The 144,179-nt window shown below is 34.3% G+C and overlaps 1 protein-coding gene across 5 annotated transcripts; it reads left to right on the plus strand.

Moving 5' to 3' along the window:
- Positions 1-5,697: 5,697 nt before the first annotated feature.
- On the plus strand, positions 5,698-119,658 carry LOC128237427 (uncharacterized). 5 transcript variants are annotated; one of them, XM_052952957.1, is made up of 49 exons: positions 5,698-5,927; positions 36,732-36,897; positions 47,843-47,968; positions 48,117-48,242; positions 48,392-48,517; positions 48,666-48,791; positions 48,941-49,066; positions 49,215-49,340; positions 49,489-49,614; positions 63,552-63,677; positions 63,826-63,951; positions 75,434-75,559; positions 76,227-76,349; positions 76,835-76,966; positions 79,106-79,252; positions 79,774-79,926; positions 80,903-81,055; positions 82,696-82,833; positions 85,703-85,999; positions 86,707-86,997; positions 96,020-96,145; positions 96,818-96,940; positions 97,426-97,557; positions 99,706-99,852; positions 100,374-100,526; positions 101,501-101,653; positions 103,294-103,431; positions 106,122-106,418; positions 107,126-107,416; positions 109,735-109,929; positions 110,853-110,942; positions 111,403-111,587; positions 111,865-112,063; positions 112,849-113,007; positions 113,352-113,486; positions 114,083-114,249; positions 114,428-114,529; positions 114,722-114,797; positions 115,546-115,675; positions 115,872-115,901; positions 116,037-116,079; positions 116,676-116,745; positions 117,312-117,367; positions 117,481-117,612; positions 117,747-117,869; positions 118,423-118,553; positions 118,653-118,797; positions 119,111-119,180; positions 119,337-119,658. In XM_052952957.1, the coding sequence occupies exons 1-49, from the start codon at positions 5,901-5,903 to the stop codon at positions 119,378-119,380; spliced, it is 6,729 nt and encodes a 2,242-aa protein (XP_052808917.1). In that variant the 5' UTR covers positions 5,698-5,900; the 3' UTR covers positions 119,381-119,658. The 5 variants fall into 5 exon arrangements, with proteins under 5 accessions (XP_052808917.1, XP_052808916.1, XP_052808918.1 ...); XM_052952956.1 differs by lacking the exon at positions 5,698-5,927 and adding an exon at positions 14,425-14,700; XM_052952958.1 differs by lacking the exon at positions 5,698-5,927 and adding an exon at positions 14,425-14,700 and having other exon boundaries at positions 115,552-115,675.
- The last annotated feature ends 24,521 nt before the right edge of the window (positions 119,659-144,179 follow it).

The following is a 144,179-nucleotide window of genomic DNA, read 5'->3' on the forward strand; positions in this document are numbered from 1 at the left end:
CACAATCTAAACTCGCATATGCCCAGGTAAAGAAAAGTGAATTTAAGCTAGTTTGCAATTTTATGTAATGCGATTGGTTCACAGGTAGATAAATAACATCATTTAATACATTTTAATACTTTTTAAATAAAAGCTACATATGCCTTGTGTAAAATCATCATTGTTGAAATTAATTACACCAAAAAGTATCCGGAAGGAGTTAGTTATAACTGTTAACCGACAAATATTAAACATTTTAAATATGTTATAGCAGAAACAAAACAGTGAAATACCGTTATCGTTCAAAAAGGATGCATGCAATACCTAAATTGTATTGATTGGTATGATATCAGAATTTAAAATGTGCCAGGAATGTCATTTAAGTCTTTGCTAGAAGACTTTTTTATAAATAAACATTAAAAAGTGTTTATGTTTAATTTCCGCTCCTGCAGAGGAGCCAAGCGTCTTTGCTGATTTAAAGACCAACGAGTGTTTTGCATGCAAAATTTAAAGATGCACTCTTACTCCCTAATAAGATTTACCACAATTAATAATGTTGTTTTAATATTCCAAAAGTATAAATAAATGTAGAAAACAATGGCACTGAGGATGGATACCGAGTATAATTTGAAAGAAATGATCACAAAACACGGTATTTCTAACTTATGAGATTATAGTAGAACACATTAAATCCGTTAGAATTCACCAATCATTTAATAGTTTTGCGCTTTCTGCTGTTAAATACGCGGATACAATCTTGTTATCAGCAATTAATATTTTCCATAAATGCATTATCTAGTGAGTATTTAAAGGTTTATCAGTCAAAATTTATGTTTGTTATACATGTGTATGTATTGCAGTGTATTAAAGTGTTGCTTTAAGATTTTGGCGTACTTAAAATAAGCATTTTACTAAATTTAAAGTAAGTTTAAGGAATCGTTAACAATGAGCTTATTTTATATCTTAACTAAATTAAACGTGATGTTTTACTAAATTTATTTCTATTCGGAATTGAAAAAAAAAAGTTTTTATAATCGATTTAAAAACCACGAGTTCAATGTAGTATGTGCATACACCAACATGATACAAAAATCATCATGTCCATTTAATACTTCTAACAAAATCTTTTAGAAAACGAAAATACACACGTTTTGTTTTTAGGAATGTTTGTAGGGGAAGCAACATAATTATACATATTTCAAAATATTCATGCTTTTGGATTTCCTATCACTATTAAAATATGTTCAATAGATGCAGTAGCCAATTTAACTTACAATCATACTGACACAATTATATTCTTTTTTGGTCTAGTTTATAGCAATATATATACAACAATACCTTTTATGTTGTTTAAAATTGTTTATACCACATTGATTTAGCAAAACATTTATGGTTGACCAAATAATGGTTAATCTAGAGCATTTGATAATACAGTGTTACAAGTTCTTTACTTTAATTCAGCAGAACCATAATCGACCCTCGTTCAGATTGCAAGTAAAAATATTCAAATTAGTTGCTACAAGGTTATGTAACACTTTTATTTTAAACTGTTTATTTTTTTGGTCGACAATTTAGTTTGTAGTACCATGACTTCCGTTTAATATAGTAGCGAACACGTCGATGCTAGTAACTGTTGATAAAAGGTTTTTAGAAGGTTTGCTTGATAAAAAGCTGATTAATTTACTTCCTTGTCACATCTACTAGAGCTTTGTTTTGGAACTGTAGTCGTAGTGTTGTGATGACTTTCGTATTAATGGATACGCATGATTTCACAGTATTATTCCAGGTGATTGGAATAGCTTCTTTTACCTTACTTGGTTCTGCAATCCATTTGGTTTTGTTTTTAGATTTAACTAAAACTAAATTTGTGTCGATGCTACCAATATCTGAAATAATATGATATCTTAAGTCAATGTCAATCATTTTTTTCAATAAAGGCTCTCTTTATTGAATTTTATGAATGTATTACCAAAAATAACTTCCTTCCTAATATTACAATAATCGTTAGACACCTTGGTTTGATAAACAGCCATTTGCATGAAATTAATCCATATTGAACGTAACTTTTTTTATATAGAATTTGGTCAATCTATGTATATTTGGAGTCATAGATTTAATAGAAAGTATGTTCATGTCATGTACCTATGTTTTTATGCTGAAGAAAATATTTCTGAACTAGTCACACAGTACAGCTATTATTATACTCCAGGTTACGTTGGCTGTATTTATCAGATGCGTTACCAATTTTATTTTCATTGTTTTCGAGAAGAACCCAAAATCAGGCATTTCTCAGCCACCTTGTTTCCAAAAATTATCTTGTGCTTCATTTTGTGTCTTTTTTCCGTTCCAGAAACATTCAAAAACTCATTATATGTGTTTAATCAATTTTAAAATAGGATGTTACAATAATGTGTGCTAGGATTTTTGCTACCGCGGACTTAATCCTTTTTTTATCTAATTTTCACTATACGCGGCGATTTAAGCATAATACCCACTGCGTCCCTCCATCGACTTCCACTGCGTTAAGCCATCGCGATATGCGGCGATGCGAAGTGTTAATTAACGGTAGATTTGTATCTATGGTAGCTGTCAAATTTTTGAAGGCGTTTTCTTAAACTTAAAATTAAAAAGATCATTTTTAAATGAAAGCAAAATTCAATTTTGATTTAGTAATTTTGACACTAAACAATGCACAAAAATCACTGTTCTTTCAACAAAGACGCGTGAAAGACGGACGGAGCTACTAGTACATACTCTTCATAAAGGCGCGATAGCCCTTTCGTATTAATTCACTAATAAAAACTACTTTAACAACAACTCAATATTCCAGCGACATATTTATCAAGTTTGGTGGATGAGATTGTTTAGTGTCGCATTCAAGTGGATTCCATTCTGCGAACATGGTTCAATTTACAAGCATCTATCTGTACTACTTTTACCTGTTGAAATACCTGCATATCGCGGTAAATCGCATCGCGGCGGTACACCTCGTGCATATTTTCGGAAGTCGTACGCAGTAGCAGAGATGAACGCGGGGTTGACGCGCAACACTGCATTGGCTACCGCGGAATATATCGGCGCGATTTCCTGCGATGATGCAATCTCTCCCGCGGTGGCCAAGCGTTTTCTTTGCAAAAAAACGCGTAGTTGGTAGTGTACACAAGTTTTGGAAAAAGTAGGGGATTGATCAAAATTATCTTATCAAAAATGTATGCTTTCGTGTATTCAAGGCGTTTATAAGCTGTTTGCACTTTTAATATTTGTCTGTTGAGCTTGGATTCACTCATTCATCTTTATTGTTGCTAAGATAGACAATTTTGTTGCTGTAAACTTTTTGAAAGTATCGTAAAATGGGAGTTTACCTAAGTTTAATGTCGTAAATATTAAATGTAAGCAAATTTTAATGTGATACAAGATTTGATGTGATATAAGCATATTTTAAGTTTACTCAGGACCTTACCTGAGATACAAATGTTAACAAAACTTAAGTTAGATTTCAAATTTAAGGACCAATTAAACGTTACTCTATATGCCATTAAACTTAAGTATTATTAAATTTACCTCCATTTTTAAGTTATAATTGAACGCATGTTTTCGAGCAGTTGGAGCGTGTCGAATTTTGATGAATCTTCCCGAAGATGTTTTTTTTGTTTGAGTCCTATTAGAAAATATCATAGCCCTCTTGTTTTTTGTGTTTAAAACTGTTGATAAGGTGAACATTAGCTAAAATGAGCTTCTCATTTGTTGTTTAGTAGAAAATCAAAGGCCTAATAGAAAGCTCAGCAAAGTAAAATGGGCATGACTCCATATACAATTAAAGGATATTATGTACATAACATTGGAATTGTGCTAAGCATTCGTTATGTTTTGTTTTATAATTTAAGTATAAAACATATATTCCCACCTTAAAAGATTTTACTGCAGCAATCGAAATTGTTAAAATCAATTTTAACCTAGTATGTTGTTATATTTACCTATGTTGTTTGTTTGTTTGAGAGACGTACTATAACTTCAGGGTGTACACAGAAAATGAAAAATACAATTCTTCTTTTTACTGACAATCCTGTAAAATGAGGCAAGACGAAAAGCTTTTGAGTTTGTTTATGGTTGTTTAAAAAAGTTTTAATTCAAATTTTGTTATATAGTGATGCGTCGAAATTCCATGATTAAAGAAATTGTATTTGAAGTATTCAAGTGAATAATTTAAATGCATTGTTAATACTAAGACATTTCAGTGTTTGATGCACCACATAATTTAACAATAACGGAATTGACCAGCCGGGCCAAGTTTTATGGAGGAGACTCAATAATACATACAGTGAATAAATCTTTGGTTTGTTCTGCAGATAACGGAAGGAGAGTTATGCGTGAAAGAAAAAAAATAAAGTGTTCAGATTGCAAGGGAAACTTTCATGTGAGCAGTTTTTGGTATAAACAGAGTGCAGTATGACATAATTCAAAGGCATGATGCTATAAATATGTAGGTATTTAACATTGTTTTTAATAGTTTTTAATAATACAGAGCAATTTGTCTTCTATGAAATATTCAGGTAGGTCAGTCGGTCGGATGGTCTGTCTGTGGAAATCACTTAATAATGGTTCGCCATACACAAATGAAACTTCAGTCGTGGGTTACACTTGGCCAGAAGTTGAGCTTTATTGTTTACAGTTCATCAATATAAAGGGCAATGACACAGTCAACAGTATTGTGAAACTTTGTCCGCACAATAACTCAAGAACGGTTTGACCTAGAAATATGAAACTTCAGTTGTCAATTGTCTTTGACCAGTACATTACCCTAAACCTTCGAGGTCAGTAGGTCAATATCATGGTCAATAATTTTACAAACACTTTGTTTCTTAAGGACGTGAGAATGGTTCGACAATTTATTATAACCATGAATCATTAGGTAGGTTTTCCTTGACCAGTTGATGACACAAGAAGAGGGCGGGGCTAAAGCAGAAAGGTCATGGTCAACAGGGTTTTAAAAATGTGTCCTCAGTTTAAAGGGGAAAGTTTTTGTGTTCACTTTCCTAAACTCCCTGTTCAACCATCGATTGTAATGCATTTTTTCTTAAATCACCTTTCTAGAGTGCCCCAAATCAGCGGTCAGGGGGCACTATAATGTTTGACAATCATCTCTTGTTTACTGACGATTTGACACTAAATAAGTCTATAGATTAATCGTTAAGCGTTACATTTAAATAAGGTCCTCTAGAAGCAGCAACAAATGCGATTCGGTGAAATTAATGAACGTTGCCGATAAGATAAATGAAATGAATAATGTATAATATTATACTTTGTAATGATGTAACAGTAATGTTACAAGATGATACCTAAATTTTAAAAGGTTGCTACCAAACTAGAATTCAGACGTTGTACTTCATTGACTTCTTAGTGTATACGGATTGTTTAAATTTTATTGCTTATATTGCATGCACATGCATATGTATACTGAAAACAATGTATATTTTCATGCGTCTACAGATCTACTTTTTGGTGTTTCAATTAGATTTTTATAATCGAATATCAAACACTTGTCAGAAGAGTTAATTATAAGTTTCGAAGTGTTAAATGATACTAGTCCAAATCCAAAGAGTGTCGAGTAATAGTGTTGAGTAGCCGTTAATTTATGAACGACAACTCCAGAATATCGTGACACGATTATCGACCAGGAAGCTTGCACAAAGTAGCAAACATGTCAATCTAGTTAAGCAAATGAAGACATGATATTTAAAACTTCCTAGTTTCGACTAGTATCTTGAATATTGAAATGACAATATTTTGTGTAAATTATTCGGTTTTTTAGTGGAAATAAAAATGTTGAAATACTAACTTTGTACAGTTTTGGTGCAGTCAAAAATACCAAAATAAACATTGCTGATCTGACAGCTCTCAGAACGTTTTGGCTGTTCAAAACTATGAGGACTACTTATTGTTTAACATTGGTAGGTATATTTAGTCTTCTTTTTGAGGGTAATGGTGTAACAGTTTACATTATTTTGAATAAATAGTAATTATTAAATATTGCAACATAGCTTAAAAATGAGTTGCGTCCTCAAGCTGTTGCCCCTCTTATTATTTTTAACTTTAAAGCTTCTCGAACAGAACGTCTACTTTATAGCTGAATAAATAGCTGAATTTAATATTATAGAGTTTATAAGAGTAAACTATTAACGCATGAATGAACAAGAATCGAATTTAGCCCGAGTCATGCATTATTTTTAGTCATTTTTAGACAGAAGCGACAAATTAAAATAGTATCTTAATCCTGTAAAATCATGTATTATCGGCTTCATACGTACTATCTTGTATTGACAGTTCTAGGCTTGTTTTAACGAAAGACTGTATTTGCCGTAATTTGGAAAATCTGGTGTCTAGTCCATTTAATGGTTAACTTTACCATATTGCTGCATGTATTAATAGTTGTGAAATGTAAAGACTCTGAGTACTTTAATAAAGTATTGTAATGCGGAAGAAATGTATGCGTGACAGATTAGCAACTTTTTATTACATCAAAGTATTTACCTTTTCTTGTTTATACTTCACTTATGTTTTACATTACATAAACAGGAATAATAAGTGTTTTTGTCATTCTCGTATAAGTATGGGGTATATATGTTATGTCTTTACAGAACAGAATATGGAACATTGGCAATTCTAAGTCACGTTTATTTTCATACTGTGCAAGGGGTCATTTTCAAAACCTATCTAGTTTTTGTTTCTTATTTCAAGCTGTATTTGAAGATATCAATTAGACGTCATTTTGGAACGACCATCGTACTTCCGTTAAAAATGTAAGTGGTCCGTGACAGGTTCCCCCTGGAATATTGAGATTGAATGCGTGTTTGAATATATCATGTCATATCGATGCCTAATAAACTTCAAATTTAATTTCCATTGACAAGTATAATGTTGAACTGTTGCCAGATTTAGGACTTTCATTGTAGAAAAGACATTTTCAGTTAATTACTTTATGCGTATTTTCTATGCCTCGGCATCCGGAATACCGCCAAAATGGTGGAAATCCGGCGTGCCAAGGCATCGAATGCAATGGGGATATAAACATGCCAATTATCTCAAAATAAAATAAAAAACCTAGGTCTATAATACAACATAAAATTACGTGATTCGATATTTTTGTTGTATTAAAAATGATAATAGCATCGTATAGTTACCCCCTCCCCTTAGATCCCTTAATCGTTTGACGCTAGAAATATGCGAAGGAATAGACACATTTATAAGTATGTGTACATAAATAATACATGTACGAGTACGTTTATTTACCTACAGGGTATAGTACTGGATACAATAGGCCAGACAACTATATTTATTTTGCATGCACATGCACAGGTATACTGAACAAAATGTATAAATGCATTTGTCTATAGATCTATTTACTTCTCGTTAAATGGTTGTTAAGAATTTATTATTATAATCGAATATTAAACACTTGTCATAAGTCTTTAGAGTTAATTATAAAATAAAATGTTAATTGATACTACTAGTCACAATTGACAGATTGTCAAGTAAAAGTGTTGAAAAGCCGTTAACTTGTGAACGACAACTACTAAATATCGTGATAAGATTATCGAAGCGTGATAAAACTAATCTTTGTGACCAGGTAGCTTGCGAAAGTTACCAACATTTCAATCCATGTACGCACTTGAATTCAGTTCAATTCAATAGTTTGTTAGCACAAACATTCAAGTTTATCGCCTTTACTTCTGGCGGTAATTTATTTACATACATGAGAAGAGCATGCTATTATAATACACAGATTAATAACACTATTAGGATATTGATAATTCATGTAAAAAAGTAATTATTAACGTGAAATTGCTTAAACAGTGGCGTACCTTAATCCTTTACAGAACAATATCTATAAATTGACCACCCTCGCTAATGCGGTCAGGCATGTTTTGACAGTAGCGGGTATGTTATTGATGAAAAGTGATCGTTGTAAGGCCACTGTTCAGAGCATAATTATTATTTGTTTTAGTTGACTGATCAGACTTAAGAAGAAAAGAGAAGAAAAACAACAACAACAAAAAACACAATTGTTTCAAAATCAAGTAATAATAGCAATACAAGGAAGAAAATAAATAAAATAAAATAAACATTTATTGGTTTATGATACTTTCTCGTCTTAAAGTTGAAAGATATACATATTTAGCAAGTTTAATTTGTGTACTATTCTGCTCAGCTGACATTAACAATTTAAATTTTTGCATTGTGGGCCAATGACAAAAATATCTAGGTAAGCATTCAATTCGTATGTCTCTGTAAAAAGGACATACAAGCACAAAGTGAAACTCATCTTCAACAACATTCATTTGGCAAAATATAAATTTACGTTCAGATTGTTCTATATTTCTAAAACAGCCTTCTTCGATTGCAAGTTTGTATGCTGAGCATCTTAATCTGGTTAGCGAAATACTATGCTTGTCGTTTTTGATACAATTAAGATAATTCGCGTAACCAAACCAACGCTTTATATTACAATTTTTTTTTAATTTGGATGACGTGTCTAATAGAGAAAACCAGTTTTGGCAATACTGTTAATACCTGTTTAAGAATTTTTAAATATATTCTTTCCATGTCCGGGGCTTTATGAGAACCCCATATTTCTGCTCCATAAATAAATATAGGCATGATCATGCTGTCAAAAAGTTTTTCATTTATCCCCAGTGACACAACGTCAAAAAGTGAATTCAGTGAATAAATAGCCTTTAATGCCTGGTCGGCTAAAGCCTTTTGCGACTGATAAAATTTGGCATTTGAAGATAGCGTGACTCATGGATATGTAAATTTTGATACACAAGTAAGCCTATTATTATCGTAAAATATATCAATATCTTCAACTCGAGTTTCCAATTTGCAAACCATTGCTACAGTTTTCTTGGTGTTAACAGTGATATTCCATTTTTTGCAATAATCATGAAGCTTGTTTAAGAGTATTTGTAGGCCAGAAGCTGAATATGTAAACAAAACAGTGTCATCTGCAAATTAGGAATATCTGTAATTCGTTAAGTGACACAGTATCAGCCGCATCATCATATATATGGGTAGACATATAATTTTTAAACATAATGAACAGAAGTGGCCACAAGGTTTCCCCCTGTTTAACACTCATATAACTTTCAAAATAGTCCGAACAATTTTAACTTGAACGAACACATATTTTGACAGACTTATACATAGATTGTAACATTTTAACAAATTTTGAGGACACATTATTGTTGAGGAACTTAAACCATATGACGTTTCTGTAAACTAGATCAAACGCCATTTTAAAGTCTACGAATGCGCAATAAAGCTTTCGTCGTTCATGTTGTATATCTTTGTTAATAATTGATTGTAAAACAAAAATGCAATCAACTGTACTTTTATTTTGCCTAAACCCAAATTTATATCGTGTTAGTGTATCGTTATCTTCCGCCCATTTTCTTAGCCGAGTATCTAACTTAAGGTGGAACGCGACTATGAATTTTTTTTCGAGTTACTGTCTGAAAATTGGTATACGAATAGAAGAGCATATGCCCAATTAGGAACTGTTTTTACATTTTCAATATTCGGAACAGTTTTGAAACTATGACTCCTCAAAATATACCACTGACGTCAATTTTGAGATGTCTCTCATATTTTTGCGTTCCAGCTACTATAACCGATAGTTTCACCAATTCTTCGTTTACTGCTAAGAAATTTAAACCTCAAGTGCGTCTTGTGAAAACGTTCACGCACATATATTTTTCGTTCTCTTGTTTTACGTTATTTATTTAAAATTCGTCTTTAACGTCATTTTTCGCAGGAAAAACGGCGTCGTGTTTCGCTGAAAAAAGTGCGCCTTTCTTTAATTCTTGAAAAAAACTGCTCGTTTAATTTTTGATTTTTTTAAATACATGTATTCAATGTTTTATTACAAATCGCCTGACATCAAGAAAAGGGTACCTCACCGACTTCGTTTTTGCGCAATATCAAATAATCTAACCCCTATACCTGTTCTTTTTCATTACGTATTGTTATAAAACGTTTAGCATGACGTTAATCGAACTATTATTTACGCTAATAAGAGCTTAGTTTAGAATAAACCACTGATCAATAACATATAACAGTTGTTGTTAATTTTAGTTAAATTAATAATTCAACATTGATTTCTTCTGTTGAATTCTGACTAGTTAACATTATTAAATCATTAAAGCACTGATTATAAATTAACTATAGTTAAAGTGACATGCTTATCCAAAATCCATGCATAAACATGTATAACAAGATCAATTTTGTCTAATAAAAAAGCGTCAGATCACATACGACCTTACTATCATGGAAGTCAAACAGACTTATTTAATTTGCATGTAGAATATAAGCTTTTTATTTATACTTATACATGTATACAGCTATATCCTACCTATATAAATATTTTGACACCAATATGCTATAATTTTAAACTGTACTATTATTGTATATAATATTATTTATGTACTATGTCTATCAATATTTGGATATATTATGAATATGTCCAGCCATGGGGAAAATTAAGATATTGAGGTGAGTTGAGATGGGAGAGTATGTGTGCATCTTTAAATAATTACTATAAGCTCATTTTGTTAAGGGTTGTTATAGCTTACATACAAACACACGCACAAAACGTACAATAAAGTCACGTACGCAAACACACGTAAAAACGCACCCCTCACAACATCTCACACTCAAGCACGCGTACGTATGCATATATGCGCACGCGCTCGCGCTCTTGCACACACACACACACACACACGCGCGCGCACACACACACACACACACAAACACACACGGACGTACACACACGCGCGCGCGCGCGCGCGCGCGCTGCGTGCACACACACACACACAAACACACACACAAACACATACACAAACGATCATACGCACGCCCATACACATGCACTCGCACACGCACACACTCACACACATGTACGCTCTCACACGCAGGCATGTATGCACACACGCTCGCGCGCGCGCGCGCACACACACGCGCGCACGCACGCGTGCACAGCCATTGTACGCACGGCAGGGACATTGAGTGCGGGATAAGGTAGCTATGTTGGCTTCTGTATTATGGGCATTGAATGCATCGCCGAAAGTTGTCTCATGAAGTTGCTTGTACGCACGAGAAGCTTTGATTGCGTGGTAAAGTCAGGAAAACAAAATAACTCGTGGATTAAAACAAACAATGCATTTATTAACAAAATTAAACATTTTACTGCACTAAAAACATTAACTTTAAGATCATCATTTGAGCCATTTGGAACATATAGTTTATCATAGTGTGTGTGGGTGTGCGTGTGTGTGCGTGTTTGTGTGTATGGGCGCGCGTGCATGTACGAGTATGTGGGCGTATACGTGCGTTCATGTGAGTGCATTTGTGTGAACTATAATAACCCTTAATAAGATGAGATAATAGAAACAATTCAATGTGATCATTTACAATCAGTGCAAACACAAGTATTAAACACAGATACGATTTACCACAACTAATACTATTGTTCTAATATGCCTTTAAGAATAAATACATATCGAAAACAATGGTTCTTATGACGAATACCGATTTTAATTTGAAAGAAATATGAGACCATAGTAAATCCTTTAGCATTCACCAAAAAAAATGAATAATTTTTGCGCTTTCTACTATTAAATAAACAGTTACAATCTTGTAATCAGTGAATAATATTTTGTACGAGTTTATTATTTAGTAAGAAGTAAGGGTTTATCAGTCAAAATAAATGTTTGTTATGCATGTGGAATGAGTTTCGCTTTAAAAGTTTAGTGTGTTTTAATTTAACGCCGATGTAACATTCAATGACCCCGTTATATATTGACCACATGAGTCATTTTCTTTTTGTTCAATGAATGACCGATCACTTTTTAAACTTCAAGAACTGACCATCCCCCACCCCTCCCCAAACGGTTGCGTAACAAATGACCCTCGTTGAAAATGTTCCAGAGTTATATCCACTACCAAACTTAGTCAATAATATGGTTACCCCTATTAGTGGAATTTATTAATTGTATATGTTTTTATTCAACGATAACTGATTGACTACATCAAACTTAGATTCAAAACACTGAGCTTTATAGTCGCGTATTTTATAGATCTGTATACTATTACAATGCAGATTTCTGTCGATTATCATTTTTTGGTTTGTTAGTCATATTTTGTGTATGAAATGAGTGTCACACACTGGATTTACTATGCTTTAGCTTAGTTTAGAGCCTTATTACTGCAGATCGCTACTGATACTTATCAAAGAAATTGGTAACTAATAAAGTAGTAGAACCGTTTATTGTTGTGTTATAGATGTAGATGTATATATAAAAAACAAAGCACTAATCAGCATAGTCACAGCTCATGGCAAAGTGACTGGAACGAGTATTGATGTGTATTATCAAAATATTATGATTCGGCAAATGAGATTGCTTAATAATTAAGAAAGCCTCTCATTAAAATAGCCGCCAGATTAAGACACTGATTTATAAAGCTGGTTACTTAGCGCCTGTATTGTGTGGAATTAGATATTTTTTACAACAACAATAACAAATATCCCTAACATAAAACTGATCAGACACTCTAAGATTCCTAATCTTTCCATTTAATAAACAAAAAGAATTCGATTAACGTCATGCTAACGTTTGAATACACTACGTATTGTAAAGGAAACAGGTATAGGGGTTAGATTATTTGATACTGCGCAAAAACGAAGTCGGTGAGGTACCCTTTTCTTGATATCAGGCGATTTGTAATAAAACATTGAATACATGTATTTAAAAAAATCAAAAATTAAACGAGCAGTTTTTTCAAGAATTAAAGAAACGCACACTTTTTTCAGCGAAACACGACGCCGTTTTTCCTGCGAAAAATGACGTTATAGACGAATTTAGAAACAATAACGTTCAACAAGAGAAAGAAAAATATATGAGCGTGAACGTTTTCACAAGACGCACTTGAGGTTGAAATTTCTTAGCGGTAAACGAAGAATTGATGAAAATATCGGTGATTGTAGTTGGAACGCAAAAATATGACAGACGTCTCAAAATTGACGTCAGTGGTATATTTTGAAGACTCGTAGATTCAAAACTGTTCCGAATATTGAAACGATAAAAACAGTCCCTAACTGGGCATATGCTCTTCTATTCGTATACCAATTTTCAGACAGTAACTCGAAAAAAAATTCATAGTGGCGTTCCACCTTAAGTGAAAATATTTTAGAGAACATACTAGTAAGCATTATTCCTCTGTAATTATCAACTATATTTTTATCACCTTTTTTAGGAACAGGTATCAAAATGCCTTTTGTCCATGATTCAGGATAAGAACCCGTATTGTATATATGATTTAAAAGTTAACACATTATCGGTGCTAAAATATGATTTGACTCAATGAATATATCAGGGGTTAACAGATCACAACCGGGACTTTTTCCTCTCTTTATACTATTTATAGCCTTAATAACATCATCGACATTAAAATCACAGTCAAGCTGATCTATTATTTGATCACCAAACGTGTCATTATTTATAACGTTTTCGACAACATTATCAGTGAAAGATTCAGAATCAGAAAATAAAGTTTTGAAATGCAATATAAATGTACATGCATGATACATTGCATAATAAAAAGTAAAGTATATCTGTGCAAGATAGTCTCATATGTTTCTGTCTCCTTAAAAGCATCTGAACATCTTCATTTCATCAGAAATTCGTCAAAATCGTTAAAATGAAAGGCAAATAAAATCGGGGAATGCCTTTCTCTTCCATTCTTGTTCACCAGCGTGATGATGCCATGCGTACCACAGATTAAATTTATTATTATCACCTCTGATGAATGAGAATGTCCTCTTTCTACTACTATCGTTTCCTGAAGCGCATCTACCATTGCCATCATACTCCTCTTTCTTACCGGCATTATCCCCTCCCCAATCCCTCTTCTTATCTTTTTGCTTCTTCATCTTTTTCTTATGTAACTTTACACTAATTGGGAACATATTAAGTAATACGATACGCCCGCATCTAGAGTTTAATTATACTGTTAACATATAACTACATGTATTATCGTTTCCATGCTAGCCTTGCTGGTATATGCTATATGTGATCTGATCTGCATTCTCTCTATATATATGCTTCATTATATAAATAATAGCTATAATAAACTTATAAACTCAGTATAAAAACATCATAGTTGTTCTTCCTCATAGACGTCCCCGAAAACACTAAGTTGTTGCGAAAAATTGTTAAAAAAACTACGGAGATTACAAAGATTTAATAATAATGTTCATATAACGCAAGGGTGTCAGCTAATAGTTTTGTGTAACCGTAAACTAAAGAAAGACAACTCCAAAATATCGTGACAACATTATTGAAGCGCGTCAAAACTATTCTCTGTGACCAGGAAGCTTGTAAAAGTTCACAAACTTTTCAATCCAGTTATGCACTTGATGAAATGTTATTTAAAACTTCCTTGTTTCGGCGACCATCTTGAATATTGAAAATGAGACTAGTTCGTGTAAACTATTCGTATTACAGGAAATAAATACATTGTAATACAAATTGTGTACAATAATTGTTTTACCTGGATTTTGACACCGAAGGTGTGGTCAAAAATACAAAAATAAACATTGCAATTCTAACAGCTCACATTACTTGGTGACTATTTAGACGTATGGGGACTGTACATTACTTCACCATGGTAGGTGCATTTATCATTCCTTTGAATGTTTTAATGAAACATCGAATTTAAATTTAATATATCAATGTATTATAAATGAATGTATAAAATGAAGTAGACTTGTAAAGATGATGTAGAAAACTTCAAAAGCTTGTTCGATCGGCATGCACAGAAGAAATGATATGGTTTTGTAGACTGATATATGTGCAGTAGGATCTGTCATTGGTCCCAGTTAATAAACCGTGTCAAATGACCAAACCAGAAGAAGGCAGAAACAATCTATTTGTATATTTTCCTAGCCTATTATACTTTAAACACAGTTAATATATCAGGGTTTCCACCAGGGTTATGGGTTGTCTCGCCCAACGTTCCTTCTCACGGCGAGGCTTATTACCGAGGTGACACATACAAATTGCACCAACATGCCCAAATCCCCGCAGCTTCGAGCCTTAACAAAACAGTCATCAATAAAGACAATACACAGCTAAGGCTTTTGTAAAAGTTGACCAATAGCAAGCAAGGGCGTTGGCAGTATAATTGCGTGCTTAGCTGCTATCGTAATGGTTGGCTGATCGCCAGAAGGCCTGTCGGGAATATTTTGCTTGACGCATCAACCAAGTTGCGTTCGTGGCTCTCCCAAACTTCTCCCATTATAAATTCGGATAATGTGTGAAAAATAATGACCATCTCCATTCCAACCAATAATACTATTGGCCTTCGATTTCAATTAAGACAATGATGTGTTTTTATGATTGGATACTTCATTCGTAATTTAACACGAAAATTTCATTCCGCACACAGCGTTGCATTGTTCTACAAAATTATTTCAAGTTTAAATTTTGGCAAGGACTGCATCTTTAAAATACAAGCAAATCTAAAATATTTTACACGTGTTGATGCAGAATGTAGCATAGTCATTTTTAGACTGAAAAGTATTTTCATATCTTTTCTGTCTCATATTTCTTTAAGCAAATACATGCGCGTGCATTCAGGTGACATCAGCCAGCATGAATGTGAAGCTCTTGATTTTGCTTCTGTTATATGTTTGAATATAGAGGTATTTTTTCCTACTTGATAGTCTCCTATCTGAATGATAGAGTGTTCGATATATTACCTATAAATTTATTGCATTTAATTATTATATGTGTATGATGATGATCGATCATTCATGTGATACCGCTTTTTATGTACATGGACTGCAGACTCGCGGGAGGCCACGTTTTACTCACACTTACTGGGTACGTCACAGTGTCAATATAAACAGTACTACTTGTCCTCACCACCATGTGAAATTGTTCAGTAAAAAAACATTGAGGCATACAAAAAAAATGAAAAACAACAATTTTATAGTTGGACTAATTGATTTATAGCAGATTAGTTTTGCAAAGAATGTCGACAAGTGCACAATTAGCACTACAAATATGAAAAAAATCTCAGTTGAACACTGTTAATCGTAGGGACCCAACAAATTACTTCAGAATAGCAATGTTTCAGATTAACAATTTTCCGCAAATGACAGCGTTCACGAATTATAGATGACGTGAAAAGAGTTGTGAAGATTGCAATGTTGGTTACACACTACCAATACGATACACTCGGTTTGACTTATCTTTCGAATACAGAAATATTTGTGTTTTTTTTTCATTGACAAATAATTCGTTATTATACTTCTTTATTAAAACAACATAAAACATTTAAAACAAAATGATAGCACATGTATGCATTCGGAACATCTTCTTTTATTGCGTCATACTTCTCCTGGTAGCTTTTCGAATTGTGGCGCTGTTTAGCACCCTTCCATTTTATTACCGATGCAGATATCCTCCCGGGTTGGTTACCGGGCCATTCTCCAGATTGTTCAGTAGCGGATCGAGAGAGCATCGAAAGTGACGAGATAGACATTTTCGAATGATATACAGATTGTTTTAACCAGCAATTAGATACAAACTATATCACCCAAATGAATCGCTCATTTTCTGACATCGATGTTTGTAACATATGCCATGCTCAAGTCATTCTTTAACAAGCGCTTATTGTGCTCCATTATTTTTTCACAACAGAGATTTCATCTCATTTGGGATTGTTTTCTTGAAATGGGGAAATATATATACATACATTATTTGGTATTTGGAATGGGTGTGACATTTTCACCAGTTAAATGGGCAGTAAAAGGTTTTATTATGAATGGTTTTCATAAAAATACATTTAAACACTGTTTATCTGAAATTGTAGGGACCCAGATAAAATTTTCTAAATAACAATATTTCGGATTAACAATTTTTAGCTCACCAGAGCACAAAGTGCTGAAGGTGAGCTATTGTGATCGGTCTTTGTCCATAATGTATTGTCCGTCCGTCCTTCCGTCCGTCAATAATTGCTCAAAAACATCTCCTCTGAAACTACCTTGCCAAATTTAATGAAACTTCACAGGAAACTTCCTTGGGTGACCCTCTACAAAAATACAACAAGGGGTCATGATTGATCAACAACAACAACAAAATGGCCGACTTCCTGTTTTGCTTTAAAAAAACATCTCCTTTGAAACTTCAAGTCCAAATTCAATGAAACTTTACAGGAAGCTTCCTTGGGTAACCCTCTACAAAAAAACAACAAGAAGTCACGATTGATCAACAACAACAACAACAAAATGGGCAACTTACTGTTTTGCTTTAAAAAAAATCTCTAAAACTACCAGGCCAAATTCAATGTAATTATACAGGTAGCTTCATTACATGACCCTTTACAAATATAAAACGAGGCATCGTCATCAGTAAAGATATGTTTGAATTGTTTAAATGGCCCTCTTGTTCGAAAATGACAGCGTTCGTAAAATTTAGATGACGTAAAATATAAAGACGTGAGGATTGCAATGTCGATTACACGTAACCAACTTCTTAGATTTGGTTTGCGTGATCGTTCAGTATACATATTTGTTTATCAAATTATTAAATAAATGACTTCTCCTGATTTCTTTTCGAATTGTGGCACCGCTTTACAACCTTTTCTTTTATTACTGATCCAGATATGGTTGGAGTAACCTGGCCCTACTCCGGATTGTTTGTTAGCAAGTCGAGTCACAGAGTAATGTGGTGAACAGAATTTGATGAGCCATATTCAAATTATATACAGATTCTGTAAATTAGCAACTATCACTCGAATAATTCGCTCATTATTTGACATCGATGTTTGTTTCATATGCGTGCTCAATGTCATTCTTTAACAAGCCCTAATTGTGCTTCATTATCACCTATTGCAGGATGGTGTGAAAAACTATGCAGTGATCGATTTTAAAATAAGGATTGATAAATAGGTGTGAAATACCAAATCAGGACCATAATTTTTACTTTTCAATAGCTATTTCAGATTATTGATTGGTTAAACAAAGAAGGAATAAAATCAGGACCGAAAAAATAATTTCAAAAGAGCGATAATTTCGGATAAACGGTGTTCAGAAAAGTGGCTTTTAAATGTAATATTTCATGTTCAAAGTTTAAGCTTTAAATATGAAAATAATATTTTCTATGAAAATTAGTAATTTATTAGCAATATTGAAACTGCACCATATTTCTTCCAGCTGGGGACTTATTTCATGTTTAAAGTTTAAGCTTTAAATATGAAAATAATATTTTTCTCTGAAAATTAGTAACTTATTAGCAATATTGAAATTGCACCATATTTCTTCCAGCTGGGTACTTATACCACTCAACAAAATGGAAATTTTTTCACCCTAAAATATTCATTTAAACATACCAACATGTTCAATTTTGTCCAAAATGGAAAGAAATATCATATTGAGTTCTCAATTAGGAACAGTTGTTTTCATATTTCTTTAAACTTAACTTTTTTCTAAGGTGGGCAGTTTTTAAAAAAAACTTGTCCAAGTGTTCGGCATATAAAGACGATGTGTCCCGTACAAGACCTGTGTTCCTTCTTTTAAGGTCAAAGTCAACCTTAGTGGTTGATTACTAATAGTGGAATGCTGCATATAAGGACATAGAGTATAGATGGTCGTGTCTGGGCTGTAGCTTTCTCTTGGATTGACAGGTTTTAAAATAACTTGTGACATGTGTTCCATATTCATGAGCAAGAATTTTCTGTCCAGCACATTTTTGTTACATCACAAATGGCTTGGTGTCCAATATATATGAGTTATTCAAGATGTCATTTTTGCATATCTTATGTTCTATTTAAGGAATGAATTGCAGGGTTGATGTCATTATCGGGGTATGAACACAATTGGGCTCGTCAAAGTGTATGGAGTCAGAAGGACTCCACGCGTACTTTGACCAGCCTAATTGCGTTCATATCCCCGATAATGACATCAATCTTGCAATTCGTTACTTATATTTACACTAGTAGTTCATTATTTCATTCAAAAATTGTTAAAAATAGTTTATTTCATTTAGGAAAACCTTTCAAAGGTAATGTGTACGTAGTATGTATGTCTGTAAACATTTCCTTGTTAACAAAATACAGCCTTCAGTTTTGATTGTATCTCGATGAAACTTGTACAGTATCTACATATTCATTAGAGCTTGGTTCCTTTCGAAAACCAGCCAGATCCGCCCATGCATGCCTAGATTATGGGCCTTGATAGTATAAAAAATCAGTGCGCCTGTAAACAATTCCTTGTTAACATGATACAGCCTTCAGTTTTGATTGTATCTTGATGAAACTTGTACAGTATCGACATATCTATTAGAGCTTGGTTCCTTTCGAAAACCAGCCAGATCCGCCCATGTATGCCTAGATTATGGGCCTTGATAGTATAAAAAAATGCTTTTGTGTAAATAATTGCTTGTTAACACAATACTGTCTTCAGTTTTGAATGTATCTCAATGAAACTTGTACAGTATTCAGATATCCATAAGAGGTTGGTTCCTTTCGAAAACCAGCCAGGTCCGCCTGTGCTTGAGTGGTTAATGGGCCTTGATAGTATAAAAATCAGTCATCTGTAAACAATTCCTTGTTAACACAATACAGCCTTCAGTTTTGATTGTATCTTGATGAAACTTGTACAGTATCTACATATCTATTAGAGCTTGGTTCCTTTCGAAAACCAGCCAGATCCACCCATGCATGCCTAGATTATGGGCCTTGATAGTATAAAAAAAATCGATGCGCCTGTAAGGCCTAAAAAAATATGTCTGTATCCTGTAACCCGACCAACCGTATTTTGTTTACCGCCGACCGCAATTTTTTTATGCCCCACAATTCGAAAAGTCAGATTTTTAGCGATCTCTGGCCTGAAATGACAACGATAATTTAAATAATTTAGTACTGTCCGAATTCATCACATAGTTACAAACATTTCCAGTTTGAGAAGTTGAAACAATGGCAAAAAGCTTCATGGCTGTGACATTAAACTGCATGGCTTTCAATTGACCCTAGCTCCCAGAAATCGTAAATGACCCGAAATTGACGCATCATACAGTTTGCCTCAGTTTTGACCCCGGATATTTCGGTGTGAGTGTCGGTATCATCTGAAAGCTAGGAGCCCCAATGCATGATCTGATTGTTTGTTTAACCCGCAAGAGCAATTAAAACCCGATGTGACAAGTGATTATCGATCTGGAATCTGATTGGTAACCATGTCAATTAGCACTCAAAATCAATAACGTAATATTAACTCCGCCCATTATGCAAATTAACAGATACCTTCCGCTTTTTCGCTATGTGCGATGGTTTTGAAAAACAACAATGCTATTTTAAAGATATATTTTGTTCATTTATTTTAAGTTGTTTTATTATATCTCTGGTTAAGTAAAAAAATCTTGACCACACAAACCCAGCCAGTAGAGCATAGGCCCTTTTGGGCCTCTTGTTTTCAAATGACGTCACAATAACGCGGGAAAGGATCAACCACTTGAAATAACTTTTAAACACTTATGGCAACAATACATTTAACATATCATAAATTAACCCTTTTTAAAATGTTGATTAATATTTTACGGAACCTGCCAACACAATACAAACAATAACAAGATCAATAGTTTTCATGTATATTGTTATGCGATGAATTGTGATCCGAAGATGTTGCGTTCATCGATTGATAAATGCAATTGCCGAAAGGCAGTTCATTTAAGGAATGGAAGTTGAGGTGTAAATATTAATGAAATATGGCACATAAGCTCCAAGATAATGAAAGGACTGACCCTGTACGAAATTTTCCAACCGTAAAACATACGTAAAACTTTCATTTTTACGTACGGAATCATGGAAATTACGCCCAGAATTAAGGAAAATAAAGAACGATTTACGTGTGCTAAACAGACGGAAACTGACCGTAAAAGTGGACGTAATATTTAAATTAACCAGAAATTCTGAACAGGAATTTTTATAAAATTCTCTGCGTAAAAAAATCCGTACGTAAAATTAAGATAGAATTTACGTGTGCTAAACGGACAAAATCTGACAGTAAAAGTGGACGTAATATTTAAATTAACCGGAATTTTGGAACAGGAATTTTTCAAAAATATGACCGTAAAATGGCACGCAATATTGAATGTAACTGGAATTTATAACATTTCTAGAACTCAATTCATTGCTTTTCACTACATGCCTGCTTAATCTTTTCCAACTCTTGTTTAAATAAAATAATATAATTTTCTTTCATATTATTTATTATATTATATACTTTATTTAAATTGCATGAGTTTATTGTTTTGTGATTTTAAAATCAATAAACTGATTATAACGATATCTGCAATATAAATTTATCATGAAATGAAGAGACACTAAGTCTACAAAGACTTATTTGAAAATAAAAGTTATAGTGTTATTCGAATCGTCTGTGAGTTTTATGTCCATGGTTATTTTCACTTTTTTAACACAGACTGAACTTGCTGGATTGATGATGCCTTTTTTCCAGTCAGATCCAAATGTATTCTGTCCAGCAACTATGACGTCACACAATCTGCAGTAAAAATTAATATCATGTAAAATTATTTTATCACTAGCATCAAAATGTATCATTTTTAATCCATTTATACATTCTCAAGCACACTTTATCATCCTCACAGTTTAAAGTGACTCACACATGATTTTGGACCAAAAATAAGTTTTCCCGGTTATGCATTTGAAAACACTTATTTATTATTATCTTACTTACTTATTTATCATTATTTTACTCTATCACATCAAAATTGCAGAAAAAATACAGTTAAAGCATAAAAAATTATTTTGGTTATAGTGGGGTTCAAACCAAAGCCAGTTAAGTCAAGAAACTATTAGAAAACAGCAGGCTTGTCCACACCGCCACCAGGACTTATACAGATTGGTGGATAAGTTGACAAGGACATGCCCAGCAGTCAAACCCTGTTTTATGGCTCTGGGCAATGGCTTGAAACATGCAACAAAACACACAAATGCAAACATTCAATCAACATAGCCTGTTGTTTTTACATGAGTAATAATACTGCTTTAAAACTATAAGACTATAAAAACAGCATGATTTCCATATAGATATATTTCTTTCTGAATTAAAATACAATCCTTCACAAACCTCATATGAGGGTAAGGTCTGCTTTATATGCTCCAACTGTTACTTTCAGATCTTGTTTTCTCCCTCGCCATTGAATATTAAAGCCATCTACAAGCATTTTAACAAAGAATAACATACATATACAGAAAAACATAATTAAAACTCACAATTTTACTGCCAGACTTGTCACTTACAGTTTTTTATGTTGATAGTTTTCTAAGTTATCTATATACTTTACTTTTCATTATGCAATGTATCATGCATGTACATTTATATGGCTTTATGACACACTCAATTTAAACATTTCCCAGGTTTTCCACATACAAATGTTAAGTTCTGACCATGTTTCTATACAAATACAATCTGAAATACCATGTGTTATGAACTCACAGTGAGGGGAATAGCATTAATTTACTTATATATTAAGCATAACTTTTTAAAAGACTCACAATTTTGTAACAAATAGGATAAAATGAATGACATATAATTTAAGATACATTTTGAAACAAGTGTTTACCTTCAAACCATTAGAGATCCTGAGTATATCCAGCAAAACAATAGGAATCTTCAGAAGGTTAAATCACCATGGCTTACATCAAGAAAACCAGAAAACCACCTGAACATTTGAAATCCACTGATCTTATTGGCTACTGAGCCCTGATTCTCTGCATGCTCACTGAAATTTTCCGCCTGACCTTAGATAATCTGATAAGCCCAAGCAATGTGTACTGTGAGAAATAGCTTGGTCAATAAACTAACAGAGTTCACTTAAAAAAGTGTATAGTGTGTAAGGAGGAACAATTAACATTAATAAGGTTATAATCCAATAACATTAGAATGTATGTTTATCTTTTTGTGCTTTCTTAAACTTATAAAATGAAAATTTAATAATAATAAAAATTACAATAATAATAATAAAAAATAAATAATAATAATAATAATAATAATAATAATAACAATAACAATAATAATAATAATAATAATAATAATAATAATAATAATAATAATACATAATACATAATAATAAATAATGATAATAAATAAATAATATTAATAATAATATTGATAATAATAATAAGAATAAAAATAAAGACAAATTCTGATGTCATTAAGAAAAAAATGGAAGTCCCTACTTACGGCCAGAAAAATGAACTTTACGTGTGTCATGTAAAACTTACACTGTTTTAGCAGTGACAAGTATTTCAGAAATTTTCTAAGTTTGAAATTACGGCCAGAATCAGTTTCCAACCATGATAATAATAATAAAAAAAATAATAATAATAACAATAATAATAATAATAATAAATAATGATAATAAATAAATAATATTAATAATAATATTGATAATAATAATAAGAATAAAAATAAAGACAAATTCTGATGTCATTAAGAAAAAAATGGAAGTCCCTACTTACGGCCAGAAAAATGAACTTTACGTGCGTCATGTAAAACTTACACTGTTTTAGCAGTGACAAGTATTTCAGAAATTTTCTAAGTTTGAAATTACGGCCAGAATCAGTTTCCAACCATAATTTTGTAATATTTTGTATATTATCCGTACGTAAATGAATGAAGTTCTAGTCCAGATACATAACTTTCCTGCCAACAAATAAATTACTGCCAGATTACAAGCGTAAATATGATATTCCTGCCACTTTCCTGCCAAATTCTGGCCAGATTCCTGCTGAAAATTTCGTACAGGAAGTAACAATCTTAGTGTCAATGTTATGTCACAAATGAAACTGTAAACTATTTGTTCAGATAGATTTAGAAATTATTTTAAATGCTTATAAATGAAATGCTTTAAAAATATATTGCTCATGAATGGGTATGAATTAAAAATGCATACACACAGATGTTTTCTTGTTTATTATACCAGATGTAATAAAGACAACTAAATCTGCATCTTTATTTTCCGTCAATGTTAAGTCTTTTCCGTCAACGTTACGTCTGTTAGCAATCTCAGATATTTTATAAACTTTTCTGTTGTTTTAATATCAAGTGATAATATTTTACAAATGTTTATTTAATCAATTGTGTTTAGCAACAAAAATAGCATAAACCATCTCAAAAAACAAAGAATCGTTTCTCGGCTTTCGATACGTAAATAAGAAACAAAATGGGCTGTCCAACTTTCTTCAACAACAACATGAACTCAAATGATTTCATGAGCATGTCAACGAGTGAGAAATGTCCTAAAATGCCCTCTTTTCCGCTAGAACACCAATTCTATCGGAATGGTGTAATAATTTGTCTCATATAACAACCTTTTTAACACTTAATCGATGCGTTCGAGACGTAACACGATGAAAATACTCACACATGTTTGTTTTTACAGTCCTCAATTTTTTTCCAAATATAGCCGAAGTCATGAAGCCCCTCGATTTATGACGCTGATGTCATATGTAAATAGAATAACAAAACTGGGAATCCCCCATTTGCGCGCACCTGCGAAATCAAAGCCTTTTCAGTGAAAGTTCAGTTATGTAACATTTTGACAGAAAACGCGCCTGCCGATTTCGGAATAAAAATAAGGATACACTTTTGTTGAAAAAACACAACAAATGCGTTTCCTGTTTATAACAATACCTATATTTTGATATTATTATTTTATCTAGACACATTTGTAATGTAGAATGGACCGCCTCTGATTAGTTTCTTGCTCATGTTTGATGTTTTTTGAATACATGCGTTTTTTGTTGCTGGAAGAAAAAGGCCTACATGAAAAGGTGCCGTGCTCTTGTCCACAAAAATCGGACTTGTTCATCATTTTAAATATTAATCAAATTCAAGGAAATAAATGAAAAACTCGAGACTATCTCCCACATAAATGATCTTTTTAACCATTCATGTAAATAACATTTGATAAAACAAAAGGTAGGAGTAAATTCGGTTTGTTTTGGATGTTACAGAAATGTGCTGGACAGTGAATTGACTTGCTCATATAGATAAGGAGAAGTGCAGTACACGTTAACCATAACTCTTTTAGTTTTTGCGCTTTGATAATGTTCATTGGTATCATTCGTTGAAAGGGGAAGTTGATACATTAATTGGTAAAGAATTATGGCAGTCTGTGACTGCTTCTTTCTTGATTGTTTTTGAAAGGCACATAAAACATCATTATTGCATTCATTTCTAAGATAAAGCAGCGTTTAAGTCCAGCGTGCTGTCCTAAGACAGCTCTTATTTATTTCAATAATTCCTTTTTGGAAGGTTTTGTCGTATACACAGGACTCACACAGATGAGGAACGCAGCTCGGCGGTCAGGGCATTCATATTTCAGAGTAAATTCTCATATCCTGTTTTACAACAATATATCGGAGGAATCGTAAATGGGTGGATGTGGGTCGGTGTGTGAGTCCTCGGTAAATTTTGTGTCGGATGAAATTATGATCAACCTTCGCCTTCCCTTCTCTGAAAGGTAAGTCTAGCTTAATCATTCAATTTCATCCAACACATAAATTACCCTTGAGGACCCCACAGATTGTTTAGAGCTGATTGCGACTAAATAGTGTGCATATAGTTCACAAACATAGAACAGCCATTTGAAATTATTCATTTACATAGTTAATAACTATGTGAATGAATAATTTCAAATGGCTGTTCTATGTTTGTAACTATTAGTTATACATGTGTATATAGCATAGCTGCTTCATATCTATTCAACAATACTCGTTTGTAATAGGTTAACCCTTTTATTTACTGAAACAGGTTTCTTGTAAAATTTTGCAAACGTTTGTGCATTACTCCAACCCGCAGCTTTAATAATGTTCGTTAATGGAACGCCTTTGTGAAAAGCGTGTGAAACCGCTGCGGCACGGGTACTATGTGGTTTAAAACAGTCATCTATACCCGCTTTGTTCATAACTAATTTCATCCAACGTCCAACTGTTTGCTGAGACACATGTTTGTGAGGTTTTATGGTAGAGATCAGCAGCTGCTGACTTGTTCGTAAATGTTGTGTCCAAATCATGTATTCTTTCAAGATACTTACGATGCATAATTTTGAGTCTTCATATTGAAATAAAACAATAGGCTCCAAGTGGGCACCTGGTCTAGTCTGTTTCAATACACTTGTGATATGAATAATTATTTCATTATCCGAGATTTGAAGGTTAGTCAATTTAATCACATGTAATGTTTGGCACCTCTGTGCTGTAACCAATAAAAACAGCATGGCTAATTTATAAGATAGTGATAACAAGGTACTTGTGTCCATGTCCTTCAGATATCTCAGCACGGTCTGCACATCCCAGGTGGTTGTGTATCTAGGAAGAGCTGGTTTCACTTGGAAAATTCCTTTCATAAATCTAGAAATGAGTTCATTATGTTGTATATCAATATTTCCCGTAAGACTCACAAAACAACTAATAGCTGAACGAGCAGTCCCAATTGTTGTGTAACTCAGTCCACTGTTAGAAATCCTTGGCAAGAATACTGTTTATATTAGGGGTAAAAGGATTTTCTTTACCCTTGTAATGTATCCATTTTTGGACTAGGGCACTTGTGGCCTAGTTCATGGCCATAATCGCGTTTGTATTTTCAAGCCGCATCTGGGGGTTCACTGACATAATGTATTCATACGCTGTATTTTGATTGGATTGCGGTTAGCGAATTTGAATAATCAAAGTAGTACCAGAACTAATTACAATGAAAACCTCCAATAAGAATAGTTCTCCTAACAATTCAAGCTAACTGTATGTTCTTTTAATGATGCACAAGAAATTCATACGTAACGAGTGAGTTAATCGGGTTAACTACATAAATGTTCTTGCATACGGTCAGATTATATGCAATAAGAATATGAACATATTGGAAAAGTACGCATCGAAATTTTTCCGTTCAATGCTCTGTATTGATAGACTGGTACCCTCTTTCTCTTTTATCCGAAAAGAAACCAGTATCAGCTAACCGCGGTGCCCGTCGCGCATTCGAAATGTCTTGTAAATTCATACGTCAAGCGAATAAAGCGTGCGGTCTATGTAGAAAACAACCGGGAAAGTTGGTTTTAAAAAGTAGTGTTATCCTTTGTATACAATGTTGGTATTCCGAAGTCGGTCCCTGTTCTTTCTTTTTTGCGACATAAATTGCATGTTTCCGTGATATTTTCTTTTCGATACAAAGTTTTTTTAACTAATCATCGCATGGCACTTAGCACTTTTTTAAGTACAACATGATTTTTGGTATTTTATTGTTCAAATACTATTAATGTTTACTAAAAACCATATGCCGCGTACCTGTATAACTTGATATTTTTAAGGAAAAGTAAATCAGGGTACCAGTCTACTTATTGACCTCAAAATTTACTCAGATCAGAGCGGCCGAATGATTCAGACATGTATGTTATCACTACTTCCGGATGATGATGATGTGAATTTCATAGTGTTTTATTGAGGAAATTTATCAATAAATCCGCCATTGAATGATAACCACTATCAAACGGATTTATTTTCATCTTACCGTGGGTAGCATTTTTAATTTGACACGTAAATTTTCAAGCAATACAAGTTCGTTTGAAAAAATCATGTGATTTCAATTTTGCAAAATGGAGATAAAAAATATCAAATATGCGCATACTTATTTATGAAGTTTCATTCTAAATGAAGCCAAATGTATTAATATATGCACAGCATCTGTGAATAAGATGATTGTTTACCTGTGTGCATAGAAATGTCTTGGAGCCACTCTCAGTGTAAGTACATGACATTGTGATAAACAATCGCCATTGATAAAACAATCTTGCATGCTCAATTTTGATTTCCCCTCTTATAATGCACCAGTCAATTCTTACCACGCCTCCCTCGGGGATATACCAGTGAAAAGGGCTGTGTGTTTACCTTTCAGGTGTCCTCGTAGCTAAAGAACTTCAGCGAACACATTATATATTACCTTTTTGGACGTGTTGTAAACATCAAAAAAATGAATATCAACATTAAAGTGATGGAAGCCAAAACTAGTGTCCTCGCAATGCCGAGTGATTGCGGTGGTTTTGTCTTCCCTCAAAATATATCAGGGAATTGCTCTTACCTTAGATCCGTGGGGTGGGGGGTAATCCACGGGATTTTACTACCAGTTCGTTCTCGCAGGGCAGGGATTTTACCTGGGATTGGCTGGACGGAAAGTCGGGGGGGGGGGGGGGCGTTGTTACAATTGACTGGTGCATACTTTACAAGTTCTTTTTCTGAAGACGCTTTGTGCTCACTTTTTTGTTTTCTAGCCAAGAATGAAATCAAAATAAGTGAGAGATACAGTATGGTGATGCATTGTTGTTGATGGTTCAATATAAATTTGTGAAATATTTGATGGAAAGGTATTTGGTTAAATAATTTACATGTGTAACTTTTGAGTTTTATTTAACAATTCAGTGCCGAATATTGTGGAGTTCGAATTGAATTTGTATTAATTAATCAGTTGACTTGTAGCGTTTAGGGAACAAAATCAAAATATTCAATAACGATCCCTTATGTTGTGGAATAGTAAAGTAATGAAGATTTAATCTCACAACAGTCTTTCTCAAATGCTGTCAAGGCTTTTTTATGCTTAGGAATATCTAACCTGGCGATGTCAGACTAGAAATCATCTTGGCATGAGCTTGGATCACTATGTATCATTATCCACCAGTCAATTGTAACCACGGCTCTCACAACCGGGGGTATACCGGGGATAGCCGGCGAAATGGGCCATGTTTTCACCTTTCAGGTGGCCCCGCAGTGCCAGGTCTTCCCGGAAAATACAGTGTGGTTGGGGCTTAACCTAATGTCCCTTGGGTGCAGGGCATTTGGTGGGGACTTTACCATCAGATTATCTCCGCAAGTCGGGGATTTCACCTGGGTTTGGCTGGACCGAAAGTAAAAGTCCCCGCTATACCGGGACCGGGGGGCGGGGGGCATGGTTACAATTGACTGATGCATTAGCTTGTGTATTCAGATAAAATTAAGAATAAATATTTATTTAGATAACTTATACTTAGTAATCTAATTCAAAGATTTGAAAAAAGGTATCCTTTATCAATAAATGCAAATATACATAAATGACTGTGCAAATCTTTTTGTATCATCCAAATATGAGTACCTTGCAGGGTGAATGTCATTTGTAAAAATTATACTAAGTGAGCTTTCAAGATTACCTTTCCAATCGCATACACAATGCAGTTTGAAACCTGAATGATTAAAACAAATCTTGGTTGTAGACCATTACTATTAAATATTTGATAAGTCACAGACATTATAAGGTACAGTTTAATTGGGCTCAGTACTAAGTTAATGATGAAAAAGCAAAACAATTAAATAAAATTGTAGAAAATTGACATAAACTTGGTATCGATGTCTGACAGGGGCGTAGCTTCCTATAGGCCGTGTAGGCCGCGGCCTACACAATTTTCAGAAAAATCGAAAAAAATAAAAATGCCAAATCTGCAATAAAAACTGAAGGCAAAGGGGGTTAGGTGCTAAAATATGAAATTCCGACAAATTAATATATCGGAAACCGGGTATTTCAAATCTATCGTTTCCCTTTAATAATTGCATATTCACACGACATTAATGTTCAGTATATAATTTATCGAAATTGGCATACCAGTTGTCTGCGCTTTGACGCCGTACATTACATAAAACATTTCCAATCGGCTTGGTAAAAGTTTGCGGGCGCTTTCTTATTTAAAATTGTAAACAGTCTGCTGCTAATATGGCCGAACATAGTTCTATTTATCCTGATTTCGGATGTCTAACTTTGACTTCAATATATACCAAACAACAACTGCTAAAACAATCTTTGCAGTCATGCCTCCATACTCAATTTTCATCCCGGTTAGATATGTTTATATTCAAAATCAATACATTCATATGTATTACAAACATCAATTTTGACTGATAAACCTTTAACTACATACTAAATAATGCATTTATGGAAAATATTTCTTACTGATAACAAGTTTGTAACCCTGTATTTAATAACAGTAAGAGTAAAAGTGCATCTTTAAAACTATGTAACATTTAATGTTCCTGGCGATCATTGAGTGCACTTCTATGAAAGGGGTTGCACTATGCGCAAATATAATAGATTTTTGTAGGAAGTCAAGCTTTATATATTGAAGATCCGAGCTCAGTGTTACGACAGTGCCGCCAACATGTCTGGAAAATATCGTTGGCTCAAGGCTCTCGTGTGTGAACGTTCGCCGAGCGAAAATTATGTCCATTGCAAGTCGCACTGCTTGAGTCTAGCGTTGGTCCATAGTTCGAACAATCCCTGTATCCGAACTATGATGGCAACAGTTCAGGACATTGGATTCGTGTTCAATCATTCAGCAAAACGTCTAGCAGCGTTTCATGACCAGCTTTCTAGTGACGTCGCAACGAAAGAGGAAATGAACCGGCGCACTAAGCTTCGTTCGGTATGTGGGACACGGTGAACCAGTCGTGCGGACGCACTAGAAACGTTCCAAAATGCGTTCCCCGTAGTGATCCGCGCACTTGAAACTCTTAATGAAGACAGACACGAGAAGGCCGGCCAGTATTTGGCCGCTGTACTGTGTTTTGAATTCATAATCTCACTTGTAGTGGCGCAACACATATTGGGTGAAGCTGACAAATCTACTTCAGAAGGAAGACAATGATCTATTACATGCTTTTGAAGAAACACACGTAATTGTCAAATTGTGCAATGACGGGAGTGCCGATCCTGATGTGTGGAATGGACTGTACATGACGCAACGGATATAAGCTCAGGCTTCGACATTCAACCATCAATGCCACGAAGAGTTGGTCGACAACAAAACAGAGCAAATCCTAAGGTGCAAACAAGATCTGACTACTTCAGAATAACCTTGTACAATGTCTTCATTGATCATTTAGTACAAGACAGCCGTTTCCTGAGAAATGAAGACAGATACAGTGCACAACATTTGATGCCTTCAAAACTGGACATTTTGCAGAACGACATGCTGCCATCAACTTATGCTGCTTTTGCCCCTGATTTTCACGAAACATTTGACACATTTAAAACAGAAATTCCACGAAGGAAGGTCAGATCGAGCATCGCAGCCGTAAGTCCATCCAGACTACAAGAAACCCTCAAGCAGATCAACAAGGACCTGTATCCTAGCATATTTTCAATATTCGAGGTTCTTCTTACCATGCCAACTACATCAGCCTCTTGTGAAAAGTTGTTTAGTGGAATGAAACAAATAAAAAAACTTCCTGCGAACGTCAATGAAAAGCGACAGGTTATCATCCTTGGCCCAAATTCACAGCCACAAGAGCATGATCATAGATGTTGACCGCGTCATCAATGTGTTTGCGTCGCAAAATTGCCGGAATCGAGATTTTATAATGATCCCTGAAAATCAAGTGTGCTGTAGAAAGCGACATAATATACATGGCATTGTCTGTGCAAGTACACATATGTTTAGCTTTGGTTTTGACATCAACATGCAATAATATTGAGTGGAATGTAATTAATCAATTTTTCAATGTTTTATTTCTATGAACTGTCTTTTTCAGCTAAAATACATACAAATTTAATTTAAAGTAAAACATTTTGATATTGTAGCTGTCATTAATGGTGTTTTTTAAAATGAACTATACGTCAAAACGCACCCACGACCACCTAGCTAAAACGAAATCCCGGGGCTGCATGCCCTCTTACCCCCCTAGAAAGTGGCCTACACATATATTTTCGTCAAGCTACGCCCCTGGATGTGTACAATTACTGCATTGAAACTTACTACTGATGAACCCCATAGTTTACAAATGATTTATTAATAGCAGTTATTTCGTGTTTTTTCATTAAAAAAGATTACTAGGTATTGTCGTTCCAAGACAAAAATTAAAAAAAGTTGTCAAAATGAGAGTTCAGCTTTAAACTCATAATAAAATGTCAATGCACTTCATTTGACATAATTTTAAACAGATGAAACAATGTTATTTTTAAAAAGCACAATATATCTTTTATGTGACCTTACATTATAATGAATTTATTCAGATCAGTGACTTTTCTTGCACTTAAATGTGAACAAGAAAGCTTGAGATTGAACACTAAATGAAACAGGAATGAAATTAAATGAATCACAAAATATCATCAAATTTATACACACAAATATTCTTTGATATACCAAAAAATGAAACTTTTTGGACATACAAAAATTTAACATTTACTAAATACGGTTATAAAAAAGGATGAATACATTTGTAGGATTTGATATCCTACTAGATGTAACTCGGCTTCGTTCATTTTTCTAAACTTTCTCTCAGTGATGAGGAATAAATTTTATTCACTGCAGTTGTTTTTTCTAAGTTTATGAAAATAAGAACAATTGAAACAATTCATTTACTACTGTTGATCAGTGCAGATTGTGGGAGGTCATGGTTGATTTCAATGAACCACCAATAAGCCCTGCCAAAATTGGATACTGATTGGTCAGTCAGGTGCGTTTGGTAGGCATGATTAGCATGAATGTTAATTTTAACCATCATTTATGAATGTTTACACAATCATTGAATATCGATATAACAAGCGAAATGTTAGTTTGAATGATGCAAGCCATGAAATATGTGAAGTATTCAAAAAACGACCATTTATTCAGCTTGTGTAAAAAATGAGAAAATTGTTAAGTAAAATTATTTATTGTTTATCAGGAAAATGTTGAAATCTCATGTTTAGGCATATAGTGATCATACTTGATTGCTATGTTATTGGCACTTATTGAAATATGTTTTATTCATTGCAATATTTATGTAAAACATCAATTATTATGTTGACTTAAGTTTGTAGATAAGAACTAATGGTATAGGTGATATTGAGAATGATCTCATAAAACCCCTTTTGGTATTGTGAGTTTTCTGCTCAAGTCTTGTTCAGTTTAGCTTTTGAAGATTTTCAAAGTAACTGCAAAACAAGTCCAGCTGTCTAGAAAGACTATGTCAAACCCTGACCAGATATAATTTCTTGTCTTTTCAAATTACCAACTTGGCAATGGTTTTATCATAACATAGGATATTGGTTTGAACATGTTAGTGTTTTATGTGGAATGAAATATCATAAGTGGCACTAAATTGAACATAATTTATAGCTCTCATTGATATTACACATAGCCCCAAGTACATGTTGATCTAAGATTTAAGGCTTGAATGGGGTCAGGGCAAGAAAAATGCATGTTAATACACTTTCCAACACAAGAACTGTTTGTTTATTCAAGTAAATAAAGCAATCCCAACACCAAGGAACTGCAGTATTGCATAACCAGCTTAATTGACATTATGAGTTGGAGTTCAAATTGCTGCAATTAAAGGCACATCTAGTTTTCAGAATTATTCAAACTCTGATTTAGCAACCTTAATTTAGTTATATGAACTTCTTTTGCGAAATGAAAGCTTTTTTAGATTTACAAGGACGGGTGAACAAGTATTTGCCAAATGTACTGCAACACCTGATACCTGTTGCCTAGGAATCCAACAAATTCTTGGCACTCCAAATGTTACAGTGCTATTCAATTTGGAGTGCCTGAAAAGAAAGCTTCTTGATTCTACATTCGACATCTTCTTTCTGTATGACATATTGGACAAGGGAATCATGAACCTACAACCTTTTGCATCTATTGAGATAGGGAGCTATCAGGACAGTGACAGAGGACAATATAAGAATGGCCAACTGCTGCATTTATTGAGTTATCTAATGCATACAAATTAAGACGGAGAAAATAATTCTAAATTTTTCCGAACTACTTCCTTAAGCATCTTGAACATGTATGTAGTTGTCTTTTACAATGATTGTTCAAAGTTACAATGGCCCTGTGGGTTAAAGATGCTCTGTCCACGGGGTAACAGGTTTTGTACATAATAGGGTTATAAGTACTGCGTTTTGATCCAGGAGGTTGTATTCGACTCAAGTAGATTTTTGCAGATTCGGACACCACAAGGCACAAGCCGAGTAAAATCAAAATCTACAAAAAACTACCAGAATCAAATATGATATTCCTCCATATCCGGATCAAAACGCAGTTACCACATTTTAGCCTAAAATGTTATAATTATGGGAACTACTTTTATGTCCAGTCACCCATAATCGCTTAGGTGTTAATCCGATCTGGTCACTGTTCAATTTAATTTCGTCCCGTCCAGACGTCCAGTATTTGACTTAAAAAGGCGGCATCAGAAAATGGCGCTCGACCGAAGACAAGGGCTTCGCTAAAAGTTCAAGAGGCCATTGAGTCTCTAGTGGAGGAAAACAAGGAAATACAAGAGAAGCTTGTGAATTTGACTCCGAAGAAGGAGACCTCTTACGACTCTCTGGATGCTTTACGTCGTGAAAGCTCGTTTCTACAACAGCAGATAGAAGAGCGGCATATCGACTTCACAAGAGTGGTATATGGCCGTATTGCACTGGAGTGGAATATGGGTTAAAGTATTTTGTGATATGTATTGCATGTGGATTGATGATGGGTATAAAATAAAGAATAAAATTATGTTTGGTATTCCATTCTCACTAGCAGTGTGATGAACTGCTGATACCATGTTATGAAATTTGATGGTCAAAGTATTTAAAAGACATTTCAATATTTCATACTTTGAAAACGATATTCATCTCATCTTAATCTACTCAACTTGCTTTGCTATGTACAAAAGTCTGCAGCAGTTATATGAATAGCATTAGACAGAAGGCAGTGCCTAAAATTTATCAACAGCACTAAGTTATCATGGTACCATATTATATGAATTGAATACCAAGCACAAATTAAGAGGGAGAAAATAATTACTCACTTTTTAAATAAAAACTACCTCCTAATAGCATTGTATATGCAGTATGACATAGGTGTACAATGTAGATGTCTTTTACAAAGATTGTTTAAAGTATGGCCCTGTGGTTTAAAGTTCCCCTGAAAAAGAGGCGACAGGTTTTCTATATAGTATATGATTACATCATTGAAAATCTTCTCTGAAACTGCAAATAACAGTCCTTTGATATAAAAGGAATTGATCAAATTAAAGAGGTATGTGTGCCAACCACGTAAATTAATTTGTACAAGTCTGATTTTACGACTTGGAGAAATTCAAAAGAACTATGACTTTATCTGATTTAACGCTTTAGCCCCCCCCCCACTCACTCTACACACACTTAACTAGAATTTTCAGTCTAAAGTTTAAGCTAGCCCATTAAACAGTGACCCCTTGTGATGTGAGCCGATTTTTTCAATGCTTAGAACATGGTAAAAATAATTGTCAACATTCCCCTGAATGAGGCCCTAGTCCATCAGTGCTTTCAGCACTTTGATTTTATGTATGTATCATATTGTTTTCATGTGCTTTGTCGCCAGGACAAAATGATAAGAGTTCTTGTTTCTTTCTTAATTCCTTGCTTTTGCAGTGCCTTCCGGATATACTAAAAACTGCTAGTCTCATTTTCCTCAGTGAGTGTTTTTGGTTTGGTTTGTGCATTAATTATAGACAATTCTGGGGATTTGGAAGCAGATAACATTGTCCATGTATCAGATTGGTTAAAATTGGCCACCAATTCTGTGTCGGCCATAGTGGTGCAACTATTATTGCGTCCGTTTTGTCCTCTTCTACCTTTTTCAGAATTCGACCCAACAGACTGAAATGAGCAAAAATGTAATACAGGCGTTGGTTCCAACATAATAGAAATGCATCAACTGCAAATGCCTCGGGATCGGGATACATTGAGACGTATTTTGATAGTTTTGCATTAAGTGTTGATGGCAGATGCAAATAAATCAATATGCATTTCGGGAAAGTGTGTCAGTAACTTCTGGAAAGTTTTTGAATTTAACGACCATTCAAAATCATAATTTCCTGATCAACTTAATTAATCTGCTTGTTCGTTTAATACCGATGTTATTGTTTCCCACATATGAATATTGTCAGCAGTCTTCCCAGCTCTAAAATTGTCTGATGTATTTTAAATTATACTTTAATGGATGTTACACCTACATTGTTTATTTTTTCCCAATCGGCTTCGTATGCTTCTTGTTCATATTCCTGTGATGAAATGGTCGGTTCATGCGGGAGGAGTGGCCGGTCGTTCCTTGATAATTGTTGCTGCTGTAGTAGTTGCTGTTGTTCGCTTGTCTGTGGTACGGCCCCCCTCCCCTCTTTGATAAAAAAGGCTTTCTGCAACAATGTTGTAAGCATGGGAATGCGTTTGGAGTCCCTAGGGTCAAGGTCAAGGTCACTTTTACTTAAACTAGATAAAACAGTTGAAACTGAATAACTTTAGTCAGGGTCCACATATCTTGGCCAAACTTGGTACAGAGGATGAGTTTATGGAAACCTGTCAAGGGATTGCGTTTGGGGTCCCTACGATCAAAGTAACTGTGACTAAAAATAGAAGAATGGTTGAAATTGAATAACTTAAGTCAGGGTTTACATATCTTGACCAAACTTGGTCTATAGGAAGAGTTTAAGAATACCTTTCATGTGATTGCGTTTGGGGTCCCAGACACAAGCTGAAGTTAATCGGTCAAGCATTGAAAACCTGGTTTCGTCGCATTGCAGTGATTCTTGTTTTTTATTGTGAGAACAATATAAATTATATTAAAATCTAATCATTTTGTTTTCAGTTCATGATTTTGGTGTCACTAACAAGGAGCTGTTATGGACTTAACGAAGACTGCAGTAGTGGCAACTTCGGCATTTGCAGTGGTACTGGAGTGATTTGTAATGGGAGCAACTGTGTTTGTGACTCAAGTGCCTACTACACAGAAACGTCAGAAACATGTTCAGAAAGTATGAATTCATGATTTTTTGTGACAGTGTTAATAAGTTTATAGTGTCTTGCACTATGTGTGTATACACATTGTCAATTATGTCCCTTTTTATTTCTAATGGGTAAAACTTATTACAACCCCCCCCCCTTCAAAGAAGAGGGGTACATTGCTTTGCACATGTTGGTCAGTTGGTAGGTCGGTTGGTTGGCCCGTCGGTAGACCAAAGCTTTTTAGGATGATAACAGTTCCTGGACGTATGGTCACCAAACTTGACATGAATGTTGGGCATAACCAGTAGATGACAGGGTTTTAGGGCAGGTTAGGATATTTATTAATAACTTCTATACCCTTTATTCAATTGACTTAATAATTCACACAGTTGTTCAGGACCATCACACAATGAGGTTACATAACTCCATATTACCCTTAATACAAGTTATGGCCCCTGATTGACTTAGGTTAAAGTTTTAGGGCAGGTTAAAGTTTTAGGGCAAGTTGGGATTTCACTAAAAACTCCAATACCCTTCATTCAATTGACTTAATACTTCACACAGTTGTTCAGAGCCATCACAAAATGAGGTTAGATAACTCCATATTATCTTTAATACAAATTATGGCCCTTGATTGACTATGGAACTTAGGTTAAAGTTTTAGGGCAGGTTGGGATATTTATTAATTACTTTACCCTTCATTCAATTGACTTAATACTTCACACAATTGTTCAGGACCATCACCCAATGAGGTTACATAACTCCATATCCTTAATACAAGTTATGGCCCCTGATTGACTAAGGTTAAAGTTTTAGGCAAGTAAAAGTTAAGGGCAAGTTGGGATTTTAATAACGCACTTAATAAAATTCAATAAAATTCAAAATTATTATTTACGACCATCTTACAAGAAACATAATTCCATTTTAACCCTAAATACAAATTATGTCCCTTGATTTTTTGATTTTTTTCAATTTCGTTTGAAAGATATATTTGTATATTCTTAACCACATTTTCATAATGGAAAATTAAGTTATTTGAATGACTTGCGTCATTGTTGGGGTGGGCTGGTAGGAGGGCAGGATCAAAGTCACCTTATGTATCGAATAATTTTAGTTAGGTTTGACATAAAGAGACCAAACTTGGTAATATTACATCATTATTGTATTCACTTCTAAGTCAAAGCAACGTAGTCGAGTGGCTGTCTAACGACGGCTCTTGTTTTTCTTTTGGTCTAAGATTTTGATTTTCTGTATGATGGAATTAGCATTGATTTTGCATGAACCGGTTCACCTTTCTAATCTCTGTAGGCAGATGTTTACAAGAAAGCAACACTCTGAGTGGATGCTGGTGAATCACTTGGCATATAAACCAAACTTTTATATACTTTATTAACCAGGTTTTCACAAAGTGAAACTTGGTTATTAGAATTTCTTATGTTGTTGTTCGGGCGGCAGGCAAACAGCGGGCTGGCAGACAGGCAGCATCAAACTTACCTATGAAGCTGAATAACTTAAGTGAGGGTTGACATAATTATCTTGACCCAGTATCATAAGTACCATTAAAGAAGGTTGAATACAAATGTAGAAAAAGCAACTTTATTGCAAAATAACAAATAGACTGCAATAGATAAAAGCTAATACATAGCATAAAGAAAAAACACCAAAAATTAGTCCTCACAGCTATATGTACATTTTAAAGTTCAATTTTTAAAGTAATCAGTCATTTTCGTTTGCTTAACTTCTGTCTCTATTTTAAAATGCATTTACATTGAGCCGACATTATCATGTCAAGCAAGTCACTCTGTGAGTCAAAAACCATGAATACACAAGTTCATTGAGTCCTAGCTTTCTGTAATTTTCAACTGTCTTTTTGTATTTTGATTTCAATTGTTAGCATAAGCAAGAAATTGATTTGAGTCCGTCCACAGTTCTTCTTGCACTACGGCCGTTTCCTAATGATTGAATACACTTGACACATTGTTTTAGAGTCAAACACTTCTGATTTGTTTTCTTATCAGCCATAACCGAAATTAAAAAGAATATCACGAACAATGCAATGTAAATATCCGTTCGTAGAGGTTTAAAGCCCTGCACTTTGAAAATTAATACAGAAATGAATACACATCGTAACTCGTTTCACACCATCAAGTGACAGTGCAAAATGTAAATTCATAATTTTTATAACCGGCGTTCTTTGTCGCTGTTTGACGATTAACCTTGTAATTATCAAAATATCTTCATTGAGTGTGTCAATTCTGATCGAATGTTTATTTGAGTTTATCCAGGTCTGCCCACGCCCATTGGCTGCATTATGGCTTGACCCCGCTGTGACGCCATCACGACTTAAATTGTGTTTAAATGCCATAAGTGACATGAGATAGAAGTGACAGCAATTCGCAGTCAAATCCAGACATTGGAAGACTTGAAGAAACAGAGTGAGATACAAGAGATCCGGGTGCGATACCCTAGCTCTTTGCGAAGAGACCTCTTGGTTCTTTAACGTGCTCGATGTAAAGCACCGATACACCGGATACAGCTTTCCTGGGTTGAACCAGTACTGAGTACACCACTTTACCAAGCACTACCCTTTAAATGCCGAGCGCCAGGCAAGGGAGCTACTTGTACCAGCTTTTAACGTCTTTCGGTATGACGCGGCCCGGGATCGAACCCAAGACCTCCCGCTCCGTAGTCTGACGCATTAACCACAAGGCCACGGAGACGGTAATTCTGATCGAAACATTTGCCAACGTGTTATAAACATGAGTTCTCGATAAGTAAACATGCATTGTAACCGTGTGATGTTATAGTCATTTTCATTGGACGACGGAAATGTCAGAGGCTGTAGTTCTTTCAACTTCAGTAGCAACTAAAGCTGTGTATTGGCAAAATGTACTTGTGGAAGTGTCATTGACAAGGGATTAGTGGCCGCTAATTAGTGTTTTTATGGCTTCACAGAGACAAATATTAGTGGCTGGGTAAGACAGTTGGTCGCTTAATGCACGTACTTAATTAAGTAAAAATATACAGGGATAATTTGGATTGGCCCCTTTAAAGCAGGTGACCGTTCAACCAGGTTTGACTGTATTGTCCAAACGTCATGTCATGTAAAGGAAGAGTTTATGGAGTTTATGATTATCTTCTATGGGATTGCGTTCGGGGCCCCTAGGATCAAGGTCACTGTTACTGAGAAAGAAAAAATGTTAATTCTTGATAACTTTAGTTAGGGCTGGCATTTCTTGACTAAACCTTGTATGAAAGAAGAGTTTATGGATACCTTTCATCAGGTTGCGTTTTGGGCACCTGGGATCAAGGTCACTGTTGCTAAAAATAGAACAATGGTTGAATCCGAATAACTTTAGTTACCGTTGAAATATCTGAATAAATGTGGGAAGCGAGAATTTGATACTTTTTAGGACGTTTAAGCTCCAAAAACACATATTTTTGCAATGGTTTCTGCTTTAACATTATTTAAATGTGGTATTTTAATTTCCTGACAATTCCTTTGCTGTACAAGAGCCTTCATGGTCATTTGTTTTTTGGTTTAACCACCTAAATGTGTGCTGATAATAGTTTGTAAAACAATAGACTGGCCGAAGGTTTTCCTTCAATATTTTTTTTATTCCGTAACCTTAAGGAGCATGAATTAAAAGCCGAGTGAGGCATGGTATTTGTAGAGCCGAATGCTCGTCATGATATTTTGGAAATATATACTTTATACCACTTACCAGGCGAAAACAGGTTCCAAAAATCCTATTTTGTCGTGGTTTTGCCGCCATCTTGCATATCAAGCTCCAAAACCTCACTTAAACCCTTGCAGATTCGGAATATGTGTACCCCCTGCTTCTGAGCTCTTACAGCATAAACGCAAGTAAAACTGTTATCTCTTCTTAATTATATCATTATATTTTTCAAACATGTACTTTTAACCAATGTGCATGAAAACAATGGATAAAAAAAAATCAAACTTACACAGTTTATAAAGTTATTGTATTTAAGAAACAATAAGTATGCAACTGTACATTAATGGTTCATAAAGGTCATTCTGGAGTTTTAATGCATAGTTATTAATGACTTGATTTTTTGCATCAGCGGGCTAGACTCACAGTTTTGTATTTACTGATAAAAGTAGTTATACAGTTGTTATTTTTGATTCTAGAACGACAGCTTATTAATTGATTCGCATTTGTCATTTTCCATGTATGGAGCTTCTTTAGTCCAGCAAATTACTTATCCATGTCAGTGACATCAAGCGTGTGCTTTTTGAGAATAACATGAACTATTCATGAATGACAATTTGGACAAATCATGTTCATGAACTCCCACTTAGTTAATGAACTTGACAGTTCATGAACATTATTTTTTCAAAATGTCATTCATAACGAGGTTCATGAATAAGTAAATGTATTTGCAACAGGGTGATAATTTCATCATAACTACACGTCCATTTATAACAGTTTCAATTTTTTATGACACTGAACACAATTAAAAAGCAGCCAATGAATTGCTCATTTCAGTCCTTGACATTTACATCTAGTCTCTGTAGACAGGTCCGTTTTCCTTATACACTTGATGAGGAAACGCATCTGCGAAAAGCTTTTTTGGAGTCATTCTTCTCGTGCTTGTTTTTCTTGAAGTGATCTTTTCTTAACTCTGGAAGCTTTTGTCTGAGACTTTGACATCCATCTTCCAACCTGAAAAATATTTCTTTTTTTATTTGTACTGCCAATATTTTCCAATAACTAACGGCGAGTTGGTTATCAAATCAGTGCAAATTAAGATATTAATGTCACAGGTATATAAATTAATGGTAGCTTATTTTATTCATTTGAACCAATGTGCTCAAATTTATTGAGTCTGATTTTTTTTAAAGATTCTCATTAGTGTTTGTCCGTTACATATAAAATCCACTCCACACACCCACCATATTGTTTTCAAAATCAGAATGAAAATCTTACCATGTGCATTGAAAAATTAAGTCTACTCACTGATGGATTTGGCAATTTACAGCTTTGAATGTTTTTCTCCTTCACTGGTTGATTCTTTTGTGGACTGATGATTTCTTTGTTAGCAGCCAGCTAGAATAGACGAAACATCATTTCAGACACTAAACTATAATTTGCTTGCATAGTGGTTATTTAAAAGGTCAAGGGTCAGCAGCGATGCAAAAGCCCATTGAAGGACCAAAATTTAAAATGTTAAAAAAATCAATTTCTACTTAGTTTTGAGGTTCAATATTTCACAAGCATGATTCAAACCCATTTATCCATTGCAACATGAAAACTTACCATGTGCTTTAAAAATAGTCTACTCACTGATGGAATTTGGCAGTTAACAGCTTTGAATGTTTAATTTTCTCCTTCCCTGGTTGCTTCTTTTGTGGACTGATGATTTCTTTGTTACAGTCAAACCTGGTTGAACAGTCACCTGCTTTAAATGGCCACCTGCCTTAACAGGCCACTCCAAATTCCCCCCGTATGTTTTTACTATATAATGAACGTGCATTAAGCGGCCCAACTGTCTAACGCTGCCACGGCCACTAATTGTTTTCCCCACGAAGCCATATAATCACTAATTAGCGGCCACTAATCCCTTGTCACTGACACTTCCGCTTATAATTTTTCCAATACACAGCTTTAATTGCGTATAGAAGTTTACGGAGAATAACGACGGCCTCGGGTATCTCCGTCATCCAATGAAAATGAATATTGCATCAATCGATTTTCATGCGTGTTTACTCATCGAGAAATCATGTTTATTACACACAGGTGAATGTTTTGATCAGAATGGACACAATTAATGACACAATTAATACGATAATTAAATAATTAAGAAGTTAATTATTAAATACCGACAAAAACACCGGTTATTATGAATTCACAGTTTGCATTGTCATTCGATGGCGTGAAACGAGTTATGATTTTTATTCACTTCAATATTATTTTTCATAGTGCACAGATTTATATTTCAACATTTATTTAATGTACGGACTACTTTAAAAAGTGAACTAAAAATGTGTATGTACATGTAGTTGTGTAAATGTGTAGACTGATATGTGGTGTGATCTGTTTATGCCTTGTCTCAACATTTATCTAATGTATTTTATTTATAAATTTAAAATAAAGTTATTTTATCTATACAAATGTATTTGTATTCAAACTTCTTCAATAATATTGATACAGATGTCATTGATTGTGGTGGTTAAGATACATACTCCATCTCTGAATAAAGCTTAAGTGGCGGAAATGTCAAACCTGGATTAAGTGGCCACCTGTCTTAAGCAGCCACTTTGATCATTTCCCAAGGGTGGCCACTTAATACAGGTTTGACTGTAGCTCCTTTAGGCCGGCTAAAATAGACGAAAGAACATTTCAGACACTTAACTATAATTTGCTTGCATAGTGGTTATTTAAAAGGTCAAGGGTCAGCAGCGATGCAAAAGACCAAAATTAATGTTAAAAAAATCAATTTCTACTTTGTTTTGAGGTTCAATATTTCACAAGCATGATTCATACCCATTTATCCATTGCAACATAAGAAGCTGTAATTAGGAGTTTAGCAACAATAATGCACGTTTTTAACATTTGGATATTCATTTTATTCTCTAGACGCCACAAGTTGACTGATCCATACCAATGTAAAATATATTCTTCAATTGTCAGTCCACATACTTAACTCTTCACTGTTAAATAATAACACAAAAGTTACACTAAATTAATTATTTTAACCAATACCTTTTACTTATTACACTTAAGTTTTTTATGAAACACAAATAATAAGCTTAAATTAGATTGACTTCTGTCAATAAAGCATCGCCATTTTTAAACCATCTAGCAGGTGCCCGTTATCTTTCTGCTCAATATACTTAGCGCTGGGATCTGTCATTCTTTGCTAAGAAAACAACAAGTGGGATATGGACGCGTCAAGTCGCCAAATAAAAAATCATCTAAGGCTCTGAAGCGGCTGTTTATATTGACTATTAGGAGTTGAGCATATTTTACGAAGTAAGATTTTATCATGCTATAATGTTTTTTTTTAAACAAAGGGTATATTTGTGAGTCAAATTTATTGAAACTGGGGCTTTGTTTTGATTGCAGCTATATTTAAAAAGATATTTGTAACCAAGAAATGATTTCTCATCCGCTACTTTTCATTATTTTCCTGAAGAACTTTTTTTATTTGACAAGACATAATAAAGAACTCACAACATTGTTGAATAGGATGTCTGGGGCATTTTGAGTAAAAACAAAGTGATAAGCAATGTCAACAGACTTTTCTGAACCAAAATATCAATTTATCTTCTATTGTAAAATTTGTTAACTCCTTACTACCCCAAAACATGTTGCCAATAATATATGTTTCACACCCCAAAATGATCGTTCCTCAAAACTATATAAAACATGGACTTTTTAAACATTTTAGTTTTTGACCTTCCCTACCCACTTTTGCATCGCTGCCGGCCCTTTATGGCAATTGATTCTTTTTCTAGACAAAAATAGCTTTCATACATTAAGAAACAAATATGATAGCTGTTAAAATATATAACCATAAAGTATTAGCTGTAAGCTATAGTGACAAACATTCATTTAACTGTGTTTTTACATAGACGTATTTCGTACGTTTGTCGCGAAAATGTATTACAGCAAAACATATTTGCTCATTACTTCAAAATGTTGCTATGTTATTTTAAACAATAATGTTAGCGTAAAAGACCGTTATAAAAGTTATTGAATTATACCCCTTACTTCGCTTGAACTTACCTTAAATAAACACATACAACACTTCAGTTTATTTGGCGCATTATTTCGAAAACATGGGGGGAGTTCGAAATTATCTTCGCCAGTGAAGAGCGTTACGTCTTAAATGCGTAACCGTTAGAATATTATAGCTACGTTAGAATATGACTATTTTGTAAATATTTGAGAGACAATCGATTACAAGCAAATCAATTGCATTTTTCCCCATTCTCAGAGATCATGGTCCATCTAATTTTATTTCTAATTAATAAAGACGTAAGCGAAACCGGAAGTTGGAAGAAAAACTCTGGACATTGCCTTGCGTCATTTTCAATAATTGTTTTAATTTAGTGAACCTTTAAAGAAGGTACGTTTAACTTGTTTGACAACTAATTAACCAGTGTTGACCACAGGTGCTCGTCATATATTGCCTGGATACATATTTTTTTATATTTTTTTTTGGGTCAAGATAGTGAATATAATTATGTCATTTTAAAACATATGCCACATTTTTTCATGAAAAAAGTTAGTAATATTTTTTTTATATGACATATTCACTATCTTGACAAAAATAATAAATAATAAAACTAAAAATAAAAAAATATTAAAAATTATAAAAATATATTACTGTATCCAGGCAATGTGACAACCACCAGTGAGTGGAACAATCCATGGCACCTTACACGAAACATATGATATATGTGGTGCTTTAATTAAAATAAATTTAATTTTAATGTTCATGTTATTTTGATATGGAATTTTCTTTAAGCATGTTATTTTTTTAATTGATAATCTTTGGGTTATGACTGGACCAATTGTAAGTGTTACTCTAAATGCACCAGTCAGTTGTAACCACAGCTACCTCAACTATCTGCCTGTTGCTAATGCACCTTATTATATTCTGCTGGTTGTCTCATCTTTTGAATGGTTAAGCAGTTCATAAAATTCATTAAACTTCAATGATTCAAGTTCAAGAAGTTAGGCTCATGGACTGATGTTTTGATGAATTCTGTGCAACAGGTGATAACAAAATACTCATCACAAATATTATTTAATACCATTGGTAAACATTAGACATTATATTGAAAAAAATCTGAAAAAGGAAACTGTTGAATTCTTAAGTTGTCCTATGTGCTCAATGTCATGATACTAAATTCCTGACTAATCCAAATGTTGGGATTTTCATTTTACAGAAAAATGATTGCATTTTTAAGTATTGATAACTTTTTCCAATTCAGAAAAGCTAGGATGAGTTTGGATTATTCCAATCTTTTCCTTTCTTTTCCAATATAAATATCCAAAGAAGTCTAAAGAATTCTTTGGATTTGTTAGGATTGTCTATTCCAAAGAATTCCAATGTTTTGCAAATGAGAAAACATTTTAATTGCTAAGAGATCATAGGAATTGTTAGGATTTGAAAATACATTGAAATAATTTCTGCAAGGTATACTCTGATCTGTAGCAAAATAGAAACAAACATGCATAAATCATTAAATGTATAATTTTGAAGGCAACAAAAAATACAAAAAATACATCATATTTGCTTACAACAAAGAAGTTAAAATACACACCTGAAGTTTTTACCTGGACAGGTGTAGTAGGTATAGAGGACCGATTGGAAATTGTCTTTTCAAGGTAACGGTCATCCGAATTCCCGTCAAACATGTCCGAACCAAATTCAAACTTTGGATAATCACTGTCATTCAAGATGAAATTCAGCACTTCTTGCCCAGTATATATATGTTTACTTTAAGCGGAAGCCAAATTAAAACAAACACATTTGTCCAAAATTTATTAAAATTTAAATGGTGGTAGAATTGTCATTGTTAACGTAATTTTCAAGAATCAGGAAATGATATAAATGTTTTCATGTTGCCAATTTAGTCTTGATCATCTAAACACTTGTATCCGGGTCTATATCGTTCATTGAATCTAATTAGAGCGGCTGTATGAATGAGACTAGCCGGTGCTTTGATAATTGTTACGATCGAAAAACACTGTTATAAGGGAAAAGGCTACATTCTACTAAACAAATTAGCACTCAAAAAAAACAAACTATTTTTTTAGATGGCGCGGGCGCAAGTGATAAAATTTTTTTTTTGCTTTTCTGAAGAAATAGGTGCGGGAAATCCGATGAACAAGTTATTAATTTGGTGTGGCCTAATCATAATATATATTTGTTAAAGTGTTTGTCTGATTGAAATAAAGGTTATATGTTTACGGTCACCTAACTCCAAATTAACCTGCATACAAATTATGACCCAAGTTGATCGACTTAGGGCAAGTTGGGATTTACACTTATAACTTATATACCCTTCTTCAATAGACTTCATGCTTCACACAAATATTGACGGCCATTAAACAATTAGGTTACATATCTTCATGATATCCTAAATACAAATTATGACCCTTAATTTTTTTAAACTGCACATACACACCGATTACAGTCAAACGTAATCTGAGAACTAGTAATTCATTTCCATTACAATGACCTGTATTGCATTGGTGCTCTTCGACCACTTCCATAAAGAAGATCATGTGCTCATTTGCAGAATTGCCACAATATTTTTGTCAACACTTTCCAACATATCACAAATTGGTGAAAACTGTCAACAATGCCTTTAAAGACTTGAAAATTGAACTGTTAATCAATAGCTCATACCTGTAAACCTTCTAAAACAAAACAATTAGTATTCCATTATGTTGATGCAACATTCATTGACAGATATGTGAGCAATGTCTCTATATTAAATTCATGTTCCCCTGATTCTTGTAATTGCTGTTATGTTTTGTGGAATTCTTTTCAAACTGCAGTAGCATGAAATATCCATGAGGATTTTTTTTTAAATTGTTAAAACGAATGTCAGGAGAGACCTTTAAATGTGTTATAGAAAGCTTACTTTCCAGAGCTTTCGGAGACCTCTGGCCCCCTGGCCTGAGCAAATTTAATGGTATCAACCTTTAATATAAGAAATTAGCTCAAATTGGTCGTGTCCAGTCAACATTTTTTGAAGCCTGCCTGTTTTGAATCCTCACAAAATTTAGTAAGAATGTGATTGGGCATAACATCTGGGACAAGTTCGAAAACCAGCCATTTCACTATAGTCATTCAAGAATGGTGACCTTTTAATTAAAGAAATGACCTTTAATTGGTCAGAATCAGTTATTACACTGACCTTGCATGCCAATAATATAATATTGAGGAGAAATGTTGACAAAAGTGTTCTGTTTCATTTTTCAGAGCGCACTCTTGGTCAGAGCTGTGACAGTGTGAATCAATGCACCACCACCAGCAATGTAGTATGTAATGGATCTTGTACATGTCAGAGTGGCTACTACAGTGACCAAGGAGCAAACACCTGTACCAGTATGTACTCTCATATTACTATATAATAATAAATAGTATGTTGTTTACAGATAAAAGACTATTATAATACAATGGCTAAATGAAAATTTGCCACTAGGTCAGGTATAAAGGAATGATGTAATGTTAACGTTTGCTTTTATATTTTCAGAGCGTTCTTTAGGTCAGAGCTGTGGCGATGTGAATGAATGCACCACCACCAGCAATGTAGTATGTAATGGAGCTTGTACATGTCAGAGTGGCTACTACAGTGACCAAACAGCAAACACCTGTACCAGTATGTAATCTCATATTACTATATAATAATAAATAGTATGTTGTTTACAGATAAAAGACTATTATAATACAATGGCTAAATGAAAATTTGCCACTAGGTCAGGTATAAAGGAATGATGTAATGTTAACGTTTGCTTTTATATTTTTCAGAGCGTTCTTTAGGGCAGAGCTGTGGCGATGTGAATCAATGCACCACCACCAGCAATGTAGTATGTAATGGAGCTTGTACATGTCAGAGTGGCTACTACAGTGACCAAAGAGCAAACACCTGTACCAGTATGTACTCTCATATTACTATATAATAATAAATAGTATGTTGTTTACAGATAAAAGACTATTATAATACAATGGCTAAATGAAAATTTGCCACTAGGTCAGGTATAAAGGAATGATGTAATGTTAACGTTTGCTTTTATATTTTCAGAGCGTTCTTTAGGTCAGAGCTGTGACAATGTGAATCAATGCACCACCACCAGCAATGTAGTATGTAATGGAGCTTGTACATGTCAGAGTGGCTACTACAGTGACCAAACAGCAAACACCTGTACCAGTATGTACTTTCATCTTACTATATAATAATAAATAGTATGTTGTTTACAGATAAAAGACTATTATAATACAATGGCTAAATGAAAATTTGCCACTAGGTCAGGTATAAAGGAATGATGTAATGTTAACGTTTGCTTTTATATTTTTCAGAGCGTTCTTTAGGGCAGAGCTGTGGCGATGTGAATCAATGCACCACCACCAGCAATGTAGTATGTAATGGAGCTTGTACATGTCAGAGTGGCTACTACAGTGACCAAACAGCAAACACCTGTACCAGTATGTACTCTCATATTACTATATAATAATAAATAGTATGTTGTTTACAGATAAAAGACTATTATAATACAATGGCTAAATGAAAATTTGCCACTAGGTCAGGTATAAAGGAATGATGTAATGTTAACGTTTGCTTTTATATTTTCAGAGCGTTCTTTAGGTCAGAGCTGTGACAATGTGAATCAATGCACCACCACCAGCAATGTAGTATGTAATGGAGCTTGTACATGTCAGAGTGGCTACTACAGTGACCAAACAGCAAACACCTGTACCAGTATGTACTCTCATCTTACTATATAATAATAAATGGTATGTTGTTTACAGATAAAAGACTATTATAATACAATGGCTAAATAAAAATATGTCACTATGTCAGGTATTAAGGAATGATGTAATGTTAACGTTTGCTTTTATATTTTCAGAGCGTTCTTTAGGGCAGAGCTGTGGCGATGTGAATGAATGCACCACCACCAGCAATGTAGTATGTAATGGAGCTTGTACATGTCAGAGTGGCTACTACAGTGACCAAACAGCAAACACCTGTACCAGTATGTACTCTCATCTTACTATATAATAATAAATGGAATGTTGTTTGCAGTTAAATACTATTATTATATAATGGGCTAAATAAAATTTGTCACTAGGTCAGGTATTAAAGAATGATGAAACAACTCTTGGTGCTTCTTTTTTATGTCTAGTGTTCTGATTTACACTAGTCAATAAAGGGACTCGCTCATGATTTGTAAAATGTAGTGTTTTTTAATTAGAAATAAAGTTAGGCAAATCAGTGTGAAAATTAAGATACTGACAGCTTGAACCCTTCTGTAAAAGATGATGTTGTTGTGCCCCTGTGGGCTTTCAAATCATACAGTAGAATAGACAGTTGTATACGTTTATTGCTAGAACTCTTTCTCAATGCCAAAAATAGTGACTACAACAACAAATCGGTGTCCATATATATATGACTATTTCTTATCACAACAGCTAGTTAAATCTTAGTAGAAATTTCGCGTAGAGCATGAGTGATGATGTATTTCTCAGCCTATATGATTATCGTCACTACTGATTTATAATCTTAATAAATCAACTTAGCAATAATTTCATTCGTTTCTTGCCTTTAACTCTTAAAATGTGCTTCTTTAATGTTTAGAATATGTTATTAATACCAAAATCTAAATTTCACAAGCCTTGCGTTTCTTATCGATATTTAAAAATTTGATTCCAAAACCAAGATTGCAATGCAGACATCACGAAAGTTAAGAAAAAGTCTCGGCCATTTTTAGCTTGACTATTGGAAGAATAATGAGAGCTATACTACTCACCCTGGCGTCGGCGTTGGCGTCACACCTTGGTTAAGGTTTTGCATGTAAGCACCTTTAAGTCATTATCTCAGTAAATACATCAGTTATTGCATTGAAACTTTGGATATTTATTCCCAACTATCTTACATACTAAATTAATGAAGTTAGATAACAATTATTTGAATATAATGCAAATAATAGGCCTTTATTATTCGACTTAGAAATTCTGGTTTAGGTTTTGCCTGTAAACACACATAGGTTAATATCTTAGCAACTACTTGAGGTATTGCATTGATACTTGATAGAATGGTGCTCAACCATCCAACCTACTAAATTAACCAAGTTAGATAACTCTAGTTTGCATTTAATGCAAATAATTGCCCTTTATTATTTGACTTAGAAATTGTGGTTAAGGTTTTGCATGTAAGCACACATAGGTTAATATCTCAGCAACTACTTGAGGTATTGCATTGAGACTTTATACAATGGGAGTCAACCATCAAACCTACTTAATTAACCAAGTTAGATAACTTTAGTTTGCATTTAATGCAAAATAATTGCCCTTTATTATTCGACTTAGAAATTCTGGTTAAGGTTTTGCATGTAACCACATTTAAGTCAATATCTCAGCAAATATATCATGTATTGCATTGAAACATTAGATATGTATTCCCAGATAACACTTTTTTGAATATAATGCAAATTATGGGCCTTCATTATTTGACTTAGACATTCTGGTTAAGGTCTTGCATGCAATCACACATAGGTTAATATCTCAGCAATTACTTGATGGATTGCATTGAGACTTTATACAACGGTACTCAACCATCCAATCTACTTAAATAACCAAGTAAGATTACTCCAGTTTGCATTAAATTCAAATAATGACCCCTTTTTTATATTCTGGTTACGATTTTGCATGTAACCACTTTTAAGTAAATACCTTAGCGAAAACATCATGTATTGCATTGAAACTTTACACACAGGCTCCCATCTATTTAACCTTCTTATTTAATCAAGTAAGATAACTCTTTCTCCCACCTCAGATAAGTAGATCCAATAATTTAACCATGCTAGATATTCTTATCTTGCCCACGGGCGAAGATAAAATGCCCGTATGGAACTCCTTTTTGTAATGGTCACAACATTGTAATTACCTCCCTTGTTGAAGACTGTCGTCAGTAGCATCAAGGAAATCTTGTCTTATAGTAATATTTAGAACGCTAATTAATTATACTCGCTTCAAATGTCACCATAAAACAGTTTTCAAGTACCATTCAAGAAATAATGCTTCATTCTCCTTAGAACTATTTAAAAAGACCGATTTGACTATTAACATTAACTGGATCATTGCGCGCATATCCTTGACATACACGTGCTATCGCATATCCATACGCAATTATTTTCACTAAGCACAAAAGAGTTCCAGCAAAAAATACATTTTTACTTAATTTTGTTTAACTGAGGTGGGAGAAAAAGCATCTACCATAGACGCTCGTGTAAGATAGGTTCATCCCGACCCTCGCGCAGGGTGTTTTGCGGAAACTCGGTAAACCTCGTTTCCACAAAACACCCTACGCTCGGGTCGAAATGAATCTATCTTACACTCTCGGCCATGGAAGATACTTATAATCTTTTATAATATATAATTTTTGCCCTTTTATTATGCAACTTAGAAATTCTGGTTAAGGTCTTGCATGTTAGCACACATAGGATAATATCTCAGCAACTATTTGATGTATTGCACTGAGACTTCATACAATGGTATTCAACACCCAACTTAATTGAATAACCAAGTTGGATTATTGTATTTTGCAAATAATGGCCCCTTATTATTAGACTTAGAAATTCTTGTTAAAATTTTGCATGGAACCACATTTATGTTAATATCTCAGCACACCATATATTGCATTGAAATCTAATCTAACAGTGATCCATGCATGTTTCGCCAAAACGTTTCAATCCTTACATTGAAATGCGGCGGAATAGTCGAGCGCGCTGTCTCTGTGACAGCTCTTGTTAGTTTGGTGCAAACTCATGCCAGTACAGTCAAGAAAAAACTGAGAACATGACACCTAGACCATTAGACCAGTAGAACTTTTAAAACAATAATGGATATTTTGAACAATTACATTGATTAGGTCACATGATAATGTCAATCAGCCAATCACATAACAATGAATTGCTTCAATCTGTAAGTAATGCTATTGAAAATTGTGGTCTTCAAAGACGATATTTGGGCAAATAATGTGGGGCCCCGCCCAAACAGGACACTTATTTCAAGACATTACTGCATTATATTATTGTCACTTCGGCTCCACACCATGTACATTGCTATCGGAATGTATACAATTTCATGAAATTATGACTTACAATCCGATAGCTATTATTTCCTTTATGGTGATCTTGTCAAATAATAGATATATCACATATATTTAATCCTGAACAAATATTCCAACCGCTGGTACACGTTAAATTCCTTTGTGCAAGCAACTGCGTTTATCTGGAATATGCTATACAATTTTGAGAAACTAAATAGTCTTACACGGTAGCTTCCCTTAATTGTAGTTTAGCCAGTGTATTTGTTTATGGGATACATAAAATACATTTAACTGTTTAGATTCAGTCTTGAAGAAGCAATATTCAAACGTAGGTCTAATTATTATTGTATACGGTGAAATCATTAATGTTTGAGGGACATTAATTTTTATGGTTTTCGTGGGTTGGCAGATCCAGGAATTCAAGTTCCCACGAAATATTTACCCTTTATTATCCCCCGCCTTGAAAAGGCGAGGGGATATAGAAATGGTAGGCGCGATTCTGTGCGTGCGTGTAAGTGTGTTTGCGTGTGTGCGTCCGTCCATCCCACATTTATTTCTTTGCATCTCCTCTTACATTTCTCATGCGATTTCTACAAAACTTTCACAGATTGATGATCATAAAGTGAAGCAGCGCATATAGTCGGGCTTTTGCGATTCAACCATTTTTGAAAGAGTTATAGCCCTTAGTTTATTTTTCATTTAAAATTGGTTTCTTCGCAACTCCTCTTACGTTTTTCATGCGATTTCTACCAAACTTTCACAGATTGATGATCATAAAGTGAAGCAGCATACATTGTCAGGCTTTCCCGATTTGACCTTTTTTGAAAGAGTTATTGCCCTTTGCTTATTTTACATTTAAAATTGGTTTCTTCACAACTGCTCTTACGTTTTTCATGCGATTTCTACCAAACTTTCACAGATAGATGATCATAAAGTGAAGCAGTGCATATTGTCGGGCTTTCCTGATTTGACCATTCTTGAAACAGTTATTGCCCGTTGCTTATTTTACATTTAAAATTGGTTTCTTCGTAACTTCTCTTACGTTTTTCGTGCGATTTCTACCAAACTTTCACAGATTGATGATCATAAAGTGAAGCAGTGCATATTGTCGGGCTTTTCTGATTTGACCATTTTTGAAAGAGTTATTGCCCTTTGCTTATTTTACATTTAAATTGGTTTTTTCGCAACCCCTCTTAAGTTTTTCATGTGATTTCTACCAAACTTTCAGAGATTGATTATCATAAAGTGAAGCAGCTCATATTGTCGGGCTTTCCCGATTCGACCATTTTGGAAAGAGTTATTGGCCTTTGCTTATTTTACATTTAAAATTGGTTTCCTGCAACTCCTCTTACGTTTTTCATGTGATTTCTACCAAACTTTCACAGATTAATGACTATAAAGTGAAGCAGCGCATATTGTCGGGCTTTCCCGATTCGACCATTTTTGAAAGAGTAATTGCCCTTTGGTTATTTTACTTTTAAAATTGGTTTCTTCGCAACACCTCTTACATTTTTCATGCGTTTTCTACCAAACTTTCACAGATTGATGATCATAAAGTGAAGCAGCACACATTGTCAGGCTTTCCCGATTTGACCTTTTTTGAAAGAGTTATTGCCCTTTGCTTATTTTACATTTAAAATTGGTTTCTTCACAACTGCTCTTACGTTTTTCATGCGATTTCTACCAAACTTTCACAGATAGATGATCATAAAGTGAAGCAGTGCATATTGTCGGGCTTTCCTGATTTGACCATTTTTGAAACAGTTATTGCCCTTGGCTTATTTTACATTTAAAATTGGTTTCTTCGTAACTCGTCTTACGTTTTTCGTGCGATTTCTACCAAACTTTCACAGATTGATGATCATAAAGTGAAGCAGCGCATATTGTCGGGCTTTCCCGATTTGACCATTTTTGAAAGAGTTATTGCCCTTTGCTTATTTTACATTTAAAACTGGTTTCTTAATGATTTTAAAATAATTTGCCACATGTGTTCGACATACCAAGACAACGTGTCGCGTGCAAGAACCTTGTCCCTACCTCAAAGGTCAAGGTCACACTTAGGTGATTATTATCCCCCGCCTTGAAAAGGCGAGGGGATATAGTAATGGCAGGTGCGATTCTGTGTGTGTGTGTGTGTGTGCGTGCGTGTGTGTGTGTGTGTGTGTGTGTGTGTGTGTGTGTGTGTGTGTGTGCGTCCGTCCGACATTCATTTCTTTGTATCTCCTCTTACATTTCTCATGCGATTTCTACCAAACTTTCACTGATTGATGATCATAAAGTGAAGCAGCGCATATTGTCGGGCTTTCCCGATTCGACCATTTTTGAAAGAGTTGTTGCCCTTTGGTTATTTTACATTTAAAACTTGTTTCTTCGCAACTCCTCTTACTTTTTACATGCGTTTTCTACCAAACTTTTACAGATTGATGACTATATAGTGACGCAGCGCATATTGTCGGCTTTTGCGATTCAACCATTTTTGAAAGAGTTATAGCCCTTTGTTTATTTAACATCTAAAATTGGTTTCTTCGCAACTCCTCTTACGTTTTTCATGTGATTTCTACCAAACTTTAACAGATTGATGATCATAAAGTGAAGCATCGCATATTGTCGGGCTTTCCTGATTTGACCATTTTTGAAAGAGTTATTGCCCTTTGCTTATTTAACATTTAAATTGGTTTCTTCGCAACTCCTCTTACGTTTTTCATGTGATTTCTACCAAACTTTCACAGATTGATGATCATAAAGTGAAGCAGCGCATATTGTCGGGCGTTCCCGATTCGACCATTTTTGAAAGAGTTATTGCCCTTTGGTTATTTTACTTTTAAAATTGGTTTCTTCGCACCTCTTACGTTTTTCATGCGTTTTCTACCAAACTTTCACAGATTGATGATCATAAAGTGAAGCAGCGCATATTGTCTGGCTTTTGCGATTCAACCATTTTTGAAAGAGTTATTGCCCTTTGCTTATTTTACATTTAAAATTGGTTTCTTCGCAACTCCTCTTACGTTTTTTCATGCGATTTCTACCAAACTTTCACAGATTGATGATCATAAAGTGAAGCAGCGCATATTGTCGGGCTTTCCTGATTTGACCATTTTTGAAAGAGTTATGCCCTTTGCTTATTTTACATTTAAATTGGTTTCTTCGCAACTCCTCTTAAGTTTTTCATATGATTTCTACCAAACTTTCACAGATTGATTATCATAAAGTGAAGCAGCGCATATTGTCGGACTTTCCCGATTGGACCATTTTGGAAAGAGTTATTGCCCTTTGCTTATTTTACATTTAAAATTGGTTTCTTCGCAACTCCTCTTACGTTTTTTCATGCGATTTCTACCAAACTTTCACAGATTGATGATCATAAAGTGAAGCAGCGCATATTGTCTGGCTTTCCGGATTCGACCATTTTTGAAAGAGTTGTTGCCCTTTGGTTATTTTACATTTAAAATTGGTTTCTTTACAACTCCTCTTACGTTTTTCATGCGTTTTCTACCAAACTTTTACAGATTGATGACTATATAGTGACGCAGCGCATATTGTCGGGCTTTTGCGATTCAACCATTTTTGAAAGAGTTATAGCCCTTGGTTTATTTTACATTTAAAATTGGTTTCTTCGCAACTTCTCTTACGTTTTTCATGTGATTTCTACCAAATTTTAACAGATTGATGATCATAAAGTGAAGCATCGCATATTGTCAGGCTTTCCTGATTTGACCATTTTTGAAAGAGTTATTGCCCTTTGCTTATTTTACATTTAAATTGGTTTCTTCGCAACTCCTCTTACGTTTTTCATGTGATTTCTACCAAACTTTCACAGATTGATGATCATAAAGTGAAGCAGCGCATATTGTCGGGCTTTTGCGATTCGACCATTTTTGAAAGAGTTATTGCCCTTTGGTTATTTTACACGTAAAATTGGTTTCTTCGCAACCCCTCTTACGTTTTTCATGTGATTTCTACCAAACTTTCACAGATTGATGATCATAAAGTGAAGCAGCGCATATTGTCGGGCTTTTGCGATTCAACCATTTTTGAAAGAGTTATAGCCCTTTGTTTATTTTACTTTTAAAATTGGTTTCTTCGCTACTCATCTTACGTTTTTCATGCGATTTCTATCAAACTTTCACAGAGTGATGACTATATAGTAGTGATGAAACGATTATCGAATAATATCGATAAATCGTCCCTAACAATGCTATGTCGGCGACAATCGATAGTGGTGGCCTAAAATCGATGTCGCTAATGTTACTTCCGGTAACTACATATTTCCCTGCTTTGTGGCAAAATTCGAGTAAATGTAAATTTTTCTTTCCGCTAAATTCTCTTTGAGTTCACTTAACAAGGGAGGTCACTCTCTTACACAAATGCGGTCATTTGGAAGTTCTCGGCCATTTTTATCGGCAACCTCTGATCAATATGGACGGTTTATATACTCCATAAATCACTTTGTAATTTATTTGAGCAGTTAAACATAATAACTTTACTCTTGGGAATCTTAATTATGTTTGCAATTATACACTTTATTGGCAATCAATTTAAACTTAGATCAATCAATACAAGCTAATACACTACAATTATTTAATGATTTAATTAAAAAATTTACGGACTACTTCTACTGATGAACCAACATACATTAGATGTTGTTTGCCGAGGAGCTCTGAATGAAATGCGGTAGATGTAAACACTTTTGCTTAAAAACAAACCCTCCCAAAGTTACAAAAAAAATGTTTTAAATTGTTTATATATTTCATTAAACCTTCTTTAATAACCTGTCTCTAAGGTGTAGTGGGGCTGGTCTCACCTGCAAATACCTGGGATCCTGGCTCGATGCTTTCTGTTTTTGAAACCTTTTTTGGTATTGCTTGTAATTAACTAATTTACTTTATTGTGAACGTTTTATGAAATTAAGATATTCTTAAGAAATGTTCAATATAACAGGTTATTGAATGTTTAGCTGGTTCACAAATGTAAAATATGCTTTTACATGGATAAAAAGCTAAAATAATTTATTTGACGCGGTGTGCATCATTTTGAAATTGATGTGCAATGTGTTGTAATGTCTTTTCGTTAAGTTATTTTAGACTAGCGCAAAAAGCATGACTATAGCATCACCCGTGCTGATTCCAGGTTAAACCATTTAAATGATAATGATGATACTATGTATAAACAATGTATTCCTTACTAATATTATGCATTTTCGATTATTGTCCGATAGTAAATCGAAATGCTTGATCCGATTCGATTCGATTATCGATAGCAAATGGGGTCCGATTTTCAAACACTACTGGTCATAGTACGCGTGGAGTCCCTTTAATGTAGATTCCTTGAATTTGTGTGCATCTTCTATATTTTATGGTTCATGACTTAACTTCCTTGTATTTTTGTTTGTCCCTTTGATTTATAAGCATGAACTTGTCACTTTATTTTGAAATTATGTATTTATTAACAATTGTCTAGGCGGCGTAGGCGATTTATTTCTTTAGGCCATTTATTTCTTCATTATTTATAAACAATGTATACAATTTGAATATTGTGGTTTAGTGTATAACATTGTTGTTTCTCTTTAAAAAAAATATTTAGAATTATTGGCAAACAAATAAGTGTTCTTATTTCTTTGGCCATTGTCTGATTTTGGCAAGCTATAAATTTGCAAAAAAACTTAGTAAGTAATTATAATCCTTATCTTTAATGAGAAAAGATGGAAGAAAGTGGATACAATTTTGTAATTTTTATTTTGACATTTATCTAGGATGATCATTCACTTCACAGGTTGCAATAAAATATTGAATCTTGAAGAAAAACCTTGAACCTTACAATACACATTATTTCTCATTTTTCATTTGAATATTTAGTTACCATGCAAGTATAATGAAAAGCATAAAAGTTGTTTGCCATAATTTAGTAAAATGCTATTTATAGTATTACAATGATACTAGAGAATATTCGATGTCCATTGTTGTAATATTTATGGGCGGGGACTTGTCCCTTAGTCCACACCAGGGAAACTCCCATAGTTCTTCTTCATGTAAGGATGTTTTTTCAGACGAGTAAACATGAAGGATTTCAGAAAAGTCACTTAAAAAAACAAAAACCTGTACTTGTCCTGCTCAATGATATTTTTATGTGTGCAACAGACAGGACAATCCATATGCAGTTTAAGCAGTTGAATTTTCAAGACTAGAATTTTGAAGATGAGCAAAAATGAGCTAACTATGCATAACTTCTTACAAAAAGGAATCAATTGATTTGTAACTGATACTCACAAAAATGTTTATGGTGTATAGAAGAAAATCTGTGGCAATAAAAGTCATTGAATATAAAAGACCCTACTGTGCTGCAACTTATTATGGTAAACAGGCTTAACAAGGATATTTCAAATAGCCAAAAATACATACTTTTGGCTTATTGTGAAATCTATAAGATTATTTCACAAGGTATACAAACAAATTAAGTGAGCTTAGCTTAATCCTTTAATAAGGGACTTAAGTAGCTTGAGAAATTACGGCCAATATAAGCATTAAAGACCTAGTGTTATCTTTCAACATAATGGTCAAATAAGTCTAGATGTCAGAATAACCCAAAAATGGATAAAAAAATTCAAAACATTGTTTTGTGAATGGAGCAAGGTCAAAATAGCCATATCAAAATAATGCTTAGTAGGTTAAAATTTATCTTAAGTAAACTTCAGACAGAAAAACAAAAATAATCCACCTTTAAAAGGCCTAGTTTAATGAATGTTTGGCATGATAATCACCTGCTGTGCATCTCCTGCTAATTGCAATGGTGTCACAGCGTAGGGGCCAATTTCCTGTGTATTTGTTTATTGGCTCAGGGCCATTTAGGGTCCATTTGTATAATAAAACATCAATACTGCACCACAGGATACTCAGATTGGAGATCTAATAAGCCAATTAGGCAATAAGATTAAGATCAATTAACAACAGTGGTTGTGTACAAATATACGGTTTGGGGGGGGGGGGACACTATTAGAAGGCTTAAACTTGGCCGTTAAGAGACATGATTGGTACCATTTTAAAAGAATATGATTACATATAAAACATCTGTACAGCTTGGCTTGTTATCAAGTTATTCAAGTTGTAATATTTGATTCCAATCCTAAATAAAAATAGTTAATTAAGTTTAAAGTCAAAAATATGTCATATTAAATTCTTAGTTAACACCACCAAAAAATCCTTATGCAATAACACTAACAAGTAGTGATGAAACGATTATCGAGTACAATCGATAAATCGTCGCTGACAATGCCATTTTTGGTTTGTAATTAACTAAATTACTTTTTTGTTGAATGTTTTATGAAATTAGGATGTTCTTATGAAATGATAAATTTAACAGGTTCACAAAAATTTAATATGCATTTACATGGATAAAATATTAAGATAACTTACATATTCCAGTGTGCATCATTTTGCAGTATAATGTGCAATTATTAAGTATGTGTTCGTGTTGTAATGTTCTTTTTCGTTTAGTTAAAAGACAAAAAGGGGTTATGGAAAAAAATAATCTGTTGCAAAACATATGTCTTTAGCATCACACTAACTGAATCCCGGTTTAACCATTTAAATGCTCGTAATACTATATATAAATAATGTATTCCTTACTGATATTATGAATTTTCGATTATTGTCCGATAGTAAATCGAAATGCTTGGTCCCATTCGATTCGATCATCGATAGCAAACGGTGTCCGATATTCAAACACTACTATATAGTGACGCAGCGCATATTGTCAGGCTTTTGCAATTTGACCTTTTTTGAAAGAGTTATTGCTAGTGATGTTCTAATGATCGATTATAATCGAAAATCGATTGGTTGGGCCTGAAATCGGCGACAATCGATTGTATTTGGTTATAATCGATCATCGAAAAAAAAAATGAAAAAATATAAGTTTAAGTGTTCAGACGTTATCTTTAACAAAATGGCAGATAAAAGCCACAATGAGCAAGTAAAAATGAACTATTTTTATATAACGCTTAATTACTTCAATCATAGACATAACGTATATGCATATATAATGATTAAGAGTTTAATAATGTGCATGAATAAAACTTCACTAGGTTTTATCTAGTATTTAAAAAAAACGATTGAACTATCAATAATCGGTTACTTGAGTGGAACTGATTATCGATTGTAAAATTGGAACCGATTCCCAACACTAGTTATTGCCCTTTCTTAATTTTACGCATTTCTTATGTTCCTGAGACACTACCCTTACCATTGATTGGCTTTCGTTACAAAAAATGCCCCCATGAGGCGGGGGATATAGCTGTCTGTGACCGCTCTTGTTCACAATGGAATGCTGCTTATAAGGACATAGAGTATAGGTTGTCGTGTCCGGGCTGTAACTTTCCCTTGTATGGACAGATTTTAAAATAACTTGCCACATGTGTTCGGCATACCAAGACGACGTGTCGCGTGCAAGACCCGTGTCCCTACCTCTAAGGTCAAGGTCACACTTAGGTGTTTATTCACAATGGAATGCTGCATATAATGACATAGAGAATAGATTATCGTGTCCGGGCTGTAACTTTCCCTTGTATGGACAGATTTTAAAATAACTTGCCACATGTGTTCGGCATACCAAGACGACGTGTCGCGTGCAAGACCTGTGTCCCTATTTCTTAGGTCAAGGTCACACTTAGTGTTTATTCACAATGGAATGCTGCATATAAGGACATAGAGTATAGGTTGTTGTGTCTGGGCTGTAACTTTCCCTTGTATAGACAGATAATAAAATAACTTGCAACATGTGTTTGACATACCAAGACCACGTGTCAGGTGCAAGACCCGTGTCCCTACCTCTTAGGTCAAGGTCACACTTAGTGTTTATTCACAATGGAATGCTGCATATAAGGACATAGAGTATATGTTGTCGTGTCCGGGCTGTAATTTTCCCTTGTATGGACAGAATTTAAAATAACTTACCACATGTGTTCGACATACCAAGACGACGTGTCGCGTGCAAGAACCGTGTCCCTACCTCTAAGGTCAAGGTCACACTTAGGTGTTTATTCACAATGAAGTGCTGCATATAAGGATACAGAGTATTGGTTGTTATGTCCAGGCTGTTACTTTTTCTTGTGTGGACAGATTTGAAAATAACTTGCCACATGTGTTCAACATACCAAGACGACGTGTCACGTGCAAGACCCATGTCCCTACCTCTAAGGTGAAAGATACACTTAGTGTTTATTCACAATGGAATGCTGAATATAAGGACATAAGAATGTAGGTTGTCAAGTATGGGTGGTATTTTTTATGTTCAGAGGCAATTTAAAATAACTTGCCATATGTATTTGTTTGATCTTTAACTTTTCATGTACTGACCTTGTTCATAGGTCAATGTCACATTTTGGGGCATTCGTCACATACTGTGACAGCTCTTGTTTAGACTTATATGCCTTTGATTACTTTTTTGCCTCCCTTCTAAGAAGAGGGGCATATTTTCCTTTGCATATGTCGGTCTGTCGGTAGTTTGGTCGGTTGGTACTTCGGTCGGTATGTTAATAGGTCGGTAGACCAAAGCTTGTCTGAGTGATAACATGTCAAAGCCTGAAGGGACTGTCCTCAAACTTGACATAGAGGTCTGGTTGTGACCAGTAGATGACCCATATTGATTTTGAGGTTAATCTGCTGGCATTTTGGTCTTAACATTTTTTCTTCAACTGTCCCAATTATAATTCCTGACATCATAGGGCTAATGGGGCATAGTGTTTGACATACATCTCTTGTTTATACTTATTTTTTACTGGGACAAGTCTACTCTTTTTTATAATCCATATATTATTATACCCCCTTTCAAAGCAGAGGGAGTATATTGCTTTGCACATGTCGGTCAGTCTGTTGGTAGACCAAAGCTTATCTGAGTGATATCTCGACAATTCCTGGACCTATAGTCATCAAACTTGACATGAAGGTTGGACCTGACCAATTGATGACACCAATTAATTCAAGGGCTCATCGAGCCAAAGTCACAGTGACTGGGAAAAGGGTGTCAAAGCTTGTCGGAATGAAAACTCACCAATGCCTGGACCTTTGGTCATCAAACATGACATTGAGGCTTTGCCTGACCAGTAGATGACTGCTATCGATTTTAGGGATCATCAGGGCAAAGGTCAATGTCACAGTTACCTTGAATGCTGAAAGGTTGTCCGAGTGATCACACAACAATGCCTGCACCCATGGCCCTCAAACATTACATGGAGGCTGTGCCTGACCTGTAGATGACCCCTATTGATTTTAGAGATCAGTGGGTCAAAGGTCAAGGTCACAATGACATTGGACTCAAAAAGCTTGTCTGATAACTTGACAATGCCTGCATAGCACCCATGTGTATAGCCCTCAAACTTGACATTTAGTTTGGGGATGAGAAGTAGATGACCCATATTGATTAAGAGGCCATAGAGTCAAAGGTTAAGGTCACAACTCATATCGGTCATTAAAATTACGTCATATTTAATTATTCCCTTCTGCTAAGAGGATACACGTTGATCTGCAAGTATCAGTCATCGAATTCTGAGCATGATTTAAAACTGTACCTCCTATCCTCACACTTTGAATGGTTATAATCTTACAGAAAGTTAAAGTTAAGTTGAAGTTAAACCTCATACACATATCCACTGTGGTAAACAGAAATTATGTGCATAAGAAACATTATTTTGTGTATTTGTTATTCTAAAATAGGGTTATTATCCAAGTCAATTATATTGATACTTACTTTTTAACTTCTATCCATTACTTTATATGTGTTTGCTGTAAACGTTGACTTAAAAAAATGTTGTGACATTTTTGTATAAGGGGAAATACTAAAAGTAATGTTGACTTAGGTTTGCTTTTATATTTTCAGAGCGCACTCTTGGTCAGAGCTGTGACAATGTGAATCAATGCACCACCACCAGCAATGTAGTATGTAATGGAGCTTGTACATGTCTGAGTGGCTACTACAGTGACCAAGGAGCAAACACCTGTACCAGTATGTACTCTCATCTTACTATATAATAATAAATGGTATGTTGTTTACAGATAAAAGACTATTATTATACAATGGCTAAATAAAAATATGTCACTATGTCAGGTATTAAGGAATGATGTAATGTTAACGTTTGCTTTTATATTTTCAGAGCGTTCTTTAGGTCAGAGCTGTGGCGATGTGAATCAATGCACCACCACCAGCAATGTAGTATGTAATGGAGCTTGTACATGTCAGAGTGGCTACTACACTGACCAAGGAGCAAACACTTGTACCAGTATGTACTCTCATCTTACTATATAATAACAAGAAAGACCATTGATGCAAAGCATCAAAGGGCGCCGTTTAATAGTTTATGCACTTGTTATATGTTGAAAAACAAGGAATGTCAAGGCCAACAAGCATATTATGGTGTATTGAACCGCATCTATGAAATTCTCAAAATGTTTGTAGTTTTCTGCATGACAACATAGGAAAAAGCATTGAAATTGAAGATTTTCAAGTTGAACATTTCATTAGGGGTGGGGTACATTAATGAACACGACAGAATTAGGGTGCTTGTGCACTGTACTTTTTGTCATTGTCACATACCCATATACCAAGTTTTATTTCAATACCATAAGTAGTTTTAAAGTAATGCTCTGGTCAAGAAAAAGCGGCAAAGGGCAATAATTATGTAATTAGCTTAAAAACAGCTATAGTCATTGTGCACTGCACTTCCTCTCGTTGTGCTAAATACCATTGAATGATGTTTAATGAAATTCCAAAAAAAGTAGTTTTCTAGATATGCTCCGGACAGGAAAAGATACAAAGGGAATAACTCATGCAATACGCTGAAATAGAGTTATTGTTCATGTACACTGCAGTTCTAATCATATAGGAGGAGGGGGCAACGTCACCATGCTGGAATGACAACTTGTAGGGAAGAATAAGTTACCTCATTCATCATGAAGAAGAGATATGAAATAACAATTCAACAATTTGTGTAGTACTTTAATAAACTTTATCGTTTCGTCCAAAAGTTGCAAACATAAATAGAACATAATTATTGAACTGTAAAGTTGCAAACATAAATAGAACATAATTATTGAACTGTAAAGTTGCAAACATAAATAGAACATAATTATTGAACTGTTATATAAAAAGTGAACATTGTTTACTAGATGAAATGCATTTATAACATAACATGCCTTGTTTTTAGCTGTTTAATAATACTAATGTTAACTTCTTCATTTACATAGTAAAGAAGAGTAGAAAATTGATGTTTTAGTTGATATTAACACAAAAACAGCATGTGTCTTATTGGACAATGGCATTTTTTTTCAAATATGATAAAAATAACGCATTCAAACTGAATATGTATCAGACTATGTATGAAGGAAATAATACTGTTTCTATTTTTCACAAAGGTTTTGAAATACAACAATGCACATATAAGCATAAATAGGCCAAATATGCAAAAAATAATGGTAAACAATGTGTGAAAGTGATACTGAACACTTAAAATAATTTCTTTGTGCATTAAATGAATATATACCAGAAAAGCAATACTAAATCAAGTCCAAAATGTATAATAACATGAAGAACACCCCTTTATGAATTTCTTCATAACAAATCAGAGTACATGTAAACAATAATCATTTATATCATTAGTATCAAATGTGTCCAGTTTAAAGTGTGTTTTCATTTGCATTAAATTACATTGTAATATATACCAGAAAAGCAATTATAAAAATCCTTAAATGTATAAGAAACTGAAGACAATAAAGAATAACACCCATTTATGAATATCTCCAAAACAAATCAGAGGTCACCTATATATAAAACAATAATCATTCGTATAATTAGTATCAAATGTGTCTAGTTTTGTGTGTCTGTTCATTATCTTTAAATGAGCATCTTTAAAGTGAAACTCTTATTTGAAATCAATACATATAATTGTATATATAACACACATCAAATTGAGTGAAAAAAACAATAACTACTTACTAAATAATGCATTTACTGAAATATCGTTTACTGATAACAAGCTTGTCACCCTGTTTATAATAGCAGAATGCATGACAAATATTAAATGATCAATTGGTGATTGCTAAAAGATTTACTGTGGTCTACTATAGTATCACAAAGCAGAAATACCATGTTTTAAGTTCATTCTTATTAGCAAATTGAACTCCTTCATCAGAAACATTGTTGTTGACATCTATCAACCCATTTTGAAAAATGAAAACAATAATATTAATTATCATAAGTCTTATTGGGGAGTAAGAGTGCATCTTTAAAAATAGTGTGTGTGTTTTTTTTCTTAAATATGTAACAATTCAATTTGACAAATGAGACAAAAGTTAGGAAATAGAAATAGTAATTGTACATAAAACAGAACATCAACACAAATTGACAAAGCTCAATATAACAGGAAATCTATATTATGAAAACAAATCCTTAAAGGCCATAATTATTTGAACTGAATTAAGGTATAAGTAATACACACTTTTATAAAGCTTTTACGGACAACATAGTTATTATCATGGTACACTATGGGACTTTAATCCAATTTTTGAAGATTTTTTACTGTTAATCAAAAATATTTTGTCTTTATTTGATTTTTTTTTTCACATTATCAGAGATTATGAAATAAACACAACAGTTTCTGGTAAAATAAACTTCAGTTAACAAAAAATTACGTTCAACCGAACATATTATTGATACACATAGAACAAATTTTTTTGATTGATCTTGTGAGTCTTCGGAACAGAGCAGTATTTCGATGTTTGAAAATATATAGCAGTTTTATAAATTCATAAAAAATAGTTAATAATAAGACAACCTGCTGAAATCATTTAAATATTTTCTATGATGTCTAATGAACAATTCAAAAGACAATTTTTGATAGTTTACCGTTCAGCTTTGAAGAAAATATACATAATGTCATGTAACTATACATTTTTATAACTAATAAAATGCTTAAAAATCAACCTTTTCCTTGTAAAAAGCTCAATTGGACTTATTCATAAAATGTAATTATTCAAATAAATGAATTTTACTTATGATACTAACTCAGAATTCAGATTTAAAAACAATGAATGTACTTTTAAATTAAAATATGTAAAGAAACAAGAACACTAAGTAGGTGGTAATGCCCCTCCAAAAATGTCAGAGTGAAAGTTCTCAACTAATGTCTTTTTAATATTATAACATGTAAACAGTCTCTGCTGGTAATCGATGTCTATTTGTTTTATTTAGTCAATGGTATTCTAACATTTAGAACTTTTCACAATAATTCTTCACTCTTCAACATATGAAGTTTGGTTTGTTCCCATGCGTTTGTACTTGTAGTGTCTGCACAGATGAAAATTACTCAATGCTGAGTCAATGCTGATTTAACAGGTCTTTACCCATCTAGAATGTTTAGTGCTGTAAAAGAAAAAAAGTACTTTCTAACTGATTTGTATAGATAATAATACTGCCATACATATACAAAATAAAATATAAACAGTTTAATATTTCTCAACATTATTTAAAAACAACAACAATAAGCTGATACATACATGTATATAATATAAAGAAAATTACTAAATTTATCAATAAAATTCATCATCACCACCACCATCACCACCACCACAACCACTGGATTATTGAAAACAGTGAGTTTATAAAACAACAAACACCAACTGAAATATGTTTTATGTGAAATACTCACATCATCTCTATCAGATGTGGATAGACATGGATGTCAAATCTGTCTCAATGATCCAACAAAGTATTTAATGCAGGCTGGAATTCTTCATATAATAGTAATATTCAGTCCTTTTCCTGCCTGAAAGAAATTAGACTTCTGATTATCAACCAACAGAAACTACAACCGTAAAATACAATGCACATGTATTAATTATACATTCTGCACTAATATCCGTTTTAGCCAAAAGTAAGGGTTGGTAGGCACAAATGTGTAGATGTTGTGCATATAATTGATAATGATTCACAACAGTATGGCGTTCAACGAGACCTACACCAAGCAAATGAATGTCGCTTGTGTCCAAGCTGTTGTGGCTTCCAGTCCGAAACCATGTACATCTTTTAATACAGGTTTATTTTGAAAATATGCAGTTTGTAAACAAATAATGGGTATTTTTAAGTCTAATATTTTTCTAAGATAAAACAATCAAATAAAAGATTACATACTCATATCATATACATAAATGATGTACATAAGTACATTTAAAAATATGTAACATGTACATAATGCACCAATCAATTGTAACCACGGCCCTCCAGGTCTGGGGATATGCCGGGGATATGCCAGGAAAATGGGCTGTGTTTTTAACTTTTAGGTGGCCTCGCAGAGCCGGGTGAATACGGTGGTTTTGTCTTTGAGCCAGATATAGCAGGGAATATGCCTTACCTAGGCTCCCTGGGGTACGGGGCATATGGCGAGGATTTGACCATCAGTTCGTCCCCGCAGGACGAGGATTTTACCCTGGGTTGGCTGGACATAGAAAGTCAAAGTCCTAGCTATTCCTCGGACCAGGTGGGGCTTTGGTTACAATTGACTGGTGCATTATAAGTAGATGTAAAGTATGTAACATGTATATTTATAGTACATGTAGAAATATTAAAACGCTGTCTAAACGTTTAGCAAATAAAAATGATTTAAAAATTCCAAAGAAATTAAAAAACAAACATTTTTGAACACATTAACTTACACAACTACTCAAGGATACTTACATGAATAGCCCTTTGATACGAATATCCCAATTCCATACTGATTGTTGACATTAGTTTTGTCGACAGAAAATCTTCTCTTACTCGTATAATTCACTTATAATCCATGTTTTACTGTAATGACTCAAATTGTTAGATGTATCGTAATCAACTGTCAGTGTGCACTTTTAGTGTTTACTTATTTTAAACGTATATTCATGACAAAACCAAGTTTCCAACTATTAATCAACGATGTAGAAATTCCATTATTGACATATGAATAGCGGGGAAATACCATCTGGTTCTAAAAATAGCAACGTCCGGATATGTGAAGTGTTCTAAAAATAAAACAACTCGGGGGCAATCGTAATACAATTTTACTAATGTCACCTTCAACACATTAAAAAATAAAGTTAGGTGAACATTTAATCCAATATCGATTAAATTAAAGAAAACAGCTTACCTCATTGTTTATTAATGCAGTAAACATAACAAAACAACATAAAACATAATTATTCCCATTCACATAATTACCGGTCCACACATTTTACATTTCATTCGGAACTCCTCCGAATATTTACATTTCCGGCACATGATATTACAGTTAACCAATCGGAAAACGTAAACGAAACGGGAACAGTTATTAAACTTATTTGTCGTTCTTCAAATATAATGTTTTGAAGATAAATTGAAGACAATCTATTCAACCACAAATAGCATTTTTAACACCCATGCAATCGCCATCCATTTGCATTTTTTAATCATAATAAAATAACAGTAAAACCCAACTGTCAATCAACTTAAAAACCACTCCTACCACTAACTAAAATAAATTCCCATTCCATAATAGGCGCGCTCTTCAGAGCGGCGCCAATAAATGGTTAAAACTTTGTTGTTGGAAGGAAACAAGACTTTGATCATAACTTTATTCTGTCATCATCCAGTTGTGTCTTAGAGCTTTGAAAAGAGCATATTCACTCAATCATTACAAGTTTTAGATCACAATTGTTTCCTCGTTCATTAAAGTTCAGATAATGAGTCACCACACTTTCTACCCAATTGTTATGAAAATTAGTCAATCAGTCCATTAAAAAGTAAGGTCTATATAAGAAAAAAAATGTCTCTAGGTCTGGTATTCAAGAATGTTGTAACAACTCTTGAACCTACTTTTTCTGCGTAATCTTCTGATTGGTACAAGTCAAATAAAGTGACTTCAAATGGTTTGTAAAATGCACTTTTTTTATTACGAAAAAGAAGATATTGACAGCTGAAATATCATTTTTGAAGACCATGATTTTCAATAGCATCTAACTTAAAGACTTTCATTGTTATGTGATTGGTTGATCGACATTATCATGTGATTTTAACAATGTATTGTTGAAAGGTCAAAATATAGATTTTTATTGTTGTACAAGTCCTACAGGTCTAGTGGTTAAGGTGTCAGTATTCAAATTTGCTCTTGAATGTTCCAGCTCACAAATCACTTAAATCAAAATTATTTATTTTTACACTTTAATTGTTTTTTATCTGCAATTTTGATATCATAGAGTAAAATAATGATAAAAAAGTGTACTCAGAAGCATTACTGAGAAAACCTTTTTTTTTGGTCTCAAAAGATATTTGAGTCCCTTTAAAGTTCATGGCAATTCATGAGATTAAATGTAAACAGTATGCTGCTAGATCAAATGATTGAGAAATCCTTATTTACACTCTAGTCACATCATGTCCCATCCATTCATAATCTATATTTGTTAAAAAAATCTTTATGAAATATAGGTTATAGGTAAGGTTACATAACTCTGTAGTATCCTAAATACAAATTTTGACCCTTAATAAGCTTGCAAGTTTGGTTAAAATTTAGGGCAAGTTGCTGGTCACTGATAAATTCTATACCCTTCCTTCAATAGACTTCATGCTTCACACAAGTGTTGATGGCGATCACACAATTAGATTACATATCTTCATGTTATCCTTAATACAAATTATGACCCATGATCGACTTGAAAGTTTGGTTAAAATTTATGGCAAGTTAGGATTTTCACTGATAAATACTATACCCTTCCTTCAATAGACTTCATGCTTCACACAATAGTCCAGTGACCCTGTGGCTGAAAATGCAAATAAAGGGGAAAAAAATGCACAGAAATGATTTTTGCATATTTGTGTTGTTTGATATCTGCTGTGTGTGGAAAAAAAGTATAGAAAAACTTTATAACGGTGCAAAATGTGATTTTTGGGATAAAATGTTAAAATTGTAAACAAAAGTATGAATTTCTGGAATTTGTCTGTATCAAATATGGATTTAGCATTAAAATCCCCCAAATAACTCTATTTTATAGATACTATAGAGCATCATAGCATACCTAATATTAAGGCACATCAAATATTGTTAAATGTGATTTTTGGGGTTAAACGTTAAAAAATGTTAACAAAAGTATGAATTTCTGGGATTTGTCTATATCAAAATTGAACATCTAGCAATAGAAATATCAAAATAACTATATGTGTAAGATAACAAACAGCACTATAACACATCTAATGTGTAGACTCGTCATATATTGTTAATTGTGATTTTTGGGGTAAAATGTTAAAGAAAGTTAAAATAAAAGTATGAATTTCTGGGATTTGTCTCTATCAAAATTAGATCTAACAAAAGAAAATTCAGAAAAACTTTATTTATTACATAGTATACAACACCATAACATATCTAATGTATAGACACATCATCAGTTGTGAAATAGGAATTTTGGGGTAAAATGTTCAAAAATGTTAACAAAAGTATTAATTTCTGGAATTTGTCTACATTAAATTAAATGTAGCAATAACAATTACCGGAATAACCGTATTTAATAGATAGTTTACAGCACCATAACATACCTTATGTGTCGACTCATTATTTATAGTGAAATATGATATTTGGGGTAAAATGTTAAAAATGTAAACAAAAGTATGAATTAATTTTCTGGAATTTGTCCGTATCAAACTTTTATTTAACAATAAACGTACCAGAATAACATTGTTGAATAATTATTATACAGCACCATAACATACCTTATACATTGACACATCATCTATAATTGTGAAATATGAGTTTTTGGGTAAAAATGTTTAAAAAAACAAATTTAGATGGGAATTTCTGGAGTTTGCCAAGAACTGGAAGAAATTAAGCTGAAACTTATACAGTCAAACCTGTATTAAGTGGCCACCCTTGGGAAATGATCAAAGTGGCTGCTTAAGACAGGTGGCCACTTAATCCAGGTTTGACATTTCGGCCTTTAGCTTTATTCAGAGATGGAGTATATATCTTAACCACCACCTCACACCACAATCAGTAACATCTGTATCAATATTATTGAAGAAGGCTGAATTCAAATACATTTGTATAGATAGAATAAATTTATTTCAAATTTATAAATAAAATACAATAGATAAATGTTGATACAAGGCATAAACAAAGCATACCACATATCAGTCTAAACATTTCACGCTTACGCTTAAGTAAGAAATTGTTTCGAGTCCTTCCACAGTTAAATTCCTTGGCAACACTTCTTGCACTACGGCCGTTTTCTAATAACTTTATAAACTCGACACGTTCTTTTAGAATCAAACACTTTCGATTAGTCTTAGTTTCAGCCATAATCAAAGGTAAAAACATATCAAGAACAATTCATTGTAAATATCCGTTCGTAGAAATATAAATCCGTGCACTTTGAAAAATAATATTAAAGTGCATAAAAATCGTAACTCGTTTAACGCCTTCGAATGACAATGCAAACTGTGAACTCATAAAAACCGGTGTTTTTGTCGGTATTTAAAAATTATCTTCGTAATTATTTAATTATCTTATTAATTGTGTCATTAATTGTGTCAATTCTGATCAAAACATTCGCCGACGTGTAATAAACATGATTTCTCGATGAGTAAACATGCATGGCAATCGTGTGATGCAATATTCATTTTCATTGGATGACGGAGATACCCGAGGTCGTCGTTCTTTTCCGTAAACTTCTATACGCAATTAAAGCTGTGTATTGGAAAAATTTATAAGTGGAAGTGTCAGTGACTAGGGATTAGTGGCCGCTAATTAGTGTTTATATGGCTTCATGGGGACAAAAATTAGTGGCCGTGGCCGCGTTAGACAGTTGGCCGCTTAATGCACGTACATTATATAGTAAAAACGTACGGGGGGAATTTGGAGTGGCCCGTTAAGGCAGGTGGCCATTTAAAGGAGGTGACCGTTCAACCAGGTTTGACTGTATTAAACTGCTCTACAACAAACTTAAGTTGCTGATTACCATAAAATGAGAAAGGTGATATTTTGGTTAAAGTGTTATAACTATGAATGAACGTAAGAATTTCTGGAATTTGCAAAAAGTCATAATGGAATTTAGCATTGCCATATCAGAATAACTGTATCGTATAATCTTACACATTGATATCAGTTGTATATTAATATTGCTAACTGTGAAATTGTACATTAAGGGAAACAGGTTAAAAATATAAATAGAACCTGATATTTCTGGAATTTACTAATAGTCAAATATGATATAAAAATGACCTAAACACATTATTATTATTATAATTATTATTATTATTATTATTTTATTATTATTATTATTATTATTATTATTATTATTATAGAAAGGAAGTGAATTCAACGTCATACAATGATTAATAAAACGGCGCATCGTCTCGCAGCAAAACCAATGACGTTGATATAAACAGAAATATGATATACAGACAAAAACATGGACTAATAAACTTTTATATGATATTTAATCATGAGGACTTACTTATTGAGCATATGCTAATGTGGAGTGAGCAGATGTAATGTGAAGTCTGAAAGTGTTGGAGGTTTGACAAGGGGTCGGGGTATGAATAAGATTTAAAATGCTGTTTGGATTCTGTCGCGACCTACTAACATGCTCTGACATAAATGAAGATGGAAGCTTGTTGCACTGCACTTGCAAGAAAGATAATGTGAAGCAGATACAAGGAGTGTAACCAGTGGTATTGCATCATATGAGAGTAATATTATTAATATGAAAGATTTCACGTTTAGAGAGAAAAACACCGTTGTGCTTATGAATGACAATGCTGGGGTCAGTGATGATGAAGTACTATGTGTTAAGTATTACAGTTTACGGGTATTTCTTCAAGTTCAGGGCTGGAAAGGACACTCTTTTTTTAACCCGGTAGAAAGGGGTTGGGAAGTTGTGAGTAACAAACTACTATATCCAGTGACAACTAAAACAGCACCAGCTCATGCTCATATTATGAAAGTTGTACAGTGCACTTGTCAAACTGTCTGCCATACAGTAGCATGCAGCTGCAAGAAGGTTGTATTTGATTGTTTAAAGCCTGCTCCGCATGCAAATGCTGTGGGATTTCTTTTGTAATCAGCGTTTAAAGTTGTGCATATTATCTAATGCTACACTAAGGCACTGACATTGCTAATCTAATCAACCAAAAACATTATAAAGTTTAATGTATGTAAAAATAACCAATTATACATATGTTACAAAATATCTACAAGTTCACTATAAGTTTCGAACATGAAATAAAAAAGTTACATATTTGGGGCTTGTATTCATTGTTTGTGGTCAAATTCCAGAAATCCAACATTTTCGTTTATGCTTTCAGAACTTTTTATCTCAATATCACATGTTTTGTTTGATCTGATAGCATAAAGTTTTCCAATGTTATTTTCCATGAAATGTAGCTCATGTCAGTTCTGCTAAATAGTCAGGTTTTTTTTTAAATAATTGTTCGGTTGTTGATCCAGGTATAGGCAAATACCAAAAATTTGCAAATTGTCTTCAGACATGATTTGGAGGTTTGGTTTGACCAGTGGATGACCCCTATGATTTTTAAGGTCATTGGCTTAAAGGTCAAAGTCACAGTGACCATAATTATATGAAAATAGCTTGTCTGAGTAATAAATAACTCAACAATGCCTTGACCTATAGTCCTCAAACTTGACTTTGAGGTTTGGCCTAAGCAGTAAATAACTATTTTTAATTTTAATGTCATCGAACAAAGGTCAAGGTCACAGAGACCTTAAACGTGAAAAGTCATGGCCGAGTGATAACTCGACCTTGCCTGGACCTACGGTCCTCAAACTTGCCATGGAGGCTCAGTCGGACCAGTTGTTGACCCCTATTGATTTTGAGGTCATCAGGTCAAAGGACAAGGTCACTATTACTATGAATGCAAAAAGCCTGCACCCATGGCCCTCAAAATTGACATGAAGATTAGGCATGACCAGTAAATCACCCCTATTCACTTGGAGGTCATCAGGTCAAAGGTCAGGTCACAGTGACCTTGAATGTAAAAAGCTTGTCTAAGTGATAACTAGACAATGCTTAGACCTATGGTCCTCAAGCTTCACATGGCCGTTGGGTTTGATCAGTAGATGACCCCTATTGATAAGGGGTTATATATATGCATGGACATATAAAATCATACATGCCATTTCCCCCGGCGGGAGGAAAAATCCCCCGGAATTTCGATCCATCCCCCGGTCTCCCGGCGGGAGATAAAAATCCCCCGGAATTAAAAAAAAAAAGTCCTTAAACTTGACAAAGAGGTCTGGGTGTGACCAGTAGATGACCCGTATTGATTTTGAGGTCAATCAGCTGGCATTTTGGTATTAACATATTGTCTTCAACTGTCCAAATATTCCTGACTTCATAGGGCTAATGGGGCATAGTGTTTGACAAACATCTCTTGTTTATATTTATCTTTTACAAGGACAAGTCTACTTTTCTCTATAATCCATATGGTTTTGAGGTGTTGAATTTGAACGTCATACACATATTAAAGGTGTTAAGGAGATAGGCTGTGCATAAAAAACATCCTTTTGTGTATTATATAATGTTATTCTTTAAATGAGTTATTGCCCAAGTCGATTAAATAAATACTCTTTTTTTTACTGTCTCCATAACTCCTTATGTTTTTGATTGATAGACTTTGACTTCAAACGTTGTGACATTATTGTGTTAGAGTAATACTAAAACTGAAGCAATGTTGACTTACATTTTCTTTTATATTTTCAGAGCGTTCTTTAGGTCAGAGCTGTGGCAATGTGAATGAATGCATCACCACCAGCAATGTAGTATGTAATGGATCTTGTACATGTCAGAGTGACTACTACAGTGACCAAGGAGCAAACACATGTACCAGTATGTACTCTCATATTACTATATAAGAATAAATGGTTAAAACTTTGTTGTTGGCAGGAAACAAGACTTTGATCATAACATTATTCTGGCATCAACAGCTGTGTCTTAAAGCTTTGATGATAGCACATCCACTCAATCATTTCAAGTATTGGTCACAATTGTTTCCTCGTTCATTAAAGTCACCACGCTTTCTACCCAATTGTTATGAAACTTCATCAGTTCCTTACAAGGTCAAGGCTGTATATATGCTAGGTGAAAATATGTCACTATTATAGGTCTGGTATTCAAGAATGATGAATCAACTCCTGAAGCTATTTTTTACGCCCTTTTATCTGATTGACACTAATCAATTCGAGTTAATGTCAAGTCATAAGGTTGATAAGGGTATGCCACTAGATCAAATGTTTGAGAAAGCCTTATTCAAACTTAACTCACCATATTTTCTATCCAAATATTATCAATATTTATAGAAATGAGCTGTTATGCTTAAGTCAAAATGTTTTTTTCTGTTTTGTTATATTTAAAGCTGTGGAACTCTGGTTACGAATTTACATCAATCATGACTCTCTTGTTTAAATATTCATGTGTGTCAACATTTATCATGTGTATTATTGACATGCCATCAGTAAAATTATTAGCATATTATTTACCCTTTTCAAAATGACAGAACGTCAAATATACGAGAGTTGTGACGTGACGTCACAATGCAGTGCCAATCATGTGACATGTAGCAGTTCCTTCTGTAGATGTTTGTCAGGATTTTACTTTGTGAACCCAAATACTTGCACAAGTATGTTGTTATAATTATATATGCATGGACATATAATTTTTTTTTTAAATATCTGATTATATAATGATTATACGACTGTTTATGAGCTTGAAATTACTTTTTTATTATTTATGAGGGCCATTATGGCACCTACATAACATGAAAAACGAATAGTCACGTTGTTATTTAGCTGTTTCCCATTAGTAAGTGACTCATTTTGCGTCTAGTTCACTCTTTGGTGAATTTGGAATAACTTGGCACAGACATTTGCCATTTAAAGACACAAGACACAATGTGTTACTTACCAGATTTTATGTCGTGGCCAAATTCGTACAGGATGTCTGATGTATGTATTCGTAAATATTAGACTAAGCAGGTGCACATGTGTCTACTACTGGACACATTTCTACTATTTCTCAGTATGATGTGCATAGACTAGTGTATCATGTTTATACTAATTTTAATGATTTAAATATTTTGTTAAAGTGTTCTTGTTTATCTTTCAGAACGAGATTTGGGTCAATCATGCAATGAAGCGGGTCAATGCTCCGATGGAAATACTTACTGTTTATCATCCTGCAAATGTAATGCTAATTACTTTGATAACCAAGACGGCATTGGGGGATCATGTGAATTAAGTATGTGTTTATGTCCATCTTAAACTATTTTGATATGGCTGCTCAGTTTTATGTGCAAAAATTGTTTTAAAGCTCCTAGTATAGTTGATTTGTAACATTCATTTGATCATTATTTTACAGCTGAACTACCAGGTAGCAAATGATAGATCATTATCATGGTCACATTGCATGGAATAAAATAAAGTGGAGGCATGCTTCAAATTAGGATAATTAACAACATAAGAAAATAGAGGCAAATAACATTTGATATTAAATTTATCTGATTTTGTCTCAACCACTCATGGGGAAACATATTGTTTTTGCCCTGTCCATCAGTCAATCAGTCTTTATGTAAGACTTTTTTTTCCACTCAATGACTATAGAACGATTGAATCTAGGAACTTCATATGTGTTGTGCATGTTACTCATGACCTGTAGATGATCCCTGTTGATATTGAGATCAGTAAGTTAAAGATCAAGGTAACCTTAGGGTAAAAAAACAGTTTCCGCTCAATACCAGGGTCCAGGAGCTTCATACTTTGTATGCGAGTTGGTCATGACTAGTAGATAACTCCTATTAATTTTGAGATCAGAACGTTAAAAGCCAATGTCACAGTGACCTTGCGCTGAAATAATTGTTTTTTACTCAGTACCATGACTTAACACCTTGAGCCCAGGAACTTGTTGGATTGCAAATAAATAACCTCTTTTGATTTTGAGATCTCTGATGCGGAATAGATGTTCACTATTGTATACAAGTGAATTGACAAAACACAAAGGTCACTGTTAGCCCGTCTTCAGTCTAAAAGTACAAATTTCATGTCTAACATTGATTAATTTCGTGCTATAGCCACACAATGGGGTTGACATGAGCATTTTCAAAAAAAGCAATATCTAGTTACAGGTACCTCGAACAGTTCAAATATACAGTCCATACTCGCTATGTCGACGTCGGATATCTCGCCTTTCCGGTTGTGTCGACTTTTCTCTCCGGTCCCAAATTTATTCCTTCTTATTCTATATGAAATAAATCTGCTTGTGTCGATTTTTCTATCTCTATTTTTTCGCTATGTCGACCTACTATTTTAGTGCCAGTGGTCGAAATTCACACATTTTCCTTGTTTCTTATGTCGAACTATAGATTGAGTTGTAGGTGCAAATATTGTTATGAAGGTTTGCGGCATGTCGCTAAATTACCGTGTCAAAATAACAAACTGTTATAATTAGATGTTAATTGGTAAGTGTGAATTATTAAAGTTGTTTGTTTATGTTTTTGATTAAAGAGTCTTTTATTGATCAAGCTATACATTGAAGCGCTCAATTTAGGTCGACGATGACATCATCGGAAAATTCGACAACATTGAAAGTAACGTGACCAAGTATTTCTCTACACTGCATGTACAAAACAGTCGTAACGAATGTACCATTTTAAGTTGTTGTCATATGTGCTTTACCGTTTTGTAACAATATAAAAGTGTATGTGATTATGGTTTTATATATGATTTGTGTAATCCTTACACGCGAATTAAATAAATTTGGCACAAATAATTCATTTTTATCACTTTATTTTTAAAAAATATGTTTGCTGTTTCCACGACCGTAACAAGACCGTTCAATTGCAGAAGTAGGATGTCCGATATATATTTAACGCATAAGTATTGGGATTGGTGATACTTTTTTGTAATTCGGATGTGTCGAATGTTTGTTATCTCGACTTTTTTCAATAGGTCCCGACAAAGTCGACATAACGAGTTTCGACTGTACATTATCTGCCTCAAATGTTATTTCTGAGTATCAAGGACTTTCAAGAGTTCCGATCAAACTTTTCAGCATATTTTTTTATTATTTTATTGAGTGGATTTAAGCTATGTTATTAATGTTAGCTATTTTATAAGCTAACTGTGTGTGTGTGCGTGCGTGTGTGCGTGCGTGTCTGTGTCTGTGTGTCTGTCTGTCTGTCTGTCTTCTTTACCAGACATACAACAAGAAGAGCCTTTATTTTGCTTAAAAACTTTATTAAGTATTTAATTATGATTAATGAATGGAACTCTAAAATGTTGTCCTTGTTTCATATATCATATGCTGTATGAAGACAGAAGGAAAAGCTTGCATTTCCAAAGAAGTCCATACCATTTAAATTTACTATCTTTTAATTTACAGAGAAAGAATTGGATGAGTCATGTCCATCCCTTTCTGAATCAGCACCCTGTAAGGATCCCATTGCCACATGCAGTTTGGAAACCTGTCAGTGTCCATCTAATTATTATGATAGCAATGGAGCCATTCCTGCAGGATCTTGCCAGCGGAGTAAGAACTGGCATTCTTCCATTTGTCAAGTATTCCATACTGTAAACAGATGGCATTTTCACTATGTAAAAGATGTCAATACAGTCAAGTGTCTCCTAAAAAACGCATTTCAATACAGAATTATTTTTTATATATTTTGTCTTACTTAGTAGAAATCATTTCAATGAATTCTGATTAATGCTATATTGACTTTGGTTTCATTGAATGAAGTTTGATTACTTTATATTGCATATAGTGCAAATGATGGCTCTTAGTAATTTGACTTAGAAATTTTGGACAAGGTTTTGCAAGGGTGCATAAATCAATATTTCAGCAAGTACTTGATTATTGCATTGAATCTCTATACAAGGGCTCCTTACCATGAAACCTATTTAACTTATCAAATCAGATAATTGTCTTGCATGTATAAATGGAAATGATGGCCCTTTATTATAAGACTAAGACATTTTTATTAAAAGCTCTCTGTGACAGCTCTTGTTATAATGATTATGATTTAAATATATGCTAATTTATTGTTTCAGAGGTGGGCCTAGGTATCCAGTGCACCATGAACTCAGCATGTTTAGAAGCAAATTCTGACTGCCTTGAACAACTGTCAGAATCGACCTGCAAGTGTACAAGCGACTATTTTGACACAAACACTGTGAACACTAATTATGGATCATGTATCCGAAGTATGACAATATAATTGTTTTTTGTTAAAACTCATTTCGGTTATCTAGATATTTGTGAAGTCAACTATAAACTAAAATATGGATAATTAATTATCAGGAGGAACAAGTACTCGTGTCCCTGTCGCCCAAAAAAACATGACCCTGAGTGGGCTCAACCCCTTTTGAGTGTGTTACAGACACCTACCGTAACTTACCTAAGAGTCTGTACATCTTAAAATAAATAAAAACTGCTGTCCGAATATAAAGAAAATTTCTTCAATTTAAAAAAAAAAAAATGAAACCTATTTTGTTCTTACGATCAGGATTTGCGTATATATATGCTAAATGGCAGGTTTCCATACACATTTCATTAATTACGCCTGATGTATATCTCATCAAGTGCAATCCAAACAAACATCTGCTAAAGTTTAGCCTATTTACACATGCGTTTAAATGTTTCGTATTTTGACGACAGACACCTCTCTGTGTTTGCTGGTTGCAGATTAAGTGTCAGAACTTTAAGGTGAATTATGATATATTGCTGGACTACCCTCTAATTGTTTTCAACTCATCTTGGTTGTTTTCAAGAAAAAAGCTGCATTATTTGTGATAGCTAAGGTGTCATTGTCATCATCTGCATTTCAAAAATTTAATCTTGACCATAACTAAAATATCAGTAAAGATGTTAAACTGAAACTGATAGTGCACATTTTGCCAGAGACATTTCTGCACATGTCCATGACTTCAGCAGTAACAATTATGAAATAAACTGAAAAGTATTAGCATCCAAGTTTGACTTTCTGCTGTATGGTGACTGTACAGTTATTATAATGTCTGATAAGAAAAATAGCGAAATGGATTGAATTGCAATTATCAATGTTAACAACTTGCCATGAACTACCGATGTATAACTTTTATAATTTCCCATGTATAATTATGTATAAATGTACACTATAAGAACTGCCCCTAATCAATATGTTTGATACTTCTCTTTCAGGAATTACATTGAATGGTCAGTGTGACACTTCTCATAGCAATTTGGACCAGTGTGCTGCTGACAATGCTATATGTAACTCCACAACTGGTTATTTTTGCAAATGCACATCCGGCTATTATGAGGATCCCAGCAATGCAGCAAAGTGTAAAGCTAGTAAGTTACATACTTATTATTTAGTTTGTATATGACATAGCATTCATTATTTATCATTCACTCTGGAAAGATGCTACTTATGGAGTGATTACAAACCAAACTCACCTTGGCCAGGAATATAATTGTTCAAAAATTGTCTGCCCTTAGCATCCTTTGAGTTTAAACATTATATATTTTACGACGATTGTGAAGAAAGTTATGATAACTTATACGTAATCACTCTCGTTGACACGATGTTGTGCGAGAGTGTGGTCTTGTGTTGTGGGGGGGAACTGGAATGCCCGGAGAAAACTAACTTGTCCGGCTTGGTGACCCCTAATCAAACTCACATGCGCCCAGGCTGGGAATCAAACCCGGGTCGCCTTGGTGAGAAGCGAGTGCGCTTGTTGTTTTAGAACAGCCAATTCTTACATTTAAAAAAACAGTTTTTAAGATATCAGTGTGCATGTGCATTGCTCTAATACATTGCTTCACTTTATGGGAACAGTTTACTTACAAGTTTGAATTTAATTTCTTTCATACAGGATGTAACTGTTCCATTGAATATTTGTCCAATTAATATCAATTTTTACTTTTTTTCTTCCTGAAAATTAATTGTAGTACTACAATAAATGAAAAATTGTTAAATGAACTAATGTATGAGTATAATTGACCTAAACAATGAGTTACAACCTTTGACCTCCACCAGAATGTTGTTGTGCAAAATGTGTGTACATGATGTTATTGTTTAACAAATACAAGACTGAGTACTTTATGGTTATCAAAGCAAAACTGATAGTAAATGAATGTGTTTTGTCTGTAATTGGAGGTATTTATGATGCCCCCTTTTAAATAAAGGGGCTTTAAGGTTTGCAAATGCCTGTCAGTCTTGTGGTCAGTCCTTCGTTAGACCAAGTCTTGTTCCTACAATTACTAAAAAACAGTTTGACATAGAAACATGAAATTTAGTGGTAGGCTGCCTTTGAACAGAAGATGACCTCTAAAATCAAAGGTCAGGGTCAGATTCAACAGTCTTTTGAAAACATTGTCTGCACGATTATTGAAAACAGTTTTACCTATGACCATAAAAAGTCAGTGGTAGGTTATTGATTTCAATGTCAGAAGGTTAAAACTTCTTACACAATCACTCAAATCTATTTTATCTAATATTAGGACCATGAAACTTCAGTGGTAGGTTGCGATTGACCAGCAGATTATCTATATTGCATTTGAGGTGAAATGCTGCGCTAACCACATGATTTTGTTAAAGATTTTTTAATATAACTCTTGTCATTGCAGCATAACATACCCCTTGTTTAAATTACTTCTTCTTGAGTTAGGCCCCGTCACCCAATGAGAACATGTACACTTTTGCACCCCACTTTTGATGCTCTTGTATTTAGCCAATGGTGAAGTCCTCATGTAAAGCTATTGTACATAGTGACTGGCTTGTGTCTGTTTCGTGTCATCTGTTCTCTGTTAAAAATTCCTCATCTGGATCTGCTCGGCAAATTTCTTTTAAACTTGGCCCAAACCTTCCTTGCATGAACTCTATATCAGGTTTGTTTGAATGGATCTTCTGAATCAGTGTTAAACAATTGATATTAAGCCTATTATCATAAAATTCTAAATTATTTAGTTGTTGTCTTGTTTCTGAATAGGACAACCATTGGGTGGAGACTGTCAGTACAATACTGATTGTACAGACTCCAATGCAGAGTGTTCGAGCTCAAAATGTAGGTGCGGTGAGGGATATTACGACACAAATGGGATGGAAATGGATGGAACTTGCAAATCAGGTAACTTTTTTTATGTGATTTTAATAAATTTCACTTTAAAGGTTCACTCTCACAGATTTACCATTTTACAACTTTTTTTATTTTTCGTCTTGGAATGAGCAATTTTTGGCTTAAATATTTGCAAACTGACTGATAAAAGACTGCTGACAAAAGATTGAATAGCAGATTTTCATATTTCTGTTCCAAAATTATTTTTTCATGTCTAAAACCGTTACTAACCGTTTAAGAAAAATGCATAAAACATTTTTTAACTTAAATTAATTATCTGCGATCTTATTTTTTGTCAACAGTCTTATATGACTGGTTTACAAGCATTTTCGCATAATTATATTAACTTGTTCCAAGACAACAATTAAAAAAGTTGTTAAAGCTGCACTCTTACAGATATGCCATTTTTATAACTTTTTTATTTTTTGTCTTGGAAAGGGCAATTCTTTGCATAAATTTCTGCAAACCAATGATTTAAGATAGCTGACAAAAAATCCGATCGTATATTTTCATATTTCCGTTCGAAAATTAATGTTTTATGGCTTAAACCGTTACTAACGGTTTAAGAAAAATGCATAAAACATCAGTTTTTAGCTCGACTATTTGAAGAATAGGGAGAGCTATACTACTCACCCAAGCGTCTGCGTCGGCGTCGGCGTCACCCCTTGGTTAAGGTTTTGCGTGCAAGCACACATAGGTTAATATCTCAGCAACTACTTGAGGTATTGCATTGAGACTTGATACAATGGTACTCAACCATCCAACCTACTTAATTAACCAAGTTTGATAACTCTACTTTGCATTAAATGCCAAAAATAGGCCTTTAATATTTGACTTAGAAATTCTGGTTAAGATTTTGTGTGCAAGCACACATAGGTTAAAATCTCAGCAACTGCTTGAGGTATTGCATTGAGACTTGATACAATGGTACTCAACCATCCAACCTACTTAATTAACTAAGTAAGATAACTCTACTTTGCATTTAATGCCAAAAATAGGCCTTTATTATTTGACTTAGAAATTCTGGTTAAGGTTTTGCGTGCAAACACACATAGGTTAATATCTCAGCAACTACTTGAGGTATTGCATTGAGACTTGATACAATGGTACTCAACCATCCAACCTACTCAATTAACCAAGTAAGATAACTCTAGTTTGCATTTAATGCAAATAATAGGCCTTTATTATTTGACTTAGAAATTCTGGTTAAGGTTTTGCGTGCAAGCACACATAGGTTAATATCTCAGCAACTACTTGAGGTATTGCATTGAGACTTGATACAATGGTACTCAACCATCCAACCTACTTATTTAACCAAGTAAAATAACTCTAGTTTGCATTTAATGCAAATAATAGGCCTTCATTATTTGACTTAGAAATTCTGGTTAAGGTTTTGCATGCAAGCACACATAGGTTAATATCTCAGCAACTGCTTGAGGTATTGCATTGAGACTTGATACAATGGTACTCAACCATCCAACCTACTTAATTTTCCAAGTTAGATAACTCTAGTTTGCATTTAATGCAAATACTTGCCTTTATTATTTGACTCAGAAATTCTGGTTAAGGTTTTGCATGTAAGCACACATAGGTTAATATCTCAGCAACTACTGGATGAATTGCATTGAGACTTTATACAATGGTATTCAACCACCCAACCTAATTGAATAATCAAGTTAGATAACTTGGTTTTGCAAATAATGGCCCTTTAAATTTTGCATGTAACCACATATATGTTAATATCTCCGCACATCATGTATTGCATTGAAATCTAATCTAACAGTGATCCATGCATGTTTCGCCAAAACTTTTCAATCTTTACACTGAAAAGCGGCGGGATAGTCGAGCGCGCTGTCTCTGTGACAGCTCTTGTTAAACTTAAATATAAAAATCTGTGATTTAATTTTTTGTCAGCAGTCTTATATTACTGGTTTCCATGGATTTTCGCAAAAATTGGCTCGTTCCAAGACAAAAAATAAAAAAAAGTTGTCAAAACGTTCAATATGTGAGAGTGCAGCTTTAAAACATTCAATCTGTGAGAGTGCAGCTTTAAAGGCATATGGACCATATAAATGCAAGACTAGCAGAAATCTTACAGTAAATATAACATAAGACTGAGAACTATTATGTCAACAATTTATGTAATTGAAAACAGGTTGTTGGCACCCAATGGTGTAACATATTTTTATTTTCTAAAACATATAACAATTTATGGATAGTAATAAAAGTTGGTGTGTAGGTAGCTTTTGTGAAAAGCTAGCTTGGGATTGCTTTTGAGAGGAATGGGTCCAGGTCAATGTCACTGTAACTCAAAATAGAATAATGATTTCCGCCAAATAACCTTTTGTTAAAATTGATGGAAACTAAAAACATAAGATACTTAACTAAAGTCATTTTCAGTTACGTCCCTTTTGATAAAGGCCGTTCCTTTTTCCTAACTAATACAAGAAACTAATTGGCTATAATTTCTAATTGATTATATTAAAAACATGGTTTCGCCTCATTTTGGCACTTCTGGTTGGTTAAACTAAGCCATTAAGCAAATCTAGTAAACCAAATAAATACGCAGAGTCATGTAAAAAGAAAATGAAACCTGTCCTCTTATTCAAGTTATAAATGGAATTGTTTTTAAAACATAAGGTTGTGCGATAATGGCATACTCTACCATTAAGTTCAATTTCATCATTCTTACATATTGGACCCTGTCTCAGTCTGTAGAAAATATATACCTACTACCTATTTATATATACATATATGTAAAATACGGAGGAAATGTGAACTTAGAAAATTGAAATGAAACTATTTGTAAGCTTCACAATGCACTTGTGTCTGTAATCATACCTAACGCTGACCCACAAGTAGACTTGATTCCATATTTCAGTTGTTGAATTGCGTGTGACCAACATAAACTTCCAAAGTATCACTACCTCACAGTTTTCTGTTAGCTGGGTCATACCAGATGAGAAAGGACAATATATTCAGACGTTTGTTGTGGAGTGGATGCCAAAGGACAATACTTTTGGAGATGGAGGAACTAAGACACTATCTGACTCACCTACTACAGCCCTGCTTGATAGTGGAATAAGTGCAGGAAAAAGCTACAATGTGAAAATAACTTCTATAAATTCTCAACTGGGAGTGAACAGATCAGTTTTTTCATCCGCTGATCAGGATGCAAGTACGTTCTTTAAAAATGAAAGTCTTATAATTTTGAATACATTTGAATTTTTTGAGGTACTTAAAGGGACTGTACATCAGATTGGCACCAAAAACATTTTTTTCTGTAACGAATCTCAGGACAATTATCTAATAGAATGTGGTACGCTTTGATATCATAATTGTAAAAAAAAGTACCAAAATGTAAAAAAAAAAATTCTGTCAGAGACCGGGTTCGAACCCGTGTCGCCAAAATTGCAGTCCAGCGTCGTATCCACTGAGCTACAACGGCTTACTCTAAATGGGTGACATAATTAAGTTATACACCTACCTCGGTAATATCACGTGATAACACCGACTAGCCAATCACGCATAAGGAATGAATTCTACCTAGTAGACATACCCAGTAATCTTTTTTAATGGAAAAATACGAAATAACTGCTAAACTTAAATAAATTGTAAACTATGTGGTACTTCTGTTAGTAAGTTTCAATGCATTGTACACATCGATGCCAAGTTTATGCCAGTTTTCAACAATTTTCTTCTTTTTTTTCGCTATTTTATCATACCGAGTACAGCCCCTTTAAAAGTAATATCCATGATCAACTGGGAAAGAAATGGATGAGCATTGACATCTTTAAGACATCACTTTTGTAACATTTTACAGTTTGGAATATGTTTAGCTCACAAAATTGCAACCCTTTTGAATTTTATGTTTCTTATTATCAGAACCAAATCCACCTACATGGAAAGAAGCCACTGATGTAAATCCTGCAAATGACCACTCAATAACAGTATCATGGAATGCTCCATCAGGAAGTGTCTATGGTTATCAAGTGAGTTTGCTTGACGGATCAACAACAGTCCTATCAACAGCGGTATTGCAGTCAACTTTTACCAAACTTGTTTCCACTCAAATAAAAAATGGACACTATTACACTGTACAGATTATTAGCAAGAGCCAAAGCAACACTGTTGATAGTGTTCCACTTATCGAAGTAATAAAGACTGAAGTTATAGGTAAGTAAAGAATACTGATATGTTTGGTTATTTTATATGCTTATAGAATAATGGTTGAGATACACTTTGTCTTATAGATTAGGCCACACCAAATAAATGTTTTGTTCCTTGAAATTTTTGCAAAAATAAATTGGGAGCGAGTGAAAAAAAAAAAAACCCTGAGGCGATCTGCATTAAACCGATCGATATACAGTCTATAACACCACGCATCAGTTACTTCCCTTCACAAAAACACTTTTACTAGAGTAGAAAAAATATCATTGATTATTTTTCAGCCTTTAAAACAAGTATTTCCACAAAAGTCTGGTTGGCAATTAAAATATAGGAGGTGCGCACACATTTTCCTAAAAAAGGAGGGAAACATCAATTTGGTGTGGCCTTATGATTTTATTTATAAGATTTCAGTTTACATATATAACGTTTTTATCTGTCATCATTATTCTTATGTCTTGTAAATATTAACAATATATGACATTTTGCATATTTATTTACACAGTGAGGAGTTGTGTAAATGCTAAATTGGTTATTAGGCTTCGAGTTTTAGAATTAGAATGGCGAACGTCGTTGTTTGGGCGGGCGGGCGGGCGGGCGGGCTGCGTCAAACTCACCTTTGAAAATAAATAACTTTAGTAAGGGTTGACATATCTTGACCAAACTTGGTCTATAGAAAGAGTTTATGGGTTACTTTCATGGAAATCGCGTTTGGTGTCCCTAGGGTCAAGGTCAAGGTCACTGTTACTAAAAATAAAAAAAACGGTTGAAACTAAATAATTTTAGTTAGGGATGACATATCTTAACTAAACTTAGTCTATAGGTAGAGTTTATGAAGACCTTTCATGGGATTGCGTTTGGGGTCCCTAGGGTCAAGGTCAAGGTCACTGTTACTAAAAATAGTAAAAACGGTTGAAACTGAATAACTTTAGTTAGGGTTGACATATCTTGACCAAACTTGGTCAATAGGAACTGTTATTTGGATTCCCTTCATGGGATTGCGTTTGGGGCCCCTATGGTCAAGGTCACTGTTACTAAAAATAGAAAAACGGTTGAAACTGAATAACTTTAGTTAAGGTTGACATATCTTGACCAAACTTAATCAATAGAAAGTGTCTATGAAGACCTTTCATGGGATTGCGTTTGGGGTCCATATGGTCAAGGTCAAGGTCACTGTTACTAAAAATAGAAAAACGGTTGAAACTAAAACTTTAGTTAGGGATGACATATCTTGATTAAATTTGGTCTATAGGAAGAGTGTATGGAGACCTTTCATGGGATAGCGTTTGGGGTCCCTAGGTTCAAGGTCAAGGTGACTGTTACTAAAAATAGAAAAACAGTTGAAACTTAATAACTTAAGTAAGGGTTGACATATCTTGACCAAACTTGGTCTATAGAAAGAGTTTATGGGTACCTTTCATGGGATAGCGTTTGGGGTTCCTAGGTTCAAGGCCAAGGTGACTGTTACTAAAAATAGAAAAACAGTTGAAACTGAATAACTTAAGTAAGGGTTGACATATCTTGACCAAACTTGGTCTATAGAAAGAGTTTATGGGTACCTTTCATGGGATTGCGATTGGGGTCCCTAGGTTCAAGGTCAAGGTAACTGTTACTAAATTTAGAAAAACGGTTGAAATTAGATAACTTAAGTTAGGGATGACATATCTTGACTTAACTTGGTGTACAGGAAGAGTTTATAGATACCTTTCATGGGATTGCGTTTTGGGTCCCTATGATCAAGGTCAAGGTCACTGTTTTTAAAAATAGAAAAACAGTTGAAACTGAATAACTTTAGTTAGGGTTGATATATCTTGACCAAACTTGGTCTATGGTAAGAGTTTATGGATACTTTCATGGAATTGCGTTTAGGGGTCCCTAGATTCAAGGTCAAGGTCACTGTTACTTAAAATAGAAAAACAGTTGAAACTGAATAATTTTAAACAGGGTCTACATATCTTGACCAAAGCAGATATAAAGGAAGAGTTTATGGATACCGTTCATGGGAATGCGTTTGAGGTCCCTAGATTCAAGGTCAAGGTCACTGTTACTGAAAATAGAAAAATGGTTGAAACTGAATAACTTAAGGTAGGGTTGACATATCCTGACACAACTTGGTATAAAGGAAGTGTTTATGATCAACTGTCAGTGTGCACTTTTAGTGTTTACTTATTTTAAACGTATATTCATGACAAAACCAAGTTTCCAACTATTAATCAACGATGTAGAAATTCCATTATTGACATATGAATAGCGGGGAAATACCATCTGGTTCTAAAAATAGCAACGTCCGGATATGTGAAGTGTTCTAAAAATAAAACAACTCGGGGGCAATCGTAATACAATTTTACTAATGTCACCTTCAACACATTAAAAAATAAAGTTAGGTGAACATTTAATCCAATATCGATTAAATTAAAGAAAACAGCTTACCTCATTGTTTATTAATGCAGTAAACATAACAAAACAACATAAAACATAATTATTCCCATTCACATAATTACCGGTCCACACATTTTACATTTCATTCGGAACTCCTCCGAATATTTACATTTCCGGCACATGATATTACAGTTAACCAATCGGAAAACGTAAACGAAACGGGAACAGTTATTAAACTTATTTGTCGTTCTTCAAATATAATGTTTTGAAGATAAATTGAAGACAATCTATTCAACCACAAATAGCATTTTTAACACCCATGCAATCGCCATCCATTTGCATTTTTTAATCATAATAAAATAACAGTAAAACCCAACTGTCAATCAACTTAAAAACCACTCCTACCACTAACTAAAATAAATTCCCATTCCATAATAGGCGCGCTCTTCAGAGCGGCGCCAATAAATGGTTAAAACTTTGTTGTTGGAAGGAAACAAGACTTTGATCATAACTTTATTCTGTCATCATCCAGTTGTGTCTTAGAGCTTTGAAAAGAGCATATTCACTCAATCATTACAAGTTTTAGATCACAATTGTTTCCTCGTTCATTTAAGTTCAGATAATGAGTCACCACACTTTCTACCCAATTGTTATGAAAATTAGTCAATCAGTCCATTAAAAAGTAAGGTCTATATAAGAAAAAAAATGTCTCTAGGTCTGGTATTCAAGAATGTTGTAACAACTCTTGAACCTACTTTTTCTGCGTAATCTTCTGATTGGTACAAGTCAAATAAAGTGACTTCAAATGGTTTGTAAAATGCACTTTTTTATTACGAAAAAGAAGATATTGACAGCTGAAATATCATTTTTGAAGACCATGATTTTCAATAGCATCTAACTTAAAGACTTTCATTGTTGTGTGATTGGTTGATCGACATTATCATGTGATTTTAACAATGTATTGTTGAAAGGTCAAAATATAGATTTTTATTGTTGTACAAGTCCTACAGGTCTAGTGGTTAAGGTGTCAGTATTCAAATTTGCTCTTGAATGTTCCAGCTCACAAATCACTTAAATCAAAATTATTTATTTTTACACTTTAATTGTTTTTTATCTGCAATTTTGATATCATAGAGTAAAATAATGATAAAAAAGTGTACTCAGAAGCATTACTGAGAAAACCTTTTTTTTTGGTCTCAAAAGATATTTGAGTCCCTTTAAAGTTCATGGCAATTCATGAGATTAAATGTAAACAGTATGCTGCTAGATCAAATGATTGAGAAATCCTTATTTACACTCTAGTCACATCATGTCCCATCCATTCATAATCTATATTTGTTAAAAAAATCTTTATGAAATATAGGTTATAGGTAAGGTTACATAACTCTGTAGTATCCTAAATACAAATTTTGACCCTTAATAAGCTTGCAAGTTTGGTTAAAATTTAGGGCAAGTTGCTGGTCACTGATAAATTCTATACCCTTCCTTCAATAGACTTCATGCTTCACACAAGTGTTGATGGCGATCACACAATTAGATTACATATCTTCATGTTATCCTTAATACAAATTATGACCCATGATCGACTTGAAAGTTTGGTTAAAATTTATGGCAAGTTAGGATTTTCACTGATAAATACTATACCCTTCCTTCAATAGACTTCATGCTTCACACAATAGTCCAGTGACCCTGTGGCTGAAAATGCAAATAAAGGGGAAAAAAATGCACAGAAATGATTTTTGCATATTTGTGTTGTTTGATATCTGCTGTGTGTGGAAAAAAAGTATAGAAAAACTTTATAACGGTGCAAAATGTGATTTTTGGGATAAAATGTTAAAATTGTAAACAAAAGTATGAATTTCTGGAATTTGTCTGTATCAAATATGGATTTAGCATTAAAATCCCCCAAATAACTCTATTTTATAGATACTATAGAGCATCATAGCATACCTAATATTAAGGCACATCAAATATTGTTAAATGTGATTTTTGGGGTTAAACGTTAAAAAATGTTAACAAAAGTATGAATTTCTGGGATTTGTCTATATCAAAATTGAACATCTAGCAATAGAAATATCAAAATAACTATATGTGTAAGATAACAAACAGCACTATAACACATCTAATGTGTAGACTCGTCAAATATTGTTAATTGTGATTTTTGGGGTAAAATGTTAAAAAAAGTTAAAATAAAAGTATGAATTTCTGGGATTTGTCTCTATCAAAATTAGATCTAACAAAAGAAAATTCAGAAAAACTTTATTTATTACATAGTATACAACACCATAACATATCTAATGTATAGACACATCATCAGTTGTGAAATAGGAATTTTGGGGTAAAATGTTCAAAAATGTTAACAAAAGTATTAATTTCTGGAATTTGTCTACATTAAATTAAATGTAGCAATAACAATTACCGGAATAACCGTATTTAATAGATAGTTTACAGCACCATAACATACCTTATGTGTCGACTCATTATTTATAGTGAAATATGATATTTGGGGTAAAATGTTAAAAATGTAAACAAAAGTATGAATTAATTTTCTGGAATTTGTCCGTATCAAACTTTTATTTAACAATAAACGTACCAGAATAACATTGTTGAATAATTATTATACAGCACCATAACATACCTTATACATTGACACATCATCTATAATTGTGAAATATGAGTTTTTGGGTAAAAATGTTTAAAAAAACAAATTTAGATGGGAATTTCTGGAGTTTGCCAAGAACTGGAAGAAATTAAGCTGAAACTTATACAGTCAAACCTGTATTAAGTGGCCACCCTTGGGAAATGATCAAAGTGGCTGCTTAAGACAGGTGGCCACTTAATCCAGGTTTGACATTTCGGCCTTTAGCTTTATTCAGAGATGGAGTATGTATCTTAACCACCACCTCACACCACAATCAGTAACATCTGTATCAATATTATTGAAGAAGGCTGAATTCAAATACATTTGTATAGATAGAATAAATTTATTTCAAATTTATAAATAAAATACAATAGATAAATGTTGATACAAGGCATAAACAAAGCATACCACATATCAGTCTACACATTTCACGCTTACGCTTAAGTAAGAAATTGTTTCGAGTCCTTCCACAGTTAAATTCCTTGGCAACACTTCTTGCACTACGGCCGTTTTCTAATAACTTTATAAACTCGACACGTTCTTTTAGAATCAAACACTTTCGATTAGTCTTAGTTTCAGCCATAATCAAAGGTAAAAACATATCAAGAACAATTCATTGTAAATATCCGTTCGTAGAAATATAAATCCGTGCACTTTGAAAAATAATATTAAAGTGCATAAAAATCGTAACTCGTTTAACGCCTTCGAATGACAATGCAAACTGTGAACTCATAAAAACCGGTGTTTTTGTCGGTATTTATCTTCGTAATTATTTAATTATCTTATTAATTGTGTCATTAATTGTGTCAATTCTGATCAAAACATTCGCCGACGTGTAATAAACATGATTTCTCGATGAGTAAACATGCATGGCAATCGTGTGATGCAATATTCATTTTCATTGGATGACGGAGATTCCCGAGGCCGTCGTTCTTTTCCGTAAACTTCTATACGCAATTAAAGCTGTGTATTGGAAAAATTTATAAGCGGAAGTGTCAGTGACAAGGGATTAGTGGCCGCTAATTAGTGTTTATATGGCTTCATGGGGACAAAAATTAGTGGCCGTGGCCGCGTTAGACAGTTGGCCGCTTAATGCACGTACATTATATAGTAAAAACGTACGGGGGGAATTTGGAGTGGCCCGTTAAGGCAGGTGGCCATTTAAAGGAGGTGACCGTTCAACCAGGTTTGACTGTATTAAACTGCTCTACAACAAACTTAAGTTGCTGATTACCATAAAATGAGAAAGGTGATATTTTGGTTAAAGTGTTATAACTATGAATGAACGTAAGAATTTCTGGAATTTGCAAAAAGTCATAATGGAATTTAGCATTGCCATATCAGAATAACTGTATCGTATAATCTTACACATTGATATCAGTTGTATATTAATATTGCTAACTGTGAAATTGTACATTAAGGGAAACAGGTTAAAAATATAAATAGAACCTGATATTTCTGGAATTTACTAATAGTCAAATATGATATAAAAATGACCTAAACACATTATTATTATTATAATTATTATTATTATTATTATTATTTTATTATTATTATTATTATTATTATTTTATTATTATTATTATTATTATTATTATTATTATTATAGAAAGGAAGTGAATTCAACGTCATACAATGATTAATAAAACGGCGCATCGTCCCGCAGCAAAACCAATGACGTTGATATAAACAGAAATATGATATACAGACAAAAACATGGACTAATAAACTTTTATATGATATTTAATCATGAGGACTTACTTATTGAGCATATGCTAATGTGGAGTGAGCAGATGTAATGTGAAGTCTGAAAGTGTTGGAGGTTTGACAAGGGGTCGGGGTATGAATAAGATTTAAAATGCTGTTTGGATTCTGTCGCGACCTACTAACATGCTCTGACATAAATGAAGATGGAGGCTTGTTGCACTGCACTTGCAAGAAAGATAATGTGAAGCAGATACAAGGAGTGTAACCAGTGGTATTGCATCATATGAGAGTAATATTATTAATATGAAAGATTTCACGTTTAGAGAGAAAAACACCGTTGTGCTTATGAATGACAATGCTGGGGTCAGTGATGATGAAGTACTATGTGTTAAGTATTACAGTTTACGGGTATTTCTTCAAGTTCAGGGCTGGAAAGGACACTCTTTTTTAACCCGGTAGAAAGGGGTTGGGAAGTTGTGAGTAACAAACTACTATATCCAGTGACAACTAAAACAGCACCAGCTCATGCTCATATTATGAAAGTTGTACAGTGCACTTGTCAAACTGTCTGCCATACAGTAGCATGCAGCTGCAAGAAGGTTGTATTTGATTGTTTAAAGCCTGCTCCGCATGCAAATGCTGTGGGATTTCTTTTGTAATCAGCGTTTAAAGTTGTGCATATTATCCAATGCTACACTAAGGCACTGACATTGCTAATCTAATCAACCAAAAACATTATAAAGTTTAATGTATGTAAAAATAACCAATTATACATATGTTACAAAATATCTACAAGTTCACTATAAGTTTCGAACATGAAATAAAAAAGTTACATATTTGGGGCTTGTATTCATTGTTTGTGGTCAAATTCCAGAAATCCAACATTTTCGTTTATGCTTTCAGAACTTTTTATCTCAATATCACATGTTTTGTTTGATCTGATAGCATAAAGTTTTCCAATGTTATTTTCCATGAAATGTAGCTCATGTCAGTTCTGCTAAATAGTCAGGTTTTTTTTTAAATAATTGTTCGGTTGTTGATCCAGGTATAGGCAAATACCAAAAATTTGCAAATTGTCTTCAGACATGATTTGGAGGTTTGGTTTGACCAGTGGATGACCCCTATGATTTTTAAGGTCATTGGCTTAAAGGTCAAAGTCACAGTGACCATAATTATATGAAAATAGCTTGTCTGAGTAATAAATAACTCAACAATGCCTTGACCTATAGTCCTCAAACTTGACTTTGAGGTTTGGCCTAAGCAGTAAATAACTATTTTTAATTTTAATGTCATCGAACAAAGGTCAAGGTCACAGAGACCTTAAACGTGAAAAGTCATGGCCGAGTGATAACTCGACCTTGCCTGGACCTACGGTCCTCAAACTTGCCATGGAGGCTCAGTCGGACCAGTTGTTGACCCCTATTGATTTTGAGGTCATCAGGTCAAAGGACAAGGTCACTATTACTATGAATGCAAAAAGCCTGCACCCATGGCCCTCAAAATTGACATGAAGATTAGGCATGACCAGTAAATCACCCCTATTCACTTGGAGGTCATCAGGTCAAAGGTCAGGTCACAGTGACCTTGAATGTAAAAAGCTTGTCTAAGTGATAACTAGACAATGCTTAGACCTATGGTCCTCAAGCTTCACATGGCCGTTGGGTTTGATCAGTAGATGACCCCTATTGATAAGGGGTTATATATATGCATGGACATATAAAATCATACATGCCATTTCCCCCGGCGGGAGGAAAAATCCCCCGGAATTTCGATCCATCCCCCGGTCTCCCGGCGGGAGATAAAAATCCCCCGGAATTTAAAAAAAAAAGTCCTTAAACTTGACAAAGAGGTCTGGGTGTGACCAGTAGATGACCCGTATTGATTTTGAGGTCAATCAGCTGGCATTTTGTCTTCAACTGTCCAAATATTCCTGACTTCATAGGGCTAATGGGCCATAGTGTTTGACAAACATCTCTTGTTTATATTTATCTTTTACAAGGACAAGTCTACTTTTCTCTATAATCCATATGGTTTTGAGGTGTTGAATTTGAACGTCATACACATATTAAAGGTGTTAAGGAGATAGGCTGTGCATAAAAAACATCCTTTTGTGTATTATATAATGTTATTCTTTAAATGAGTTATTGCCCAAGTCGATTAAATAAATACTCTTTTTTTTACTGTCTCCATAACTCCTTATGTTTTTGATTGATAGACTTTGACTTCAAACGTTGTGACATTATTGTGTTAGAGTAATACTAAAACTGAAGCAATGTTGACTTACATTTTCTTTTATATTTTCAGAGCGTTCTTTAGGTCAGAGCTGTGGCAATGTGAATGAATGCATCACCACCAGCAATGTAGTATGTAATGGATCTTGTACATGTCAGAGTGACTACTACAGTGACCAAGGAGCAAACACATGTACCAGTATGTACTCTCATATTACTATATAAGAATAAATGGTTAAAACTTTGTTGTTGGCAGGAAACAAGACTTTGATCATAACATTATTCTGGCATCAACAGCTGTGTCTTAAAGCTTTGATGATAGCACATCCACTCAATCATTTCAAGTATTGGTCACAATTGTTTCCTCGTTCATTAAAGTCACCACGCTTTCTACCCAATTGTTATGAAACTTCATCAGTTCCTTACAAGGTCAAGGCTGTATATATGCTAGGTGAAAATATGTCACTATTATAGGTCTGGTATTCAAGAATGATGAATCAACTCCTGAAGCTATTTTTTACGCCCTTTTATCTGATTGACACTAATCAATTCGAGTTAATGTCAAGTCATAAGGTTGATAAGGGTATGCCACTAGATCAAATGTTTGAGAAAGCCTTATTCAAACTTAACTCACCATATTTTCTATCCAAATATTATCAATATTTATAGAAATGAGCTGTTATGCTTAAGTCAAAATGTTTTTTTCTGTTTTGTTATATTTAAAGCTGTGGAACTCTGGTTACGAATTTACATCAATCATGACTCTCTTGTTTAAATATTCATGTGTGTCAACTTTGCATTTATCATGTGTATTATTGACATGCCATCAGTAAAATTATTAGCATATTATTTACCCTTTTCAAAATGACAGAACGTCAAATATACGAGAGTTGTGACGTGACGTCACAATGCAGTGCCAATCATGTGACATGTAGCAGTTCCTTCTGTAGATGTTTGTCAGGATTTTACTTTGTGAACCCAAATACTTGCACAAGTATGTTGTTATAATTATATATGCATGGACATATAATTTTTTTTTTAAATATCTGATTATATAATGATTATACGACTGTTTATGAGCTTGAAATTACTTTTTTATTATTTATGAGGGCCATTATGGCACCTACATAACATGAAAAACGAATAGTCACGTTGTTATTTAGCTGTTTCCCATTAGTAAGTGACTCATTTTGCGTCTAGTTCACTCTTTGGTGAATTTGGAATAACTTGGCACAGACATTTGCCATTTAAAGACACAAGACACAATGTGTTACTTACCAGATTTTATGTCGTGGCCAAATTCGTACAGGATGTCTGATGTATGTATTCGTAAATATTAGACTAAGCAGGTGCACATGTGTCTACTACTGGACACATTTCTACTATTTCTCAGTATGATGTGCATAGACTAGTGTATCATGTTTATACTAATTTTAATGATTTAAATATTTTGTTAAAGTGTTCTTGTTTATCTTTCAGAACGAGATTTGGGTCAATCATGCAATGAAGCGGGTCAATGCTCCGATGGAAATACTTACTGTTTATCATCCTGCAAATGTAATGCTAATTACTTTGATAACCAAGACGGCATTGGGGGATCATGTGAATTAAGTATGTGTTTATGTCCATCTTAAACTATTTTGATATGGCTGCTCAGTTTTATGTGCAAAAAATGTTTTAAAGCTCCTAGTATAGTTGATTTGTAACATTCATTTGATCATTATTTTACAGCTGAACTACCAGGTAGCAAATGATAGATCATTATCATGGTCACATTGCATGGAATAAAATAAAGTGGAGGCATGCTTCAAATTAGGATAATTAACAACATAAGAAAATAGAGGCAAATAACATTTGATATTAAATTTATCTGATTTTGTCTCAACCACTCATGGGGAAACATATTGTTTTTGCCCTGTCCATCAGTCAATCAGTCTTTATGTAAGACTTTTTTTTCCACTCAATTACTATAGAACGATTGAATCTAGGAACTTCATATGTGTTGTGCATGTTACTCATGACCTGTAGATGATCCCTGTTGATATTGAGATCAGTAAGTTAAAGATCAAGGTAACCTTGGGGTAAAAAAACAGTTTCCGCTCAATACCAGGGTCCAGGAGCTTCATACTTTGTATGCGAGTTGGTCATGACTAGTAGATAACTCCTATTAATTTTGAGATCAGAACGTTAAAAGCCAATGTCACAGTGACCTTGCGCTGAAATAATTGTTTTTTACTCAGTACCATGACTTAACACCTTGAGCCCAGGAACTTGTTGGATTGCAAATAAATAACCTCTTTTGATTTTGAGATCTCTGATGCGGAATAGATGTTCACTATTGTATACAAGTGAATTGACAAAACACAAAGGTCACTGTTAGCCCGTCTTCAGTCTAAAAGTACAAATTTCATGTCTAACATTGATTAATTTCGTGCTATAGCCACACAATGGGGTTGACATGAGCATTTTCAAAAAAAGCAATATCTAGTTACCGGTACCTCGAACAGTTCAAATATACAGTCCATACTCGCTATGTCGACGTCGGATATCTCGCCTTTCCGGTTGTGTCGACTTTTCTCTCCGGTCCCAAATTTATTCCTTCTTATTCTATATGAAATAAATCTGCTTGTGTCGATTTTTCTATCTCTATTTTTTCGCTATGTCGACCTACTATTTTAGTGCCAGTGGTCGAAATTCACACATTTTCCTTGTTTCTTATGTCGAACTATAGATTGAGTTGTAGGTGCAAATATTGTTATGAAGGTTTGCGGCATGTCGCTAAATTACCGTGTCAAAATAACAAACTGTTATAATTAGATGTTAATTGGTAAGTGTGAATTATTAAAGTTGTTTGTTTATGTTTTTGATTAAAGAGTCTTTTATTGATCAAGCTATACATTGAAGCGCTCAATTTAGGTCGACGATGACATCATCGGAAAATTCGACAACATTGAAAGTAACGTGACCAAGTATTTCTCTACACTGCATGTACAAAACAGTCGTAACGAATGTACCATTTTAAGTTGTTGTCATATGTGCTTTACCGTTTTGTAACAATATAAAAGTGTATGTGATTATGGTTTTATATATGATTTGTGTAATCCTTACACGCGAATTAAATAAATTTGGCACAAATAATTCATTTTTATCACTTTATTTTTAAAAAATATGTTTGCTGTTTCCACGACCGTAACAAGACCGTTCAATTGCAGAAGTAGGATGTCCGATATATATTTAACGCATAAGTATTGGGATTGGTGATACTTTTTTGTAATTCGGATGTGTCGAATGTTTGTTATCTCGACTTTTTTCAATAGGTCCCGACAAAGTCGACATAACGAGTTTCGACTGTACATTATCTGCCTCAAATGTTATTTCTGAGTATCAAGGACTTTCAAGAGTTCCGATCAAACTTTTCAGCATATTTTTTTATTATTTTATTGAGTGGATTTAAGCTATGTTATTAATGTTAGCTATTTTATAAGCTAACTGTGTGTGTGTGCGTGCGTGTGTGCATGTGTGCGTGCGTGTCTGTGTCTGTGTGTCTGTCTGTCTGTCTGTCTTCTTTACCAGACATACAACAAGAAGAGCCTTTATTTTGCTTAAAAAACTTTATTAAGTATTTAATTATGATTAATGAATGGAACTCTAAAATGTTGTCCTTGTTTCATATGTCATATGCTGTATGAAGACAGAAGGAAAAGCTTGCATTTCCAAAGAAGTCCATACCATTTAAATTTACTATCTTTTAATTTACAGAGAAAGAATTGGATGAGTCATGTCCATCCCTTTCTGAATCAGCACCCTGTAAGGATCCCATTGCCACATGCAGTTTGGAAACCTGTCAGTGTCCATCTAATTATTATGATAGCAATGGAGCCATTCCTGCAGGATCTTGCCAGCGGAGTAAGAACTGGCATTCTTCCATTTGTCAAGTATTCCATACTGTAAACAGATGGCATTTTCACTATGTAAAAGATGTCAATACAGTCAAGTGTCTCCTAAAAAACGCATTTCAATACAGAATTATTTTTTATATATTTTGTCTTACTTAGTAGAAATCATTTCAATGAATTCTGATTAATGCTATATTGACTTTGGTTTCATTGAATGAAGTTTGATTACTTTATATTGCATATAGTGCAAATGATGGCTCTTAGTAATTTGACTTAGAAATTTTGGACAAGGTTTTGCAAGGGTGCATAAATCAATATTTCAGCAAGTACTTGATTATTGCATTGAATCTCTATACAAGGGCTCCTTACCATGAAACCTATTTAACTTATCAAATCAGATAATTGTCTTGCATGTATAAATGGAAATGATGGCCCTTTATTATAAGACTAAGACATTTTTATTAAAAGCTCTCTGTGACAGCTCTTGTTATAATGATTATGATTTAAATATATGCTAATTTATTGTTTCAGAGGTGGGCCTAGGTATCCAGTGCACCATGAACTCAGCATGTTTAGAAGCAAATTCTGACTGCCTTGAACAACTGTCAGAATCGACCTGCAAGTGTACAAGCGACTATTTTGACACAAACACTGTGAACACTAATTATGGATCATGTATCCGAAGTATGACAATATAATTGTTTTTTGTTAAAACTCATTTCGGTTATCTAGATATTTGTGAAGTCAACTATAAACTAAAATATGGATAATTAATTATCAGGAGGAACAAGTACTCGTGTCCCTGTCGCCCAAAAAAACATGACCCTGAGTGGGCTCAACCCCTTTTGAGTGTGTTACAGACACCTACCGTAACTTACCTAAGAGTCTGTACATCTTAAAATTAATAAAAACTGCTGTCCGAATATAAAGAAAATTTCTTCAATTTAAAAAAAAAAATGAAACCTATTTTGTTCTTACGATCAGGATTTGCGTATATATATGCTAAATGGCAGGTTTCCATACACATTTCATAAATTACGCCTGATGTATATCTCATCAAGTGCAATCCAAACAAACATCTGCTAAAGTTTAGCCTATTTACACATGCGTTTAAATGTTTCGTATTTTGACGACAGACACCTCTCTGTGTTTGCTGGTTGCAGATTAAGTGTCAGAACTTTAAGGTGAATTATGATATATTGCTGGACTACCCTCTAATTGTTTTCAACTCATCTTGGTTGTTTTCAAGAAAAAAGCTGCATTATTTGTGATAGCTAAGGTGTCATTGTCATCATCTGCATTTAAAAAATTTAATCTTGACCATAACTAAAATATCAGTAAAGATGTTAAACTGAAACTGATAGTGCACATTTTGCCAGAGACATTTCTGCACATGTCCATGACTTCAGCAGTAACAATTATGAAATAAACTGAAAAGTATTAGCATCCAAGTTTGACTTTCTGCTGTATGGTGACTGTACAGTTATTATAATGTCTGATAAGAAAAATAGCGAAATGGATTGAATTGCAATTATCAATGTTAACAACTTGCCATGAACTACCGATGTATAACTTTTATAATTTCCCATGTATAATTATGTATAAATGTACACTATAAGAACTGCCCCTAATCAATATGTTTGATACTTCTCTTTCAGGAATTACATTGAATGGTCAGTGTGACACTTCTCATAGCAATTTGGACCAGTGTGCTGCTGACAATGCTATATGTAACTCCACAACTGGTTATTTTTGCAAATGCACATCCGGCTATTATGAGGATCCCAGCAATGCAGCAAAGTGTAAAGCTAGTAAGTTACATACTTATTATTTAGTTTGTATATGACATAGCATTCATTATTTATCATTCACTCTGGAAAGATGCTACTTATGGAGTGATTACAAACCAAACTCACCTTGGCCAGGAATATAATTGTTCAAAAATTGTCTGCCCTTAGCATCCTTTGAGTTTAAACATTATATATGTTAGAACGATTGTGAAGAAAGTTATGATAACTTATACTAAGTCACTCTCGTTGGCACGATGTTGTGCGAGAGTGTGGTCTTGTGTTGTGGGGGGGAACTGGAATGCCCGGAGAAAACTAACTTGTCCGGCTTGGTGACCCCTAATCAAACTCACATGCGCCCAGGCTGGGAATCAAACCCGGGTCGCCTTGGTGAGAAGCGAGTGCGCTTGTTGTTTTAGAACAGCCAATTCTTACATTAAAAAAAACAGTTTTTAAGATATCAGTGTGCATGTGCATTGCTCTAATACATTGCTTCACTTTATGGGAACAGGTTACTTACAAGTTTGAATTTAATTTCTTTCATACAGGATGTAACTGTTCCATTGAATATTTGTCCAATTAATATCAATTTTTACTCTTTTTCTTCCTGAAAATTAATTGTAGTACTACAATAAATGAAAAATTGTTAAATGAACCAATGTATGAGTATAATTGACCTAAACAATGAGTTACAACCTTTGACATCCACCAGAATGTTGTTGTGCGTAATGTGTGTACATGATGTTATTGTTTAACAAATACAAGACTGAGTACTTTATGGTTATCAAAGCAAAACTGATAGTAAATGAATGAGTTTTGTCTGTAATTGGAGGTATTTATGATGCCCCCTTTTAAATAAAGGGGCTTTAAGGTTTGCAAATGCCTGTCAGTCTTGTGGTCAGTCCTTCGTTAGACCAAGTCTTGTTCCTACAATTACTAAAAAACAGTTTGACATAGAAACATGAAATTTAGTGGTAGGCTGCCTTTGAACAGAAGATGACCTCTAAAATCAAAGGTCAGGGTCAGATTCAACAGTCTTTTGAAAACATTGTCTGCACGATTATTGAAAACAGTTTTACCTATGACCATAAAAAGTCAGTGGTAGGTTATTGATTTCAATGTCAGAAGGTTAAAACTTCTTACACAATCACTCAAATCTATTTTATCTAATATTAGGACCATGAAACTTCAGTGGTAGGTTGCGATTGACCAGCAGATTATCTATATTGCATTTGAGGTGAAATGCTGCGCTAACCACATGATTTTGTTAAAGATTTTTTAATATAACTCTTGTCATTGCAGCATAACATACCCCTCGTTTAAATTACTTCTTCTTGAGTTAGGCCCCGTCACCCAATGAGAACACGTACACTTTTGCACCCCACTTTTGATGCTCTTGTATTTAGCCAATGGTGAAGTCCTCATGTAAAGCTATTGTACATAGTGACTGGCTTGTGTCTGTTTCGTGTCATCTGTTCTCTGTTAACAATTCCTCATCTGGATCTGCTCGGCAAATTTCTTTTAAACTTGGCCCAAACCTTCCTTGCATGAACTCTATATCAGGTTTGTTTGAATGGATCTTCTGAATCAGTGTTAAACAATTGATATTAAGCCTATTATCATAAAATTCTAAATTATTTAGTTGTTGTCTTGTTTCTGAATAGGACAACCATTGGGTGGAGACTGTCAGTACAATACTGATTGTACAGACTCCAATGCAGAGTGTTCGAGCTCAAAATGTAGGTGCGGTGAGGGATATTACGACACAAATGGGATGGAAATGGATGGAACTTGCAAATCAGGTAACTTTTTTTGTGTGATTTTAATAAATTTCACTTTAAAGGTTCACTCTCACAGATTTACCATTTTACAACTTTTTTTATTTTTCGTCTTGGAATGAGCAATTTTTGGCTTAAATATTTGCAAACTGACTGATAAAAGACTGCTGACAAAAGATTGAATAGCAGATTTTCATATTTCTGTTCCAAAATTATTTTTTCATGTCTAAAACCGTTACTAACCGTTTAAGAAAAATGCATAAAACATTTTTTAACTTAAATTAATTATCTGCGATCTTATTTTTTGTCAACAGTCTTATATGACTGGTTTACAAGGATTTTCGCATAATTATATTAACTTGTTCCAAGACAACAATTAAAAAAGTTGTTAAAGCTGCACTCTTACAGATATGCCATTTTTATAACTTTTTTATTTTTTGTCTTGGAAAGGGCAATTCTTTGCATAAATTTCTGCAAACCAATGATTTAAGATAGCTGACAAAAAATCCGATCGTATATTTTCATATTTCCGTTCGAAAATTAATGTTTTATGGCTTAAACCGTTACTAACGGTTTAAGAAAAATGCATAAAACATCAGTTTTTAGCTCGACTATTTGAAGAATAGGGAGAGCTATACTACTCACCCAAGCGTCTGCGTCGGCGTCGGCGTCACCCCTTGGTTAAGGTTTTGCGTGCAAGCACACATAGGTTAATATCTCAGCAACTACTTGAGGTATTGCATTGAGACTTGATACAATGGTACTCAACCATCCAACCTACTTAATTAACCAAGTTTGATAACTCTACTTTGCATTAAATGCCAAAAATAGGCCTTTAATATTTGACTTAGAAATTCTGGTTAAGATTTTGTGTGCAAGCACACATAGGTTAAAATCTCAGCAACTGCTTGAGGTATTGCATTGAGACTTGATACAATGGTACTCAACCATCCAACCTACTTAATTAACTAAGTAAGATAACTCTACTTTGCATTTAATGCCAAAAATAGGCCTTTATTATTTGACTTAGAAATTCTGGTTAAGGTTTTGCGTGCAAACACACATAGGTTAATATCTCAGCAACTACTTGAGGTATTGCATCGAGACTTGATACAATGGTACTCAACCATCCAACCTACTCAATTAACCAAGTAAGATAACTCTAGTTTGCATTTAATGCAAATAATAGGCCTTTATTATTTGACTTAGAAATTCTGGTTAAGGTTTTGCGTGCAAGCACACATAGGTTAATATCTCAGCAACTACTTGAGGTATTGCATTGAGACTTGATACAATGGTACTCAACCATCCAACCTACTTATTTAACCAAGTAAAATAACTCTAGTTTGCATTTAATGCAAATAATAGGCCTTCATTATTTGACTTAGAAATTCTGGTTAAGGTTTTGCATGCAAGCACACATAGGTTAATATCTCAGCAACTACTGGATGAATTGCATTGAGACTTTATACAATGGTATTCAACCACCCAACCTAATTGAATAATCAAGTTAGATATCTTGGTTTTGCAAATAATGGCCCTTTAAATTTTGCATGTAACCACATTTATGTTAATATCTCCGCACATCATGTATTGCATTGAAATCTAATCTAACAGTGATCCATGCATGTTTCGCCAAAACTTTTCAATCTTTACACTGAAAAGCGGCGGGATAGTCGAACGCGCTGTCTCTGTGACAGCTCTTGTTAAACTTAAATATAAAAATCTGTGATTTAATTTTTTGTCAGCAGTCTTATATTACTGGTTTCCATGGATTTTCGCAAAAATTGGCTCGTTCCAAGACAAAAAATAAAAAAAGTTGTCAAAACGTTCAATATGTGAGAGTGCAGCTTTAAAACATTCAATCTGTGAGAGTGCAGCTTTAAAGGCATATGGACCATATAAATGCAAGACTAGCAGAAATCTTACAGTAAATATAACATAAGACTGAGAACTATTATGTCAACAATTTATGTAATTGAAAACAGGTTGTTGGCACCCAATGGTGTAACATATTTTTATTTTCTAAAACATATAACAATTTATGGATAGTAATAAAAGTTGGTGTGTAGGTAGCTTTTGTGAAAAGCTAGCTTGGGATTGCTTTTGAGAGGAATGGGTCCAGGTCAATGTCACTGTAACTCAAAATAGAATAATGATTTCCGCCAAATAACCTTTTGTTAAAATTGATGGAAACTAAAAACATAAGATACTTAACTAAAGTCATTTTCAGTTACGTCCCTTTTGATAAAGGCCGTGCCTTTTTCCTAACTAATACAAGAAACTAATTGGCTATAATTTCTAATTGATTATATTAAAAACATGGTTTCGCCTCATTTTGGCACTTCTGGTTGGTTAAACTAAGCCATTAAGCAAATCTAGTAAACCAAATAAATACGCAGAGTCATGTAAAAAGAAAATGAAACCTGTCCTCTTATTCAAGTTATAAATGGAATTGTTTTTAAAACATAAGGTTGTGCGATAATGGCATACTCTACCATTAAGTTCAATTTCATCATTCTTACATATTGGACCCTGTCTCAGTCTGTAGAAAATATATACCTACTACCTATTTATATATACATATATGTAAAATACGGAGGAAATGTGAACTTAGAAAATTGAAATGAAACTATTTGTAAGCTTCACAATGCACTTGTGTCTGTAATCATACCTAACGCTGACCCACAAGTAGACTTGATTCCATATTTCAGTTGTTGAATTGCGTGTGACCAACATAAACTTCCAAAGTATCACTACCTCACAGTTTTCTGTTAGCTGGGTCATACCAGATGAGAAAGGACAATATATTCAGACGTTTGTTGTGGAGTGGATGCCAAAGGACAATACTTTTGGAGATGGAGGAACTAAGACACTATCTGACTCACCTACTACAGCCCTGCTTGATAGTGGAATAAGTGCAGGAAAAAGCTACAATGTGAAAATAACTTCTATAAATTCTCAACTGGGAGTGAACAGATCAGTTTTTTCATCCGCTGATCAGGATGCAAGTACGTTCTTTAAAAATGAAAGTCTTATAATTTTGAATACATTTGAATTTTTTGAGGTATTTAAAGGGACTGTACATCAGATTGGCACCAAAAACATTTTTTTCTGTAACGAATCTCAGGACAATTATCTAATAGAATGTGGTACGCTTTGATATCATAATTGTAAAAAAAAGTACCAAAATGTAAAAAAAAAAATTCTGTCAGAGACCGGGTTCGAACCCGTGTCGCCAAAATTGCAGTCCAGCGTCGTATCCACTGAGCTACAACGGCTTACTCTAAATGGGTGACATAATTAAGTTATACACCTACCTCGGTAATATCACGTGATAACACCGACTAGCCAATCACGCATAAGGAATGAATTCTACCTAGTAGACATACCCAGTAATCTTTTTTAATGGAAAAATACGAAATAACTGCTAAACTTAAATAAATTGTAAACTATGTGGTACTTCTGTTAGTAAGTTTCAATGCATTGTACACATCGATGCCAAGTTTATGCCAGTTTTCAACAATTTTCTTCTTTTTTTTCGCTATTTTATCATACCGAGTACAGCCCCTTTAAAAGTAATATCCATGATCAACTGGGAAAGAAATGGATGAGCATTGACATCTTTAAGACATCACTTTTGTAACATTTTACAGTTTGGAATATGTTTAGCTCACAAAATTGCAACCCTTTTGAATTTTATGTTTCTTATTATCAGAACCAAATCCACCTACATGGAAAGAAGCCACTGATGTAAATCCTGCAAATGACCACTCAATAACAGTATCATGGAATGCTCCATCAGGAAGTGTCTATGGTTATCAAGTGAGTTTGCTTGACGGATCAACAACAGTCCTATCAACAGCGGTATTGCAGTCAACTTTTACCAAACTTGTTTCCACTCAAATAAAAAATGGACACTATTACACTGTACAGATTATTAGCAAGAGCCAAAGCAACACTGTTGATAGTGTTCCACTTATCGAAGTAATAAAGACTGAAGTTATAGGTAAGTAAAGAATACTGATATGTTTGGTTATTTTATATCCTTATAGAATAATGGTTGAGATACACTTTGTCTTATAGATTAGGCCACACCAAATAAATGTTTTGTTCCTTGAAATTTTTGCAAAAATAAATTGGGAGCGAGTGAAAAAAAAAAAAAACCCTGAGGCGATCTGCATTAAACCGATCGATATACAGTCTATAACACCACGCATCAGTTACTTCCCTTCACAAAAACACTTTTACTAGAGTAGAAAAAATATCATTGATTATTTTTCAGCCTTTAAAACAAGTATTTCCACAAAAGTCTGGTTGGCAATTAAAATATAGGAGGTGCGCACACATTTTCCTAAAAAAGGAGGGAAACATCAATTTGGTGTGGCCTTATGATTTTATTTATAAGATTTCAGTTTACATATATAACGTTTTTATCTGTCATCATTATTCTTATGTCTTGTAAATATTAACAATATATGACATTTTGCATATTTATTTACACAGTGAGGAGTTGTGTAAATGCTAAATTGGTTATTAGGCTTCGAGTTTTAGAATTAGAATGGCGAACGTCGTTGTTTGGGCGGGCGGGCGGGCGGGCGGGCTGCGTCAAACTCACCTTTGAAAATAAATAACTTTAGTAAGGGTTGACATATCTTGACCAAACTTGGTCTATAGAAAGAGTTTATGGGTTACTTTCATGGAAATCGCGTTTGGTGTCCCTAGGGTCAAGGTCAAGGTCACTGTTACTAAAAATAAAAAAAACGGTTGAAACTAAATAATTTTAGTTAGGGATGACATATCTTAACTAAACTTAGTCTATAGGTAGAGTTTATGAAGACCTTTCATGGGATTGCGTTTGGGGTCCCTAGGGTCAAGGTCAAGGTCACTGTTACTAAAAATAGTAAAAACGGTTGAAACTGAATAACTTTAGTTAGGGTTGACATATCTTGACCAAACTTGGTCAATAGGAACTGTTATTTGGATTCCCTTCATGGGATTGCGTTTGGGGCCCCTATGGTCAAGGTCACTGTTACTAAAAATAGAAAAACGGTTGAAACTGAATAACTTTAGTTAAGGTTGACATATCTTGACCAAACTTAATCAATAGAAAGTGTCTATGAAGACCTTTCATGGGATTGCGTTTGGGGTCCATATGGTCAAGGTCAAGGTCACTGTTACTAAAAATAGAAAAACGGTTGAAACTAAAACTTTAGTTAGGGATGACATATCTTGATTAAATTTGGTCTATAGGAAGAGTGTATGGAGACCTTTCATGGGATAGCGTTTGGGGTCCCTAGGTTCAAGGTCAAGGTGACTGTTACTAAAAATAGAAAAACAGTTGAAACTGAATAACTTAAGTAAGGGTTGACATATCTTGACCAAACTTGGTCTATAGAAAGAGTTTATGGGTACCTTTCATGGGATAGCGTTTGGGGTTCCTAGGTTCAAGGCCAAGGTGACTGTTACTAAAAATAGAAAAACAGTTGAAACTGAATAACTTAAGTAAGGGTTGACATATCTTGACCAAACTTGGTCTATAGAAAGAGTTTATGGGTACCTTTCATGGGATTGCGATTGGGGTCCCTAGGTTCAAGGTCAAGGTAACTGTTACTAAATTTAGAAAAACGGTTGAAATTAGATAACTTAAGTTAGGGATGACATATCTTGACTTAACTTGGTGTACAGGAAGAGTTTATAGATACCTTTCATGGGATTGCGTTTTGGGTCCCTATGATCAAGGTCAAGGTCACTGTTTTTAAAAATAGAAAAACAGTTGAAACTGAATAACTTTAGTTAGGGTTGATATATCTTGACCAAACTTGGTCTATGGTAAGAGTTTATGGATACTTTCATGGAATTGCGTTTAGGGGTCCCTAGATTCAAGGTCAAGGTCACTGTTACTTAAAATAGAAAAACAGTTGAAACTGAATAATTTTAAACAGGGTCTACATATCTTGACCAAAGCAGATATAAAGGAAGAGTTTATGGATACCGTTCATGGGAATGCGTTTGAGGTCCCTAGATTCAAGGTCAAGGTCACTGTTACTGAAAATAGAAAAATGGTTGAAACTGAATAACTTAAGGTAGGGTTGACATATCCTGACACAACTTGGTATAAAGGAAGTGTTTATGGATACCTTTCAATGAATTGCATTTGGGGTCCCTAGGGTCAATATCACTGTTACTAAAAATAGAAAAACAGACACAGGCTGAAGTTCTTCTGTCAATCATTAAAAACCTGGTTTCGTTGCATTGCGGCGTTTCTTGTTTATTTTTCCTTTTAACAGTTTTGATACTGTCATTAATTTTAATGTTCCTTTGCAGCACCTGGTCCTCCGACTGGAGCCAATTGTAAAGACGTTAAAGATGAATTCATTTTAGTCGGATGGAATGCTCCTGCAGTACCAAATGGAGATCTCCGACAATACTTTATTCATGTTTATAATACAAGTGGTCTGGTGAAAACGGTCAGTACAGACACAGATGTAAATGAACTTAAGGTCTCAGGTTTAGATCCAGGTAGGTGTTGATGTTATATTTATATCTTTATAATTAGCTTGTCAGTTGTTGTTGTTTTAAAAATCAACATTACGATAGCCTCTAGGCAAATGTTGCTCTCAGCTACTGTGCAACTACTTCAACTCAGTTGTTGTTTTATAAATTTGGTACACATGTTTTTAGAAACAATATGCAAATTTATTTCAGTGCAGAGTTATGGCTCTTAACTAAGTTAAAAATTTTTTTATAGAGTATGCAATATTTTAATGTTCATATCTTCAAAAGTGTGTTAGCTACAGCATTATAAGTTTACAGGAATGATAACCTACATGTCAAGTTTTGCACCTGGGGGTTTGTTTTTTGCTGTGCTCAAGTTGCAGCAAACTTACAGGCCTTTGCTTACTTATTCTTATTAAAAGGTGTGAATTTTTAGTCATGTGTATCTCCAAAGTTACTTGAGCTAAGCAGCCAAGAATGTTTATCAGTATGTGAAGTTGTATACCTGGGGTTCTTTTAGTAGTAGAGCCCAGATATAGTAGAGTTATGGGCCTTGACGTAGTTAGAAATATAATTATATGTCTGTCACAAATTTGTGTTGTGCGAATCGCCAAAAGTATTTGAGTATGAGTCATGTGAGTTATCACCATATGAAGCTATGTGTCTCAGGTTCTGTTTGTGTTGAAGCACAGGTACAGCAGAGTTATGGGCCTTGACTCAAACAAAATTATTATAAAGAGGTGTGAAAGCTGTGTTTTGCATATATTGGTGAAATCGTTTCAATTATTTATTCTGATGGGATATGCAGTTTCAATAACATGATATAATGTTTATTCAATAAATATGCATTAAAGGGATAATATGAGGGGAGACATTGAGGGAGAGAGGTGTCATTTACAAATATGTAGTTAGTAAAGATTTGTATCTTACTTTGTTCTCTTTTTCAGGGACATACTATACGTTCAAAATATACACTCAAAACGAATTGTTCAATTCCACTTCATCTGATGCTACATACTGCCAGACTAATGCCAAAAGTATGAACTTATTTCCCTTATTTGGTTTAAACTATCTTATAGCATAGTGGAACAAGTTTTCTTTGTTTTCATTCATTTGCTAATTCTCATCATTACAGTAACTTGTAAACACAGCTCTTACTGTACAATAAAGTGTGTAGGTTAATAACCATGATATTCACTTATATGCATTAGCTCTATATTGAACGTTGTCCATGGCATGACAATATGGTACAAAACTGTTACTTAGCCAACAAATCGTGTGGTTGAATGTTACCAACTCTTCTTTTGTGTAAGTGTAAGTGTATAATTTCAAATACTCGGGTGTAGTACACATATATTGTGAGAACTATATAGTCGACAATAACCATAAAATGAAAATAGTTTACAATTCATTTTTAGCATATTTGATTACTTAACATTATGAATAATGAATATTTCAAAATGTGTCAAAGTGATTTATTGTATGTTTCTATTTTAGTGTCTGACCCACCTGAAGATCTCACCGCATCGACAGTGTCAAGTCGAGGATTTACCCTGACATGGAAACGTCCTGTGAATACTTACAGTGAAGAAATACTCGGCTATTTGCTGCAAGTCAAAGATGGTGAAACATGTGTGCTAGAGAAAATATATAAGTGTTCGGATTGTATCGGGTCATTTGACGTAAGTAAAACATATATGTATTTAAGTTTTTGAGACAACTCACCTTAAAACAAGCCGTCTAAGATTTGATAAATCTTGTTTTTATGTTATTTAATTCAACGAAAAATGACCATATTCATACCGTGTTGCCATTTATTCAGAGATGTAATTTGTGATAACGGTTAACAAATATAATGTTTTGAATTAGTTCAGGGTGTTGACTTTCGCTTCGCTTCTTGTTTAAAGTAATATAACTATGCTAATTTATATGAATATGCCTTATGTTGTATTATTTTAGAGTTTTGTATTGCAAGAGTTTTGTAGTTCAAGTGTAAGTGCTCTTGTTGAGAAAACAGAACTTGAACTCAAAGGTCCTGTACAGTTTGATGCCAACAACCTATTACTACCAGACACAACGTATGCATGTTTTGTTGTTGTGATTACTGATAATGGTTTGGGACACAAGGCACACGTAAACACGCTTACATTTGAAGAAGGTATGTCAATAGGAAATTTGTTATCATTTGATTTGTATATGTCTGTTTCAAAATTGACATCATATGCGTTTTGTCCTTGCGGGCACTCACGACCGACGTCGAAATGTTTCCTGACAGTAACTTTAGTACTTCAGAAACTGAATCACGCTGGGCCATTGGACCGCAAGCTTGGTAAGCAAATTGATCATGACGAGCACATGAGTAGTGGGGCAGAGGTTAATGTAAATAACCGATGAACTATATGGCCTAGAACCTTCATTCTAGATTTGAACACTACTAGCGGATGACCCCTCGATAATGTATACTAGCATTTCAATACGGTAACCATGATGAAGCCATTTACCTACAAATTCAAGTAAAAGGTATCTGGTGGTCATTTTTTGTTTCTTCATTCTCTTTAACGTCAAAGTGTAATTGTTAATAAATATTTTTGATAGCTTGTACCGGCAAAAGTTTTCATCCGTACCGGTCGCTAGGTGGAGTAGATCACTTGTCTCCACCGTACCGGTCTCTAGTTGTGGTAGAATATTTGTTTTATAAATTACCTCCTAGTTGCAATACAAAAGTAAACAGTTACTTAATACGATTCCGAAAATTCGTCATCATGCCAAAACAAAACTGGCGAAAACACCTAGTATCAACTAAATACGAAGCCTAAACCACACCATGCTATCCAAAAAAGATCTGTATATTTCATATTTCTAAATAAGCGAGATGAGATCACTTGTAGAACATCGAGCGCCTACAACTGTTGTTACAATAACGACATGGTGATTAATTTGTAGAACCTCAAGCGCCTCCAGTTGATGTAACAGTATCTGACATAAGGAAAAGATCGTTCAATGTATCATGGAGTCTCATTGGACCCAGGCCGGGTCAGGTGACGTATACGGTGATCCTTAATGGCGACATGGGTGCTGAGTCTAAATCATACACAGTTTCTGGTAAGAAGCTGATATTCCTTCTTTTTTGTCAATCAAAAATAAACTGCTAGGATCAGGCATCTTTTTAAGGATAAGTGTAATTAATAAATATATGTGAGTATTACTAGCGTTTGATCAAAGTGCATATCGGCTTATATGTTTCTGACGTTTACGTTTTTCTGTTTTCAAAACAGTCGCATTGTTTTAACTTTATTTTAATCATTATAAAATCAAAATGAAAGGTCAGTAGTTTTAAAACGCATTGCTTTTGACTAGAGTACCTGTAAAAATCCTAATATGCCACACATGTATAAAGCTCTCACTCGTGCTTTCCTTTAAGAAGTTATTTATGGCTACTTTTAAAGGTTACCTGAATACACGTGTTTTTGCTGATGGACTTGAAGAATATTGGAATTACTCTGTGAATGTGGAGGCCAAAACCAATTTTGGCAATCCTAAAACATCAGTCACCACACACGAGTACAGAACATTGCCATCAGGTTAGCAAATTATTATACCCTACTTAGCATTGTGTCATCAATATCCAACTCTATCCATAAACAGACAATCTGTTCATATTCTGTATACCTACATTAGTATAAGTCCCGGCCCATCGTGTCCAAAAAAACGTATGTACCTTCAAATGTATATTGTACATACAATCATAAACAGTTGCTCGTGATAGAACGTTGGTCAGCAGCACATATATTCATGAAACTTCATATGAATGTTGATTACTCTTCGTCTCAGTTATTTCCCTTGAAATAGTTAGTATGGTCTGAGAGGAATTGTGTCGCATGTAACTCTAAATATAGTACACCTACATTCATAAAACTGAATGTTGGCCATCTCAGGCAGTTGTGTTATTGCGATTTGTTGGATATTACACTTTCTTTAACAATATTGATAGCCCTTGAATTAGTAAATAATGGTCTGATAAATATTGTGTCGCATTTAACATACTAGTATTCGCCGTCCAGGCAGCTTCTTATTTTCAATGCTATTCATCATCTATATCATAGGTCTACCTTACTGATCAACCTTTATTAATAAAATCAATTGTAAAATAAATTATTTGAAAAGATAACTGTTATAGCTCCTGGTCCTGTTACTGACTTTGGAGCAGTTACGGCTCAGCTGCACACGGACAATTTCGAGATAATAACAATCCAGTGGAAGGCCCCTTCGTTGTTAGAGAGAAATAGTGTGATAAAAGAATATGTGCTTAAACACAATGTTGGAAACAACTCAGCTACTTCGGAGGTTAGTAATATGGAGTAATAGAGAGTATAGCTGATTAACTATTGCAATTCAATATGAGTTTGTGACTTCATCATTGACAAACACACAATTATATAAACATTAAAACTAAGATACATTATGTAAGAATGAGTAAAAAGTAATAAATGGAAGCAAAAAAAACATCTAATTTATTTTCCAGGTTTCTTTAGAGTACAGATCTTTGGTATTTGAGTCCAAGGCTGGAGACGATTTTTACAGTCAAGACTTTGACGTAACACCTGATACAACGTATCAGTTTGAAGTAAGATTCATTATTTGCGATTATTTTTTGCAAATTTTTCATTTTATTTTCCTGTGAACTAAAAATCAAAATTGCTTAATTAGTCCGATTATGATCGTAATAGTTTGAATATCTAACACTGTAACTTTATCTGGGTGAAAGTATTTCATTTTTTTATATTTGATTTTACTGTTATATGCGACTTTGTTACAGGTTTATGCTGTAAACACTGAGAGTACAGACAGTATTGGTCAGAAGACGAACATCACACTTACTACACCAGCTCGATGTGAGTGGCAGTATCAATATGTAGACGTTTACTTATAGGAAAATTATAAGAAAACAAATACAACAACAAATGAGTGGAATAAAGATATGTCGCCCGTCCGTCCTTATATTCATTGATAAACAATTGATTATTGGTGCGTATTAATATATGATTAACGTTTCATTTGGTAATTAAAATACATATAGAATAAGAGGAACTATGCCATATATGTTTATCATTGGGCAATGTCAAAAGCTACCACTCCAGTTTGACTAATGAACCTTTTTTGTAAAATTATTACTTTTGTTTAAGGTTACCCTTTAGCTCCCATTTAATATTACAAAAATAAATGGAATCTTTTTTATGTATCAAAAGGTATTGTTTCAAGACTTACCTTTACGTAAGGCAAAATGATTCTTATGTTAAAGACAAGTGAATTATTGAATTCAGCAATGATCGTCTGGATAGGTTGATAGTTTATATTTCTCTTGACAGATATAATTGTTCTAAGCAAGATAATTACAGATTAGTACTGATGAGATCATTTGAAGTAATATAAATTATTCGTGATTTTACCTTACATTATCTATACTGGTTGTTATGTTCACTTGATCATATTTGTTTGCTTTTGTTAGTTTTGTTTTCATCTTGTTTAGTTACAAAGCCAATATATTACATGTAGTAATGTTTATAATCAGTAAATACTATAATTATATTATATCAAAATCGATGATCATCAGCTAATCCAGTGGTTACATTACGATTTAAGTTACAGATCCAGACAAGAACACAAGTCAGACAGGAATGATTGTTGGAATAGTAATGGCGGTGTTTGTGATTGTCGGAGTTGGAGTATTCGTTGTATTCTGGACTCGACGAAGACAGAGAAAGTCTCAAGAGTAAGCTTTATTGAGTAATCAGCTAACTGATGGTAAATATGTATCTCGGAACACTAATTATAAAAGGCTATATTATATAATTTGCTGTGCAAACAAGAATTGTTGGCAAAAATACAATCTTTTAATACTGTGGTTTATTAATAATTATTTTTACTTGCATTATGTAATACATAACATTATTTCATTCCACGGGCAGTTCTACAGACTTCATTCCATTAGAGAACAAGTAAGAAAAAATCTGTTGTTTTTTTGGTAATGTTGATTATTTTTCTTTCGGTTTCTATCCTAATTACAAGTGATCATTGAAATGATTAGTTGGTATCCTACCTTAGATTCAATCTTAGTTATTCCAACGTTTCAGGGCTAGACAATTCAGTGCAGGAGTCCAGAATGATAACGATATGGTGAATAAAATTATATTATTGATTATTTAAGAATTTGCTTGACAGCTAAATTAGGCAGAGAGTTATTAACAGGATGAGTGAGAAGTCTGCATTAATCGAGGGATATAACTTATCATTGTTCCCCAATTATTGAGAAAAAGTAACCTAATTGGATTAGTCAATAGTCTTTATTGATAGAGAGGTATGACCGACCAGTGTTCACCTCTAACTAACATATTTTAACAGACAGTAATCTGCAATGATCAGAGGGTGACTAACCATAGTTCCTCCATATCTGACAACCATTAGCCAGATTAGACAGTAGTCTTCATTAAATTGAGGGATAAAGGTTTACTTTGTATACCAATTATTGAGAGACATTAACCGGATAAACCAGTTTGCAATGGCCGTGGGATGTAACTCAACATGATTCTCCATAACTGAGAGACATTAACCGGATAAGTCAGTAATCTGCATGAATTAAATTAAAATTGTTCCAAATCATTACTAGTCACAATAAGATATAACCGAGCCAAAAATCTCAGTTCATTCCATTTTGTACCACTGGTTTTAACTTTTGTATCAAAAAGATCATCTGTAATTGTCGTTTTTTTCAGGTACCACAATTCGACAGTATTCCATCTAAAGATGGTTTCCGTTCAAAGGTCTACGAAAATCTTCCCACTGGTAATTTGTTTCGAATACCATTTCAGTTCAGAGAGTTCAGAGCATTCACCCTTGGGCTATTGTTTTATTATTTAAAAGGCCAATCAGCGGATGTATAAATGATATCAAATATGTAACTTTTCCGAAATTTGGACAAAAACATATCAAGGATATAAACGAAGACATTAAATTAATTTTATTAAATTAATAAAAAAAAATGAAATGAATATTCCACCGCAGCCTAACTCAAAACAAAATGTAAATGTCAAAATGTAAATGTCAAAATGTATACATATGTGTTTTGTTATTGTTGTTTGAACGTACTTATAAAGTAATCTATCACTTTGTTTACAGTTTTTTTATAGTTAGGTAGCTTGTTAATGATAAATTGTCATGATCCCTTTTACAACCTGCTTTTTATTTTTTATTTTTTTAGTAAATAAAAACAAATATACTGATGATAACAGTATGCTGCTCTTAGGATCCAGTTGAATTCGTATTTAATTGGTAATGTTATTTATAGTTGATATTTATGTCTAAATAGTACATATAATAAATGCATGTATTTAATTATTTATTTGAAACAGGCATTCAAGGAAAACTTAAACTCCCCGGTCAAAAGTTTAGTGCCGTATACATTTCTGTAAGTGTGTTTCTCTGACAAAATTAACTCTCTTTTTTATAGAAATTAATGAAATAAAGTTATAATCATATACGCCAGTCAGTGAACTTTGTTGTTGTTGTCTTTTGATTCAGGGCTGTAAGTCTGAGAAGGATTATATTGTTTGCTTCGCTCCAAAGCCCAACAACGTCAACAACTTTTGGAACATGGTTTTATCGGACGAAGTTGACTCCATTGTCATGTTTGCTGAGAGCAAAATTCCCAAAGTATGACAAAATTTGTCAGTTTTTGTTTGACAAGTTTGTTAACATTGATTATATATGAGATTAGTACGTTTTTGATTTTAACGTCGTAAAGCAATCTACCAAACGATAACATGTTAAAATGTTACTTCTTTCAGAAAGAATCAAGGTATTGGCCGTCTGAGTATGATCAACCAAAGAACTACGGACAAGTAACCATAGAAGTGACAGACTTGAATAAATATGAAACGCACGCCCATTTGAAGATGAGCATTTCCGCTGTAAGGTTTTTGTGAAGTTAGGCTATTGATTATAATCGTTTAACGAAGTTTTGGAACACTTTAACTAGTTTCAATAGCCTACAATGCTCCGAATAAAACGTTGACTTTAGAGAGAGAAAGAGATAGAGAGAGAGAGAGAGAAAGAGAGAGAGAGAGAGAGAGGGGGGGGGGGTTGTAAACGACTTTTAAATGTTTCAACAGTATTTCAGTTACCCCATTTGTAGGCAAATTATATTTTTTAACTTTTTTGCGGTAAGACGTGTTTTTGTCTATTATAAAAAAAAACTCTAGAATACAGTTTTGAGGAATAGTACCTGAGAATGCGGAAGTATATTATTATGTCGTCTGTGAAGAATTATAAACACAATCATGGGCAGTGTTTAAGATTGTGAGTTCAAACATTTTGGAAAATCAAACAGTTCAATTTGGATCTAGAAACAATTACAAGTGAGAAAGTATGTGCCGAATGTTTGCATTTGGGGCTTGGTGACAGCCACTATTTCTAAACAATGGGATTATGTGCGTATCTTTCAGGTTTACAATTTATTTTCAGAATGGAACGGTAAGGACTTTGAACCACTATGAATGCTCGTCAGTCTCCACGTTCAGTCCAGATGGATTCGTTGAGTTGGTAAAAGTTCTCAGATTGAACCAAAAGAGAGGACGTATTCTTCTGCACTCGAGGTGAATAATAAAATGATAACCATGCATCAGTTTCATTGTCAACGGGTATCACTTTGAATATAGGTATGCTTTAAACAAATAAAACCTATTATATTCCAGCGAAGGCCTCGGATCTACCGTTCCGTTTGTGGTCTTGGATACATGCACGCAGGCACTTTTTGAAGGTTCAAGGACAGAAAAGGTAGATTATAATAAGATGCTGATGAGCATTGTGAAGACCCACAAAGACCTTTTGCTTTCACAGGTTAGTTTATCTTCAAAAATATAGTATGAGCACCTTATTCTGCAATGCAAAACATGTACCATTTTTCTTTCAATTAATTCACTCTTTTATATTTTGTCATGAAACTATATCTTTATTGTGTCTGAAATTATCTTTTATGTTGTATTTGGTGGATTTAAGTTACCGTCTGTAAATGATTATGATAGCAAATATTTATTCACAATGTGATATTTATTATTTGTTATATAATTACTATATAATTAATATTATTTGACAATGTTGATGTCATACGATATCCAATATGTTATGAGCATTCACTAAATCCTCGTTTCAGGAATTGTTTATTTTTACTCATGACTGTGTGCAGCTTCTTGGAAGTTGTGACTATGAACCGTTACAAAGTGGTAAGATGATAATCTATCAACCGCATTCATAAATTCCTTGTATGTATTGTTAATGTGATAACACTACTTAATCAACTCCTTTTAAACCGTATTAAAATAAACTGAAAACTTTAAATCATGCTGAGAAGAACTTATAGTGTCGAAATTTCGTTTCAGCACAAATTGAAAGTGTTTATCAAACGCTACACGTTCATGACTGATGTGGGAAGCTAGATCTTCTGCTTGATTTACACGTTGCCAGATCCAACAAATTGTTTATATGAAATTATGCATAAATATGAAACGTTTGTGCTGTGATATATCAGAAATGCAAATTCAATATTTGCTAAGAAACAGACAGGGCCAATTTAACAAATTTTCGGTCATTTCATCACGAACTGTTATATCTTATCAGATCAATTTAATTGTAAATTAAGGTCTCCGACCAAGAATTCACCATAAATAATGTTTACAACAGTAATTCATTAGTGCTACCCTGCTTTACTGTTTTTTTATCTGTTTTATCTGTTTTCAACAGCAGTCAATATCTGTGAAACAAATTATGCGACCTGTTTAATAGTACATGTATAAATGCAAAATTACTGCTGAAAACATTTTCTAGGTACGCAATCGCTCGAAATAAGGCACCATGGGCTAATTGGCCAAATCGAGAAATAACAAGATTGATCGCTACGGGTTCGAGCAAATCAAACAACCCCCGGCCAAATTACATATTCAATTCGAATGACATCATACGTTCGGCTTGAATAATATTATCACGAGAACAGTGCAGTGGTTTGTTATGCCATACTTAAAAGAAAAGATAATTCATTTTTCTTTTGTCTATGCGTATTGAAGTCGCCTGGACAGTCTGCAATAGTTTTCTTTGTTGAACCACTGAGGGTCCCGTGCTCAACATGGACCAGCCAACCATATTTCTGTGAAAGAAGAATATGAAATAATGTTGATGAAAACAACCTTTATGAAGGAACAATTGTACAAATTTATTATAAAAAAAACATCAAGATACAAAACTCATATGTCTTATACCGTTGTTACAAACCTTTTTACACATTCAATGAGTATTTAATAACTTGTTCCCCAAACTCTTAGGCTACGGATTTTTTAAAACTTGGTTACCTTTATACCCGATTCATCAACACTCAGACAAAAGGTTTCGGAGCGTGTATAGCTTATTCAAAATAATCTGAATTTTAATAAATGGGTAACTTGGAAATTCAATGACAATTCATTAACTATAACAGTATAAATGATAGAATGTAGGAACTGTACGTAACCAAACTATGCAATAAGCATGACGTATCATTGTCTTATTACCTCTTTTTTTCAAATTAATTAATATCATTAGGCTTTGCTTTAAAATATTTTATGAAAATAACAGCGTAAGAATAATTATTTTGTTTCAAAAAAAGGTAAACAAATACTTCTTAGTTAAATTATGAAAATTATGAGTATATAAAGCAATATCGTATTTTCAATTTTCGTATATAAGCTTATATACTAGTATATAAGTTAATTTAATTTGAAAAATATTAAAACCAAGAACTTTTGGTTTAAAAATTGAAACCATTAGTATATAAAGCAACATAGAATATTTGGCATTAAGAATGGCACGTGATATGCAAATTTCGTTTTAACGATGTGATGGCTTTCTTTGTTTATAATCAGTTGAAGATAATACCTAAGATGCTTTTAATATTCCTCCCAAAACAGTTCAGTTTATTTATTCAAACCATTGTATTTTTGCTGATCGTTGAGAATACAATCATGTGGATTTCATTTAAAATATCACATATGATGTTATATCATTTTCGTAATAAATACCATAAAACTTGTTATAATTACTTGAACGTGTTTTCTTATATATGCTCCTGAGCTGGTAATTATAAAGTCATTTTCTTAGGTTAAGATTCTCACTGGTCATATGATGAAATAACTTAATAATATGTAAAGTTATTCATTTTCATTTATTTTATGTAATACACACAATTTTATGTAAAATATACGTGTATTTTTTCCTAATCTGACCATGAACATTTTAGGAAATAGACTTAAGCTAAGAAACAACTGAAAATGTTTTATGAACGTTTTACTAGGTCCGGTATTCATAAAGCATCTTTAGTCATTTTCTTACGTCAAGTATCCGCACGACGTCACCACAACAAAAGCAATAGTGTTCAGCTACTGATCATTACGTACGTGCCTACACGTTTGAGGTCTCTCTGGCGTAGCGCTGTTTAGTTAGTAATCGGAGATGAACTTTCAATTCGAGGTCAGCACAATCTTGAACTTTGCCTACTGACCTCAAAATCAAAATAATTCGTCTGCTAGTTATAACCAACCAGTCTACCAAGTAAGAGGTATCTGTGCCATTTTCAGCACGAGGTCACTTCAACCTTGACCTTTGACCCACTGACCTCAAAATCAATACGGCTCGTCAGCTGTTTCATCTGCCTACAAAGTTTGAGGTCCTCGAGCACTAACGTTATTCAGATATTGATCGAAAACGAATTTTTAGCTCAATGTCATCACGACATTGACCATGGCAAAATCAATAGGGTTCATCTGCTGGTTATTACAAACCTGCTTACATAGTTGGATATATATTGGCCAAAGCGTTAATCAGTTATTAATCGGGAAACCCGGGGACAGACGCACAAGGACAGGCGGTCCGATAATTATATGCAGCTCTTTGGGGGCATATATGTCAGACAAATGTCTAAATTTCAGACACGAATGTGTTAAAACATATTGGAAAGTATAAGAAATCGTCTTTGTTTCACCGAAACGGTATCTTCCTTATGATAGGTTTGACACCTGTTAAATGCAAACTTTCTAAGATTACAAATACAATCATGATCAAAATCTGTTTTTATCCTCCTTATTTGAGCCCTTATGGTGCTTAAAACAGTATAACCTTATCACTACGCATCAAAATGGGCAATAAAACTGCAATAATTATCATATATTGTTGTACCATAACAGATTAATAAATTATTTATGAAATAAGGCTCTGACTTTAACCGGCTTATCGTTGGACAGTTCCCAATGATACACCCGCACACACCCGCAATTATACATATTTACAATGAGCTTTATTTATGATACATACTGGCCATTAGTTAAAGAAAGTACATGAAAGCCAGCGGTCATGCCAAAATAACTTTAGCACGGTATGTAGAAACGTTTATAAAGACAGTATTCGCCAAAAGGGGAGCAATGCTACTAACGCCACCAAGTTGCCGTATCAGTTGACAAAGTTTGTCAACCAAAACGCATTCATATTGCTGTTTTGGGCCTTACGAGCATGTAGGTATTGTCATTAATATTACATTTGTTATGCTTCCATACCTTTGCCAAAATGGTACTATATGATGTATGGTGAAAGTAAATGATTTTGTAAACGAATAAAAGAATCAACAGCATTTAAACCATAAGTATTCATGGACAATAGGTTAGTTCCTTATTCCTTTTCCTTTGTCGAATAAGGAAAAAGGAACTAGTTCCTTATTCCTTATTCACTATATATTATTGCAGATAGGCATAAATTCTGTTCCTTTGTAATGTGTTTAATCTTTTCATGAGAAAGAAACAACTTTGTGGAGTAAAATAATGCACAAATATAGAAAAAATCGACTAAGGAATAGAAAACTAGTTTCTTATTTCTTATTCAACTTTTTTGCAATATGTTTATTATATTTATTCGTTTGCATCCGTTAAAGACAAAAAATATCTGGAAAATACATCATAACTGCGCCCATCTATGACATGCAATCAGGGACAGAAACTGAATACACGAAAAGGGAACATGGAACTTGATCGAGGTTCCTTTTAATTAATCTTTTTTTCGAAATGGTGACTTTTCAATTTTTGTTCACTTTTACCGTTTTAAAGAAAGAAAACTACGAATGTTATTCCGCGCAAACTCATTATAAAAATGCAGTGTTTACTAAAATAGGAATTTGTAAAGTATTTAAAATTGCACCAAAGTCCGAATACGGAACAGAATTCTGTAAAATTATTTCGATTTCAAAGTGTCTTATTTCTTCATTATATTGACGAAATATCCTTGCAACATTGTTTTGAACGAAGAAAATGCGTAAATGCATCGACTATTTTAGTTGGATTGAGTGCTTTAACTATTTTGTAATACGCAAAAAGTCGAATAAGGAAACAATGAATTTTCAACTATTTTAATTATACATTTTCTGACCAAACAACTTAGCAGAAATGGTCTAAATAAAAAGTTTGCTTTATGCATTTTCTAATCAAGAGGATTTGTTTCATATAAAGGGATTTTACTCCCAATAAGGAACAGAAATCTTAAAAAAGTAAAATAAAACCTTTCCTGTTTTATTTTTTGTTTGCGGAAAAAAATATGCGCAAACTATACTCCGAATAGGATCAAAATTCTTTAAAAAGCCAATAATTTAACTTTACTTTTATTTAATCTTTTGACAAAATAACTATGCACAATGAATGTTCAATTTTTTTTAATTATACATTTTCTGACCAAATAACATAGCAGACGTGGTCTAAATAAAAAGTTTGCTGAAACGTATTTTCTAATCAAGAGGATTTTAGTGCATACTGTAATTCTAAAACGTATCAATCTCCGAATAAGGAACAGAAATCTTAAAAAAGTAAAATAAAACCTTTCCTGTTTTATTTATTATACAAGATAACAAAATAACTATGCACTCCACTTAAAAAACTGGAAGAAATGCATTGTCTGTTCAAGTGGATTTTTATTACTTAAAGTTCTTTTACAACTCATCATATATCGAATAAGGAACAAAATTCTCGAAAAAGCCAATAATTTAACTTTTATATTTTGACAAAATAACTATGCACAAGTGATCAACGCTCCAAGTCCCTAATAAGGAACTGAATTCTCGAAAAAACTCAATTTCAAAGTGCTTAATTAGCTCCTTTTTGGCGAAGTATCAATTGAACATTGATCTTCTCAAATAATTTGAGTAAAAGCGTTGTCTTATTCAAAGGGATGGAGCGTTCCAAGTAGTGATGAAACGATTATCGAGTAAAATCGATAAATCGTCGCTGACAATGCTATGTCGGCGACAATCGATAGTGGTTGTCTAAAATCGATGTCGCTAATTACTTCCGGTAACTACGTATTTTATTGCTTTGTGTTAAAACTCGAGTAAGTGTAAATTTTTCTTTCCGGTAAATTCTCGTTGAGTTCACGTTAACAAGGGATGTCACTCTCTTACACAAATGCGGTCATTCGGAAGCCCTCGGCCATTTTTATCGAAAACAACCTCGGATGTATATGGACGGTTTAAATACTCCATAGATCGCGTAGTAATTTATTTTAGCAGTTAAACTTAATAACTTTACTTTTGGGAATCTTAATTATGTTTGCAATTTTACACTTCATTGGCAATCAATTTAAACTTAGATGAATCAATACAAGCTAAAACACTACAATTAATTAATGATTTAATTAAAAACAATACGGACTACTTCTACTGATGAACCGGCTTACATCCGAGGTTGTTTGCAATACAAACGGCCGAGGAGCGCCGAATGAAATGCGGTGAATGCAAACACTTTTGCTTAAAAACTTACAAACCCTTCCAAAATTACAAATTGTTTTAATTGTTTATATATTTCATAAAACCATCTTTAATAACCTGTCTCTCACCTGCAAATACCGGGGAACCTGGCTCGATGCTTTCTGTTTTTGATACCTTTTTTGGTATTGTTTGTATTTAGCTAATCTACTTCTTTGTGAAAGTTTTATGAAATTAATATATTCTTAAGAAATATTCAATATAACAGTATATTGAATGTTTAGCTGGTTCACAAATGTTTAATATGCTTTTACATGGATAAAATGCTAAAATAACTGACTTGACGCGGTGTGCATCATTTTGAAATTGATGTGCAATTATTAATTATGTGTTGTGTTGTAATGTCTTTTAGTGTGGACTAGCGCAAAAAGCATGACTATAGCATCACCCGTGCTAATTCCAGGTTAAACCATTTAAATGATCATGATGATCATGATGATACTATGTATAACCAATGTATTCCTTAATAAAATTTATGCATTTTTTCGATTATTGTCCGATATTAATTCGAAATGCTTGGTCCGATTCGATTCGATTATCGATAGCAAAAGGAGTTCTATTTTCAAACACTAGTTCCAAGTTCTTTATAACGCACAATAAGTCGAATAAGGAACTAGTTCCCTATTCTTTATTCAAACTCGAATAAGGAACGGCTAGAAACGGTGATTTTTCAACTGTTGTAAGTAAGATATTTTTTATTAAGTATAGTACGTGCATGTATTCACATTGCTGCAGTGGAATGAGGGCTTGTCAAGAAAAGTTTCTAAAAGAGGGAACCTTCGCAAAAATAACAGACTAACCTTCGGACTTCAAATCACGTGTAGTATGTCTGTGGTTATTTTTATGTTGTATGGCTGTGTTGTTTTGTTCTTTATGTTTTTCTCGTTCATTGCTTATTGGGCCTTGATATTGTGCCCTAAAACAGAGTTAGCGTTAGTTGTTTGACCCCAATGTTTGTCCCTGAAGTTTTCATTTTACTATTAAAACTCTGGCTCAATTTTTGTAGATATTTATATAAACTCTCTAATGTACAAATCAAGCTAAGATCACTGTTATTTTTGTTTTTGTTGTTGTTGTTGTTGTTCCTGTGTTTTTGCTGTTGTTGTTGTTTTGTATTAATTGTGAGGAAATTTCCCATTCAAACGGGGTTTTTATTTTTAAAAGAAATTATTCTAACAGTACTTATGACGAACTATGCTTTGATAATAAAACTCAAGTTTAAGGAAGTTATTTTGCTGAATGAAAGATGAATCATATACTAGCTTAACGCTTAAGATATTTTGCGTCTGTGTCTGGGTTTGTTGAATATTGAAAGAACATTGTAAACTAGCGAGGTAAGGGGTTAGAGGCGAATATGAAGTGTGATATCTTGGTGTGTTTTTATTCAATCTATTTAGGCACTAGTCAATCCCTTGTATTGTTCAAGTGAAATTTTCATTTTAATTTAGGGGAAATAAAACCAATAAGTGTCACTAGAATGGAACTTATGAAAAAAACTTTTAATATAAATAACACATTTTCGGTTCTGGTGGAGGGGGCGTACGTCAAAAGTTGCGTTCTTTAGTTTCGACCCATCTAAATGACAATTTTGAAACCGCCCCCGATGTTCTTGACTTAAAACTGATTTTATTTTAAAGCTATTAAATTAAACTATAAACGCATGAATGTTCTACTGTGGATAATACAATATGTTCATTCATTTGTTTTAAAAAATGCGCTTAGCTGCGCGACATATTGCGAAATATTGCAACTGTGGACTCTTCCGATTACAGGTTTCCTACAGAGAGTAGTATAGATGGTCCTCCGTAGTCATATTTGCATAATGACATCATCAATTATAAATAGCCCTCCGTAGTCAAATTTGCATAATGACATCAACAATTATATTAGCCCTAAATAAAGTAGGTGTCGCGCAGATCCACCTTTTTTGAGCGGATGACAAGTTAATCATGTGAGTTTGATTTAATAGCAGCAATGAATGAAGAATCACAAAGCTTGTACTTCACCGGGACTGATTTAATGTATCAATGAATTAGTAGCAGGGGTCGCGCAAGTCCAGCTTTTTTATTAACAATAATGTTAATCATGTGAGTAACACGACTGTGCTCTTGATAACATCCTCATATTTGGCGGGAACCAGTGGACCGATGAAAATGCAATGGTCAGTTAGTCTTTTCATTAAATAGTTTGCTATATTATTTTGCTGCCCTTCATCATAAAAGGGTGCATATCAGCTCACGTTACTCAAAAACATTTGGTTAAGAATACCGACGCCTCTGTCTTTTTGAATAAGGACATCATGATGTTTTGTATTCGACAATGTTTCAACTATCCTGATAGAATAAAACTAACATCAAATAAATTCGTTTTAGAAAAAGACATGAAGTCTAACATTGGTGTTTTAGGGTATGCCAAAACCCTTACAAACAAAGTCAGGGTGATTTGCAATAAGAAAAAAGATTTTGTTGTTTCAGCGTATCCAATAAAGTAGACAAAGCAAGCCTCTCGTAGGCATTTACCCTTTTTACGGATAAGGTCCCTCTATAGGGATCCATAACTATCAAATATATTTTTACCTGTGACGGTGGTGGAGCACATGTTTGAACAAAATATTCTATAAATAGAAGATGACTTAATTCTATATACAGACAACCAATCAGAAATAAAACATTAGGCCAATGGGTGTGGGTTGCTGTATATAAAACACAATGTTTCAACAGTCACAAAAGTGTTGCCTCTTGTACGACAAAATGAAATTTCAATTGGGAAACTGTCGATACATTGAAGTAAAAGAGTGGAAAGGGGAGCTCAGGGTTGATCTTCGAGAGAGGGAGAATGGTGAACCGACAAAGAATGGGATCAGTCTCACCTTGATGCGATGGAAGAATTTGGTCGATGCTATAGAGTATGTGAATCAGGGACTTCGAAACAAAGACGGCTATAAAACTCATCTAGGAGGAAATGTGTACATATGTATAGGAGAGGGAAGCGTATGTGTGGACATCAGACAGTTTTGGAAACCCCAGAACGAAGTGGTCCCTACCAAGAAAGGTCTTTGTTTGAGACCTGGAGAGTACCAACGCTTAAAGGAACTGATTCCTGAAGAAGGCCGGACGCTACCAGAACTAGACGGGGTGGTCCCCTGTTACCTACAGAGTGACCACATGAAGCAGTTGGGGGCTTTGAAATATTCCGAGTGTAATCCTTGTGATTTTCACAACTATTAGTCCTGAGTAACAGATACATGGAGAGGTTTGAACGTGTCTGTCTATAAAAGAAATAAACTCATTCACCAAAAATAGACATCACGTGACAGATAAATGGACACGTTTGAACATGTCTGTCTAAAAACAGAATTTACTTTCATACTCTATAAATAGACATCACGTGACTTAAAATTCCTTGTATATAGGAGTGTGTCTCGATTAACAGTCTCATTTTGGAGTCGATCTTCACTTTGAAAACATGAACTCTTCAGATTCATCGCGAGCCGGAGTTTTTGGAATGGAATATTACGAGAATAGATTACGAACCTTTGACACCTATCCGCCACAGATGGTTCCTGACAAGTACGAATTTGCTAAAGCCGGGTTTTATTATACCGGACTTTCGGATCGGGTGATTTGTTTTCGATGTGACATTAAATTGAAAGACTGGGATAAAAGTGACAACGCTTTAAACGAACATGAAAAATGGGCTCCAGACTGTCAATATTTGAAGATGGTGGGTGTTCCGAAACAGAGTTTGCTTGGTCAGTGTGGTTTTCGCTTTAAAAGTAAAATAACACCAAATATGTTTGTGAGATAGACGAACACAAGCCTGAGTAGTAGTGCGGAAGACGTATGCTGTTGAACAATTGTAATACACTGGATATAAACACTAATTTGGACGATCACACGCTCATTATGTTCGGACTCTTGTGGATGGTATGTCGTTTAGTAGATGAAGTGGGCTGGTGGCTAACATTACATGAAAGACGACGGGAAGCTAGAGAAGCAGCGGAACAATTTGTACTCCTCTTTGATCATTATTATTGCGATAAAACAAGATCTGAAGGAGGATGATTAACAACGTTGTTGTATGTGCCGACTTACAGTGTAACATCGATTTAAAAGACCTTACATTACGTAATTGTAATATGGTCTACAATCCAAGATTATTTTCCGGAGTTCAGTGGAAACACAAGAAAGTCGGTGGCCATTTTATGTTATTCCCCAATGGAAAAATGATAGTCAATGGAAAAGTCTCAACACTTCAAGAAGCTAAGCGACGCCTTAGACGTTATGCTCGACTTTTACAAAAGGCGGGCTGGTGTGTTAAGTTAACACATATTGAAGTCACCACCATATCTGCATCGTTCAAACTGGAAGGCTCGTTAAATTTAACACAGATTGTGAACTACTATAGTGGAAGTTACGAACCGGAACGGTTTCAAGCTGTCATGTTTGTCAAAGACTCTGTATATTTTACATGCTTTCATAGTGGCTCCGTCTTGATGACGGGAATTAAAACTGAGAATCAAATGTACAATGTTTGTATACCTGTTCTTATTGAACTACCACTATTGTAAAGTGCGTTCGGGGAACAACCCTAATCCCTGGCGTACTGTGTTGAGCGGGGTCAATAAAATAGAAATCCAATTCATCTTGTTGTGAAAAAGAAAACAAACAAATAAAAGTTTTACAATTTTATTTTAAAAGACATTAGCATATATTATTTACAATTCGTTCATTATAGTTCAAGTTCACAAAGTCAAACGTATTAACAATCCGTCTCATACTCCATCCACGACATCTAAGAATGACAAAATACAAACAAAATTGTCCACAGGTCGTTGTTCCGTACTGTTGAAGACGTTTATCGTTGTAGATATAATTGTTTAGTAATACGTTTTTAAAATGTTTGTGATAAAAATCAGGAGGGCGTCCCATGGAATAAAAAAAACTCAACAGGTCCTCTCGAGGGAAAGTAGAAGGCGACCCAATGTCGACCTGGTTGATGACTTTTGTCCGTGTTCACAATATACGCTCTTGGTCTCCTCTTGATCTTACTTGGAATTTTGTCAGCCGGTCTCACGCCGCCAAACTGGTTCACGTGTCTCAAATGATAATTTATCTCTGACGAGTTCATGATTCCAACGTAACGTTTCGACTGGCATCAATTTTCAAGAGTGCTGGAAACTTGGCGTAGACAATGACTGTACACGTTTCAGGTAGACCTTCGGAAAATTTAAGTTCTAAACGTGTATGAGCTCTCTGAGACGATCGATCATTCAAATCCCCCTCAGGGTTAAACACATATAAGCAGCTTCCTGAATTGAAATCTCTTCTAGTCAAGTGAGTAACACGTTGAATCCTATCGCTATACAGTCTCTTAAAAGCGTCTACGTAGGTATCGCTCTTATAATTGGGTTGCAACGGTGAAGAAGGGGTTGACTGTCCATCAACAAAGAACCCCACATAGTTACAGTTAATGTGTTGAAAGTTGTGTACTTTCCGTGTATGGCCGAGGAAGACACTAACCCTACAATCAATTGTCTTGGAACCTCACCCTGAAATAGGTCATCGGTAATAAAGGAGTATTGTCCACTCGGCACCGCAAACGTCTTGACGACGGATCTGGTATAGAGATATATAGCCTCTGAGTTCTAAAGTGTTTTGGCTTGCCCGATAATCAATTCAGGGTCAACTTTTACCATTGCCACTTTTAAAGCAGCGTCACGAATTACTAATTTGTAAGCTTCGGTGTCCAGGGCAGCGGCTAAACGAAAGGGGTCCTTACTCTGCCATAATTTGACGTTGACTGGTGCTCCATTTAAGAGAAGACGGTCTTGTTAACACATGTCTACCTGTAGATGACCTATGCCATCAAACGTTTTACTTTGTCCCGTCCAATAAGACCTCATATACAATCCTGTATTTCCTCCCGAAGGATCAGTGTCATCGGGCCAATCATTATCGTCTTTGATGAATCCTATACAATCTAAGTCGTGTTAGGTCGGCATACCCAATAACGTATCCAAGTAAGCCTTGTAAGCATAATTATTACCCACTTCGCTGGTAGGGTGTTGTTGAATATGAAGATCGATTTGGGAAAATATAGAATGTAAAATGTTGTTGGTTACCCCCACTTTCAAGTTTACTTCTAAGACCTCTCCATTGGCCTTAACAATGTTAAAGTTAACATGTAGCAAGGTATTATCCAAATCTATATAACTCGTGGATGTCCCCGGCACATTGAATTCGATAGCGGCACCTTCAGTCAGTTGATTTATAGGTCTATAAGATAATAAGATATAAGATAAGCCATTCCGTTTTTTGTGACTGCACGTGGACCTCGGGGTTTTGAAATAAAGCTAAATTGTCACCGTGAATGTTTTCCATTAGGACAGTTGATCTTTAAAGTGTAACTTGGAACGTTTTTTAGTATTTTTTATCTTCGACTTTACAGGATGTTTAGTTCCTGTCTCGATCTTCGTGTCTTGAGTTTTTTCTGACTTGCCCTTATAAACTTCTTTAAGTTCCGACTTGGCTAATTCTACCGCTTGGGCAATGGGTGTGACAAATTGTATCGTAGGTTCTTTGACAGTACCACCAGACTGTTCCTTTCCCACGATGTACTGTCCCTTATAATTAGGTCTAAGCTTTCCTTCAGCCATACTTTTGAAATGCTGTGTCCACTTGTTTACATCCAGTGTCGTAAATGAAGAACACAACGCGTGATAGTATTGTTCATGCCTATTTATCCCCTTATAAAGATTCGAATTCGATCGACTTGTGTTTTCTTAACCTCTACATAGAAGGGTACAGGATATTCAAACTGTTTCTTTCCTTTTTTAATATAACTTAATCGTCGCAATATTGGAGCCAGTGTGCTTTCTACATAAGATTCTTGACAAAAATCGGTACATACGTACAATGTGTCCGCATTGACACCAGGGGGTAAATTTCTACCAAGGCACATTCCCAGCGTCCTTCCAATGTATACACTTTATGTAATTCTATAGTAAAATCGGTAGCAATATTAGCCGGGTATTGTTCTTTAGAATCTTGACTAGACAGAAACAGGTAGTGACTTTCCATGGTGATTATCAGCAGTGTCAACCTAACGCCCCTTATACGATTTCAGCGTTTTCCAATAGGTACGCGCTTCGGATATGGCTTCGTCGATGAGTGGAGTCAACTGTTTTAGTGCGAGCCATTGTTGTAAATCCAATTGAATTCCTAGGTGTGGCAGTTCCGTTCAAAAAACGTCGAATGTCCAGAAATATCAGTCCATTTTGGTTACATAGGGTTCCGTACACATTCTCCTGAAGGTGGTATTATTTCACATAAAGACACGATGTATGGTTGAGATCGATGGGTTTGATTTCATAGTCTAGGGGGTGATGTGAGACAGACACACTTATCATCACAATACCCGGTATGACTCATACTAAGGCAATCAGTACAATTTCTATTTCTTTCATGACATTAAAAGTGCCTTTCACCCTTTCCTCGCCTTCTTCCAGACAATCCATAATAAGAGCGTTGGTCGTCATGATTATGGTATTAAAATCAAGACAGTCCTCAACCCTTATAAACTTTAATCTGTCACATCCTTTGCTAGAATCCACGAATCGTATTTCTTGGCCAGTGTAACCAACGCACTAGAACTTCCTTTTGTTTGTAACGCGTTCGATTTTTCAGCACTTTCTCGATATGATACTCAGTGGTTTCATTGATGTTTACCGCTTGTAACTCTGGTTCATAAAAAGTTCAATTTATACTCTCACCATTCTAAGCCTCAAGTGTATAAACAGGTATTCCCTCTCTTTTATATCGTGATTTGACTTTAAAGAGTTCCCCTGTCTACTTTTGGGAATATTCTCGATCAAACATTCCTCTGACGTGGGAAATACGTACCCTTTGACCTAATTTATACTGATATCCTGTTTTTCTTTTTATCTCTTTCTTTTGACCTTTTCGTCTCAGTAAGTATTGTTGTAGTCTACTTTCACTTTCGTTCTCTTTACCCAGAGACGCTGGGTTTTTTGCCCAGACTTCTATGCACGGTGTGATTGTAACTATAGACAAAGTCCTGTAGCTTTTCAATATACTTCTTTCTTCTTGTTGTTAACATGTAACAGTTTGTGCTTAATGGTTTTGATGACCCGTTCCGCGTAGTTCGCTTTGGTTTCATTTTGTGTCACAATATGGTTTATATTCAGTCCTTTTAAAAACTTAGATACCTGTGTGTTTTTAAACTCGCTCCCTTTGTCGGTCCGTATGGTATTTGGCTTTCTATCTCCATTTAATATTTTTTCTAAGGCTCGAATCACTTCCGTCCCTGTTTTCACTTTTAATGGTTGACACCAAGTGTACCTAGAAAAGATATCTATAACCACGAGTACGTACTTGAAATTATCGTTTTCTTTGGACAATGAAACCGTATCCATTAAATCCATATCCCACATGCTTTCTATCCCATTCACAATAACTCTTGATCTTTGAAAATGTCGTCTCGCCCCTTGAGTGAGTGAGTAAGCTTCTTGGTCTTGTAACCATTTTCGGATTCTGTAACGCCCAATTTTATATTTGGACTCTGATTTAACGACCTCATAGATTTTGTCTGGTCCCGAAAAACTGGCAGGATGGTTGGGGTTGAAGTAGATGGTGGCTAAATAGTATTTCCAATTCATTATACATGTATCCACTTTTTTCTAGGTTGTCTTTCTTTCTTTTCAACTGGGCGTCCTGGGGGTCGCAATTTAATATCATGTTTAACAATGAGAGTGACAGGTATATGTAATTCTTTCAATCCCTGGTAAAATTGTGTGGCACCGACGGGTGTGTAACTTTTGTGTTGATACTGTGTGTCTTTCAGCAAGTCGACTATATGAGATCCAAGAATTGTGGACCCTTTTTAAATAAGTTCTCCCTTTGATTTCCACCCTATTGTGTCATTTGGATCTCGTGACGTAAAGGTCAGTATCGCTTCTATCTTAGACCGATACCGTTTTGGTATCACTTCCAGGATTTCTGAAATGGTCCAGCCAGAGTCCTTTGATGTTTCTACATGTTCCATGGTTTCAATCTCAGCTACTCCTCCTGTCTGTGATGTAGGGGTTGTGATAGGACGGTTCAGTAACCTTTGGTATTTGTCGTAAGGTAAAAGCACCGATTTTTGTATAAATTTCATTTTATAAGGTCCCGTAGGGCGGGTTCCACAGATTTCAACAGTTGAGCAATAAGCGCAATTTTTCTACACAGTAGTTCTTTATTCTTCTTACTACTAAGCTTCGTATCTCCAATTCGGCGAATAATGTTTTTGTGTTTCTTAAGCTTCGGTTTTTGTGACGGTGTGATAGGGAGAATACTTCGAAGCAAATTTACCACGACCTGGGTCAACGCTCGGAACTGATCGTTGGTAATGGTATCCAGCAGTACTTTTCGTTGCTGTTTGGACGAGGTATTCATCAGAAGCTGTAAGTAGCTCCAATGTTTTTTGACAAGTCGACTCATCTTTAATGGTAAAGTGCTCTATTCCCCTTATAATAGTGTGAAGATGATAGGGTTCTCGTGGGGGAACCTTTGTTCTCATTCTATACTTATCTTGACCCATTGGCGTTAAGTCCGAAACTAAATAACCAAAGACGTCATTTGTTGCGTCTTGATAAGCTTCCAATAACGCATTGGCTTTACCTGGAAACAATTGACGTACCAAGGTCATTATCTGAGACGTACCTCGTACATTTTTGAACAACACAGTATACCAACTATTTAAAGCGATTGTTCTGGCTGATTTACCTTGTTGAAAAATATTTTGGGACAAGTAGATGACACTCAGACGGTGATGATGACACCCTTGTGTAAACAGCAACTGTGTCTCTTTACTTTCAACCACCTGATGCATGAGATCGTCTATGATAATCAAACAATGGTCTCAATTCGCAAACTCTTCCACTTCTGTTTGTGTCGAAAGTCCCGGATGAAGTTCGAAATGGGGTATAGTCTTGTCCATCTCTTCGTTAAGAGACTGATACACTCCATAACACCACATGATCTTCTGGGGTGGCTCTGTTCCATACATCATATCAAGATGATGTAACAACCGATTCACCCACCGAGTTTTTCCACTTCCGGTTGGCCCCACTACAGTCATACTAGAACACGGTTTGAACGGAAGTAAGGGTGTTTCACTGGACGCTGAGTGGGGGTGGATATTATTGTTCTGTGGTGGTGATGGTGGTAATGGTTGGAGTGGTGGTGTCGGTACTTCATGTGACAGGTCATGTTTACTGCTCATGGCTTATTCAAACACGTCTTATTTCGTCCACGATGGTCCTTGTACATTATAACTGACCCTTATAATGTTTTATGTTAATTTGAGTGACAAAAAAAACTTGAGAAAAATCGTATATGTTCTTTTATTTAAAACAACACATGCAACAGTAAAACAATGTCAAATATGATATGTACAATCAGGTAATAAAATGGTTATTCAATAACAGTACAAAAACATGCCAAAACCATATAAAAAACAAACAGTCACGTACATATCTTATTTACAATGTTAAAAAAAGGTCAATCCAAAAATAATAATTACTTTCAGTAACCATAAGGTACCGTATCAAAGTTGTCTATTCTTCTACGCTTCGTGTATACCATTTGGTATGTTTTTTCTTCTTTTCTATTGTAAAGCTTTCGTTTTCTTTTGTCCCTACATATCTTTCTCGGATTAACTACTGTTACTGCTGATAGCGCTTCTGGGCATGTAACTATCAGTTTCACACTGTCAAAGTTGATCATTTGACTGTTTGTATAATGTAAAGTGAAACCTCTCACTTTGCAGGTGTTTTTGTTCGTTTTATATGCGTAGTTTTTTGGACCTGCAGACACAAACTCGACAATGTGTACTCCTTCGCCTAATTCGTTCGTGAGCTCTCCAAGGTAGTCTCCTAGTTGTGGTTCCCATTGTCCGGGAATACTAGTGATGACACACGAATCAGTATCCCAGTACAATATTCTTCTATCCAATATCTTTAACACACTGTAGAGTTTAAGTCTGGCCCAACAGGTAGTAAATGTGGCCAGGTATACGTTGGTTTTGTTATCCACAGGTAGACAGTCATTCTTGTACGTCTATTCCATTTGAAGTGTGTCCTCCGAGACTATGTGAAAGTTCTGCGGTTGTTTCATGACATCAGTAAAAATCTTAAAGAATTGGTCAGCTTCAGTTGTGTGGAAAAACTGTGTTTGTCGCATATTAAGACGTTGTCTGAATTTACCCCAGAAACTATTGAGACACAACTTGGCCAACGCTCTCAATCTGGGAATTTTAAGGATCATATCACTCTGTAGTGAGACGCCTTCCTTTTGAAAGTAGTCATTGATATATTTGAGGACATCCTCCTCAGTTTTGATCCAGTCGGGAGGGCCGCTTGCCTCCTGTTTGAACTTGAGAAAGGTGTTGATGTACTTGGTAAACAGACCCCCCTCTTGTGTAGAGGGATTGTATTTGGTCGTGTCAGACCAATGGAACACTTCGTAGATTTGAATGATTGTGTACCCTTGCTGTACAGCCGTTTGAAGTTCCGGTGTACACCAGGTTCCAATCATCGCCCTTTCTTCTTTCGAACAGATGCAATCATTTTGGTTTTCTGTATCGGCGCATGTTTGACATAGTGGGAACTTGAGTTTTCCATTTGAACGGTAAGGAAGTACGGGATGATAGAGTCCTCTAGGTGGTAGTATTTTTACTTTGGCAATACCAAAGTAGTCGTTGATTGTTTTGAAATTGGATGTTACTATTTCAGGGTGTCCTACAGGGTATTGGCAGTATTTATTGACCCACAGGAAGAGGGAAGTAAAATCGACGTACTTGATTTGTTCACCACGTGTAGTTTTGTAGTAAAGCCGACTGGCATTGGTTCTACCACCAAAGAAACTATCTCGGGGATCCAGTCGGTCAGTAAAGTCCAAAGAGGTCACATATTGTTGAAGTTTCGGATCAGAATGGAGTTGATTTTGAAATTCGTGTTCCCAAATACATTTGTAAGTCATTCCTAGACGCTCAATATACGTCTTTTTCTTCTGGGTCACGACGTAGAGTTCTCGCTTTGACTGGCTAGTTAATGGGTGAATTGTGTCCTCTGCGTAACAGACGGGACAACAATGAAAGACACAACCGTGGTACTCGTAAGCCGTATTGGTTTCGGCACAGTAGCAATCCAATTTGTACCGTGTTCCCGGTAATGTCTTTTCTCCGCCATTGAGAGCGTGTTGAATAGTGATACCATCTTGTTTGGACATCAACTCCAGCCACTGTAGAGACATCCGACTGAAACTGTCTTTTCTGACAAACGTAATTTGAGCAATAGGCGATTTTATAACCCGTTTAGTTTTGATAATGTCATCTTTCAGATGCCCTTCTTTAATCCAAGTATCGTTCTTCAGAATTTCTAAGTTACCGTCAATGTATCGGGCCGGTGTCCACTCATTTGCGTCATTGATTTTGACCTCCCATTCTCCTTAAAAAAACTTGGTTTTGAAGGTACCCATACACACGGAAGCGATGGTTGAATAGTTAAAGGGGTCAACAGAGACGGGACACATCTCTTTAACAATCTTCCCCTTTTTCTTTTTCGTTAATAAGGCAGTAGTCTGCGTGGCGGTTTTCAACAAAACTCTTAAGGTTAAACAAGCTTTTCTTAAAATATCAACGTCACTACGACAATACTCAAGCATTTCTTTTCGAAAGTCAAAGGTCTCTTCTTTCTTAAAATCGAGCCAAGCCAACAATTCTTCTCGTTCTCTGGCACTCATGAAATCATATCCGTAATATTTAGCGTCTGGGTACGGTCCAATATGAGTCTGGTTTTCCCGAGTGTTGCATAAGTGGGGAAACCATCCTTTTTTCATCTCTGTTAAGCCAAACGTCTTTGGCAGGGCAGCAAGCTTCATGGGGAGAAAATTCAAACTGTCTATAATTGTGATGTTAAGACCTTTTTCTATCGTCATATACATAATTTTTGAACCACTGTAAATGATTTTGTTCGGGCGTATGGACTGGTCAATGAGAAATTCAAGTAGAAAATAACCGTCATATCCTTTCATATTGTGAGCAATGGCTTTATAGTGTTTGTGTTGAGGTGAAAATAACCAGGCCCCGAAGGTTTCCAACGTCTCACAACCTTCAAAAATAAATTCACGTTGTCCGCAACTCGGTAAACAAGGTTCTTTTTCCTCTTTCTGACAGTTTTCGCAACGATCTCCACATTTTTACACGGTGTGTCTGGCGCCTCGTCTTTACATTCATCACATGCTGCTTGGGCGACAACAAAATTGGGTCGATGGGTCGACTTTCCACACCAAGAAGACTTACAGTTCTGGCATTTAAGGCAAGTATTACATTCTGGTTGACTGTGTTCACCCTCTACTGGACGGTATCCTTCTTGACATTCTAATACTTCATCTTAAGTACATTCAAAATCAAAGAAGATAAATTTAGAATCGTTTTGTTTGTATGGTGTAGCTCTCAAGAAGCAGAGGTGATCTTCGAGTAAATATGTTTTACAAGAATTACATAAGTATTCTCCACATCTATGATCTTTTATATTACGCTTTGTCCTATTTATGACTTTATAACAGGTACGACATTTCCAGAATGTCTCACACTGCGACACCTCTTTACTTTGGTCGTCATCTCGCTGACGGTTAAGTCCCTCCTGTCCTTGACGGTGTCTATCGAAGCACTCTTGCGATCGGCATTTAATGTTACAGTCTTTACATATCACGGTGTTTTATGTCATGAGACAGTTGTCCGTCTTACATACACGGCATTTAATCTCACAGTCATGTCTTTCTAGATTGCTGTAGTGCTTGAGATAATTGTCACAAAAGTAGCTTGCGTTGAAGAATCCGGTGATACTGGTTATGGCGTTCAAATGATTGTCGTCGACCAAATACAGATATATACACGGGTGTTCGCCAGTATTAGGGTTGGTGATAAATTTGTTACCCAATCGGGCGCTGATTATCATTACTTTCACACCAAGAACTTCTTCAAACGCTTCTATGTTACTGAGGCTGGCTGGGCAATCCAGAGGTACATTCGCCATTCGACTAAATATGACTGCAAGTTGTCTCTGCTCATTTAGTTTGTTTTTCAGCAAATTCGAAAAATAACTTTTTGGAACCTTGTTGTGTTTGAGAATCAGTTCCAGATTACTTTTCTTTCTTCTGTTTTTGACAATCTCTTTCCATTCTTCCGGTAAACATCTATTTAATTTTGCCCAGCTGACCCCTATCGCTCTGGCCATACACAGTTGATATTCATTTTCTATAGTCGCGATGGAAGTTTTGAGTTGTAAATAATTATTTTTTCCTTTAAGTTTAATGATTATTTGTCTAGTGCCTCCTTTGGGTAAATTGATCGATCCTATAGTTATTTCAAAACTTGAGTAAATAGCCAACTCCTGGTTACTATTAAGTACCTTTTCGATAGTAGACATGATCACATCGGCACAGAGTTCACTCCATTTCTGTAATGGAATAATGATCGGATCGTGGAGTCCCTCGTGATGAATGATGACCCTACCCAAATCATTTCCCGCTAAATTCCCCCGCGCCTGACCTAACAGATCATCAAACATTTGGTGAAGACCAATTCGTACATCGTGGAGACGTTGACCGTGATACTCTTCATCTATCTTGACTTCATAGGTCGTATCCTTTGCCGCATTTTTGACAAAGGTTCGCACACTTTTCTTTCTTATAGTATACTTTAGTTTAGGTGTATCCAATTCATGTGATGGGCCTTGTGGGAGATGGTCGGATCTATTGGACGGACCCGGTTCGTCTCCTGCTCCGCATTGAACAGCTGTCACCGGACTCCATGGGCCGTCTTCAACACAAACATGTGATGCCTCTTTCACTTCATCGTCAAACAAAATAGCTTGAACAGCTGGCGTCGGACTCCAGGGGCCGTCTTCAACACAAGCATGTGGTGCCTCTTCTATTTCATCGTCAAACAAAATAGCTTGAACGGCACCCTCCACTTCATCTTGTTCTTGAACATAATCAAATGCCAAGTCCAAATCGGCATTCATGGCAGAAGACATTTGTTGATCAGTTGATGTAGATGCTCCCCCAAAATGTTGAAGTATGAGGTCAAGTTCTTCATTGACAAAGGTGCCAGCGTACTCAGGATTTCGTATCTGGAAAAGTCGTAACCGCACAGTTGAAGATTCTTGAATACCCCATGTAGCGGCAAAATTCATAAGTTCATCTTCACTAGAAATTGCGTTCAGCATGAATTCGAGGGTTGAGGTCAGTAGATCCATGTTTCTGTAAAATGATGTACATGACACCATTATTAAATGTAACACTCTATATATAACACTACTATAATTAAAAACAACACAATAGAAATGAACATGATTAAATGTGGGTATATTTACATACTCGAATAGTTAATTATAGTAACATGAATGAAGTCACTGGTCTATTTATAGACTTACATGTTCAGCCATGCATAAAATCATTTCATAGCGATTGTGAAATACCTGGTTAGTCATTAAGGCAAATTAAATAATCACGTTAAACTAAGCTTAGCTTGGCTTTCAAACAAATGGCTTCTCATTTGTACACCACCAAAAAGTCTAACAATAAATTGTTTTCAACATTTTATTGTAAATAAGATTTAAAAAATTACTATTTCGACTAGAATAAATATGTATGAAGTCTTAGTTGACTTACGTAAATCTAGTTGTGATAAACGAAGTAAGGTTTGATATTTTACCTTGTGGGGGTATTTCAAATAGTGGACACAAATTGACAGTGTGTACAATTTCGAATTGGAAATAAAGATTGATAAAATACACATAAAAAGATATTATAGACAAAACATTATTTCGAAAAAGACAAATTCGAATTAGCGAATTTAGGTTTAAATATTTATTCTGACATTAAATAAAGAATGAATAAGAGACGTCACAATGCGACAAAACCATGTTTTTAATATGGGCAATCAGGAATTATAGTCAATGAATTACATGTACGGCAAGCGAAGGAAAATGGTAAAAACTGGAAAATTTCAGTGTTCTTTTCAAGGAATATTTCAATAATAGACCCAATTTAGACAAAGATTCAATTAACAGGTGAATCAATGGGCGAATACTTTGTATACCATATAATATTCAAACATTCAAGATTATTCCCCTGTACAGTAAGCTACTCAGGTCATGGGAGAATACTTTGTTAACCATGTCATGTTCAAACATTCAAGATTATTCCCCTGTACAGTAAGCTACTCAGGTCAAAATGAATGTAGCCAACCAGTATGTCAGTGTTTGTTTGCATTGTTATATATAAACAAGTTAAACTGTGTTGAGAGTGCTGCTTTATATCTAAAATTCTTGACAGTCATTGTAGATAACTATTAGATGTTTTCAAATTTATGTAATGAAGAGAAATTCTTTTCAATAAAACAAAAGTGTATCATAATAAAGATAAAATATCATTCTTAACTGTTGCAAAAACTATAATTGAAATAAGATAAGTCTTTTTATCTACATTTCCCGTAACGAACATAGACAGGAACATATTTACATGGGGTTGCCTGTTAAATCATAAAATCGCTTGACCAGTTCTGTGAGATTAATGTGTCCTTAAATGAACCAGCGGATTACTGGTTGGCAATTACTAAGTCTCTGGTCAATCTGACTGTTCAGGTGCAGTGAAGTTTAACATTGATTTAAACCATAGTAAATAATCAAACCGCTAGTTTTTAAACACAATCACTGTTTTTTTCTCTTTATTTGGGGGTGTGTGTGGTACGAGATCGAATCTCGACAGTGCCACATTTTATTTAATTTATTATTATTATTATTATTATTATTTTTAATGTTTGCTTCTTTATTATTATTGTGTTTATTTTTGTTTGTGTGTTGATTGAAGACGGTGTATAGTCGGGGGAGATGGATTTATACCGGAAAGGCTGTAACAATCTCGATGTCTGACAGCTTCATTTTTGCTGGTAAGATAAGGCACGAGGGATACCTTAAAATTACCCTACATGTATATGAGGGCTGCCCATCAAGTTTGATGCCAATTTTCTCGGTAAAATCATGCTCAAGTATAACGTTTTTGTTAAAATCTCCCCGACAGCTTTTTACAACACCGGCTTCGATTGTTTGATGAACTGTGCGTCACTGACACAACATCACCACAAAATATTGAAGCTGGTTTATCGTTTATATAGACATCTGACCTTAACAAATGTCTTTGTATATAATGCGGATAAATAAGATTCTTGGCATAGAAGTGATACGCTTCGCTCCGAAGAGTTGGTGTTCCAAAACCTTGCCGAGACATCTTAGATATGAGTTTGACATTTTTCAGTTGTTCTGTTCATCCGGGTATTTCTTCATACTTGAATATGATTTGTAGTTTTTACTCAGGGGGTGGGTACATTGGACAACTAACATTTAATTCATTGGTCATTTTAGGGGAGGAGGTGACATTTTTTCATTTGTTCTGTCCATTTGTTTTCTACCACATACAAAACAACTCCCTAGCTTTTCAAAACAATTTACTTTTCATCTTTTTGAAAAAACAAGATTTATACAATGGCTTCAAATATGCGCGGCTGTGGTGAGTAAATGATATTAATAAACATTTAGTGTATTACTTATACTCTCTCAGGACTTAAATTGTAATTATTATTATTATTATTTTTATGTTAATCGTATTCCATTATATGTGTATTGGAACATTGTTGTTATTGTATTTACAATAAACATTTATTTAAGCTTTTTTTAGTCTTCTTTTTCTTTTTGTATTGATATATCATTTATTACTTATTAGGTCCACACGAGAAAATGAACGTCTTCAACCCTTGTAATGCAGTGACAAAAACGGTAAGCTAGTATATTTATTAGCGATTCCTTTTATAAGTATTGTATAACAAACTAACGTATATTATATGCATGACAGCATAATATAAATTCAAAATGTGTGCGTACTCTAAAAAATACAATATGTAATCAAAGACTGACTCTTTTGAGACATTTTCTTTATAAAATATTGATAAATGTAGAGGTAAAAAGGGTAAGCTAGTATATCTATTAGCGATTCCTTTTATAAGTATAGTATAACAGAATAACGTATATCATATGCATGACAGCGTAAAATAAATTCAAAATGTGTGATTTCTCATAAAAATACAATATGTAAACAAAGACTGACACTTTTAAGACATTTTATTTATAAAATATTGATAAATGTAGAGGTAATTGACAACTAATTAAGCCTGTAGCAAATCTGTGTTCCAAGCTAGTCAACCGGTACTTTGCTGATATAATCACTATTATGAATTTTATGCGTTCTTGGTCCAATGTTCAATGTTTTTCATCTCTATATGAACGTGCTCACGCGCGCGCGTGTGTGCGTGTGTGTGTGTGTGTGTGCGTGTGCGTGTGTGTGTGTGCGTGCGCGCGCGCGCGTGCGTGTGTGTGTGTGTGTGTGTGTGTGTGCGCGTGCGCGCGTGCGTGCGTGCTTGTTAACAAAACAATTTTAAATAGTGTTCTTCATTTTCAGGTGGCTAAAAAGTTCCAAATACCGGAGCTCTGTGATGTTACAGAGGGAATGTGTTTCCCAAGTGCCTATATGATGCTATTAATGTTGATACAAACAGGATGTGGCCGTTATATCGTGCAAAAACTGAAAGTTATTAAAGAACTTCCAAATGGGGATGTGCGAACAAACACTCGTAGTTTACCTAGATTTAGTTTTCAATATCCTGACAATTTGTACGGCATCAGATATGGTTGTGAATATAATGATGTCTATATTAGGCGGCCATTTACAGTTGACGAAGCCTTTTCCGCTATAGAAGTCGTTTTAAGTTTGTTTACCCATTTGATTGGTCAGCGTTCTACCGATTTCAATACTTTGGGTATCAAACTGATAAAAACACATGGCAATGCTCCCATAGGTTTTACTATGAAGAGTGCTGGTTCGACCAAGGTTATGATTATACTCAATTTAAGTGGCATTTCTTGTATTGACCATTTGATAGTTGTTTTCCTACATGAATTGAGTCATGTACTCGAAGGATTTAATGGAGAGTCTCACCGTTTAGAATTTTACTCTCTGTTTATCGCACTGAAAACTCATTTTTTACACCATATGCCAGAAGGGTACAACACTGTTATCATTCAAAAGTCTAAAGTTTCAACATATGCCCCGTGTCCCGCTGGACCTTCTAATACACCGCCCATCATTGACTTAACGGATGACAACTAAATACTTAATAACGGGACTAGTCACATTTTATGTGATTGTAACATGTATTCTGTTTTACCAGTTTGATACTGGTGTAAATATGTTTGCATTGAAACAAAAAGAAAAACTATGGG

Source organism: Mya arenaria, chromosome 6 (assembly GCF_026914265.1).
Source record: "Mya arenaria isolate MELC-2E11 chromosome 6, ASM2691426v1".
Taxonomy (NCBI): Eukaryota; Metazoa; Mollusca; class Bivalvia; order Myida; family Myidae; genus Mya; species Mya arenaria.

What these genes read in the sequence shown, in the direction of transcription:
- LOC128237427 (XM_052952957.1), top strand. Translation starts at nt 5,901, where the DNA reads ATGAGGACTACTTATTGTTTAACATTG. An exon ending in GGATGGAACTTGCAAATCAG is followed by an intron (nt 82,834 to 85,702) that starts GTAACTTTTTTT and finishes TCCATATTTCAG; the next exon opens with TTGTTGAATTGCGTGTGACC. An exon ending in ACTTACTACACCAGCTCGAT is followed by an intron (nt 114,798 to 115,545) that starts GTGAGTGGCAGT and finishes TTACGATTTAAG; the next exon opens with TTACAGATCCAGACAAGAAC.